At 38.2% G+C, this 115336-nt stretch overlaps 1 protein-coding gene and 1 long non-coding RNA gene across 4 annotated transcripts; one reads left to right on the top strand and one right to left on the bottom strand.

Annotated features, from left to right (window-relative positions):
* Positions 1–13153: 13153 nt before the first annotated feature.
* Positions 13154–78342, bottom strand: FLRT2 (fibronectin leucine rich transmembrane protein 2). 3 transcript variants are annotated; one of them, XM_075103657.1, is made up of 2 exons: positions 78161–78342; positions 13154–22822 (listed from the first exon to the last, which is right to left on the bottom strand). In XM_075103657.1, exon 2 carries the CDS (start codon positions 22390–22392, stop codon positions 20404–20406), a length of 1989 nt encoding a protein of 662 aa, XP_074959758.1. In that variant the 5' UTR covers positions 22393–22822; positions 78161–78342; the 3' UTR covers positions 13154–20403. The 3 variants fall into 3 exon arrangements, with proteins under 3 accessions (XP_074959758.1, XP_074959757.1, XP_074959759.1); XM_075103656.1 differs by lacking the exon at positions 78161–78342 and adding an exon at positions 75011–75870; XM_075103658.1 differs by lacking the exon at positions 78161–78342 and adding an exon at positions 75334–75870.
* Positions 76197–80735, top strand: LOC142061945 (uncharacterized). Its single transcript, XR_012662315.1, has 3 exons — positions 76197–76726; positions 78307–79944; positions 80452–80735. It is a non-coding gene; the product is annotated as an uncharacterized LOC142061945 (long non-coding RNA).
* The last annotated feature ends 34601 nt before the right edge of the window (positions 80736–115336 follow it).

Genomic DNA, 115336 nt, shown 5'->3' with positions numbered 1-115336 from the left:
TGGGATGGAAGCCTTTAAGGAAATGAGCATGTTATCGAATCTAGTTACTATGTCAGGAAATTACACAGGCTCTGCCACAAACTATACACTTTAATAGTCTGAAAACCTGCTACAGATGTAAAAAGGTTATAAACACGGTTTGTAGGAAAGAGAAGGGATGTCAAAACCCTCTTCTGTCAGATATACTCACCAACAATGAAAGGAAACTCATTCAAGAACATAAGTCTGCTCTGGGAGTTAGCTCCTTCTACAAAGACAGAACCACATTTTGCAAAATCAATAGAAAAATGGCTTTGATAAAATAGCAGGCTTTGACGAAGATCCTATTAGACAAAGTTGCAGCCAGGAGTATGAGGTCAGGGACATTTGAGCATTGTAATTAAAGACCGAGGTAAAATTAAGTAGCCCCTGAGACACAGTAAGAACATTTTGAAAATGCATTTTCCATATGACTTTACAAAGGCTCAGCACAAAGACAATAATTCATTTATTTCCTTTGTCAAGGTAAATAATTTACTAGAAACTTAGAACCTATTCAGCCATCTCAACCAAACTTCCATTGGATTTAATCAGTTTCTATTGTCAGATTCTGCTCAAATTTCAAATCTGCATTTACCACAGACAATTTGGGGGATCAAGATAGTGCCTCCTGGACTGTTCAGTGCAGAATTTACATTCCAGAAACCAACTATACAAGAGATGCCAGGACTCCATTATTTTGCCCATGATTATCTTGGGCGATCACTTACAGAAGCAGTTGCAAAGAATACATAGAACAGGTTGGAGTCATCTTTGAAAAAACAGATCCTGGTTATTAGAATACCCGATGCCTTCACAGTTGATCACATTGGCCACCAGCCTCTGGATGAAATGCCTTTCTAGTCCCTAAGTGAAAGCCACAGTGGACTGGATATCTGAAAGCCATAAATCAATGACTAGGAAGATTCTTTGGACAATTGAAATGTGGTGAGGAACTTGAGTCTTGGAGAAATGACATAGGAATCTATTCTTATTACCCATTTTTTATAGGAAGGTTTTGCAAGAATATTTTTGGCAAAAATAATTATGGAGTTCATCTTACATAAATGTAGGAATGAACAAAGCTGTGCAAGTAGGACACTGAAGTAAAGTCAAAATGAAAATATGTTGGTGTGGGTTTGATATTAAAAAAACCAAAACAACCTTTCTGGCATATTTCCATGGATTGATGGAAAATGTGAACGTTTCAGCTTCTTACGTCAGTTTAAGATGCATCAAAATACTGAAATTTGACTATTTCCCTTGAGAACAGAATTTACTTTTTCTCCACATTTCTAGTCTTTTCTTCAGTGGAGTAATTTCTGATTAACAAGGAAAACAGTATTGTATACTCTGCTGGAAATTATTTGTTTTTAAAAATGTTTTGACTTTATCACCAGTGGTACGATGGACAGTTTTGGTGTTTTGTCATTTTTTAACTTAGAATGAAGCAAATATATGCAATTGACATAGTGGTTTTTTTTTTTTTCTGAATTTAAAATTATCTGTGCAAAAAGGTTTGAAAATCTGTCTGATTGCCACATATTCCATAGCAAAAGCAAAACAAGGATCAGGCAAAATATATACTTTTAAAAATTTCATTATTTTTGTACTTAATTTGGATATTTGATGGCTTGATTCATAGCCTTTGCTATCCATGGACTTGGTAACATTTCATTGAATCAGCTTATTTCATCCCAAATCAAGACACTCCAAGCCCCTTGATGCAGTAGAAAGATAACTGCAGTTTTGTTCCTTAGAAGATATGTGAAATTTTAAAAATAATTTAACATAATTATTTGTTTGTTTTTCTCTAGAAGTACTGCTATTGGTTTGAAATTTAAATAAATTAAAGAACACAAGCGTAAACATTTTCTGAAGTACAAAAATGGCCTTGCATTTAAGGCTGTATTACAGTATAGTATAATAAAAAGGCTGTCAGTAAAGCCTCAAATCAAATCTTCTGTTGAGAGAACCCTCAAAGCATGCGTTAATTAAAACCTACAGTTTTAATTAATGAATTTAATTAAATCTTACAGTTTTGGGCACATCTGTTTTGCTTAACTTATGCCAAAGTATAGGTTTAGTATATGCTTCTCCACAAAGACGTCTTTTTACATGCAAAGAGGTTTTCATAAATACTATCCATTTCTTAATGTTTTAACATGAGAACAAGGTGATGCACTGGGTGAATTACAACCTCTGATACTGTTTCCTTCTTTTATTCTTCTTACCCTTTCAAGTTTTAAAATTTTCAGGTTTCATCCCTAAGTGAGGTTTATACAATCAACCACCCTATTTTTTCTAATACATGGCAGTACTCTTAACATAACCCTAAATGTAACTTGTTTGATTTTCTTGTTCTTTTATCTTATCAATACCTTGTTGCTTCCTATTCAGCTTGGTCTAGTATAATTCCTTAGATTATTTTCTTGCAACATCACTTCACGATTTTTGGATTGCTTCATTTAGAAAACAAACATTTTGTATCCTGTGTCTGCCTGTCAGATTGTCAGTCACAGCTGTTTGGGTGGTTTTGTTGGTTTCTTTTGGGTTTGTTTCAATCTGATGGTTATTTTTAGGCACGTTGGAGAATAAAAGGTCTCAGAGATAGACAGATGCTCAGAGACGTGTGAAAATTGGTGACTGGGTAGATTGCAAAGACTCTGTAAATGACCATTCTCGGGGAAAGCTAGATAAAGCACAACCAGCTGGGCAATCCACAGCCCTGCTCTGGCTTACCACTACACCGCTGCGTCACTACTCTCCCTCTCAGACACATACATCATCTTTTTCCTGTTACTCAGCTAGTTCCATATTTAAATGGTGGTAGGTAATGTGGAAGGAGCTGAAAGCACTGTGCAGGCACAACAGAGATATTGCAGCAGAGGTGTGCCATGAACCAGAAGAAGGGACACAGTAGAAATGGACATGAAAAAGGAGCGGGGAGAAGAATGGAGAAGGATATGGCACATGTGAAATAAATTCGTAGCAGGTCAGCTTTGTTACTTGCTCATGCAACAATTTTATTGTTGTGGGAGAACCTTGGCTGGGAACTTATACTTTTTAGCAGTTTGCAGTACATTTTGGGGAAGAATTCTATGATAAGTTCACTTAAAAATTCTACAGAATTAGAGTTAATTAAAAGAAGCAGCAAAGAACAAGGAGAAAGAAGAAAGAACAATAGTATGAAAAGAAATAGAAACAGTCTTGTAATAATCTCTATACTTGAAATACCACATCTTCCACGTACAAACTATGTGAACACCAAGCAGAAGGAAAATTACAGAATTATCAAAAGGAAAAGGTTGCTAATAAACGGACTTTCTTTGAGAAAAGCAAAACAGTTAAAACGGCAAACATTTAGATTCAGTAACATGGCTGATAAATACTTAAGACTAAGCAAAGCTTTAGAAATAAACTGTAAAAAAACTTTGCCAGATAAATTGACAAAATTATCTAATGTTGTTTAGAGTTATATTTGGTTGTGTGGGAAGAACGCAGAGGTGTGACTAGAATACATTCTTCCACTAGTTAAAACCATAATTCTCCCAGCTTAAAAAAACCTATTTTTGTATCATATCTGGGCTGGAAAAACAAGTCACATTCAAGAATAAAAAAGAAAAGGTGTACAGAGGACATCAAGCTGAGCAATGATCAGAGGCAAAGCAGCATGTTAAGGAGTTTGGTTTTACTCTATTAAAAGTCTGTTTTGAAAACAACTTCAAATTGTTTCATTTGATCATTGGAGGAATGAAAGCAACATGGATAGGCTTTGCCATCAAATTTTATGTGCATTTTTTTCTTTAACTTAAAATTCAGCGTATGGAATTTTAGAGCTGAAGTGCAAACATGCCTTCAGTTATGTTAGCTGTTTGAAAATTCAACAGAAAATAGTTATTATGAAGGTTTATTCATTTCAGCACTATCTATTCAGTGACATTTTATTAACAGCAGAAAGTTTGTGAACAATAAGTAGCACTAATGAAATAATAATATAGAAATTGCTTTCTTTTGACACTATGGATTTTCCTCTTTTAAGAGAAGCTTTTCATTGCTGTAAAGGTTAGTGGCTTTTAACCATCTGACAACCCCTAACGAGATTAAAACAAACCCCATTATTCCACCCTAAATTTACAAATATGTCAAGTAGGCACACTTGAAACTGAAAAAGAGACAAGGTATATTTAGATGTCCACCAAAAAGAAAGAGATAAGGGAAAGATTGCCTTTCAAAAAGAAGAAAAGAAGAAATCTTGTCATTGAGGATGTCCTTGATTTAAGTAATGGGAACCAGGCTGTATCATTTTAGGAAACCTACTAAGGATTCTATTTAAGTAATAAAAATATGGAAGATGCCCTATATAACATAGATGCACTAAAGCATCCCATTTAAATATGATATAATTTCCTTTAATATCTGTTTAGTATTGCATTTGACCTTCAGCTGGATTTCAGATCCTTGTGCCTTTACATGAGTGAGGAGTTGGCATATAAAATACAAACACATTAAGTTATACTTCTTAGAGAAGTATTGGGTGATCTGGAATATCTACCTTCTTAAGAAGAAGCAGTGATTCACCAAATTTTTCTCGGCAATATCTCAATACAAGACTTAAGTAATCAATTACTTTAAATGTTGGTAAAGGTAAAGATTCAGAATCTGTTTAGAAAAAAATATAAGCCACAGCACAAGAATAAGACTTTAGGAAATCTTATGTGAAATTTAATCTTATTAGAGAAGCCAACCATCATACCGAGAAGGATAGTGTCTTCTAAAGTGGAAATGACAGCTTGTAAAGGTTTCTCAGAAACAGATTTTCCCTATCTAAGTTACGGTTGCTGAATCACTGCAGAAACTGTTACCTACTTTGGCATGAGTTTCCACTGTACATACTCTTTCAGAAGGCTTTAGACTAAATCATAAACCTTAAACTGTAGAGATGTAGTAGTAGAAAACTAGAAAAGTCAAACTTTTTGAAACACATTTTTAATTATATCTTTAAACACTTTAGGCCACTTTGTAGGTACTCTTACAACTAAGATAATGCTTTTTATTCTAAAATAGATTCTTTCCTATAATAGTCCAGATACTAATCTCTAAACTAGGTTAAAGAGGATCTACAAGGACTTTGTTACAGCATTTTTAATACATGTACTATCTGTCCCAGCCTGTAGCTCAGTAATACAGTATTTCCGTTGCTAGCAATAGACCACAGGATTTGTACTGAGTTTATGAGGCCTTGGGACTATGGCTTGTCAGCCTGACTCTGTCTGACCTTGTCTCAATCTGCCTGGAACTTTGCTTTGATCTGGTTTAGCTGTAACAGTATTTTTTTCTAATAACCAGATGACCATGCTTAATTGGTTTTAATATGGCTTGTCTTCTTCGGGTATAACCATAGTTTTATATACATTTGTAAGAAGTAGTTGTCCTGTATAGAATGAGATATTTGTGGTTCTAATGTGAAGCAATGTAGAGAAATACAGGCCCAGTGTGACAGCAGAGGCCTTGAGAGGAGGAGGTACAGGATGCAGTATAGAGGAAAACAGGTGTGGGGTGACAAGGGATGGAGCACAGTCTGGCACTGGAAAGCCTGTGGGTATAAACAACTCATCAACAGTTAGTTAAAGAAATTCAGACCTGGACAAAACTGGTTTTAAGGGTATCATGAGTGCACCATATGTAGTAAAGTTGGATGTAATGTGGACTTGCAGACCAATGAAGAAACAACAAGGTGTAAAAGAAAATTAGCAAACAAATAAAAATGACCCCAGCAGATCCTAAAGCAAAGAAGAAACCAACAGTGTCAACATCACAGCCTTCCCAGTGAAGGAGTTGGGGTGCTGATGATTCAATACGTTACCCAACATTTGGAAGGATCCTGAGGGGCAGTGGAAGAGTAAGCACAACACCAGAAAAAGGATTAGGATCTAGGAAATATGTGATACAATTCTAACTGTGTTATTATTGAAGGGTTTGGTTTGGTTTGGTTCTTTTTTTTTTTTTGGTATGGTGCTATCTTTTTCTTTATATTCCTTATGTTCTTAATTTTCTGTTATAGTTAGATGTTGACTAACTTTCTAATTAGGCTGTTAAGATTTCAATTATACTAATAATGAACTCCTGGCTTTACATATAATTGTAATTTCCTTTTTACCCACAATGTTTTTAAGCAAAAGTGTGGATATTGTGATGATATAATTCCGCTGTAGTTTGTATATCTTTATTGAAATCCCATGGAGTCCATAGATTAGATTAAAGAAATCTTTTTGTTACAATGGTAAACCAGATTCTTATCTCCTGCTAAGATGCCTCTAGGTCAACCTACTCTTTTTCAGCAGAGGTCATATAGCTGTATATGGTGAAATAATAAAGATGCCTAGCTTTTACATAGTGCTTATCCCAGGTAGGTCAGTAAAGGATGTATCATTTTTCCCATTATAAACAAGAATCAACAGGCATGCAGACTCAGGTTTATTAACATTTTTGTGTCAGAATTTCTATTTTTTATACACTAGACAACACTGAAGTTTAGAAATTTATATGTGGATCTACAGAAGAAACCATAACTGACGAAGATGGCCTTCTACATAAATTATTCTGATCTGACAGTGTTTTAACATGTTTTTGGCTGAAGATATGCTTCAGAATTCATTATTTAGTCCAGAACTTGTTGAAGGTATTAGAATAATTCCTTATGAATAAGTATGTAATATGATTCACAGACCATTCCAGCCCCTTTAAACTCCCATGCAATCCACATTTTGCTAATATCTTTTTAATAAAGAGATGCATTCAAGTACTCTTAAAGGATGTGGAACTTCAATTAAGAATATGAATATAAATTGTTATATAATGTGTAAAAGCTGGAGCCTTTAAGGTTAACCCTAAATTCCCCGTAAGTTCTAAAAGCTCTGGGTTTTCTTAGTTTAACCTATGGTCCTAACATTTTTTTAAGAACATAGTGCACATAGTTAGTAAATAGAAACTGGAGGATATGGTGCTAAACTCACAAACAAGGTTTAAGCCCCCTCTATGCCATTCATGTTGCCCAAAGGGCTTATAAACTTGCTACAGGTTATGCACCAGAGATCCATTTGGTGATATAAATGCATCAGATAATTAAATGTTAGAGACATGTGGCAGGTAGTGTGATTCCAAGGAGAGGTGAGAGACATGGTGATGATCCATCACGCTGTTGTAATCTCCCCACTCCATAGCACCTGCTGAGGGCTCTGCATTAGCTGTGCAGGTGGACGTGCCTAGCAAACTGCTCTTGGGTGACCACCTTGCCTGGCTGCCCTGAGAAAAACCTACACATGGAAAAATATGACATATTCTCCATATGATCTTCTCCAGTGGGGGTAGTCAAGCAGGAAAAACAAAAGGAAAAAAAGCTGTGAGCAAATCCAAGAGAACATTACCGAAGTCCTGTCAGGGCTGGAAGCAGTTAATACACCAGAGGACTAGTATTTAGCATGACTAAAAGACCTTTCTGAAGTGGATAGTTTCTGAAACACAATTTTAAAGTAATTATGAGAAATATCCTGTGACTAAAATTTTGAAGGCCATAATGTTCATTAGAAAATACAACTGTATTTTACAGCAAATAGTAAATTCTAACATAAAGAAATTCATGTTATTTCAGCCATATAATACTCTGTACTCAACAGAGTAATGCTGAGTGTTTTACTCATAACTTTTCTATTTGCTATGGTTATTTCATCCTCATTCTTCATTAGCTGTCAAAAGTTAAATCCAAATGAGTACATGTCACCATTTAGAATCAATGCAGTGAAGGCATTCATCTGACAGTGAATTTCTCTACAATTTAAAATTAAGATCAGCCTTTGAAACATACATAAATCTTGTCTCCAGATCAAACTCTGCTGGATTATTGGGGCTTGCAGAAATTTTTCTCTAAACAATTTATCTTCTATAACAAGGCAGAGGAATGTTTGCTGTGGATTTTTGTTTTGTTTTGTTTTGTTTTAACTGACAAACATGCAGCTTTCCAAACTTGCTGCAACTCAACAGAAACTGGTATCTTTGGTAAAAAAATGTAAAACAAAATTGGAGTGATTCAAATTAAAAAAAAAAATAGCTGGCAAACATATGCAACAAATATTTTTTCTCAACCCAGGAAAAAAAATAGTGAATGATCTATTGATCCAGGTGCTTAAAATAAGCAGTAACCCTAATTAAATCCCCAAAATAGACAACATTGCTCAGATAAGGAACTTTTCTATCTTTACCACAATTACATCTGTATACTCTAGATCTGAACAGAATTTTTGTTTTGGTCCATATTTATCTAAGATACTTTTTGTACTGGCATAGTTTTGTTTTTCAAATCCCTATTTCTTTTTCCCCCACCCCAGCCCCAAATATTACATTAGCTTTGAAGTTCAGAGTAGTTTGTTACAGAAACTTCAGAAACTAGAAGGAACTTCATTACTTGTATCATTTCATTTACTAGCAGGGATGATCTCTCGTTGGAAAAAAATGAAGTTTACTAACAAGTTCTAGGATAATATGCACTCTTCATCCTTCTGTATTTCTGAATATGAGATATATTCAGCAAAAATATATGCAGTATTATGGGTTAAAAACAAACCCTGAAAAGCCATAGTAAAATATTTTTTAAATTGCGAAGGCAGATATTTAAAAGAGGGGAATATCAAGTTCACAGCTTTGCATGAAATATCCTGCCCTGCTTTGTCCATCTTGAGCTATGAGTAAGTCAGGAGTCCGATAAAAAACAGAATATGTAAACTAACGACTAAAAATTACAGCTAAATGCACATGAACATAGAGGTTTTGAATCTTCATAATTACAGTATAATCATGGACAGGAGTAATTTTAACTACAGAGCTAGCATATTTGGCAGAAGGAGAGTAGCTGGGGTACTACAAGGCACAGAGCCTGGTTAGGACAAGGAAGCAGTGTACACTAGCGAGGAAGCCCATTGTTAGATCATTCCAGGATGACTTGCCCTTTTATGGAGAAATGGGTCGGGACTGTGTCTCTCATCCTTTCCTCCTTACCTTGACTTATAACCTCAGAAAGGGATGGATAGGTTTGTAGATCTAACAGGAAATGATCTTTTTACACCAGAGTTGTCTCAGAAAGTGGCAGTATAGGTGATTGGAGCCACGTATGGAGCGCAGAGGACTTGGCTTGTAGGCTAACACATGTCCAGGCACACAGTCGTCCCGAGCCCTGCATCTCCTGCTCCTAGTCCTTGAATTTGACATGTGATTGTTCATGTCTTTTAATAATGGAGTCAGGATACCTAAGCTGTGTATGAACAACAGAAGTAAACCGTGTTTTTCATATTTCAAGTCAGCAGCCAGATGTAAATGGAATGGCAGGGAATAAAGGAAAAGGTTCTGCTGCAGCACTGTTGGCACAGCAGAGAAGGCTGTGACTGCATGCAAATTTCCTTGCATGGTTGCTGCAAATAGAGAACCTCTGAAATGAAACACTGGAAGAATATTTCACGGAAAATTTTTAAGTCTTCCTGTAACAGCACACTAGCTGTGTGGCTCATCTCAGCAAGACCTTTCTGGAACAGTTAGATAAATGAATTGCAGAGAATGGGTGGCAATGAACCCTGCCCATTTGGACTGCTACATGCAAATACATCCACTTATGTGTGAGAGGTGCTCATTATGGGCATCCCACAAAAATCCCATATAAGAAAGGTTTCATCATAAAGCAGGAGGTGAAGAGTGTGTTAAAAGGCAGTGCACATGAGGAGGAAAAATTGTCAAATATAGTGAAAGAATAATAGGCTGCAGAGAAGAAAATGATTTAGAAAAAGTCAACTGTAATGCTAATGATGTAGAATCACCTGAATTTTTCCCTTCTTGTTCATACTGGGTTTTCATTACATACTGTCTTTTCCCAAATTCTCCTCTGTCTACAGTTTATTTAGCAGCCACACAGAATAGTCTTGCTATAAACTGACTCCTCAGAAGTAATTTGTGCATTGGGAAGTGTATTTCAGAAGGTGCATCGTATCCACTTCAGGAGCTATCTTCTCTTCTCTATATTATTCAAGTTTTAGTGCACAGGCTGCCAAAGCACATATGTTATTGAAAAGATGCTCTTACCAGTACTGACAATACAGGTCTTAAAAAAAATAATTCATGCTCTTTTACACCTTTGCTCGTTTTCTGCAGCTTACGTGGAAATGAAATGATGCAAAAATCCAGAGCAAAAGATCAGTATGTGGCTCATCCTAGGCCAATCCATATTTATACATTCAAAAATACACAGCATATGTCTGTATATATGCTTATGTGTATGTTTGAGTATCTAAATAGATATCTAAAAGATGTATAAATACAGTGTACTCATGTGTACGTTCATGTGTGTATGTTACATGTGTGTAAAAATGGTGAGAGGCAAATAGCGCAGTAGACGAGTACAGAGAAAATTACTACTATAGCAGCCCAAAAATGCATGCAATTAGAAAACAGCTTTGTTTTTCTTGTTTTATTCTTAGATGTAAACACTTATAAATGACATTATCAGGTGAGGCAGCAAGCAGCAATCTGTCCTCTAAGATAATCATGCTAGAGAAAGTTGATGTGGCGTAGAAGAAATTATGCAAATGCAAAGGAAATTGTGATTTTTCATAGTCTGTGTATAAACTTCGCAGCAGAAGATCATTACCTCATGACAAATGTTTCACTGTACTGCCAGCATATCTGTAGCTTAGTTTTGCTGGGTAATCTTCATCACAGTTTGCAGGTAGAATGGTTCTGTAGAAACTTTTTCCTTGTATTGTGACAAATAAGCAGTAATACTAACAGCTTAGTTTCAAAGGTTAAGAAAACAATTTGGACAAGGAGTGATGGAGAAAAGTAATAGACATCTAATTTGAAAGTAGGAGTGTCAGATCCAGCCACTACTGCACTTGTCACATCTCCCCTGGTTTGGGATTTCATCTGCAAACATCTCTCTAATATTTGTATTGATAAAAGTAGAGTCATCAAAAATGTGACCTTCCAAACTTGCCTTGTTACACACTCCTTCTTGAACATAGTGGTGTACCTGGAAGTCCAGAACTTACAGAAAATCATAATTAAAGGCCAACAAAACAAAAGAAAACTCAGATCTTTCTCTTTTATAAGCATGGGTTGTGCATTTTGTTACAGACCTCCAAGAAGATGCAGCTTAGTGAAAGTACCTTACCAGGGTCCTGTACAAACCAAAGGTCCTATATAATGCTGCAGAGGGCCTGTAATTTGCAGCAGCCCTCATAAAATGATCCAGCTCTGCATTTGCCAGCTCTGTAATCAGCAAAGAGGAATGCCCTGACTCCAGTTATTTTCCCTCTATTCTGGACATCTTGTTTTGTGAGGGAGATCTCTGTGAAGTAGCTGCCTTCCCCTTTGATCACTACAGAAGTGAGTCTGATATACCTGAGTAAGGAAGAAGAAACATTTGTCCCCTTCTCTTTGTGCAGCTACGAGTAGTAATCTGTAAAACTGAACCTATAAACATGAAGTTCTTATAGCCAAAAACCTGAGTTTATCCAGTCTTTCCAGTTCAAATTCCTAGCATGACTACTGTAACTAAATGTTGAAAAATAATGAGTTCAACTTAAAATTGATAGCAAAATTTAAGATAATTTTTCTTAACTCAGTGCTCTTAAATTTTGTCTTCTGCTAAAAAGAAGACACAGTCTTACCATTGTTATAATTGTAGCGGAAAATAATTAAAATTTGCTCTACTTTAAATTTGCTCCAGTTTCCACTTCTTCGTAATGTTAAATTATAAAGAGAAAAGCCAAACTGTAAGCAGAAAGATATAGAAATATAGTTAACTACTAATTTTTCGTGAAGACAAGTATCACACATAAAGTAGCCTATCCCTCAAACTTTTTATAGGTGAATAAGTGAATTAGTGCATGGAGAGACTTCCAAATGAACATCATGACAAATTAGATCTGAGAATACCATGAAGCTGGTGCTACTCCCTGTAACCACAAAAAAAAAAAAAAAAAAGAAAATATTGACTTCAAAACTAACCTATAATGCAGATGCAAATGAAAACTGCCTAAACTAATTTCTTGTGAATGGGACTCATTTCTTGCTTGCTGGGGACCTTTAATATGAAAAGCTTTAATATTTTTATACGATGCTTTTAATTGCTTAAAGTACTCAACTGTATATTACTAAAATAACTATAGTAATTTGGAATATCTCCCCTTTCTTCAGATTTCCATTTGTTTGTTTTTTCTAAGTCATGTTTGGTAAGTCATATGTGCTTTTTGTCAGCTAGGAGTAGTATCCAGTACTGGTAAGGAAGTTTTTCTTGAAAACAACAAAGAATTAATGTGCGTGCCTTGCTTTTGCAGTCCTTGCTTACAAAGACATGTTAATGTCCTGCTTGAATAAATGAAACTGTTCACATTAACATATACTGCAGTACTTGACCAACCCTTAAATTTTCTTAACGTGTTTCTTTAATTGGGAAAAATGCTTAACATTTGCATTGTAAGTCAGAGAGCAATGAATTACGTATCGGTTCCTGAATTGTGAATGCACAAACCAGTTTCTGAAGGTATGAGGTCAGACTTACAAGACTGTCATTTAAATTGTTTGATATTAAAGTCAAACCAAAGTTTGACATTCAAGTCAGTGTGTTAGAAATTTGGAAGGACTTATCATAGAAATACAAAGCTGTTCTAGTTCAACAATAATATTATTTTTATTTTCTTTTTTTTAACTACAGCTAAAGGTTTGAGGAAGTACCGTGCACTTTCTGTAAATCCTCCTTTTATCACATTTTCTTGATTCTATTCATTAAAAGGGATTGTAGTCATTTCTTAGGATTTAATTGCTTTGGAATATTGTGTGGGTATTAGAAGAGGGTATTATTTGAAGTGTCTGAAAATTGTAAAGGAAATTTAGAATTATGTCACAAATATACATGTATAAAACATGTGTATGTGTCCCTTCTCATGTTCATAAAATGTCAGTAGAGGAGTATATCTATATTCTGTCCTTAATTATTACTATATTTCTTCTTCACAGAACAAAATCTGCCTTTTCTTCATCACAAGCAGGGAGTTTCAAAGTATGAATTTATAGTACTCCATCTGTAGACACATCGTTCCAATTCCCATCAAAAAGAATTTTATTTATTTGTGTGATCACCTGCTCAAAGTCTATAGGAGTGGAAATATTGATTTCACTAAAGAAATACACTTTTTAAACAGAATCTTTCTGGCAATTGTGCTTGACAAGAACGGTCGTGTACAGCTTAGCACTCTGATTGGTATTCATCACGGAGACTGAGTATGTTAAAGTTGTAAAAAGACACATGCATTTGAGTTGGATTTTCCGTAGTAGTTTATACACTGTCTTCATTCTTCAAGGCATTCTACACTTAAACAAGGTAGTGCAATCAGCATGACTTTTCTTCTCTTGTCACTTCCTTCTGCATATGAATCCTTTCTATACAGAGGAAGGTAAATAATAGATCCAGTGCACAGGGTCAAGATTCTTCTTATTCTATATACGACGTCCCCACCAAAGTGCAACTATACTATAAATTCTTAATATTCATACATGCATTTTTGCAGTCACATGTTTGTTAGCCAAAATACAGAGTTGTAAGCAGAAAATATGTGTGTTTATGTGTAAAGCAACATTCTTGCTATGCTCAGCAGCCTGTTTGTGGCTTTAAATGTCCATATCTTGTGTGGCTTTATGTTGGACAATGTTGCTCAGTACCTATTTCTCTCTCCCCTCATTTTCTATACTGCCTTACTCAGTTGATGTATTTCATATGGGGATACATAGTGTGACATATTATACAATGTGTCATGCTGGATATTTTTAATAAACCTCTGATATATATATATTACTCTTGTAATATACTCCTGTAAAAATTCTGATTTATAGTTTAAATCAGTGGGATCAGGATTTCACCATAAGAGAGTATTAATTAGTTTCAGGAGTGAAAATTATTGTTTAAAAAATTTACCAAGGTTCTACCTGTGTAATAGAAGTGTTCTAGTGATTTTTGGTTTGAGGAGCCTTCACTGACAATGTCACTTCAAGTCGAATTAAAATATTTGTTTCGTACTTCAATGACCGAATGTAGTTTCTCCACATGGCACAATAAATCTTCTTAGACAGAACTCTTTTTAAAGTGAAATATTGAAGGATGTTTACTGAACAATATTGAAAAATACTCCTCCATGAGCTTGTTTGGGGGTTCCTTGTAGCTAAACACTCTATACCCAACCCCAGGAATTTATATACATATGCACATGTGCATGAACATCTCCAGATAACTGAGGTTAGAACTATAAAATGTAAATATAAAGTTTGATATCTACTAAGATAAGTAATTTTGTTCTATTAAAAGATTATCTGATTAAGTAATCAGTGTTTGTCAACTTTTTTGAGAGAGATAAAAAACAAGACCATCAATTGAAAATGATGATGCCATTATTTTTGCCAGAAATATATAAGGATTGTAACTGTTTGTCATTGACTTTACCTCTATTCTCTACCTTTCTGTGGTAAGGCCACAGACAGGTTTAGTTACCAGGGTCTAATCTGGCTCAGAAGAAATTTCAGGTTCAAGGAAACATATTAAGGGGGACCTAGATGTGGTTGTGTTGCACAGCAGCTCTTGGTAGTTTTACTTGATATTCAGGGTTAAGACAGAGAATAAGATAATTTATAGAGAATTGTGACACTTAGCAATATTATACTTCCAAGCTTTGAAATGCCACAGCTTGTAACATTCAATATTTCAAGTTCTGGCAAAACCAAAAATTAGTTCTTGTATATGTAACTAGAAGAGGGGTAATTTTCATTTCTAAGTAGCTAAAGCATCTCTTTATATATACTATATATATTGCCATATATGTTAGGTATAAGATATACAAAAATTTATTAAGGCCAACGTCTGAATGTTGTGCGTTCTGAAAATTCAAGAACAATTTTGAAGAAAGAATTGGAAACAAATCACATTTCATTTCAAGGAAACAGATTAAATAATAATAGGTAAAAGGCAGGTTTAAGATTGTCAAGGATGAATGTCAAATGCATTTATCAAATGACTATGTATATGATGGGTCACAGCTTCCACATATATATATTTGTTATAGACGTGTGTAGTTGCTTAAGTGTACCTATTAATTGCAAACACCAGAATACAATCTGTCCTTGCTTTACAGCGCTTTCCTATATGCATATGAAAATGAGATGATCTTATAAAGATAAGATTAAATTTGAGAAATTGAAGTAACAAATGGTTTAACTCTTTGAGAGACAGAAGATGCAAATATTTGTCTTTTAGAATCTGAAGAGAGGGTGGACATACAGTAGAACATTTGAAAATATTACCAGGAATTAAGGTACAGAGGTTTGATATTTTTGTTTTTCTGTTTTCCCTTTTGGATATTCACACCCTTATTTTAATTAACTTGCTCATATAAATACAGCAGGATTGTTGTATTTTTTTAAATAACTCTTTACTGAATATGTCAACAAGATAATATATAGTGTATAGTGAGGTTTTGAAGTTAACAATGCGTGCAACATGGCAGATTGCAGAAAACAGATAATGCAGACTTCAAACCATCTATTTTTCCATGTTAAAGGTAGAAAGTATACCAAACACAGAACAGAATCAAGTGTGCATGTCTCAGTTAAAATAAATTTTATGGAAGATCATCTTCAAATATTTGAGACCAAGTGATGATAACAATTTGTTTAGTAGCTTATCTGTTTCTGAGAGGATCAGAATTCAGCTCTCATGAGGCACATTTCCACAGAGCCCCAGTGTAAGAAAAGGTTGCCAAATCTCTTCTGTACTAGTTTTCCAGATGGACTGCTAGCCGGTGTCCTTTTAAAGAGCAAGACACTCTATGCTGTACAAAAGTTTAATGTCAAATGCTTCAATATTGCCTGTATTATCACCTGGGATACAAAATGCCCTGTTCTGTAGAGTTCGGGGAAAGAGTGATCATCAGCTTCCTAGGATTATCTCTGTGTTTAGAAGAGAGCATCAGGCAGGATTTGATGAGGCTCAGAGCCTGTAACTTTTGATTTTGGCACTCATTTCTGTTTTGTTTTTCCACTAAGCTGGAAATACAGGTCATAAGTAAAACCATTTTTTCTCATGTTGTAAAGAAAAATCTTTAACATCTCCTTGTTATAATTTAAGGTAAAGAAGTACTATAAACGGAGAATTAAATGGAAATTAACCACTTCACTGTCAAAAGCTGAGACTGAACTTTTGCTTCAATGTCATTAATAAAGTGCCTTATGTAGACCCTTAAAACCATAACAATAAAATATGCATAAAGTTCTTTTGCTTGCAAAATTAAAATCGATACATTTCTCAGAGGGAAAAATTTCCTCTCAGGAAAAGAGAAAATAATTGAGAGAAAAATATAGTTCAGCTACTCTAGTAGCAAATAGCATATGCTATTTCTTTTTTCTGTTTTACGTGACATTCATTGTAGCCCTTTATTGGCTTACAGGGAAAACTGCTAATATCTTTTCAGTCCAAAGTAACCCAAACCCTAAATATTCTTATGAAGAAATTCAATAATAATGTCTCCCATAAGAACCTGTTAACAAAAAAGTCCATGCATTCATCAGGTGTCTTTTTCTGCCAGCAAGCTACATGCAAGAAACACTTGCTATAGTGACAGAATCTGTGAAAATGAGGAGCTGTTTGAAAATAAATTAAGTCTTCAGAAGGAACCGAAGCACTGGACACAGCAGTGTTGTGATACTGCTTTAATATTATTTCTTAAACTCTCATTTTATTCTGCTCACCAATCTTTTCCATATGTTTATGTCAGATATTAGCGGTATAAAATAGAAGATGGGTGAGATTTTGTTTGTAAACCACTAATTTGCCCTCAGGTCCAATGAACCTGTTCAAATCAGGACCTGGAAGTGAACATTTTGGATGAGTTGTATATGCACTCATTTAGGACTTCTCTTTAGCCTTTACTTAGTATCTGTGGTCACGTATTTGAACTAAGGGAAGATGACCCCATTTTTATGAAGTCCAAGGAAAAAGCTACTGATACTAAACTTTACATTGCCAAAAGATCATTGTCCATTTTTAATTCTTTTTCCAAAGATTTTATCTGGTGAAAATTGCCCATTATGTACTTATCTAGATGTTTCCTGAAATGAAGCCTCAGCTGTTTGTGTGACTGACTCTTTGAAACATCCCAAACTCTCTTGTAGGCTGAAATGCATTAACTTATTTGCAGCTGATAGCAATTAGAGCTGGGAGGAACATTCTTCAAATGAAACATACAACCTTTCGTTTCACTACAGCTGTGAATTTGTTTAGATAATGCTCCCAATTCTACCCACAAATTTTGGTATAAGTGGCTTGTTACTTTTTTTCAGAAGTGTACTGATAGAAAAGAATGTCTGTCAGTATGCCATAACAATATATACATTCTTCTTCAGCCTGAAAAGAAGCATAAACTATGCTACCTTTAATTTAATTTTGATTTTTGGTCTAGATAAGTGAGTAATAGTTCACAGACAGATATATATACCTTTCATCACCCGAGATCAAAACTAACAGTTTGTCAATGCTTTCTGTTTTCACCCTATTAGGACAGTAATCGCATTTGTTGTTATCAGTTTGGGCTTCTGGATTATTCATCTACAGTATGGCTGAGCTCCCTGAATCAGTCATTTGCTACAAATAAGGCGCCTAGCTCATTTTGAAACTATGGGATCCTGAGGCCTAGAACAGATGATGTTCATTGAGGATGGTAAAACTTCCTCTAGCATCAGTCACTGAAGTACAAAATTCTACTAAGCATGTACTTTCAAAGGATGCCTTTTGAAATGAAAGGTACAGCTAGTTATTTCAGTGAAATTGAATACTATAACCACACCCAGTGGGAATCTCTTTCTCTACTTAATTTCAAACAAACTCCAGCATGCAATGGAAGTGTGCAGAAGCACAACTATTTGCTGCTTGTCTTGTGGGCTTTGGCAGCTAAAACATATTAAACAAACAAAACGTAAGTATTAACCTTCTCGTGATAATATTCAGTAAATAGGTCACAGAAAAAAAACACTTTGCATAGACATTTCTACCTAGAATTACACCATTTGAAATCATATGGCAGCCTTTTAATCAGCAAGATTTCAGTGACTTTAGTATTACAGTAGCCACACAAGTTGTCTAAAATACCTGTTATAGCTAGAGAAAATAGCAAATATACAGAATATAGCATGAAATTTCAAAATGTGATTATAAAAGGTGTTTGGGGGACGATGTGGTTCCTTATACAATGATTGTACTTTGCCGTCAATCATAACTGGATTCATTTTGCCACTGCAGAAAATGAGTGTTATAATGTGATTTGAATTTGAAAAACTGCACGCTCATAGACTGCTGGGTTTCAAGAACAGGTTGAGTCAAATGAGCAAAGGAAAGGATTAAAACCCTCTCTCCCAACATAAGCAGCCTCATAAAGTGAAAAGTTTAAGCATTCCACAGTGAAAGTGCTTCAGCCTTTACTTCCAATCCACTAACAACTTCTTGTTGCTAGTTGGTCACTGGAAAAAGATTTCTCTTTGGCTTCCTACTCCCTCAGGAAAGTTTTGTCTCGCTCTTGTGTTTATATTTGTTGTGCACTTTTGCTTGTCCCCAAGCTCAGGAGAAAGTGAGCCCCACTAAAAAACTAACAAACTGAAAAAAAAAAAAAAAAAAAAGAAGAAGAAAGGAAAAAGAAAAAGGAAGAATTATATTTCACTGCTGACCTGGCAAGAAATCCAGAGTTCTTGGCAGTCGCAGTGTCAATGGAGTGGCTGCAACATTATATAATTTTGAAAGCAGCATCATGGTTTTAATACAAGCATGATGTTTCGCATAGTTCATGTAAAGCTCAAGGACTCAGTATTCCAGCTAAAGAATTTGAGGAAATAAAAGAGCAAATTCTAAGCCCACCTACTGCTTATAAAGCACAGATCATTGTGGAAAACTTCCAAAAGCTTAAGATAAAAAAAGGGTAATTCAGAGGAACAGTGTGTACTTGTGTTCTTAAAATTCCTCAGCTAATCAAATGCTTAGTTAATGTCCATCTCTGTACACTCGAATGGAAAAAAAAAAAAAAAACAAACCCACACCACAAGAAACCCAAAACTGAGTAGGATTTATACAGGATTTTCCCTGCTGAACATATTTCAGCTCATGATAGGCCTGGAGGACTTTTCACTAACAAATCAATTTCTAAAGATCTTTCTTATTTATTTTCTCTCTTTGTTTGTCTGGTTTCTTTCCTATTTCTCCATACCAGCTGTAACTCAGACCCCTATATCAAACAGGGTTTGAACCACAGAAGTCAATAGCAACTTTTCCATTGGCATCATGTTTTGCATCATGTTTTCAGCGATTTACAGTTTTAGATTCTAAATTCTATATGAATACTGCAGAGCTGGGAACACTCAGAACTCCCCTCATTCAGACTGTACCTGAACATGCTGTGTCAACAACTGCTGCTTTATTAAAGAGAGGTACAACTTAATGACAACTATCTGTTACATACTGATAACCTTCATCTCCCACTGAGAAGTGTCAGAGAATGCCTAAAGGTTCTTAATCAAAACAAAAAGAAGGAACAGTTTCTATCATAAAAGTATATAGTATTGGGGACATTTTCAGAGTAGCTTTTGCAAATAGGAATCAAGGTCACTTTGAGTTTGACACTGAGCTCTGTCTACCTTTCCTATTCCAAGTATGTTGGGAGAAAACTAATCAAACAAGAAAGTAGCCTTTTTGGTAGTACTCAGAACTCCAGCTCTCAGTTGGAGGTAGGAAATGCAGAACTGCCAAAGGGGAACGGAAGTATTTCCAACTGTTTGAAGCTCAACCACAACTGCTGGGTTCAAATCAGAAGGGTTGTACCCATTTTATCTGAATTGCTTTTGTCCATTCCTAGTGACCCTGTTTTAATATGCACTTATTTTCCTGTACTACAGGACACCTAGAAACTTAATATCCCTCAGACAGCTTCGACAGCAAAGTGGTTAATGTTTGAAGAATGAGTCATTCTTTCCTTTGCCATGACATTGGGTTCTTATTGTACAACCCTGTACAGTACTTAGCAATATTTTTTAAAGATTTAAAAAGCAAAGAGTTACAAAACCATTTGCAATTAACTTGAAATAGAAAAGATAGCACTTTTTTTAAATCCCATTATATAGTACACCGTATAAATTACAGAGTATTCAAATGCATAAATGCATCTGGGTAACATTTATCAAATGTAATTTTTTCATTGCTGTTGGGGGGTTACTTTTTCCACAGTTTTTTCTCTTTGTCCTAGACACCCCCATCTCCCCTCACTATCACGTATGACAGTGCTCCAGGTCTGAGACATTGCTGTTGCAGTATCGCATGTTGTTGGGGATGTGGCAGTCTGTGTAGTTAATGCCCCCGTTTGGGGTATAAATGGGCTGCAGTCTGAAATCTCCTTTAAGGAGCTGATCATTATTTAAGGAGACAATCTGGAAGCTGGTTTCCGTCATCTCCAGGATGGAGTTGTCCTTCTTGGTCCCTGCCTCGCAGTAGTCATCTTTCCGACGGCCCCGGTTATATTTCCACTTCTGGGAAGTGTAACGCCCTTTTTTGTGCATGTGCCAGCAAAAAATGCTAAGCAGGACCACTAGGACAAATATCACTGCACCCCCAATCAACCCTGCCAGCAGAAATGGGGAGCCCAGGTTCTGAGAAGTTGTCTGCTCATGGCTGGAGGGGATGTTGCTGCCATTGCTCAAAAAGGAAGCCTTGGTTGTGGCTTCTGAACAGACAGTGTCTTCTACAGTTCGGTAATTGTTATAAGTATCCAGTGGAACCAAACAAATCCGATAGGTGGATTTGGGCTCCAGATTTACCAAGCTTAGGTGTTGCTTCTCACCACTAACTATTCGTTCCTGAACAATTCCTCCTACCAGGCTATGGCCCATTTTAACCCATGTCAGTTTATATGCCATCACTGTAAAAAGAGACATCCAGTTAACTTGGATGCAGGTGTCATTCACAAAATGGATGGAGAGTTGAATCCGTTCAGATATAGGAGGAGTCACCCTTTCTCTGTCCTCCCTGTCAGGCACAGTGGGGAGTGTGGTTATGGTGGGAGTGAGAGGATTATATTTGCTGCTTGGGGGAGGAACTGATGAGGTGGGGACTAATGTAGTTGGAATGGCTGTAGCTGGGACTGGGGTGATGATAAGTGGCAGACCAGGAGTGGTGGTAGGGCATGACAACATATTCATATTGAGCTCCCTGACTGCCATACCTCGGACCTGCTCTGGTCCCTGGCACATAAAACCCCGTACATTGATGGAAGAGGGAATAAATTTGAGCCATTCGGTGACCCACTTAATACTGCAGTCACACAACCAGGGATTATTCCTTACAGTGAGTTGCCTCAGGTTGTGGAGATTATCAAATACTCCTTTGGCCAACATCCGAAGTTGATTGTTGGAAATATCGAGACGTTCCAGCTTGTGGAGGTTTGAAAAGGCTGTAAGTGGTATATGGGTTATCTGGTTGTCCTGCAAGTAGAGCCTTAGCAGGTGTGTACCTGGAAGATCAGGAGGAGGATAGGTCAGTGAATTCCGCACTATTGAGAATTCCTTGAGCTTGGAGAGGTGGCTGAAGGTGCCTTCAGCTATGCCTTTATTAGTAAGGAGATTGCCATCTACAATCAGACGCTCCAGACTCGTAAGATTCTGGAAGGCCAGGTCTGAAATGACAGCAATTCGGTTTTCGTCTACTCGAAGTTCCTGTAAGTCCACTGGAAGTCCTACTGGTACACTGCTTAAGTGATTCTTGGACAAAAACAGAAGCTTGAGGCTGATGGCTTCCCGGAATGCCCCATCCTCAACGCCAACAGTGGAGATGGAGTTGTCATCCAGGTGCAGCTCTTCCAGCTTCAAAAGCTGAGCAAGGGCAGCCCGAGAAATGGTCTGAATGTTGTTTTCCTGCAGGTGGAGAACCCTAACGTTCTTGGGCAGGTTCATAGGGAATTCATCTAATTGGTTGCCATACAGGTAGACTGTGTGCACAGACTGGACATTGTGCAACTCTGCAGGAAATCCAGCATTATTAATTTGGTTATTATGGAGGTAGAGGACGGTTACACCCTCTGGTATTCCAAGAGGCACTGAGGTCAAGCTTCGCTCATTACAGTAGACAAAGTTTCGGTCACAGCGGCACACTTTTGGGCAGGCCAAAGTTTTGGAGACCTGCATGTAGAACCCCAGGGAAAAGATAAGCCATGATTTCATGAGAACAGCCCAATCTGTGGGCCACATTCTAGTCCACAAACCCATTTCTAATTTAAAGAAATAAAGTACCAAAGTGTTAAAGAACTAATAACAATAGTAAAGCACAGGTAGCAAAATCTCCGATCATTAAAATTGGCTTCTATTTATGTCCAGTGTTCAGGCCAGAGTTAAAGTCCTGGAGGCTAAGTACAAAATAATCCTTTTATAATTGGCCTACCTCCTACTTTTGATAAGAAAGTCACAGTCTTATTAGCCAGGGTTACAAAGTTTGTTTCCTTTTTCCATGTGTGCTGAAAGAAATAATAGCCGTGTTTTTGCAGGTGAGCAACAGGTTAATTTAAAGCTACCAAAGGGCGTCTGTGTATGAGTTGCTTGGAGGGATAATATTTCCTTTCACTGAAGACTGTTGGTGTTACACTCAGCTTTCTGAAGTCAGCAAAGTCCTCATACCAGCTATCTGCCGATTCTGGCCTGCCTGTAAAAGAAAAAGAGAAAAGAAAAAGCTGAATGCATGAAATGTTTAATAGGGAAGATCAAGCCCATTAGAAGACTATTCTAAGGCTGTGCTCTTTGTGGCTTTCTGAAAAGAAGGCACAAATATTAAACATTAGCTTAATATTACTGTTAAATAGTCTTGAAATAGATTTGATGCAAAGTCATTGCAGCGATTGAAGGACTTTCAGTGACTTCAGTGAAGGCTGATCTATCATTTGTGTTTGCATATTGTAGCTCCAATCTTTGCCCTTTTACTGTCTGTTCCAAATCCTAAAACTAAAACATATTACAAACCTAAACCAAAACCATTTAACTGGAAATTTTTGCTCAGGTATTTTTTTTCTTTTGCAGATCCACTGACTTCAATGAATGCTATTCACTGGTGCCTGACAGAATAGGCTCTGGGCTGTATTATTTAATCACCCGCTATGTTTTTTTCATTTCCTCCCAGCCTCTGGAATGTTCTGTTTCTATTTCTGTAATGCCATTATGTATATTCTCCAGCTAAATGCACACTGCCAGATTATTACACCTCACTACAGTGAATTAGCTACTTATGAGAGGAGTCTTTTAAATAAGTATGGTAATCCACAAATACAAGATACCCTACTGTAAGGTATATATTTGCTAAAACTGTCATCTTGATATTGTTTCTGATGTGAACTCTGCTGTCAACAGACTTCAGAATTAGCTTTCCACTAAACGAAATGGGCTCACATCTGCTAAGTTATTGTTTTAGGATATCAGCTACAGCAGTTTTGCAGAAAAGCACTTTCTCTGAAACCGTAAGGGTTAGATACTTCTTTTAATTCTGCTACACAGTTGTCTGTGAATGGCTTCATAAACAAATTGGTTAGCGTTAGTATAGATGAGTTCTTTAACATATATTTTCAGCTTTTAAGTGTACTTTTTACCTTTTACCTTCCCAGCTACTATTTATGATTCAGATCTGTGAACAAACAACCCAAATCTCTAAAGCATGCAAAGAAAGATTGTCTTGGTATATGTGGTTACTAATGGCTGAAAAAGAAATGCTGCATTTTACATACTTGAAAATAATGAAAGACATAAACCTTGACAAGTACCATGCATGTGTCAATCTCAGGGTCTTAAATTGCAGTTACATGAGGATAGTATTTCCAGATTTTGTTGACCTAGATCAAAACTCATTGGCTGGGATTTCAGGGAAACAGAATTTCAGTAAACAGAATCACATCTAAAAATCTCTTCTCCTTTATTTAAGCAGATTAAGAACCATCCAGGTAATTCAGAAAGAAATGTAATTCAGGAGTGGATGAAAGCTTGTTCTTCTGCTACAGCTGTGCTGTTTATATCATGTCCCAAATGCTGCTTTTGGGAACCTCATGGACTGACAGTGTAGAAAGCCTCTTTAGGAGTCAAACTGTTATAATCCTGCAACCTCACGCTTGTAGATTACTATATTTATTTGGAGTATCATCAAGTATAAGCCTCAAGGATAGAACAGCTGGAGATAAGAAGTGAGACCCTGAAAAGTCCTGTAGCTGATCACTGTGAATTCAAATGGCAAACGTACCTATACTGTAATGTAGTCTATACTGTGTGTTGTCCTTTTTGAGAAACAGTAGGAATAGATACCCCACTGTTCAAGGTTTTCTCTCTCACAGTCATATTTCAGTCAAGAGTGGTTTCTTTTCAATTATGTAAGATGATGTGATACTGTAGAGAAACTCTAACAGGATTACATTCTAACATGAGCCTAAGTGTGGCAGTTTATCCGCCTTTAATATGGCCTGGCTCCCATCTAGATCATACTGCTGTGATCCATCATGACACTGCCTTTTTAAAATAAGAAAGGACACGCAGAGTCTTCTCTGAGATGCTTGGGACCACACAGGAAAATGGTGGTTCTCTTATTCTCTTTCCATCATCAGTGAGATACAGTCTATGCCTCCTAACCGTAACACTGCCCTACACTGAGCTCTCTTTCAATTTTAATTCCAATTGCACATTAGATTTTATTTGACTCCTGGGTAAGATAGAAAACTCAGCTGAGGACATGCAGTCACAGGTAGCTGCAGCTCCTGGTTTGCTGGGAACCTCCTAAGAGGGAATGTCTTATTAAAACTGATTCTAGGACTTTGCCCAGAGTACCTCTCACCTTGGTAAATGTGGTACCTGAATAAAAGATTTCAGTAATGATTCTAGTAAATTGGGTCAAACGGCATTTCTCATTAGATATTACACATAAAAGAGCTTTGACTGGACAGTCACTTAAGCATATCAGCACTTTGGAAGTTGGCACTCTGGAGTTTATCTCTTTTTTATTGTTACATGGATTTTGCCCTTAGAAATCTAAAACTTTCCTATTGTTTTCTCCCCTTATGATGGTGAGAAAGGGAGTCTTCAGCTATCAGTCCTTAATAAACCACTACTATAAAATTTAGTACAGAAACTATGCATTGGTAACTACTGTTGATTGTATTAAGCAAGAGCACAAGGACAAATGTAATTAGATATTTATGACTTTAGGGTTGACTGTGGTGTAACTGAGGGAAGGAATGAGGAAGCAAAGATACAACTGAAATATCTGGGAAAAGCTTTACCTCAGCAGTCTTTTACAACTGTTTAATAATAACTCATAGTACTGGTCATAGTTGCAGTATTTTTCAGCAAATGCAAAACTGAATTGTGTCTCTGTGTTAGAAATCTCTACTCCAAAGACATTAAAAAGATCGAAGAGTTGAACAACCTGCTTGAGTTAAAAAAGAAACTCTATGAAGGAAAAATATCCTCAGCAAATTCCAGAAGGCTGGAAAAGCTGAAACAGTTTGTTCTTTAGCAAATTGCCAACTCTGAAGGCGGGTAGAGTAAGGTAGCTTTATCCCCATCCCTGCCATATTGGCTTCCTAAAGCAAGCTCTCTATTTTCAATATTCTTACAAGAACTGAACTGAAACTCTCTGTGAATGAACTGATCATTTGCAGAAGTAGAATTTTGAAAGTGGAGGAGTTAAGGTCACTAAATATCCTTAGCTTTCATGATATAAAATCTTGGGAATTGACTCATAAACTATAGAATGGCAGTGACTTTGCTTACAGTGAAGTGAGAATGTTCTAAAAACCAATCTAGCAAGAGAGGATGAAGGTAAGGGAATTTGTCACAATTAACTTAAAATTAAAGAAATGAACAAGAAAATACCTCAATAATAATACATCTGCCCATCATCACTTTGGCCATTTTTGTTTCTATTTCCTTACCCTGTACACTTGATTTCTATTATTTCTCACTATATCCTCCTTGGAACACAAGCAACATCTCCCAAGTGTCTAGGACATTTCCTGTCTTACTGCAGCGAGGATGTTAAACCCCATTAGGATTTAAGGAATGATATAATAAAGTTGAGAAGACCACATTGAAACAGATGAAAACATACGCACATATTTTAGGTGGCAATGTCTGAAAATTTGACTTATTGGCCTGGATTCCTGACATCAATGGAAATGTTCGCTTTCATATCTTAAGAGGAATTTCTGACCAATGTTTTTATCTCACTGTCTTTTTTCAAACCTGCCTTATTTAAATACCCTTTGGCATGACTAATGCTAGCTAGAGAAGAACAATTCTGGCTTTGAGCACTGGATAAAAATTTCAGCTTTGCTTTTGTTCAACACTGCATCTGTTCAGCTTCTTTCAGATGTTTTGATTAAATGTATTTAAGGGCTGAAACATCTAGCTGCAAGTTGGGAAGGTGAAGGTTTTATTAGTTTCCCCTTCACTGGTCAGAATCATCCACACAGCTTCCAGTTTTAGTCACCCTGCTGTGCATAGCCATGAAATAATTGAGCTACAATAAACAAACATGCTTCAATAATTAATATATTAATGAAAACGCTACTCAATCATAAATTTGTGGTATCTAGGAAAAAACCCCAACAACCCACTAGCAGCCTGCTTATGAAACTCTTTCCTACCTCACTGACCAATATTGCATCAGTGGCTGTGTCTATGGTGCCTAAAGAAGCTCCAAAGCTGCCCTGAAGGCATCCTCCCCACCGTTCATACTGCAGTCTTCCAAACATGCAGTCCCAGGTGTAGCTGTCAAGGTCTCTGTGGCTCCCTGAGAACCTATTATTGATCAGGGGAGATAACAGAGAACCAAGGGAGGAGACAGCATATGGAGCACAGCATGCATATGAATAGTTACAGCTCTATGTTATAATCACAGCAGGTTTGTTGTGCTCCTGAAGCCAGGTTGTCTTCGTTAGTCTTTCTATGTTTTATATCAAGGCTATTAATTTTTTGTAGGGAATAAAATTAACAACATTTGGTTATTCCTTCCTTCAAGGAATCCTGAAAATAATCAAAAGTCAATCCTAGGAATTCAAGTTTTTTTTTTCTGATATTCTAACCTCTCAGCACCACTTTTCCTAGCAGTTCATTCATTTATCTGAACCTGAGTGCCATGCAACATAAATAGAAAGGCAAGCAAAATCAAAACCAAATGGTGATATCTACTCTTTTCACTACTACCAGTTAGTCTCATTTAGCATAAAACCATTCAGCATAAATTTTCTTGGCTTTACAGCAGACCAAGGCCATAATCAAGTCATAATCTTACACTACATAATTATAATATGTAACAATAAGTACAAGGTTATTCTGTCTGGACTGGATGACAACCAGAAAACAAATCTAATTCTATTCCTCTAAAACCTAATACAGGGTTCCTAGTACCTAAGAAAAAATGCCTCTGTATTCCTATCATCTGGTAACAAAAATAATTATGGAATAATACCTGAAAAACCCAGTTTTTCCACATAAGTAGAGTTCACATCTACACATGAATGAACATCCTGTTTTTTTAAAACTGATTAGGAGCCTTAGGTGAGACTTTAGTGTATAAGTTTCTCTATGAGTTACTTGGTTTTGAACTTTGTGTTGAAAATTTAATATGAGGCTATAATCTCTGCATGAAAGGCACAGAGAAAATGACCCAAAGGAACCAAAATGCTTTTACAGGAAGCCCTTTTGCGTGCTTGTTCCTGTGGTGCTTTGTATTTATGGATGTGTATTATGTAATAAGAAGAGGTAAGGAGGAAGAAAAGAGGTGAAGAGGAAGAGGAGAAACCATCCTTGGTGCCCTCTCCTAAGGGAATATTGAAGTCAGGATAATGATCAGTAGCTAGCACTGGAAGGAAACCTTAAAGTGTCTCTGCACACTGTTACAGACACTATGAAGTCTATATGGACAGGTTTTAGCAGAGAAAGACATTATTTCCTTTGCAATACTGTTAGCAAAATGATTCAGCAAATGAACTCTTGGCTCATGTATTCTTTTCTGCTCTGATCAGGACTTTTCTAGTTTTGCCTCTCAATTTGCACTTATAATTATTCTCAAAAGCTCAGATCAGGCAGCGTGATGGAGGGAGGTGAAATGGATTTGTCTGAATGGAATGGATCTGCCTTGGTGGAGGCAGAACTTTAGAGTTGTACATCTTGCAACAATGGGTGTAAAGACATCATCCGCCACCCTTCTCCCCCTTGCTCTTTTCTAACATTCTGCTCCTCCAAGCCTTTTATCTCTTTCCAACTACATTCTTGAAAATTATTAAGCAGACGCATTTCCCAGAAGGATGCAGACTTCAGGAAATCCTTTTTTAAAAGGCATGATATTATAATCAAAAAAAGCTTTGTCTTTGGAAATTTGGGTGGTGTACAGGTTCTTGTCAGCCAAGAGAAGTCTGACAGAGCCCAATTCCTGACCGCCAGGAGGGGGAGCTAAGGCAGCAGGAAACTTTCTCTCCCCTGACTAAACAAATGAATAAATGTGGGACTCCATTTTCTTCCCACTTTGTCCGTCCCCACACACATGCAGACACTTCTCCTTCCTCACAGATGTCTGGGACAACGAGTGATCGCTGGATTGTTTGACAGCATCTCTTCTATGTGCCTGACAAACTGTTTGAGGAGTATAACGCTTTGTTTATAGGAAAATTAATATTCCTGTGTTCTAATAATGAACATTATTCCCAGATTGAATTTTATTTGCTTCATGATTTAGGACTGTTCTTTACTTGTGGCTTACTACACTGTGTAATTATTGCATATGTATGAGGAGGCATGCAAGGGGTTGGTGTAGCAAAGAGCGTTAGCAGTGGAAAAAGAGAAAAAGAGGCTCAGTTACAGCAGATTTTTATCCTTTTACAGATTAATAAAACCAGTGGCAGGTCAAAAGAGAGAACAAGCTACAAGACATAATCACTAGAGTGACCACAGTACTCCAGGAGGCAGGGCTGCAGTAGCTGCAAGAACAATGGCATTAATGCATCAGGTGGAGCCATGAATTCAAGGCTGCCATTCATACCGCTGGGCACTGAGCTGTGCCACACACCCTACTCAGCTCTCAGACTCATCCATAAGTGGGTGTTGAAGTGCCAAAGTTCAGATTTAGATACTACAGTCTGCCTAGACTAACATATCTTCGTTCCTGTACCTACTTTAATAGTTACTTATGATAGAAGGAAGTTATTCTCAAAACTTGATGTTGCATAACTTCATCAAGACTGGTTCACCTGTGATAATTAATAAACCTCTGAGCCCAGAAACATTTGTGTTCCCTTTCTGTGACAAAAATATTGATCTCTGCTCATGCACACAGATGCCCTATAGCTTAATACAATTTTTTGTCATAGTCAATGTATGTCAAGGAATATTACTATTTTTAGTAATAAAAAACATTATATCTCAATTTCAGAAATGAAAGACTATAGAACATCTAATGGAAAATATGAAAGAAAAAGCACATTTCCTACTGCAATGTCCATTAATGGACACTGTTGTGCTATCCATCCAAATTTATCTTTTGGTTTGTCATACCATCCAGTCCGATGTGAATGCCTGTCTCCATGGATTAATGCTGCACAGCCCTTTGCTATTGATCGCTCCAGCTTCTGGCAGAACCAGAAGAGCTCTAGAAATGGAAAACTGCCACTAGGGACTTCCTGCCTGTGCAGTCTTGAATTATAGTGTAGGAATTGTCAAAACCAACTATTTCAGCTAATTGTAACTGTCAGAGTAAAAGGTAATGAGGACACACAAGGCAAATTAAAAAGCAAAATCTTTAATTGCCTGCACAAGCAGGTAGGACTCCCTCATAGAACACAAAGGACAAGGAAGCATGCAGATCTCCATGTTTCTAACTAATGTGAGCTTCTGAGTTGTGTAGGACTTCAAGGCAGTCCAAAGTCAGTGACAGCCAAAGCGTCCATTTATAAGGAAGTATTCCCGCTTTTATTATAAAATTGCTGATTGTTGAAAATTTACTCCAGATGGTGACCATCGTGATATTTTCTCTCCCGTAGGCAAAGAGGAACAGATGATCACAGCCAGGACTCATATTAAATGGAGTATTGCACCTACTAGCAAAGGGCTGTTAGTGTCTTTATTAACCTTCCCCCAAGGCCTAGTCTAATTTTTGACCAGTCTAATGCTGCACTGTTCAAAACTTAACAAATTTGTCAAAAAGTGAGAATGATCAATTTAGTGTGGTGGTGAATTAGTTCCCTAGTCTTTCATCCCCAAAGAACTGATCTTATATCTTAGGCGAAATAGTTTTAATGGATCTCATCCACAACTCCACAAATTCAGCAAGGTACTTTGTGATGATGTAAAGCTGGACTGAGAAAGTTGGAAATGGCAGATGAAAAGAATCTTACATGAGAAGCTATCTGGAACATTTCAACAAAATGCATTTTCATTAAAATATATTATTTCACTGAAGCCAAAACTGAAGCCAAATTTTGTCAGTTTTGATTATGTTTTCAATAGAAAATGTGCCTGAGGCCCAATGCTTTCTGATTGTTTATGACCAGAGGCAGAGAAAGGAAAAAAGGGTAGAGGAAGAGTAAAAAAATTGACATTTTTACCCAGAAAGGTAAGTTTTAATACAATTTTATTTCATGAAAACATTCATAAAATAGTGTTTACATACCACATTTCACATAAAACTGTGAAAGCTGTTGTGTAATTATCTCCCTCTGGACAGCTGTACTTAACATGGTAAAAGGAAAAGAAAGATATTCTTTGTTTGCTTTCTTGACCATTTACCAGAGAGCTTACAGCTTTCTGTGACAAAAAGTGGACATGCCTGTTTGACAAAAACTAATAATACTAAACTAATTTAAAATAATTCCCCGTTTGGAACACAAATGTTCTGTACTGTGTTTAGCATAATGCATTTTGTACTAAGAAAAAATGAAGGCAACGTGCTGTTTCTTTGCAAGCAAATTGGTCCCTACCTATAAATTATTCTACGCTTTGAAGCAAACAGTTTGCTTTTATCCAGAGATATGTGGGCAGCCTGGCAAAATGTCTGTGGATAATTTGAAAAAGCTGCTTTTAGTGACCTAAGAGACTAAACATTGCTTCTGTGAAGACAACATCTTGACACATTTTAAATATGTTGCATGGTGCTACATCATTGATGAGATTCTGCATGGTGTCACACTACCTTGTGGGGTATCATTCATTTAGGGTCTTAGGCAAATGAGTGTGGGTTGCCATGTTCTTATCTTCCCTATTTGTAGCATATGGCCCAGGGAGAAAATATGGCACTAGCTGCCCCTCAGCCTCTTAGGTACCTTGATATAAATAAAGCTGAAATTATCATCATACATTCGTCTTTCCAACAAAACCAGATGGAGATCTCTCTTCCCTCTTTTAATATTACTTAACATGCTGCTCCTTCACAGTACTAAGAACTACTCCGTGAACACTGTTAAGGAGCTATCAAGAAAGATTAATAAAGTTGTTTGCACCCTAACTGCTTCAGAAAACCTGTCATGTATGGTTTAGTCACTTAGGAGACCACTAAACAAATGACGTTCCCCAGCTAGAGAACAAATCTTGCTTACATGACACAGTCTCTGTAACAGGCAAACAGAAGGTTATCAAACAAAATTTTTAAATCATTGCCATCAGATAGCCAGTTAACAGAAAAGGGGAAAGACAATAAAATGATGGATGAAGAATGTACAGCTAAGCATCTGAAATCCCTCTTCAGCTAAACGGTACAGTATCTCAATATTGCCTGACAAGGGTCTAGGGATCTGGATTCGTTATCTTTTCCCAGTGACCCAGTTACACTTTTCCTGCATGCATAGGTGGAGGAAGTGCAATATTCTCACTGTTCCAGGAATGACACTAGAGCACTTCATACAGGAAATACCTTGTGCTCCCACATTTCATCGGAATCAAAATTTTTATTTTACAGCAATATAAAACACTAAAGATACAGCAGTAACTATTTTATAGCAGTACAAAAACATCCAGTATGTGGTGGCATTCTTTCAAAATCCACTGTTTACCTGGACATCAGCAGAACTAGTGATTTCCCTTACAGTACAGAGAAGAAAGAAACACCAGAGGCAGTAGGGGAGAACAGTTTACCAATGATAGGAACCATGTATGGATTTTTTTCCAGTTAATTTTGTTTGGTTTTGCCATTTATTTTTTACTCATTTGTGTTCAGGATTCCAGTAACTCTGTATGACAGTAACTGTTTTCAGTGAGAGTGTTCTGTTGTCCCTTTTCAGTATTGATGGCCAAGCACATATCCTAAGAATGTACACATCTGAGGAATAAGAGGATTGAGGAAAACATGATAGGTGATGGGATTAAAGAATTTGTTTGGTGCAACGGGGATGTGAATCCTCAGGTCTGGATTCTGATGGAGAGCAAACTTTTTTGGCATGTTACTCTGGTCTCGTTCTCCTTTGACAAAAGTGTATAATACTACCTTTCTACAGCAGTCATTCAGATTTCCCATTAACTTCAAAGTTCTTTGAGAAAGGGACGCTGTATGGGACTGGACAGAACTTAACATAGGGCAGATGCAATTTTAGGTACACATAGAAATAAGAACAAGCAAGAAATAGTAAATAGACGTTTCTAACCAAATGATTCTCAGCCATAAAATTAAAACCACAAGATCATGAGAGGTCTCAAGGGATCACAAAGTAATAAATAAAGGCAATGTCAGCCAGCAAGAGCACTGCTCCTGCAGGATGAAGGAGTACAGATTACATGCAACAGTTTACATCAACCAAGGAACTACTAGCTTCCTTTAATTTCTGGCAGCAGCTCAGTTCCCTAGGGAAGAAAAGGCAGAGCAGAAGAAGAAATGGTGTTTGCATCTGCAGCTATGATTAAAGTCACTTCTCAGTCTTCCTCCTGCTCTATTCTCTAAGGACCAGAGATATTGCCAACACAAGGGGTGCAGAAAGACAAAGCAGAGCTAAGTGGACATCATATTTCCAGAAGCTGTGCTGCTCCAGCCGGTTTTACTTCTGCCCCATGCAGATGGCTGCAGGACAGAATATTCTGCGTGAATAGTTTCACCTGCTATACAGCATCGCAAGCCTTCTGACCATGAACAGAGGAAAGCAGATACAGTAATGTCAATAAGTCTAATTTGCTCCACAATTTACAGAGTGACAAGGAAGAAACTGCCATCTATGTGTGTTTAGGAAGAAGGAGCTCACAGCAGAATAAAGCCCTGGTATTCTGTCCTAAAGTTTCTGTCATTATACTTTCCCAATAACTGCTTTAAACCTTTTTTTTAAAGAGCTCTCCTAAGCTTATTTCACTTAGGAAGTTCAAAGACTTCATGTTAAATGAATCCTGACGAAGACAGAAGAGAGCACAGAAAGCAGTTCAGCTTTGTTTTTCCACTTCTCTCCTTTGCCTTTGAGGTCTGTGTGTGTTTGCATCAGTAAGATCAAAATTGCCAGCAGGCCCACGAACCTACCAGCAGTAGAGCAAAAATCATAGTCCTCTACCATTAACGCTTCACAGTGGGTGATCTTTAGCCCTGTGCAGACGGCCAACAAGAGACTTGCACACCACTTAAACTCTCCAAATAGCTTTTAAGTGGGTCCTAAGAGGTGCAGGAGCCTGGACTTGGCCTTCAGCCGAAAAGCAAATTCCATCTGACATGTGTCAAAGCATTTCAGGCAACAGGCGCCTTATCAATATGTGTCCTTGAGCTACTTTTCAACACAGTCGTTATTTCAAGGAATCACAGCAGTGTTCTTATCAGCATTTTGTGCTTATACGAAACGAGACATCTCAAAAGAGTTCAGGAAGGCAGAGAGGCAGTGCACAATAAAACCTGAGAGAAGGCCAGAGGGAGAAATATTAAAAAAAAAATAAATTGAGATAGAGTTTTAAGCTATTCTGCAAGCAGCAAAATATGCCTGCTCAAAAATGCAATTATTGTTTTCTTCTGTTTGTAGAGCACTCTATCTATTCAGGTCACTGCATGAATCGAATAAGAACACACTCTTTTATGTTTTCTGTGTAGACCTCTGTATACTTTAAATGGACCTCATATGAAGATCTGCTAAGGGATTTGGGGATTTGCTGATGGGTTTTTTGCTCGAACTAAAAACTGAGGCAGGTTCCTAATACAAGTATCTTTGTAAGCATGGGAAATCTTGGATCTTGACCTATGCCTACACCAAAGTTTTAGGTGCTGGAGGCACAGGTTCTTTACTTATACTTTTGCTAAAATGGCATATGTTTGATTTAACCCACGGATGTAGAGTATATAGATAATGTTAACTTTACATCCAATCCCTGGTATTTTCAGCAATTTTACCTCTGCTAGTCTGTTCTGACCTCTACACAATTCTTTTGTATAGGGGGCTATAAGATAAGGGAACTAAAATCCAGACCAGCTTTGATGGCCAGGGAGATATTTCAACTGCATACATACATGCCAGCAGACATAGGCTTGCACCTTCCTGTTTCATTTCATATTGGATACATACATGCAGATGTGGAAGGATACCTATGGAACAGATGATAAAAAAAAACAAATAATCTGCATTATGGATAGATGAATGACAGCAGAGCCTACAACCAGCCTGGAAAAATTATTCTGAGAATTGTAGTAGCTGCAAATGTTGCTTTGATTACACAAAGGAAAATTTCTCACAGCGCAAAGCCCTCTTTATTCCACCTCTGTCTTCAGGCTACTGAGTCTGTTTTGTGTTACTAAGGACATACAGCCTAGACAACAGAGGTGGCACTGAGGAACAGAATAAATATGAAGGGAGGAAGTCACCTGAGCCCTCACGCATGTGCGCACACACACACATGCACGCACACCTTCAATTTGGATTTGGCAGGAGTTTATCAGACATTTCACTCCAGATCTATCTAGGCCTCTCTGACCTGTTATAGTAAATAGCTGACCTTAATTCAAAAAGTGGTGTGAAATAATAAAGGACAAAAACTGAAACAGTTGCAGCTGTTCCAGAGGGTAACGGACTTACTGACTCCTAAGAGCTTGAATAAGCTCAGCCCACAGCAGTGAAGTTTGTTTACTGTATAATATTATTTTAGAAATCCTTTCCTTGCTAGTTCAATCAAAATGAACTGCATTTCCTAATACCATACATCCTGAGAGATACTGCCACATGCTCTATCCAAACACAGGCTTAAACTAACCCACCCTGGCAGCAATTATCTTCAAGGCTATTGAGCCTCTTGGGAGATATTACCCTCCTCTGTTCTTGTGAAACAGAAAACCATCTTGTATTCAAGAGGAAAAAAAATCTGTTTCCACATTCACTGCAAATATTTTAACCATTAACCCTCTTCCCTGACACAAATTTACCCTATTCTTCCATGTAGGGTTTATATGAAGGAGGAAGTCTTGCCAAAGCAATAGATTTCCTTATTATTACTAATAACCAATTATTTTTGAAGCACAGATAAGGTCTGTCTAAGCACTGAATGTTTAAGCACATTCACTGTGGCTGTTCTGGTCACTTTCTGCGTTCATTTCTCGCAAATCATTGAGCTACACTATAACAAAAGGAAACTTAAGGTTATTTGCATAGATACCCGTACCAAATTAACTGTAAATTCACAGGCACCACCTAGGAAGCTCCTGACTCCCACTGCCTGACAACAAGCACTGAATTAGGAAAATTCCTCTATGAAAATCATATTTTTAATACCAAGAGCCACTGAGATTCATTAAAATTTTTAAGGTATCTGTTTAAAACAAGTAATACAAAGTACTCCTTTACACAGCAGATAGTGAAGTGAAATTAGCTGCCACAGGTGTCTGTGGAGCAGACAGTTTTGGCAAGTTCGAAAAAAGATTCCACAATATCATGGCCTTTAAACAGGTTCCCTTAAAGAGAAAAGGAAGGCATGCACCCTCTAATATGCCTAGTTCCACCATTTCAGCCACTGCTGGGGGCACGCAGGGGGGAACTGGATGGCAAAAAGCAACTCCAACAATTCGTTGCCTTTGCTGGGGACAAAACACTGAGCTAGATGGACTGCTGGCCTGTCTCATTTGGGAACTTCTTACATTTTAGTGAGTCACACTTTGCAGTCAGAACTAGAGACTGAGCACAACAGCGGAAACGTAGCATGCATGAACCTGTCCATTACACTTGCAGTATCTGAGTCAGAAATTAAATATGGTGTGATCCTGTAATGTATCTGATATCTTAAAAGTCATCCACACAGCTCAAATTTTGCATTTTGAAATTCTGGATAGCTGCTAATGATCATAAATGTAATATTAAACCTAAACTGACCAAATAATATAATCTCAAGCAATTGTTATTTACTCCTGAGCATTCCAGATGCAACAAAAAAAGAAAAGGGAATTCTTCACTTCTCTGTTCTGTTTTTGAGGCCATAAGTTTTTCAAGTGAGAACAAAAGTAAAATGGTAAAACAATGATGAAAAAATGTGCTTCCGGGGCTACAGTGAGTTCTAGCTCCCTAAATAGCAATGTCCTGCTTTAGCTTTAGAGGACTGGAAGCTTTGTAGAATGAAGTACTGACCACAGAAGGAACTGAAACATATCATCATGTTTTGGACTCTTCTCTTCAATGACCCCTGAACCTTTCCTGTAGAGAAAAATCCAAGCCACAATGTCTGTATATAGAATTGCACTGCCTTGAAGCTCAGACTGTTTTGAATCTAGGGTTTCAGTTTGAACACATCTGTAATTTTTATTTCTCTAAGCTTTGCTGAAACATCATGAAATTATTTTTTCAGTTCTATTTGTATTCTTTGTATGATATAGATGGGATCTTTCTTCTCAGACTCCTCACCAAACTTTGGTGAAAGACGTCATTAGACCAACTGCTATATAAAGTCTAAATAAAGTCTGTGAACTTGCTAGGTTATGTCTTTTCCTTCTTGACTGCTGGGAAGATTGTCAAACACAGTGCTTTGTAAGAAGGACTTGCTCACTTCACCTTCTCTGGGATAAGGTATTTTGAAAGAGTCTCATCTTTCACTAACGTATAGAATCCATAGAATCCATAACTTTGGTTGTGCTTCAATGTAAAAAGAGTTTAGCAAAAATGTTAGCTCTTTCTAAATTTGATACTTTTGACAAATAAAATTTTAGAATAAACATTGTGATTAAAAGAAAGAGAAGCAGAGGATATCCACATCTTTACTGCTTCTGATCCTGCACTCAATTTCATCCCATCAACACCAGTAATATCTCATCCTGATCAATCCCGCTCCCCTTTTGGTCGATGAACACTTCAAAAACTTCCACTCCTCTCTGCCATTCTTACTTAAGTAATAACAATTACATTTTTTCAAGGCTTTTTTTCTAATGAATCATTATTTTCTGCTGTTCAAATATGCTAAACTAAATAAAATAAATTCCAGAGATTGTCTCTTGACAGCTATGGTACTGGCAGTCAGTAAATGCTTGGTAACAGCAAACAAGCCTTGCTTATTTTCCCCTTCTCTAAAAAATCCAGTTACAAATTTGTGATCACGAATGGGAATTTCCTTTCCATGCTGTATTTATAGTCTCTCTCTGAAAGACTCAGCTCAGCTTTTGCATCAGATACTGCAGGACACAGTGAAGATGGTCTTACAGTGTTAACACAGCTATGAAGGTTCAAACACTACTTTATTGCTAAAGGATCATTGTATCCTGCTATTTGCTGGGCATAGTAGTCCTTGTCATTGTATATATCATTATTCACCTTCTGATCACCCTTTCTAATCCAGACTAGACTAGGTCAGTAGTGTCCAGCCATCAGTCATTAGAATGTGTGATGAGCATGGTGAAAAAAAGAGGTAGGAACTTAAGGTTATTCCTCAGAAGAAGTAGAGTCTGAAACTGTGTGAAGAGGAGACAACTGCATATAAGAGTCTTATTTCTCTTTCCTGACTCCAGCACCAAACCTTTGATTAATTACTGAGGCAGGAGCAGTGCCTGGAGTGACTAATGTCACTCCACTGTTAGAAAAAACTCTACTCTTCAGGCTCTCTTCTTTGTACACTGTTTTTTCTCTGACAAGCTCTTTGGGTGAAAACCACCTTACTGTTGGAAGCAGTAGATGAAGACAGGACTGAAAATAATGTATGGTAAGTAGAACATCCCTGTACCCAGGGAAGATCTAAATGGTGTTGCTTAGTTGCTGAAATAATTTCGTTTTCTAAGAAATGCTGTGGTGGCCCAGACATCCATTAGCATTCACATTTGCAAACACTATTCACATCCCTATAGTCACAAAGTCTTGCATCTTAAGGAAGAAAAGTCCAAGTTCTTCCAGACCCACAGGTTCCAGGAGAAGTATCCACAAAAGAAATGCCAAGTATTTTAAGATTCACAATAAAATCAGAACTGGCAAAGTTGCAAGTCAGAACCTATAATCAGACATAAAACCAGTGGATGTGTTTCTTCAACTCAATGTGAGCATTAAGCAAATACGACCAGTTAAGCCAATTATCCCACCTGGCTTCCCACTTGAATATTTATGATACCTCTATCTCTCCTGAGCATAATAAAAGGTAAAATGGAGCCAGGCACCTAAAAGCAACATTGTCCCTAAAGCTGTATGGGTAGGCTGTCCTAGATATCTCACTACAAAGGTGACGAAAATAAACAAGGTAAAGTGCCCTCTGCTGACCTGTGTTCAACAGGCGAAGAATCACGGTTTGTGGCAGTACCACAGACTTCACTGAGCTGGTGTAATGGCAGAAAGAAAGGAACTTTTCCTTTTCTGATACCTTTTTTTTTTTTTTTTTAATTTATCAGGTTTTGGATTTCCATCCTCAAACGACCAGGCCTCATACATTTTTGTGCCAGCGTTGTAAAGGTATTTTTTGGCAATACAAGATACAGATAATTATATTCACCCCAGCGCTCGGTTACACATGTCAGTTTGGGATTTGAGAGCTCTGCCCTGGAACGGCAATGCTGACCATGTTTCTGACCAGATGGCTGCTAGCAGGAGACGGGCTAATTCCCTGGTTTGTTTGTGTGTTGTGGGAACATGGGACTGGGACTGACCTCCTGGGTTATGGAGTCCAGACCCCTGCTATCGCAGACAGCCCTGCCACTGAAAGGTAATACATTAACTAGGAGCTGATATATGGTTTGTTCTTCCTGCTGTGAATCCTTTTGTGGCCCTTCCTGTTTTCTCCTGGGAGATAAGGCCTTGTGCTTCAGCTGCTTTTGTCCCAGGGTTAGCTAACAATCCTTTGCAAAGTCATAGCATGACAAGCATTATTAGCCTTCTCCTGGAATTAAAAAAACATTTTTATTTTTCAGTTTAGATTGAGAAACTGAGACATCACGGCTGTGTATTTTGGGTTCAGCTGTGGACTGCATACAGCGTTGTGGCAGGATCTAGGAATTACAGAAAACCTTTAGTCTCCTCAGAAGGAACTTCTCTGGCATAGCCAATATCAAAAGCAGCTCAGACTTCGCCAAGAAATGCAGGATAAGACCCAGTATATGGGATATAAGGGAGTAAGGCTGAGGGCTTTAGGTTCTTACGTAAGTGTATTACATTGGGAGGTTATTCTGAGCTTCCTTCAGGAGGCCTTCTTGCACCCTTGGGGCAGCCCAGAATGAGGACAACACAGTGTGTCTTAAGTTCCCCTTGGCCTTTGGGATTGGTGTTGCAACTCTGAAGAAAAGGCAATGCTACATCTTTCTCAGAGTTAAATAAAGTTTCTTAGGGGTTGCAAAGTGAGACAGGAGCACAAGTGAAATTAAAAGTTACAAGTTCCTGTCTCCTAGTCTGCATTCAATCAATGAAACCACATGTTCTCTCTGCTTAGACATCCAGCTTTGAAGGAATGGCCCTTAATGTCCTGAGGTTTGACTGTTCCAACTTTGTTATGTTGGTTTGGTTTTCTCCCTTCAGCCTTTACTGCCAACCTCAGACAGAGTCATTCAGTACAAGTGTAGGGAAGAAGACTGGTGTCACAGTGGGGAGCTTAATTTAATGAAAGCACTTGCAGAAATTCTTTTGTTTATTGAAAGCATGTAAATGGACAGTATGATTTACAAGGTTACAAGGAAACAAGTACACAGCTCCCCCTGATGCTGTGGTTAAGACAGCTTGGAAAGTATTGTGCTGTGTGACAGAACAGCACAAACACAAACTGCTGAAAGCCACAGCAACTATTCAAATCCATCTTTGCTTTAAGTACCAGCTATTAAAGTGACCATGCTGGTTTTACCTTGTCTCTCTGACAGTGGGTGACAAAAGTCCTTTTAAAAGCTGAAAAGTTGCAAGTCTGCCTTTTCTTGATTGCAGAAGGAATTTGTCTTTGTGGTTTTTTTAATGGCACTGCAGAGCCAAAGCCAGAAAGAATAGCTGCACATACTGTGTCAACTATGTACAGTAGAAAGCAAATATAGACCTGGAATATGGAGACCTACGTGAATTAAAGTGTCTAGATTTTATGGCATCTGGGTTTTAATGTGGCCTGAATGAGACACGGTAGAACTTATGGAGTGATTTACTTCATGAGCAAAAAATATACCTCACGTTGGTAATGCTAGGATACTCAACGTAGACAGACTACCCCAATCTCTTGATTCAACAACTTTGGACATCTTTGTGCCAAAATTAAATAATCTTCATGTGTTTCACCACTTCTTACGCTTCTGTTGACATAGGATTGAATGAGCCATCTTAGTCTTCAAACTGAGACAAAAAAATTACAATAGATAACTGAAAATATCATCTCTTATTCTCTTCCTTGAGTGCTCTTGATTCAAATATAACTATTTCCAAAAATATATTAATAATTTGGAATTATACAATAAAATATTCTGCAAATTACAGCAATGAGATGACTTAATATTGAAAGTGTCATTATTTGCAGTTGGTCACATTAGTCACATGGAGAGCTTCTGGTTTCAAGTTCAATGCTCATAATTCCTATGATTGATTTTCTGGTGGATATGTTCATAGAAAGATGTGTAAGATGAACTCAGCAAAACAGCTTACAATTCACTTTTCAAAGACTTCTGAAAACTCACGCAAATGTGCCCAAACACCAAGAAAAAAGGAATGCAAATGCATCTCTCCAGTTTTCAGGCATTTCTGCTTCCAGGGCCAAATTCTCTGTTGATGAAAACAAGCCATTTTATTGTGCTTGTCCGGCAGAGAACATACTGTACAATATTTTGACATTTCAAACCAAAGTCTGACTAAGGGATTACACAGACATTTTAACAAGAAAAAATGAGCTGTATAATTCTTAGCACCTTACAAAACTTTTTTTCAGGTTCAGTTCTAACGTTATCTAAGATTTGTGGAAATATTTTTTAAAAACTGATGCCACAATCTGGTAGTGAAATTTAAGAATGTGAATGTTCTTCCTCTCATTAAAAAAGAAAAACAAAACCAACACCCAAAACCACCAAGAAAAAAGCCCCTGTTCTGAACTTCTTTCCAATGTTGTATGTTAATACATTAGAATAACGTCTAACCCTGTATGCTTTCTCAACAAAGTTAGTATTGGTATTGTTAGTAGAGTACAAAACAGACTTTGTGAATGACAATTATTTTATTTCTTATTTTTAAATATTCAAGTTCTATAATACTTCTTATATTTATTTTATATTTTTGATGGGGAGATACATTTATTTGCACTAGGCTGCAAGACTATGTGCTTTATTTCAAGAGAAGCCAGAAATTATTAAAATTGGTAGAAGACGGTCTATAACAAAAGTACAATTTTGAGAAAATAGTACAAAATCATAGTCACAGATTCTTTTCCCATGTATAAAGCTTCATGGCTCTGCTTCTATTCTACTGCCTTTGAAGTCAATGGAAAATTTCCCATTAGTTTCAGTTGGCCCTTTGTTTTATTTTCAGAAGTATTTTTTAAAGTTTCTCATTTCCAAGTTCCCATGATTTAACCTTGGGTGTGATCTTGAAAGAATTTTTATGCATATGAGTAGACAGAGTTACTGAAGTCAATGAGCCTGGAGGGCTGGGCCCAACATCACCACTTATAGTGCTATATTCTGTTAACTGCATAGAATGCCAATCACATCACTTGATTTCTCCTTCCCACTTTATAATTCAAGATATACAGCTCTGCAACTTATGCAATAGTTATATTACTAACAATGGCAGCTCACTAGAAAAACACAGTTAATACTTTGTGGAATGACAAGGACATAAAACTGCAAGAGAGTGCTTTCAGTACATTAGGGGAAAAGCAAAAAGGCAATTTTCTCCAAGTTTCTGGGGACTGTTCTGAATGACATTAAGTGTAATAGGCTTGAGAGCAATATTTTGAAGAAAATCTCTGAAACTTTGTTTTACATAAAGTCAGTTGATTCAGTCATGCAATTATTGCTGCATCAAGGGATTTTTTAAAGACCTGAATAACAAACAAGATAATGGGCTCCATCAGTTTCATAGGATATTTAAGTGTCTAATTCACTTTTCAAATGAAAATTTTCTGGTGATGCAATGCACCAACGTACACTCTGTAAAATATAGCAGCCATGGTTTGATCTCATTTGAAGTAAAGATAAAAACACCACTGCATGTTACAGCAGCTTTGCTAATGATCATCGGCCAAAACTTTAACTTACTCCAGGGATTGTTGTTCTTTTTTACTTTTATCCTCACACCTTTCTACAAAGCCAATGCTATTTTATTTGCTGTCAGTTACATTTTCTAAAGTGTTTTTTCTTCTTCTTCTCCCTCTCTGCCTGTCCCCCACATCTTAATAAAAATCTCATAGGTAACAGTGAAATGCCAAGGAAGAACCCAACCGGAACCATGTACTGGATATTCTTTCCTCTATTCTGTAAAAATAAACTAAGTTCACACAGACACACACGTGTCTGTATTTCCACCCTTTCTTTCCCTTTCTCTCTTTTGGGCATTTGTTTCACATTCTTTCTCCCTCATCACCCCACTCACCAAGATGAAGCACAGTTGAAACCAGGAGGTTTCTATGGATTTCAGCAAGGGTGGACTGGCTTCTGACTGCTATTCTCTCCCTCCCATGACTTACACGAGTTAAATAATATCTGGGTTTTTGAAAGGACTGTGTTTGGTTGGAAACAGAATACTTCTTTGATAATTAGTTGTTCAAAACAGAATTTCTAAATTTTTTTCTCCCTTTCAATCAAAGTAATAGAGTCTCTAACAGCTCCAACTAGGTTCCTCTTAGACTTGTGAACTGAACATTTTGTTTCCTTTAGTGTGCTGATATTTTTCCAAAATGGCATCAATTAAAAGAGCCTAGAAAATAAATTCATTTTTCTTGCAAGAGGTCTTATGTGTTAAAAGGATTTAAGAATGTCCAGGCTTTGCCCATAGGAGATAAGAATATCAAGCACTTACAGTAAATGTACTTTTCTGCTAAATGACTACTCATCTTTCAAATATAGTAGAAACATGAAGTAATGAAGCTCCAGTCCAATAGCAAAATGGCAAATGGATAATTAAGAAAACAATGTACATTAGAAAACCTGTGAAAACCTAGATATGCAGCTAGGCCTTAAGTTCAGCCTAACTTGATTTCACCTGTAACTATAATAATATCCAGCAGACACCCCCTGCTGAGAGCCAAATGTACAAAGAATCTCTTGACCTACTGATTTTAATAAAACACTTGGTTCAAATGTTTCTTTTTAATTAAATGTCTGGGTTTGGAGATGGTAAGTACCAAAGAAGGAGTACTGGATACCCAGGAAGTAGGAACTATATAAATTAATTTATTTGCTTATAATAAGTTGAACAAAAAAATGATAATTACTATTAAACATTGGTAAGTGATAATTTATTGGGAAAAGACTGCAGAATAGGAGTTCAGAAATCAGGTATAAAAAGGGGTCAAGGACTAAAAAGTATAGAAACGGCACATCATGAAACATCTATGGTTAAAAGTGAAGTATCTACAAGTAAACTTCCCCACACAAACATAATTGGGACCATTGCAAAAAATATATAAAATAAAGAAAATTAATTTTACATCAATAAGGCCTCTAACCAGAATAGACAAATTATGGATATAAACAAAATAAACTTGTGATAAGGGTCCTGGATTATTTGGTTCGTTACTACCTGTAAGGGTTCAAAGAGATTAAAAAGATTTCTTGATTATACCATATTTGTTTCAGGGCTTTGATGGTCTCCTATGGGAGAGGAAAAGACATTTGTCCACCTGCTTTGATGAATAATTTAATGTTTGGGACATTGTCCTCTTTTGGCTTCTGGTCCACCCTTGCAAAGGGGAGAGGGAGTGGTTGCACCTTGCCCTCTTTTCCCTGGCACTGTTCTGTGTTCCTAGCAGTAGGACAGTCTCTCAAGTGCACACCTGGTATGGCTGAAAATACATGCCTTGAGTTAAAACAATTGTCAGGTTTGGGTTTAAAAGCAAATGTTTTCTTGCTCCCAATTGTTTTCTTGCTCCCAATTGTTTTCTGAGAGAGGGCATTATTTGTTCTGTCTAGTGTGGGTATTGTTCTACTTCCTATGCTCATGTGGGGGCTCACATGGGAAATTCTCTTTAATAAATTCACAAGTAACAGGTTGTTCTTACTTGTAAATCCTATGTTAGTCCTACTGCCAGAACTGTTTTGACTTTTCATCTTAGACTGGGCTTTATAATGCATTTTCTGGCTTGTAGCATATGATAGTAGACAAAGCAAATTATGTGAACAATTGCAAGGCTCCTTCCAATATTTTTCTACCAATACTAAGGATACTGGTGCAGAATCAGTATTCTCCTCACATCTTTATTGAACATACCAGGCATACAATGCTGCCAGAAAGGGTTTGCAAATCCCAAGTTCTCAGATGATCTATGTTCAGATGATCTCTGCTGTACAATAATGCCTGCTCTTTTGCTTTAAGGTAGCTCTGCTACTTGCAAAATTTAGAGGCACTTTAGATTGCTCTAAACCCTTCTGGCTGGTAGCAGCCTCTGCACAGCCATTTGCCATCTGAGAGCAACTGTAAGCAGATGCCAAATGGTTGCCTCTGGTAAACTGTTGGTTCTGGCCCATCTGACCCCCAGGGTAACCCATTTTTTGTGGCCAGGCTAGTGATGGAATTGTCAGCTGGGAATAAGCAGTACTACTTCTTATTCTTCTTTGTTCTGCCAGAGCAAAGCTGGATTGCATGAACATTTCTCTATAGGGTAAGCAATATATACTCAAAAAATTACTGAACTATTTAGTGTTTTGCATATGAAGAACTGGTCAAAGGATGCTACATAGGTGTCTAGAAATTAATCTTGATGACCATGCAAACTGTTTCCCCATGGATAATGAAGAGGGAGCTTTCTTTTTCCCCACTTTTTCTTCCCCATAAGAATAGGTGATGGGACTAGTGATGAGCGTACCTGCATTTTGGTTCATGTGAGTCCCCTAGGAAGGATGATGCACTACTGACAACTTCTTCCTAGCCTGTGAAGCTTGCTGAGATTTAGTCTTATCTCTTGGCCACAGAGACTTTTTAGCTGTTCGAGCTGTGCAGGAGCTCCTCTCTCACCCACTTCATTTACAGGGTCAGCAGAATATAGGCCATACATCAGATGGGGGGTTTGACTAGGAGGGCTCAAGTATGTTCCCAGTTTCAGTGACATGGTGTTCAGCTCACCTGCCTCCTCTTGGACTGATCAGGAGGAAAGGATGTATATATGTGAAGGCTCTGGCCTTCATCCCCATCCCCACTATTGTGGCCACTGTCAAAAATGAAGGATGCCCTCAGAACCTTACCAGCAGCTTCTGAAAGATTGGAAAAGCTGTAGTCTATACTTTGTCTGAGAATACTGATTATAGACTCAAAAGCAAGTGAGCAGAAATTACAATGTTTAACACTTTGCATTACAGGCAAATCAGAAATTGAATTGTCTGGGACAAAGGCATGGGGCTATCTACTGAGTGATGAGAGATATCTGCTGTAAATAAAACAGATGTGAATGTTTCTGAAAGAAGAGCTCATGGTAATCCTTTGTAAAGGAATTGCTAGCCAACCTAAGTACAGAATTTGCAGTTAGCTCCCATTATAATTATTGAGTCAAAACCCAGATGGGAATAACAGACATGAAAAATAGTATTCTGTAATTCTATTTAACAAAAAGTGAGAGGCAACTAATACTAGGACTAATCCCAAAAGCAACTGTTTGAATATTTTAATAAAGTTCCCCATTTTCAAGCATGTAATCATAACAATGTTAACATCTGGGTGTTTTCTAAACGCCAAATTATTATTTCTACCATTCAGAGACTGTGATTATACAAAGAAAATAGGACTTTAATCTCAGGAAGGACTTGTAAAAAATTAATGAAACTTAGAAGTATGCAGTTGAGCCCTGAGTGTGATCAAGAGTTTTTTCAGACCAAGAGCTGTTAAAAGTGCATGCATCACAGTAACAGTTCATTTACATGTCTTTTTACATTTAAAAGCATGTTGTAAACATGAAAAAGTCACCAAAATTTTCTGTAGGGTAGATGAACACTGTAGACAAACTAGTTGAAGCAGAAAACTGAAGAATTATATTTTGAAGATTCTAAGTAACCACAGGTAGCTTGATTTCTAATAGGATATTACATGCTTAGTACTAGACTGGTATTTATTTTTCAGTAGTGTATATTTTCTGGTGGAAAATCCTGAATCAAGGACATCGAAAAGGTTTTCACTGTACTGCTATCTTTAAAGTTTTAATTGTAAATTAAATTTAAAAACTATTCAGACATGGGTAAAATTTTCATTATTCATACAAACCAGCATCTTCCTACTGCTGACCTGGGTCCAGATGACCCTGAGGGTTGATTCCAACCAGTCTCACACTTTTTCATAACCAGCTACTGCACCTTCTCTTGGCCAGGTGCCTGTAGCCCACCCTGGCTCTCCAGAGTCAGGAGGGGAGAAAAGGTAGATCTGGATGCATGCAGATGTGAATTCAGTCTTCCTTCTGGGTGTATATTCTAGCAACAAGGTGCCATAGCCATGTTCATATAGTCAGGTCCAGGTGTCACAGTTACCAATGACAAACTAGTTCTATCTAAATCTAAAAAAAAATTTTAGCAAGGCTGAAGTAAGATACCCTGGAAAATCTCAAGAGTTCTATTTGTCATTAATATTAAAGAAGAAAACATATTTTAACCTTGTAAAATTCAGCACTTCTCATTTTCTCAGATTTTTCTGAGGGACAAAGAGAAAATAATCAGGATTTAGAGCTAGGACAGTGCAGATTTGCCCCAAAGCAGTAAGGGTCAAATGCGATTAGCTCTAGCTTCCACATCAAAGTCGGACAGATCTATAATAGTTTCTGCATGACTTGCTCTTAGTTTCAGCCTATAAAAGTTTAGATTGGAAATACTGTCCTGAAAAGAATACAGATTGTAGACATGGTATTAGATTAATATAATTATGAGGAATTATTTGGTTGAAAGACTTGGAAATAGAATACAATATCCCTCAAACTTTGGCGTATTATTTCAGAACAATCTTCGCTGGACCCAACAGTTGTTGCCAGCTGATGGCATTTCTGTATGAAATAAGTAAGTAGATTCCAGCACAGTTACCACTGAGCAGGTGTGCACAGCAAAAATCACAACTCCCATTTACAATAGCTGGCCCCTTGTGAGGCCAAAAAAGCAAATAAGCACGGAGATTAAATTATCCACTTATTCACTGAAAGATCCCTCTGGGCTAAGCTGAGGAACAGACTGAGACAATATGTATGTATGAAAGAAGGATAAAAGCATAGCTCATGCTTCCATAGTGCTTGAACTGTATTTCTTCTATGAATAATCTGAGACTTTCATTGTTCAAGGCTTTCAGTCTCATAAATCAGCACTACAACAACTAATCATTGAAAATGGTGAAATAAATCTTTTCTAGTCATTAAAATGACAAGATGGGTAAATACAAATCATAGGCATCTTAGTATATTTTCTATTCTGTATTAAAATGAGAAAACATTTAAATGTCTTTATTCTTATCCTTCTTAATAAGGTATCAAAGAAAAATTAATCACCCTCATATCACCCTTCAACAAAGAAATGAAGGGAAACATTTCTCTATGATGCACACAGATTTATGTATGATCTCCATTAACATTAATGGGAGCCTTTGGCAAAATCCCCAAGCCCTGCAACAGACATCTACCCTTCATAATTTAGGGAAGAACTGTAAACATGGTGGAGTAAGACCTAACAAACATGAAAAAAAGTCAGCAGAAATCCAATAGTAACTAGAATTGCAATAAGGGACACCAAAAACACTGCAGAAGTTTGTAGTTTGCAAAGGAATGGACTTCCTGGATTCCAAAAGAGTCCTGAAAGGATAAAAACACGCCTGGTGTGAAAAGGAGCGACAGAAGTCCAAGCAGCTTAGGAAGCTCAGTAGCCTATCATCACCTCCAGGAATAGAGGCACACACCGCCGTGATGGTGCAGAATGGAAGATATGGTATTATTTCCCAGGGATGAACCAAAGTGATACTTTCCATCTCTATACTGTTCTGTTAGTGAGTAACTGGCTTCTTGCAAAGACATGTATCTGTCCTTGTTTCAGCAAAGGAAACATGGAAGAAGATATATGTGAACTAGCCTGTGCTTTTCCAAGCAAACAAAAGTCAGACTAATATTTTACAGCAGATTAGTTCTTTCTATAGCTGGCTGTCTATTAAATACAATTTTGCAGCATAAAAATTCATTCTTTGAGTTTTTCTCTTCACACTGTATGTGCATTGAAAGAAAATGAGATATATTCACAGGGGTGAATATGTCAGTCTTGGCAATCTAAGCTATTGTATCTATAACAACTTCTGTTCTCTTATCCCACATCTTGTAAGTTAAATCCTGTATCAGATCAGACCCCCTACATGAGAGAAGAATTTGATGTAAACAGAAAGCAAGATTTAATTAAATTATGCGAAGAATATTTTTGCGCCAAACTTTACATACTAGAATTTCTGCCAGTGAATTAGGTGACAGAAGCAGAAAATCTAATCAACTTTTTACTACATTATCAACTTTGAATTTAACTATAGACAAAGAAATATCACAATGTATCATTTTCATGAAATGCAGGGCTTCAAAAATACAGATATTAAATGAAATAGCCATCTGAAAGGCAGAAAAGAAGGTGAATTTAAAGCAGTCTGACCCAGTATGGCTGGGGTTCTCCAGTACATGGTGTGAGAAAGTATTTTTTACACCTGGGAGAGCTGTGCTGCAGAGCAGGGTACTTACGCAGGGCAAAGACAAAATAAATAAAAGATTTCATTTACCATGTGCTCTAGAAAAAAGCCAGCTTCTTAAGGAGTTGAACAGGAAGAATTAAATTCAAGCATTAATTTAACATCTAAAAGACTGTTCTCTGAGTTGTGATTAGCATTGTGATTCTAGGTTAAGAAACTGAGATTTGGTCAACGTTTGTGTGAAACATTATCTGTGTTGCCTGTTTCCGACAAATGTGTAAGACCCTTCTATATTCATTCAAGTCACTAACTACAGCTTGTTTTTCACTCCCCTTTCAGCTGTAGTGAAGTTCAGAAGTTCATCCATTACTTGTATATTGACACAGCAGCAGCTTGGCCCTCTTGCAAGCCAAGAAGCCTTGGCTTACTCTGCATCCATTCTAGCCATCCTCTTACTTTGCATTTAGTCATATCTATACTTAGATGTATTTCTTTATGAATCAAGAACCAGCAGAGTCAAATGGCTACAAAAAATGTCAAAACTGTGTTTCACAGTAACAGGTGTAACCTAAAAGTTACACAGAATTAAATAGAGAAGAACTATGATTTAGGATCAATACAGGGAAAGGAGTTATCATCACCAAAATAGAAGAAAACTCTCTACTGAAATAGCTAAAGAGTGCTTCTCCCTCTTCCCCATTAAACTCTGCTATTATTGAAAATAATACATTGATGTGGATGGACTTTATCAGGAAGTTCTGAAGGATGACTTTTTTAAATATATGGGATCTAATTTCTCTTTTGTTTATAAATGAAAAATAAAGAACTATCAACATTAATGCCATCATTTTGAAAAAGTGATGAGAGCTCTAAAGAAAATCTGAAACCTGTGTTCTGAAATTTGTCTGCAAGAAGTAGAGTGTTTGGTATGAATGTACATCTATTTTACTGCGAAGTTTTCCCTCCCTTCTAAATCTGATACAGGTTTACCCAGATAAATGGTATCAAAGGGGTTAAAGACATAATATTAATGCTATACTACATCAATGTCAACAATTTATGATGGGATGGTGGGTTCCAGTGCCAGCAGCTATGGCACAGGAGAGAATGTTATTTTAACAGCATGATTCTCTGTGAAAGCCTGTCGTCTTCTGTTCTTGAACCTTTGCTAATGTACTAAGGCGACATGCCCAGATAGAAAAGGAATGTTTTTCAGCTGTTATGTGGTGGCTATTAATATAGTTACTGCTATACAATAAATATGCTGCTACTGCTTGCCATAATTTTAAATTGACTAAGACATAAGAATCTCTTGGGACACCATTGTTTCTGAAGAGCCACATCCTTCATTCCTTATTCAGATGAAACTCTTCATAACTTAGCTCAGGATAAATTTTCCTTTTAAGAATTTTAAGCCCTTGAGACCATCTGAGTACAAATACCATGCTGTGTCAGGCCACATTCACTGTGACTGACAGGGCATAATGCAACACACAAGTTCAAATTTTTCTGCATTGCTGGTCTCATACTCCTTTGATATTTTTCTAGCATGCCTGACAACACCATTGTCAGATCCAGCACATGCTCAGCAGCAGGAAGACAGAGACGAAATTCTGAATGTTATGACTGATTTACCATTATGTCTTCACAGTGGATGAATAAGTAGTTTAGCACTTGTTTAACTTTTCCCAGAATTTCCTTTCTTTCTGCTACTGCTTTCCCAAAAGACTCACCTTTATTCCAAAGATCTCCTTACTTCTTTTTCACAACCAAATGAAAGGCAAAGAGAAACTTTCTGTCTAGAGTTTGTGTATGACATTTGACCAGTTGCACATGGTTTTCTTTTAGCTAACAAGGTCTTGCAACATCATGGCCAAGAACTATAGAGCTAATTCTCTAAGGCCCAATGGACAGTTTTACATAGTTGTTCATAGCTTACATACATGTCCTTCTAGGCAAATTATCAACAATGGCTGTTCTTGAAAAGATAATTCTACCTACCCCATTCATCAAGAAAGAAATCTGAGTCACCAAGATGAGCAGATGCACCTTGATCATCCCAGTCACCTGAGCTAATTAGGTAACCTCGGCTAACGTGGCACTTCGAGGCATCAGGTGGCACACAGAATCATCTCAGTGATCTTGGAGAGCAGGAAAATTCTGTGGAATCAGCAGAACTTACACAAAAAACATCTACAGAGAAATATTTACATCTCTGTATTTGAATTTCCTATATGTCTGTAAAAATAAAATATCTCTTTAATGTTAAATCAAAGTAGCTGTTAATGCCTTTTATACAAAAATTAAAACGTAACACGCGTGTATACATTACTGTTCATATTTGAAGTAGCTGTAAAACTGGTTGTTGTTCGTACCTACTCATATATAATACCTGCTCAGAAAGTTTACCACTTACCTTTCATGTACTTTGTTGCCTTCACTCACCCTGATCTGTTTTTCTGCCAAAACCACATGAAGTTAAACTTGAAAATTTACTGGAAAAATGCAGAAGTGTAGCTTTATTTCCCTTATACATAAAAGACAGAGAGAGAGGAGGGAGGGAGGTGGAGGGAAGAAAAAAATTCAAAACTGTCTCCCTGACTGCATCACTGCTGGATACAAAAATTGAAGAGACTTTAGGTAATGTTGAACAAGATCGCAGCAGAGGAAGCAACTAATCACAGAAATAGGTGATCTACTGGTCCAAGCACAGAACTGCAATTTGTATGAGCACATGCTGTAGAACTAGAGGAGGCATCCTGGGTCAGTGAATCCAATTCCCTGCTATCATAAGTAATCATGTCATATAATCCCATTCATCTCATTTGAGCTCCATCTTAAAACCCTTTTTATGAATTTGCAGAATAAATGCATTCGTAGCTAGTTTATATTCGTTTGTTCTTGTGTAACCTTGTCCTTTAGCAAAAATAGCTCACCCTCCTCCTGCTCCCCATTTATTTATAGAAAGCAATCATACTTTTTCTCAGCTATTATTTTGCTAGTCTAAGTCCAGCTCTTTCAGTCCCCTCATATAAAATAGCTTCTTCTTTCCTCTAATTATCAAAGCATCTGGTCTATGTACCTGCTCCAGTTCAAAAACCTTTTTTTAATACTCTCTACAATGTTCCAAATAGTTTTAACTATTCCTACTATTAAACATCAAGTTTTCATGACCTACTGGAAAGACTTTACTTCATACATACTTTCTCCCTCTCTAATTCTTTCTCCCTTTCTTTCTTTTCTTTCCTTTCTCTCTCTCTCCCCTCTGTCATGGCCAAGTCACACAAGTGTTTTGTGATTGACTCATGCATCCAAGTGTCCCTTCCCATCTGCTGTTTTCCTAGACTGCAAATTAAACTTTTTGTTATTAACAATATAAAGGTATTAATACCTAATATTTTTGTTTGTTTTGCTTGATTTCATTATAAATCTGATATTTTTGTGTCTGAAAACTGTCAAAGACTTTTCGTATATTAGTCTAGTACTCTAATGAGACTTTGTCTCAAATTTGTATCACTGGTTGATTTTATTCGTAATAAACTAGATTCCTAAATGAAAATGTTAATAATTGTCAGCCCCAAAGATAATGCTAGAGAAATTCTGACAATAATATCTCTGGAGGCAAATTACTCCTTTTTGTTTAGCTCTCTTCCCTTTAGTTGTTTTACACTTAGAAAATTAATTGTTTCCAAGTCTCATAAGTCACTAAGTCTCTTCCTCAGGCTAACTAATTTCACCATATCAGATGTCCTTTTGAAGTCCAGATAGAAAAGGTGCACTACAATTTTCTTCTAGAAAACCAGTTATCTTATTAAATACAGGTATCAGGATAGTTTAGCATGAATCCTCCATCTATCTTTGGCTAAGGCAAATTGCATTCCATCCCATTTTTCACAGATAATCTGCGTTCTTAAATATTTCTCTCCAATTCTGTGTTAAGTCTTTGATTGTGACAAAGCCCAAGAACAATTAGCCACAATAACAAAGATGATCACTTCCTTCTTTTCTTCTCCATCCTTTTCATACGTTCTCCAATTATGCAGAATGTTTCAGGAGTTACTGTTTCAAATCTTCTAGATTTCCAGGGTGAAATTTATGTCTCGTTAATTTTTGCTGCATTCTCAGATGAAGGAACATCAGTTTTTAAATACATGTTTCTATTAGCCTTTCTGCCTTTGTGTTTTTCAGTGTCATCTTCACTGAAAACTCAGTAACAGAGTTCTAACCCTGATACTGAGACTAATTTAACTTACTGGAAGGAGTTATAAAAATTTCTCTCTTCGTCTGTTTCCCTACAATAGGGATAATAATATATATGTCACTCACAACAGGGTTAGGAGGTTCAATTTGATTATATTTATGTGTTGCTTTAGAAATAAAAAGCATCATCAAATCCCCAGTAAATGAAACAGTGATCTCATAACCTAAGTGTCCGAATGTTAACCCTCTCTGGTCTCTCGCAAGTTCTGCTGGACGAAAAGCTCTCATATTAGGTATTTTCTAGGAGTGCATCTACATAAAATCATTACAGTCTATCTTTTTGCTGTTGTGCTATGATAATAAGTTATTATACTGTTACTTCTGTTACAGACTAATCCTGCAGTGGCAAAAATTGCTACAGTTTTATTACAATAACTTCATAATCCTTGAAAGCAAATGAGAAACAGAAAATGCTACATAGGCTGAAAATTCTAATATGAAATGTATGCAGTGTAGATAATATTTATGTGCAGATGCATATATATGCATAAAAAATCTTTATAAAATATAGCCCAGTAATGTAGACTGGTAGCTTAGATAATTGTACTTTAATTGGTACTAAACATGGTAAGTAGATGCTGAAATGGCTACAAAGTATTAGACAGAATGAGAGGCTAAGTGTTAAAAATATATGACAAAAAAATATATATATTAGAGCTTTTTAAACAATATGGTAAGTAGCAGGATCCTGACTAGAAAAAATAATTGTTTCGTATAGAAAATATATGCTACACATCACAGAAGGAAGAAGGGCAAGCCAGACCAGTCAAAAGCAGTGGCCATCACAAGATGCTTTGGAAAGTCCTAAAGACTAAAACACTGAAGAGATCCTAAATTCTAATTGGTCACATATTTGTAAACAAGTTTCTAAGTTTCTACCTAGCTCCTGAATGATTTATAGCTGTCTTATTCATTCTCTCACAAAGGCACATATCCTCATATCCATAAAATATTTTTATTTGGTAACTAAGAACGTGCCATTATCCATATAAATAGCTGATACTTGTCCTGATTATAACTTTTTGACTTTGCAAATATTCTGTGGCACAGAGTTCAGCAGGATAGCTCCTAACTATAGGGAATACAATCATGTTAGTAAGTATTTGCCTATTTTTATAGTATTCTTTATATAGACTTTTGATACAATACAATGAAAAAGACACTTGGGAATATTCGATTTCTCCTTATCTACCTAATAGCTTTTGTATTACAGTACCAGCTCATTTAGGGCATCTCCCTTATGAGCTAAATATTTCTATTTTGTGTAGCATCTCCTCACAATATTAACAAATTTTGTTGTGAGAAATGCATGTTTCCTTTGGGAAAAACAAGTAACAAAACCAAACATAGGAAACTCTCTTTTGCTGTTGACTTCAATTTTGAAGAAATTGAGATGTCTAGATTTTTATGGGATATTTCTTACAAAGATCATATTTCACTGCATCATCTTTAAGGGTTTTACAGACAATAGATGATTCACCAACACAGCTTTGAACAAACTTTCTGGGATAGGTCAGAATTTCTAATAAGGTAGGACCAAAGGTTAAGTGACTTGACCAAGTAAGCTTAGTGAGTCAGCAGCACAGTCAGAAGGAATAAGACCAAGGAGTGAAATCCTTTTGAAGCCAACATAAATTTTCCAAAATATTCTGCAGAGCCAGGATTTCACTTCAGTTTCTGTAACATGCTTCTCCCTCCTCTAACCACTATAAGCACGATTACACTCAGTCACTTAGTGCACAACTGCAAAACTGCACTTGGGTTACTAGACTTTTAAAGGCCATTTTGTTGGTGGTGCTGGTGAGAGTCTTTGCCCACTCATGAACTTGACATCACATGATTTCACGAAAGTGCTCATCATGCCTTATTTCAGTAATAGAAGCTTAGGCAAGTAGCATGATTTAAAATTTACGGACACTATAATCCCTTTACATGGTTCCAGCATAGCATTAACTTATTATAAGGAATGAAAAAGAAAGTATAATACCAAAATTGAATGAACTAAACTATAAATAAAATTTCTGTAGAAAGACACAACTCATTTCAGGCTATTTGCACCAAAGAACACGGTGATAATGTACAATATTTTTGTACATGACCTGGAAATGTTTTAACAACTTTTGCTTATTTGTATGGGACTCATACTAGCAAACAACGATAACATCTCCTGTCCTAAGTCTTTGTAAACTGTGAAACAAAGTAAATGAAATAAAACTATTGTCTTTTTGATCAGTCTGGAGAAACTTGAATAGTTCAGCATATTTAAATCTTCATTCTTTTGATAGCAACAAACCTATTCAGGTATTTGCTTAAAATAACTATTTTTCATTCTTTCTTGTTTATTATTACTATACTTGATAAGCTTATCCCAAAATATTTGCAAGCACCAAATCACTTTTAATGTTTTTGCAGCAACATTCAAAAATCAGTCAAAGCTTAGCTTGGACATCTTCAATACTTTCTTGATAATCCTAATAATTTTCTGATGATAGCAACTCCCCAGTATTTTGCTCAAAACACTTAAGAAATATTTGAAATGGAAGAAGTGATTCTTTGATTTAATACTTATATATTTAACCAATACACATGGGCATGTTTTCCAATGCAGTTTTACCAGTGACATTCAATCTGGACAGCTACAGTTCTCACGTTACTGAGATAACGTTATTACTGTTAATAACCTCAAGGAACCTCTGAATTTTAAGGCATTGCGTAGAGCTGCAGATAGCTACATAATGATCATTACCTTTATGGTTATAACATTAAAAATACTAGAAATGCCATACAGGTAGCTTTGTTCTGCTGTACGTTCACCTTCAAAACAGCCAGAAATGAATGTGACAGGAAGAATACTTGCAGGAAACATAACTCTATATAAACAACACTCTAGTGCAAGCTAAGCTTATGACAATATAAATATTGATGTTATTAATGCCACCTAAAGTATCCAAGTATAAAATATACTTCCCTATCTTGTGTGCAACACAGCACTTTATGTCAGCAAGTCATTATTTCTGTTGCAATAAGCTTTATTTTAAAATAATTTATTGCAATGAAGTCCATCAGGAAGGAAAAGGAGCTTGAGGAGGTGCACAATGGGAGTAAGAGAGGACCAGGAAAAGAAAGAAGTGGATGCATGCAGAGTTCAATAACATAAATGATTATAGTATCTTTCCAGAGGTTTCTACAGTACACTATTTTAACTGTTGGCTGCAACATATGTAATTCTCTTATGTGAATGCGGTTTCCTGAAGTGAATGGAAACTTAGACATTTGTAAGCGTTTAGCAAATTGGGCCAATAGATATAAGATCTGGAATATATACGTAACACCTTACAAATAGGCACCTGGACAAAAACTCTGCAAGTGTTCAATAGACTCTTGCTGTTATTTCAGTGCCATATGTTCCCATTTTCTTCTTAATTACTCACCCACAGCTCCAATTGAAGACAATGTTGTAGTCTGTGCATTCTTTGTCAAAGAAAAAGATATGAATCTTATGGAAAGATTCAACCCTGGTCATTCTTTTTTACTATTCCAAATGACAAAACCTGATTAATTAATATTTCTTAAGTGATGAGAAAGTTTCCTTATGCCAGCTGTACCAGCCCTGTAACTGCAGGCATATTTTCAACACTAATAGATGAGTGCTTTGTCAAAGCTAATTTTATTTTTGCCTAGAAATAAGGCTTCCATAATTTCTTGGAGACTGTGTAATAATTTTTGTTTTTAGAAAAATGTCCCAATGTTCTGCTTATTTAAGACAAAAGCTAAAAGAGTGAAGAAGACATTCCAGCTAGTAAGATAAGTATCGTGATTTTCCGTTTCTCAGAGAATACTCAACATCTCTCACTGTTTTTTATCTTATTATCCGGAGACAAATGCTTTTAGGAAACGTAATTGATTAGTTTGTGAAGAATTCAAGCCTGAATGTTACAAGTCTATATGGCAAAATACACATATAAATATTGGCACCTGGTTTTACAAACTTTCTTTAGATCATTTAAGTTCAAAGTTGTTTTACATGATTTTGCTGAAAGATGCTAACATGGAATACTGTGTCTGAATTATATACAGAACTTGCATGTATTAGCTTAGATTCCAGGTGTCTGTTTAATATTTTCTGTCTGTCTTTGGGGTGCATGCTTGTCGCAGTACCCATGTTCTATCAGTGCACTAAGCAGGAAGAAAGGACTTTACAGTAGAGTTAAAACTAGCAATCAGATCACCAGTTAAGCCTTTTGTTGGATGGATGCTCTTTTTCATGCTAAAGGAAGTATAAAGAGCTGATAAATATATTAAAAATTTTAGCAACTACTCAACAATGTGCTGGAATGAAGTCCTAAGTAGCCATAAGGGGTATGGAAAGGGTAGTCAGAAGTTACCTCACTCCTTTGATATCAGTGGGATTTATTTCTATTGATTTTGCTGAAAGCCAAAGTATCACATGGGCTTTTGACTCCAGGAATTTAGTCACCAATATCAACCAGATACTTTCAGCTATTTTGGTGCTATTGGCCACACAAGTACCTAAAAATGGACTATATCCAAATTAATCAATTACATATAAAAAGGGGCTGGTATTAAATTTCAGGCGTTTTATGCAGTTCAAACCAGTATTTAGGGCAGCAAATAAGTGACTGCGCATCACTTTAGATACACTGCTTCACCAAATCAAAATGTTTTATCTGAAATTTATTTAAATATTTCTAATTTTTTCAGCTAATTCTGAGCATAATAACAAAGAGAAAATGCATGACTTTGTGTTAAATTTAAGAGGAATGATTCATCATTAATATCTGACATTCTTTTTAATTTTTTTACTACTCTGGAAAGCTAATCTAGACATCTGCTCATCTAGTTGACCATTCATTCCTTGGTTTAAATCCTAAACTAACATAACTCATCTAATTAAAACCAAGAAAATTATGTCAGTACAGACCAACTGAGGAGCTGACCTGTATGTTCAAACTACAGAGTATATATTCTAACATTGTCAGATACACTAAATATCAAATCAGTAAGCAGTTGCTCTAATTTCAGCCCACTGGAATCACACCTACTACAACACGACAATATTTTCTGTGCAGGAAATATTGAGAAGGAAAATTTCAGATATACATGAGAAATTGCTAGGATAAGCCTCATATTGTGAAAATAATTGCAATAAACATTCTTTTATTTGGTAAAATTTTTTCGGGAAGTTCTAGTACAGAGACAAGTTGTGCAACTCAAGCAAACCAAGATGTTAGAGACATGCATAAAAGTTTCCTCTGAAATAAATTTTAGTTCTTTTCATGTCTCTAGAAGGAAACTGTTTTTGACAGACTACCTTTTGCCACTTTTTCATTTAATAATTCATATCAACATTTACCAAGGGAGATTGGTCTTTGCTTTAGTTCTCATTGTATGCCAGCCAACTTGCTACCTGTTCTTATGACTTTTATTACTTATTGCTGTTGTTCTGTGGACTTTGCAGGCAATACTGCTACAATTAAACAAAAAAAAAAAAGTCAGCATGAGAAAATTTGACCTTCACAAGTGGCTTTTATTTCAAACTGTCTCAGATTTATACTTTAGGTCATATTATATTTTGAAATTAAACCTTTCTCACTCAGAAATCTAAATATAATGGGTAATGTTTCTTCATCCTTCAAACAGAGAGAGCTGCAAGCCGTTTCTGTGTGCTTAAATGTATGTGGAGACCCTGCAAAATGGTTATCACGTCCCAAACCTACTGACACTAACTGGAATCAAAAGTATGCAGGATTTTGCAGAACTTCACCTCAGCTGTGAAAAGGGGACTGTTGGCCAAATTTATTTTTGATCAAGCTGGAAATAGAGGAGCCAATGTTACATATATAACACAAAATGGAGGCCTGCATTTCACAGGAATAATACCTTAGTCACTTTTGGAGGAGGAGGGGAAAGTAGGGGAGAAATCAAAGAAATTTCAATTGTTTTGGCATGGAATGACAGCAAAATGAATACAACAGAATCATACTTAAGCTTTGGGGGAAAAAAAACCCAGTCCTAGATATTTTTAAATTCAAGCAATGTGGAGTCCATTCTCCTCAGGAACAATACTCTATATGCATTGAAATACTTATGAGAAAATATTCCTGACTTATGTTGTTACAATGGAGAGCAAAACACTTAGAAATGAACCATGGATGCCTATAGATCGCTGTAAAAAAAGTGAAATATACATAAGTTGTAACAGTAACAGTGACTTTGTTACAGTATTCTTCAGGTTTTTCTTTGCTTTCTGGGCAGCCTTACAATACTCTTCTCCTATTTACTCCAAATTAAGTTTGTATGTGGAAAAATCAGATATGTGAAGTTGCAGCTTCATTAGGAATTATCTGATTATGGTAACAATTTGAATGCTTACACTTGGACTGGAAGTAGACAATTGTTTTGCTGGATTTATTTTTATTATTCTCCCAGGCCCCACACATTCAAGTGACAGAATGGCCATATACTAAGCACATGTGTGAGTTTCTCTACAGGATGGCGTGCTAATAATCAAAATAAATCAAGAAATTTGGCTCAAACAATGTGACAATTTTGCTGTTTATGGAATGAAACTTTTTTTCCACAGTTTATATTAAAAAGTAGAGGATTCTTTTTCATTTCTCTGTTACTTAGTGTTTTTAATTAAAATCTAACCTGCTTTAAAAAACTGACTTTTTGGACATTCCCTTTGGACTAGATGTTCTACTTTTGATCCTGTTTTCAAAACGTTGTGGATTTTTTAAACTCTATTATGGATATGGATGGCCTGTGCAAATAGGCAGCTCTTTGTAGTTACCCATTTGATTTGTCAATGCACTGATATCTATGCATTGATTCATAAACCATCAACACCTCTACTTTACTTCAGGCATTTCACACAGTTCTGCACATGCACTGCATTTCTGATTATTTACAGCCCTAAATATGTTTTTCAGTGAGACTGTCAATTGGTCTCATATAAGGATGATCATCTTTCTGCTTTATCCTATGGATGAAGATTTGAAACAAGGAGTAAGCCTTTTAATTTTCTGTTATGCAGATGTAAAATAATTCCAGATTTCTGAAGAATAAACCTGGTTTTATACTGGAGAAAATCTGTGGTGAAATTGTGACCAGTCACACACTAGTTCTTGCTATTTCAGGTCTTATGATTCCTTTTCCCTTATTGGTAGTAGTGTGTCATGAGAAGATTTACATAGTAAAAAATTGCCAGAAAGATCTTCCTCTATTTCAGACCAATAATATGACATATGGAGATATTTACACATGATTTTATCTGCAACATTGCAATGTGTGTAAGTGAAAGAAATAAGGATCGCAATGTGACTGTCAGCAATTATAGAGCATGAGTACTTATTTATAATAAGGAGAATCTTCCTACTGGAAATTGCTTGAAAAGTAAGCAATACTCTGGGCTGATGAATTCAACTTGTATAATTACCTGGGAGAAGGGAACTAGAATGAAGAAAGGGGAGATTTGCTTCCTGTCAGATAGGCTCTAATCTCATTTCCACACAGTCTAAAATGACAGCTTTGTACCTATATCTATTAGTGAACCTGTAGACTCCTTCCTAAAGTAGCTCTCTCAGATAAGAGATGTTAAAATAGATAGAACCGTAGGACCATGAAAGTGCAACCCTTTAATCTTGGTGAGAAGACCTAGGTTTCAGTGTATCTAGGGTTTTAAGCATTAGAGGTTAAGATAGTAGTTAGAAAGAGAGAAGACACTAATTAGAAAGAGAGAGCGAGCATGGGTGAGAGAGAGATGCTGTATATTATATTTCTAAAAGAATGATCCATTGGACTTTTGCAACACTGTTATTTGCAGTTGGAATATGCAACACAATTGATAATTTTGCTAATTATTTATCTAGATTGTTCACATGTATAAAGTCAGTGAAGTTATAAATATGATCCATGCACTCATAAATAAACATGGGTACAAACCTCTGCCCTGAATTTCCTGTTCAGAAGGGAATTTAAACCTTTGCAATTCTAACTGACCAGGTCTCATGTTTCATATTAATAATTCTCTGTGTGGAATAAAGTCATCTGATATTATCAAACACTGTAGAATTGTTTTGTAATGACACCTTTCACTAAAGTTTTACAGGTTGGCATTAGGCTACTACAAGGATGAGCAGAATATAAGATCAAATAGAATAGAACATGTGGCTCATTTTTATTCAGATTGTTTATATCTAGTTGCAAAACACTACACTAGTTTCTGTAAAGGAACAATGACTAACAACATTGATACATTTATTCTGAGACATTAATTACCTCCAGGGTACTAGTGAAATTTGTACAGAAGAAAAGGCCACTAAATCATTAAAAGAAACCACTAGTTACCAGCTAGCAAAGCTCCACACACTTTGCTGCCCGTTTCTGTTTGGAGACAACAGTGTAAAGTCTCACTGCAGATTCTGGAGGTAAATATTCACCTGCAAAGCAGTACTCGACTATCTCTGGTAACATTAAAGCAATTTCCTCATACTGTTCTTATCTTTCTTAGAAAACACCATTATCAGACAGAATATGCATAACCATAAGCTTAACCGAATTTAAAAAACGGCTGATTGATAGAGGATCTCTGCCATTATTCCCCCCATTCATGGAGCAGAGAGTTCCTGCAGCAAGATAAATTATTTAATTCACCAAAACTGATCAGTTTGAAATTTAATGCAAGTGCCAAAAGTCTACAATTGCATTGCGAAATCTGTTATGTCTGTAGTCCTCTGGCAAAAGGAGATGAAAGTTAGACCAGTAAAATTTTTAGAGCAATACTATATGCCCACAATAGTCGCATGTGAAAATCAAGCTTCATTAGATATACAAATGGTAGAATGTGTGAAAAATGTCATGGAAAATATATCAGTCAAAACAGGTATTGCAATTGCTATGAGATAGATATAAAAGACATAACTGAAGTATAAATAAATGCCTCAGTAAATTATATAACCGTGCCCACATATGAATCTGAAACTCCAAACTGTGCAACAAGTAACTGGAGCAGTGCTGTAAACCTGACCTTAGACAATCGTATGCCCAAGAATTTCCTTAAATCACCAGTTAAACCAAGAAAAAAAAATATTTACTTTGCATAAGATATTTGAAGGGCAGGATCCTCTATTGATTCAGAGGCAGCTAGGGCACAATCAGCAGTGTGTCAGCTCCCAGACTGCAATCCTTTCCCCTTATTGCTAAAGAAGGAAGGCTGGCCTACAGTCATGGCTCTAACAAGGAACTCAATAGACAAGTTTTCTGGTTTATGCTGTGGATATTCAGCTGCTGCAAACTGATCCAGCCCTGATTTACGTGAGCGCTACACATCTTTCTGAATCTGCTTGTGCGTCAGCGCTTCTTTGATCAAATGCTATTATTAACTCTTCCTTCTATCTTTCATTTGCATTGCCTTTTTATGTCAGGAAAGATAGTGCAGAGTTTGTTTCTGATAACATGCTTTTTACAAGGACTTATACAGCATGATTTAGACTCAGTTCTGATTTGTAAGAACAGAGGAAGAAGAGGACGTAGAGGTGAAAGAGCAGTTCATCCTCCTCATCTTTTCACTTCTGACAGGGACTGGAAAAAATGAGGCTCTGTTAATAGCGGTGGGTTTACCTGAGTCTACCTTTCATTTCATATAGATCACTGAAGACTATGTCTGGATTTCAAATAGAAAAAGAAAGATTTTGTATTCAGCAGAAGAAACCATGTGTCATTCTGTAATCCTGTTCCCTCTTAAGCTTTAAAAATATTGCACTTTTAAAATTTGTCTTAGACTGTTAGGAAAGTTGGGATAGAAGCCGTAACAATGTCACTGTTCTCAGGATTGAAACTTTGGCTAGTTCAAAATAATTCAAGGTATTTTAATTTTCACTAGTATTTAATTTCCTTGAAATGTCTAATAAAAGACTTGCAAATCTGACAAAGTATAAGTTTTCTCCAACTCCCTAAAAACAATTACTTAAAAAAACATGTGTGGCTGAATTTTAGTGCTCGTGAAAAGGGAAGACAGATACCACTAAGTGAAGCATCGCACACAAGTTCCCTGAAGCACTTCTACCGATGCAGTTCAGTCCCACACCTGTCCTGGAACTATTCACAGAGCTAATCTTTGTGGTAGTTATTCCTGTGTGGGCAGCTATCCACAAGAGGCTTGACTGAGATCAGCCAAATTCATCTGACATGTATTTTGACAGGAAGCTTGATCTGAAAGAATGAAGGGCTAACATGTTAACTCATACAGTGACATCTTTCTAATGAGTTTTTTCTTCTCTTTTACAGTTATGGTAACTGAATTGTAGTCAGATTCTCTACTAGACTTTCTGCAAGATTACAAGTAAGCAAATAAGTAGAGTTACATACTATCCGAATATTATTACTACCAGAACACTTGTGGAGAATGCTGAAATCATAAAAAAATCACACACCATCTCTAACAAAGCAATGGCATGTATCTTTATATAACCTTACTCATAAATTATCTTCTTCCTTCATATTAAGCACCCAGACTTAGTGCCGCTAGTGATTGTGGGCATTTGGTGTGCCTTGGGGAAGAGAAGTGCCAACCCTCCCATATGTACACACATGCAGAGAGTTTCTGCAACTGCTGCCAGTTCAGCCCCCAGTGTGCACTACTTCTTGTCCCCTTGCTGTCTTTAGAATCCAGTGTTGAATTCTGCCTTGCCTTCAGCTGAAAGGGGAAAGAGCATATTTCAAGCTCAGACCATAATGTAGAGTTTGATTGATGTTTGACCTAGCCAGTGATTTAATCAACATGACAGTATGAATGCATTGATGACGCAGAAGCAACATCACAATTCTGTATGTTGCAGTGCATGATCATCATTTCCTTCAGCATGTTTCTTATAAGCAAGAATAATAAAGACCAGCTTCAGTGCCATTTATCCCCACTGTGTTGTCTCCAGTGTTCCCCTAATTCAGTGTTTAGTTGTTACGCAACAGATCTCTAATCTCCTTCAGATAAGAGGTCTAAAGGCAAGAGAAAACTAAACGACATAAAAGCTGCCAGGAGATCTGTATTATATATTTTAAATAACAAATATTATTCATTATTCTCCTTTGATTTATCTATATAAAGTGGATTTTCTGTGTATTTAACCATGCCTAAGAGGAAAACTGGAGACTAGTTACTCACTAATTGCTTTATCAATCCCATCTTTACTCTGTATCCATTTTTTCTTCTGGTTAACATGCACCGTTTCTAAGGTCACAAAAATGAAGACATGAAATAATATTAAAAGGGAATACACCAAGGCTCACCAAACCTGTAAGGGTTCTATTCTAGAGCTAACACACTCTGAGACAGCATTGATTCTGTCTGATGATTCCCATGTGCTATGCCCACCACAGAAAGAACTGGGGGAACTTCACAGATCCTCTTCTCCCCTCCAAGCTCCTCCTAGATTGTGCATTGCCCTACCTCTCCCACTCATGGCAGTCGACAGTCTTCCCCTCAGATGAATAACAGCTTAGGTGGTTAAAACTGTGATCATTAGGAAACTCTGATTTCCTGTTGCACGGAAAGCTGATTGTTTATCTCTGCACTTCATTCAGTCTGGACAATTTCGATTACTCACTTTCATCCTGTTTTCCCCCCAGTTATTTTCTAGCCACTTTCCCTTTCCTGCTTTTCTCTTTCCTCTCCAAAATACTGCAATACTTGACCTGCAAAAATAATATGGGAAATATTTAAATGAAAATAAAAGCTTCCATTAGCATTATTGCTTATTTTCGTTTTGATAGTATCCTTTGGATACTTTGTGTCTTCTATGCACCTGACATGACAGACATAACAGAATGAACTCCAGCTTAAAAGAGATCCTTCTTAGCTCAAAAGCTAACCAAAAATTCTGATTCAGACTGTGCTGCTGCATTTATTTAAAAAAATAGAGAGTGAGAGAGAGAAGGAGAAACAGGAGAGAAGTATGCTGCTACCAGAATATAAATACATGTCAATAAAAGTACCCCAGATGGTGGAAGGGAGTGTAAATTTCATAGCAAGGCTACAGGTCTTTGCATTATTTCTGCTTCTAATAAGCAGGAGATATTCTTTTAGCATAGCATTGAAGGAGTTAAAAAGAATGCCTTTCTCACAAACATGGTTATCATTCAACACTAGACAATATACAGGACTATACTTAAACACCCCTTCCCAAGATTGCCAAATATTTCTTCACAAGACCTAAGTAGCTTGTGAATTGATACTGATGTTATCTGAAATGTAAAGGTGTTTATTCTCCTAGTGCTTAAAGAGGATCATCTTTCTGCAGCTGGTTGGCTAGACTGTAGGTTGTCTTCTTTTGGTCAGCACATGCATAATCGGACAATCATTCAGCAGCTTGTAAAATATTGATGGCCTAAGGGAAGTTCTGAATATCAGAGGTTCATAATTAGAATACCTATGCATTTGATCCGATAGAGTTTTCATCAATGTCACAGAGATGAGTGGTTATGAATTTCAGAGTCATCTCTCCTCATACAGACTGATTTATGCACTTTCAACTTTGGACAAATGAAGGGCAAAGAATTAAAGACAAACCCTTCTAACTGGAGAGCTCCTTATCCTTAGAGAGGTTCTGAAATTTATAATCGCCTCTTGCTGCTCAGGATCAAGCTCCACAGTAGGTAACCTATGACCTATTTATGCTCATGCCATCCATCCGCTTTCAGTCTTTCTGTCCTCTTATCTGTACATCCACAGTCACACCATGTAGGATGTGTGGATCTGCTGATAAGAAATTTTTGCGGGAAAGAGGATCTGGGCAGATCAACAGTTCTGTTGCCAGAGCTGCTGGCAGCAACTCTAACATCTCATTTATTCCAGATTTATAAAGATCCACTGTGCTGATCTGAGGATAGAGCTGAGTGTTTGACTTCTGTGATAACAGACTATCTGGTTGAAACCTGTATTTGGTACTAAATATTAGGTTAAATAGATATTGATAAGATTATCCAGTGTGGGACAGAAAACAACCATGTTGTTAGCATTGAGATTTCCGTAGTTCCTGGGCTGCAGGTCTGGGCTTCCTCTAGTTTTACTTTGGGGTTTGTTTTGGTTTGGCTTGTTGGCTTTTTTATTTTTCCCCTTTATTTAATTTTAAATCATTGCGTTTTACTGGAGCTATACATAACTAAAAACTAAGACTCTAGTGAGAAGACTGGGATTCAGCAGTCTGTAACCAGCACTCAAAAAAAAAAAAAAATCCAATTGCATCATTCTTTTAAAAACTGATATTAGACAGAGTACTACTTGTGAAAACAGTTCTTTGTTAACTATGGGGGGGAAAGCACTAGGGGAGAAAAGCAAACAAACTGGAAATACTCATATACAGTTTCCATTTCAAAGTTCTACAGTATCACTGATTGCCCTGCTATCTAGTTAAATAATAATTTAAAAAAGGCAGATGCTAACTCAGCTTCAAAAGGAAATAGATTTTACTAAATGATCTTTTGCTATTCTAATTATCACAGAAATCTTTTTTTTTACCTTTTGTTTGTGTGTGTGTGTCCCTGCATTCATGTACATGCACATTATTACTAAGAATACACAATACCACATGAATAAAAAAGAGATTTTGATAGGGCACACCATGGATAAAGCTATTAGAGCAACCTTATTGTCACATGCTGCGTCACTGAGGGTTAGGCAGCTCTGGGCAATTATAAGGGACTCGGCTCTGTCCGTGGCATTCAAAGTGCACATTCAAAAAAAATGAGGTGTCCATTATGCTTCTTTCTTGCCTAACCTAAGCATTTTCAAAACTAAAATGGTAGACACTTTTCTCTCTGAGTAAGGACTGTTACTCTGTTGCACAACTGCTAAAGAATCAGGTTCTGAAATTAATTTTGTCAAACATCAAATGTAATTTCTCAAAAAAAAAAAAAAAGACTTCTACTGGCAAAATGCATTTTACAATTTACTGCTGAACTGCTGCAAGAAGCAGCTCTTCACTGAGCAGCATGGCACAGGGCCAGAATGAGCTATTTTAAAAATCACTGTTGGGTATATACCAATTTGATACACAGGATTTAGGAACACAGTTGGGAATGACTGTGTGCCTGTGTGTATGTGTTCATGTCCTGCTAAATTTTCGCAGTCTCTAACTGTACACTCATCTTCAGTAAGTAGATTTGTTGTTAGACTGCTAAATCTGTTTTAAAGAAGGAGAAATTTATCAGGGTGGATAATAGCACTTTTTACTTGTTTAATTTACTTTTTACTTTGTGTTGGAAATTAATTTTCTATGAGCAATTCAAGGGATAAGATGTCTCAGATGAAATCTTTGAAAACAGTTAAATCAAGAATGAAAATTTTATGAATGTACTAGAGAGATGACTGTGAGCTGTTGGTTAGCCTTATATGTCTTTTCCACCTCCAGATTCTCTTGTTCAATGAATAATGGGGGGCTTACAGTAATGGATCAGTACAATGTGATTCAATATGCATATAGAGCACTAACGTATTAAATTGGACTCCTCCATCCACCTACTCCAAGTTCATACCTCTTCAGGTATCAAAGTGGGGTTTTTTTAATGTAATTATAACAAATTATGAAATAAACACCAAGTTTTCAACTGATATGGCTCAAGAAATAATGTTTAGTCTAGGAGATTTTGCAACTAACTCTAAAGCTAAGTCTTTAAAGATAAAAACAAGGTTAAACCTAGATCAGTCAATGAGGTGGCCTGTGAAACCAGATGAACAAGATTGCTAAATGGGGTACATTTAGTTGGATGCAAATGTCTCAGTGACACAAGAAGCACCACCTAGGAAAAAATTCCTAGATCGCAAATTAGATTGTAAAGTACTACTAACAAATATTCCTTCATTTAGAGACACCAGACATGATTTCAGCTAGCATTTCAGGCATACTACAGGCTTGCTAAAACCACCTCACTTACCAAATCGTAATTCATTAAATGATATGCACACCTGATGTCTAGTCTACAGACAGCTTTTATAGAAGTATACCTGTGTAGGCTGTGCCTCTAACAAACATACACACTGCTACAACCCTAATACGGATGCAATTCTAGTCATTTAAATGACATACCTACATAGCTTGTTTTCCCATACGCACACGAAGAAACTACTAATGAAAGCATGTATACATTAGTACAACCAGGGACGCACTGTTGGAGTTGTAGCATCTTCAATTACAGCTAAATGACATCAGTTTTGGGTATTCAAATTATTGCTCACATGAGTAATCTCTAATCATGAGAAGAGTGTCTGTGAAATTAACTTGCCAGTGAAAGAGAGAAGGATTAAGTCTAGAATCAAATTAATTTAAAAAGCAGTTTTTCAGCTGTGAAGTTCTATTCCATAAGTACAGGTAAGTTTGCTACAGACACTTTCCATCGACCTTGGGAGCAATACCTCTTGGGAGCACCTCAGGTTTTTTACCCAGCACAGAAACTTCCAACACACTGGAGGAAAAATGTAAGGTTTTTTTAATGTTTAATTCAATTTGCCATTCACCAACAAAATTAATTTTGAATGGCAATTAATTACATATGCTTTGAAGGGTCTGAGGTAGACCTCTGTGAATATAGACAAAGTCCCAGTCACCTATATGGTAACACATACACAAATTGTATATATGTATGTATATGTACATAAACCCTGCATTTCTTCTTCAGAGGTGTATATTAAATCTCATGTTCTGTCAGTAAGATGTTGAAATGAAATAACACTTATTTTTTGTCACATTCATTTCAAATGACATTGTGAATGTCATACCCATTTAAAACAGTTCTGGTATTGCATTTCTTTTTGTCTGTAGGAAAAGCACACAGGAAATCTCAACATAAAGAAATATTTGTAACTCTGAACCTAGAAGCCTGTGGTTGATGATTCTATGACTGCAGTTTGACCATAGTTTGGTCCTCTGCAACCTGTGTGAAGATTGAGGACTATGTATGAGCATCACCGAAGGCTCCCAGCAGTGCTAGGACTCGTTGTAGTAGCACTGTGTCCTTTCCCCACACGGGCAACCCTTTTCCACATGATGTATCTTGGCTAACACATATGTACCAGCTCAGCAATCTATGAGCAACTTGTGTGGCTGTGTGGTGCAGGATACTGTCGAAAAAATCTCTTTAGTTTAATTTTCCCTATGGATTTTTATGAAGGAATGACAAAAGCTGCCAGCAGGACCTGAGGGTGACACTGCCACACACTGATTTCAGTTCTCAGAAGGTGCTGATGAGGCTTTCCATTCCGAGCTCTGACCTTTCCCACTCTTAATGGGTCATGTAGTAGTTCTGTACAGTTTACACTACTTACTATGAGAGAAATGTCTAGCGTCAGTCTGCCTGGACCTTTGCTGAGCACAGAAGTGCATGACAGTGAACAGCTAATGAATCGGAGAGATGGAATTCCTAAGTCTTTTGCCTGTAATTCTCCCTCGAGATCCCTTACTTTAAATAAATGTTGGTATTTTTTTAAAAAAAGATTGTGGAATAGTTTCAGATTAATTCAATCATAGCTAGCTTGTGTTCAGGAAGGAACTGATCTGATGTCTATATGATTTAACATTTTTAAGATAATTAGATTGTCCATGACAACTCGCCCACAAAAAAGAACTTTGACCAAAGAGCAGAACACCTGCTCCTTCATCCAAATACTTTCACTGTGATATATTCAGAAATAAATGACCATAAAAGGAACTAAATGTCCTCTTCTGTATCCTGTGGCTCAAGATATGTCCCTACCTGGTCCAGGATTTGTAAAACCAGACTGCAGACCATTACAATAATCTACAGATTATTGTCCAAATTACCTTTCAAAATTATTCTTTTTCTTCAAAATTGTTTTACCTCAGTCTTTAACCCATAACTAGTACAGAAAATTACAATGATAATTTAACTTGTGAATAGGTAGGTGGTGATTAAGTGTTATGAAAGTGGCCTCCTGACTTAAAGGCCAAGCCAGAATATTATCTGTGACCTTTAATATTCTGCTTTGTAAGGGGCAGAACCTACAAAATACTGATGAGGGCCTCTTGGAAACAAGTCACCTCTCACCTGGGGCCAAAGTAGAATCATCACTTTGCAGGACCAGCATTGCACTAGCAATGATCTGATCCTGTATGTCAAAAACCTATTGAGTTTTGGCTTCAAGAACTGAAGGATCAGTTTCAATGACAGTGTACCTTTGAATGACCAAGAATTCTCTGTGCCATATGGTTTTATAAATACATCCTTGTATTAAACTAGGCTAGAAAAGGTTTATTTTACAACAGATTAATAAATAAAGTAGTTATTACTTGAAGTAAAATATATAGGAGACTGTTTCTAGGTAGAGCTGATAGATAGCACAAGATTTATTTTTAGAAGGGATATTTTACAGACCTCTTTATGCATCATTAAGTTTTCAGGAATACTGAACAGAACATGATGGATTTGTTTTAAGTTGTTGCTAGTATTTAATTTTGATTCTGTTCAAAGGGCCATGTCAGAAGACGGAATCGAAGAGGGCGAAAAAAACACCAACTATTAGATGGGTAAATCATCAATAAAAAAAAAGAAAAAAAAAAGGAAGGTGTAAGAAGGTCCCAACACCTTTCACCAGTGGCTGAAAATACCAGATTAAATTGAACTATTTCTGGGACATATTTTTTGATGTGACTAGAATATAATTTGTTAAACAGAGAACAGTTTTTATTTCAAACATTTCTTTCCTGAGTATTATCTATGGATTAAGGTTTGGGTTTGTTTTATATAAATGAATAAAACATGCCTGGCAGGAAACATATTATAATGATGATTTTTGTGGTTGTTTTCCTTTAAAAGAAGTCAGTTACTTGAAAGGTGTAGGTTACACATAGCTGTAGGGGAACTAAAGCTCATATCGTCAGTGTATGTTAAAATAGCCTTCTTTACAATAATAACTATATATTATTCTTTTCTATTTTTTTTTTTATAAAAGACAACAAAAAATACAAATATTTGTTTCACTCAAAGAAAAGAAAAAGCAATTTTTATACCTCTGGGGCAAGTTCCAGCTCTTTTTGGTTTCTTGAGGAAATAAATAAAAAGTATTGGCAGAAAGACTCCTAAAAAGACTGCCCAAGAGGGAGGGAAGGAAACACCTAAAAACATCATATTACCAAGCGCTGAGGTAATCAACTACAATCTGGGAAATGTCAAACAATGGTATTCACCCACCCAAAGATATTGCTGATCAAGTCCTCAACTGCCATTTACAATCACTAACTAAAACATGGAATATAGCTGTGGATATAAACAGGACACAAATTAGTATTGGGAAGCTGGGTTTAATAATCCCCTAAAAGAGACCATCTGTTTATAAAGACCCCCTTTTCCTTGATCTCTGACATGTATTCCTAATATAGACACAGCTGGATTTTTTTTTATATATTTTTTAAACACCCTGCTACTATAAAGTCTACTTATAGTATATCTGGTCTGAGTGTTTGTCTCAAGTTTCAGTTATTATGTAAGCACTCAGGGGCAATAAAATTTCACATAGAGCCAGCCTGCTTTGGAGTAAGTATTAAACCGTCAGATGAATATAAATGCAATTCCTTTATTATTGATGTTCAATACCACTGCATACTCTTTATTTTTCTTATTTTTGCAAATGGTCATCATATTATCACTGGAATAGCTGAAATAGATTTAGAGTTCTTTTCAAGTTCTGGATTCATATTTGGAGCTGGAGTTTTGTTTTCTTGGTTTTCTGTTTAAAACACCAAGGAATCGCATTGCCTGTAATGGATACGGCACTGGTAACCTGACTAGGTGATTTGCAGGTATAAAAGACCAAAACAATTTATAGCCTGTGTTTCCAATCCACTATGGTGAAGAGAAAGGGAAAAAACCACCACTGACTATACCCTTCTCACAGATAGAGGTCACTAATGGACTGGATTTGAATCCGTCTGGTAAAAGCCTGAAAGTTACATGAAAGTAATCTAGTGAAAAATGAACTCATTCTGAGATTAAAGAGGTAGCAGAAATTATTAAGAAATAAAGCTCTCACCTTCCTGGAAACAATATTATCTTAAGTGTCCCTTCTTTCTAGTCTGTTAAATAGAAAGTGTAGTACAGGAAAAGCTTGATAGTGGTGCTTGTTTGAACTCCTTTTTGTTTTCTTGTCTTGGTAAAACTATGTATCTCCTTCTTTTCTGCAGGAAGGGTAAAGAAGTCAGCCCTAATAACATCCTACATTTTAGATACTGCTATTTTAAGCAGTTAAAGGCAAGCACATTCTTGGTTCTTAAAGGAAACCATAGCCTATGTAATGCAGATTCCAACTGGGAGGGTGTAGGGTTGCGCAAAGGAGGTATGTCTACATCCTAAATCAAACTATCCAGCAGGCCAGGATATAAATGTGACTTGTAACAGTGGCTCAAATTAGATCCAGACTCTCAAAGCCAAACACAGATAACATCACCTTATGCAAAATACAGGGTGTATTTGAGGAGCCGCTCTTAAGAACACTGGGCGCATTCCAGCACCACTTCTTCTTGCTGCAGCCTTGGACTTTGGAAAACACTGATGACTCTTCTAGTTACAGGTAGTTTCACAGACACTGTATTTACACAGTGCTCTGACTTCCTTCACCTACAGTACTCCAGGCCTGCACTCTCCTACTTTTAACTGCCTCGCTACCACATCAGGATAGAGAACCACCATTTAAATAGCAAACCTCCTACAACTAGTAATGATGTTTGAAATCTCTCACATAATTTTCAGGAACAAGGTCAACATTAACACTTTAACATCACTTTTATCACTTAGAAATGGTGACTCTTAAATAACATCTGCTGTATTTTGCATTTTTGATTATGCAAGGATAATGTCTCGGTGCTAACATTACACTGACTCTTTAAAAGGAAGAAAGGAAAGAAAGTTGGATTGAGGTATAGGTACAGTACCTTTTAAGTGTTTTGAAAAAGTGCCAGGATGGATTTTTCTCCTTCCAAAAATACATGTATCTGAAACCAATTAATGAATTTCCTCTGAAACTACAAATATATAAAGGTGCTCTTGGAGAAAGACCATGTCAGTGAATGAAGCAAGGAATTAAGTCCATGAGAGTTTGTGGGTTATTTTTTTTTGTTTGTTTGGTTGGGTCTTTTAAACACAAGGAGTGATCAGTCTCAACCTCTAAACTGGTTTAATTTCCCTGCAAGCACTGTAAAGTTTGATGCAGTAAATAAACCGCTCTTTAACATACACCCTGTCTTTCTGTGCGTGCGCGCGTCTGTACGTCTGTGTGTGAGAGAGGTCTGACTTGCTTTAGTATCTTTTCCTGCTCCTCATGCAAGGAACCTCTCCCTTGCTATTTAGCTGAGCTCTGCATTGCAAAATGCAGCATCTGAAGAAATCTAATCAGTACCTTCCACACAGAGTACAGGAATTTACACGGATTTGTGCCTTGGATTTATTAGCTTATTGTAAGCCTTAAAACAGATTTCCTCCATTAAAATTAATTAAAAGCTCCTGTGACTGATTCCCGCTCTGAAAAGAAGGTGGAAAGTCTTACTCTGCTGCTGATTTCTTTATCTTTTATGGGGTTTTATCTCATACTCTAGAGAGGTCTTTTCAGCTGTTTGAGGTTTGAGTTCTTCTGCAATCTATTATTTTTTGTTCACTCACCCACCCCCACCCCCCGCAGTATTTGTTATTATTTTGCCAGAGATCACCGCCTAACTCATCAGGTCTATGAGGGGCTTCTTTGTGTTCCGAAATCCTCACCCAATTCTTTTAACCTCGCCCCCACCCACTCGCCACCAGCCCCGCTCCGGAGGCTGCCGATGGGGATCTGATGGATCCTCCTGCTGGCCGCAGCTCCCTGCTCTCCCTCCCCGTAGGTCTCTCAACACTCGCCAGCGCCGAGCTAAGCCGACAGCCTCTTCCGAGCAAGGCTCACCTTTAAAGGTCCCGTTTCTCAAAACTGCCTCCCCGATAATACTAGTGGTGGTGCCGGTTCCCCGCGGCAGGGGCAACTCTCGGCTCTCCCTCCCCCGCCCGGCGCCGTGCGGGGGCCGCGGGCGGGGGGCAGGTTCGGCACCCTCCGGCTCGGCGCTGAAATGCACCGGGGCTCCGGGACCCCGCTGCAGCAGCGACCTCCGAGTCCCATTCCTAACCCACACCCCGGCGTAAAATAAACCGGGGACCCTCCCAACACTTGCCGCCGGCCATTCACAAATTCGTGCGTGTGTGTGCCCGGCGCCGCACACTCGCAGACACGGGGCTTTAATGAGGCGGAGGCGATATTTCCGAACCACAACCTGGTCCCGGCTCCTTAACTTTGCTTTCGCGGAGAAGGCAAAGGGCGCCGCGGCTTTAAATCGCCCGGGGCTAGAATTACCAGGAAAGAAAAGAGAGAAATGAAATCCCAACTGTACCTGGCGGTGTCTGAGAATCCCTCGCCGGCACCGATCGTAATCCCCCTCCGCGCCTCTGGCCCCCCACACCAAAACTTTTCCGCCGCCGCTCCTGGGTGGTGGCCGCCGCCCTCCGCCGCGCCGCGCAGCGCGGCCGCCCAGCGCCGCTCCCTGCCGGCCCCGCGGGCCCGCTCCCCGCCGGCCGCCGCTGCTCCGGAGCGACCCCCGCGCCTCCCGCGCCTTCCTCCGCCCTTACGAGGCAGCGGCATCGTCCTCGTCCTCCCCCCTTCTCCGCCACCTCCTCCTCCGGCGCGCAGCCCGCGGCTCTGGCATCCCCAACGCACTTTCTCTCCTCGACGCGCTCGCTCTTCCCCCCGCCGTTCCTCCTTCTCCGGTAAAAAATAAACGAGAAGGGACTGCGGGTACGCCTGCTCTCGGGGCTGCTGGCTTTCTTTTTTGTCTCTTTCTGTCCTCTGGAAATGATGAAAGGATCACATGAGGAGCAGTCACGGAGACCCAGGACCCATGGAAGTCGGAGAAGGCATCGGACACATATATGTGAGTGTATGTGTGAGTGTGTGTCTGGCTCTCTCCAAGTCCTGCGCCTGCCTTCAGCCGGGATTGCAGACTGATTTTAGCAGTAATGATGCCTCAGATCTGACTATTCCCTGCTAATGTAAGTCGTGCCTTTTTTCCTCCCTGCCTGACACCCCAGGGAGATGTTTACAGTAATGAATTCAGTTGATAGCCATCTCTCTCTCTCCTGGAGTCCCTCCCACATTTCTAGTTTAAAGAATGCTTGGAAGGCAGGGCTGCAACCTAAAGCTTTCCAAGAGGCAAAGTCAGGCTAGGTTTTCTCTTTTTCTTTTTTTTCCTCTCTCTTTTTTTTTTTTTCTCCCGCTTTTAACTCATTGCTTGCTGAGGGCAGTTTATCCAGTTCCGTCCCTTTGGGCTCGCCCTCCCTCCCCGCTCCCAAGGGGAACCAAGCGGGCGGCGCTGCCCGGGGGGGTGCATGGGCTGCGCGGCCCCCGGCCCCCCGCCCCGCCTCACCGCGGAGCCAGTCGGGCCGGGGCTGCGGGGAAGGAAGGTGCGGGTATCGCCGCCCTTGGCGGCTGGGCTGCCTCGGCCCCGCTGCTCTGGGGACTCTCGGGGTGTATCGGAAGGGAAGCCGGGGAGTGAGCTGAAATACTCCCCGCGCGGCGGTCCTAGCTGGGAGATGCCCTCGGTAGCAGTAATTACAGCCGTGCTCTCCACCAACATGGCGATATTTCATGTGCAGCCACCGACAAGCCCGCCTCCCCCATCCCTCTCTTTCCCTCTCCTTCCCCCCCGCCCCACCCCCCCGCGAACTTTTAGGTAGGTAATAGCAATACGCAATAAATATAACACAGGATAAAAGAAAGTCCAACCCTCAGGGAAGAGACGGACCTCCTTTAGTATTCCGTCTGATTTCCACCATCAGTCAGAAAGACTTCAAAACCGCTGGAGAAACCGCCTTTTGCCCTAAAGCGCTAACACCCGCCCCCCCCCCCTCCGCCAATGCCTCCTGTGCACATTCAGTGCGTGTTCATGTGTGGGTGTGTGTATACATCCCGGGCTGTCTGCGCTTGTTTCGGGGTAACCCTTCCCCCGCCTCCCAGTTCCCTCGTAAGCTACTGCCTTGTCCTGACAAGTCCGCTTAAAGGCAAGACTATTTAATACCGAGAAGTGCTTGAGCGATAGGACAGAGCCGTCAAGGTAGGACGTGGGGTGTGCGGAGAGAATTTGCCCCAAACTCCTCCATTAGTAAAGCAAATGCACAATACGGCTTTTGCTGCGAGTTACTTTAAGAGAGGGGCTGAGGAGGGATGGAGAAGAGGAAAGCTGATCAATGCCATGTGGCGTGGAAACAGAAAAGGCCACTGAAATGCCTCAGGGCTTGCTTCCCCCTCGCCCCTGGCTGCTCACTAGCTTGTAGTTTCTGCTCAGTCGTACCTCAAAAGCTGAATCACTCGCCATTGTCTCCACACCTCCTTCGCCCTCCGCTTGGGGGGGGGGGGGGGGGCTAAATTATTCACGACTTCAAAAGCTTAATAAGCCGTACCGAGGAGCCCGTCGCGGAGCCCCGGCGAGGTCAGCCCCGCCGCGGTGTGCTCGGTGGGGCTCCTGCCCCCCCGCGCCCTCCCTGGCCTCCCCCCCTTGCCCTGCAAGGGGGCTTAGGAGACGCCCCGCGTCTGGATAGTCCCGAGCCGCGCCGCGCTGCCTGGCCCCCCGCTCGGAGAAGAGGTTGTGCCCTCACCCACGCGGATGCGCGGGGTGATGTGGGGCGCGGAGGGGTGAGGGCGGCATTTCTCAGGAGACTCGGCGAGGGGAAAGAAGTTGAGGGAGAGACCCCGCTCCCCTCCCGGCACCGCTGCCTCGGGGGCCGGGGTCTGCTCTAGGGCCCCGGGCTGGAGGGGAGGGACCCCGGGGCCCTCCGCGGGGCCCAGCCCGCCGGGAAGGAGCGGGTCTGGCACGGGTCAGGCCTGCGGGGAGAGCCTGTGTCCCCGGCCCGGAGAAGGGGCCGCTCTGAAGTCGAGTCTCTGCCTGCAGCTCACAGCTGGTCTCGAGGATTGAAAGGATCAGGGGCCCCGTAGAGTCCAAAGGCGAATGAAGAACCTTTTCCAAAGGCTGTTCTGGGTCTTTTTTGACTTTTTAACACCTGTCTTTTTTTTCTCCTCTCTCTTTTTTTTTTTTTTTTAAAGGCTCTGTATACTTTTCAGAGCACTTATTTGAGCATGATTTATATCTCTTGCCCAAAGCTGATGGGCAACCGGTGCATTTTCTCGTGAAAAAAAAAAATCCCCAATTCTTATCATCCTCTGTCCACCCGTCCCTTCTTTCTCCACGTCCCCGATATTAGCAACCTGTCGACAATGCATAAGGCAAAGCAGACCTTTGTCGAGCACGGGCATTTCTGCCCCCTATGCCCCCAGTCACGGAGAAAAGTGAGAATGCTAAAAACTTCTGCAAGGCTGCAGGCTGCTGCCCGGCCCCACAGGCTCAGGGAGGTTAGGCATCATTATGTCTGTCCCCCTCCCTGCCTCTCGCCCCTCAGCCAGCCCACACTGCAAATCAGGGACAGATACTCAGGACACGGTTTGGTCAAATCAACATCGTGTCAATCCAGAAAGCGACTTAACTAGCCGTTACCTGCTCCTCGGGAGATGGGTCCTCCTCGGTAGGTCACCCAAAGCCCACAGGGTCCGGCAGGTTGAAAGGGGAGAAGGAGGCAGAACAGCTGGGCTCCGGCATGGTATTATTTTAAGGATGACCACCAAGGTCTCTGTTTTCCATAGCTGCCAATGGTCACCATCACCCAAGGTTTCTCTCAAGGAAAGGAGGAAGGAAATTTTCTTTCCAAGCTGCTGTCCGGCCGGTCATTTGACCCTGACACGCACCGATGACACTGAAGAACACCCTGCTAAAGCGGTTAAACGCCTCGTAATTTCCTTTCTTCTCTTTCCCCCGGCGGCTCCGGCGCAACGCCCCGGAGCGATCTTATCGCCGTGTGATCGTTATTCACCGGTGACAACCAGAGCGCGATGCAGAGCTCCTAAGTGAGGGTGACAGATTTCAAACACGGGGCTGCAGAGTACTCAGCCTCAGACATATTCTTCCTCAAACTTTGCCTAGCAAGCAAGTCAGCGGCTTAACCCTTTGCAGCCCTTTCTCTCGCCCGGGCACCGAGACCTCAGCCCATGGGGGAGCGCTTACTCGAGAGGAACCGCACCGCACACGGCTGCTTGCCTGGGGACTTTTTATTACGTGCCATTTTCTAATCTTGGTTATTTTCAGTTGAAACAAATCAGAACCGCCAACTCTGGGGAGCAGTTGGAGGGCTGAATACTCCTCTCCTGTGGTTAGGGGCTGGAAAAATCCTCTCGGCAAGGCAGATCTCTCGGGGACTCACCTGTGGTCCCTACTTTGTCGCCGAGTCTGGTATGCAAACTGTCATACGCATCGCATGAATCCCTCTCACACATGCATATACAGAGCTTCTGCACTTCCCTCAGCGTGCTGTGGCTGAAAGTACAGATCCGAAAGTGCTATTTCACTCAGACCTCCGGATTCAACTCGTTTACAGGTTCTTAATAACAGCAGAGAAAGGAGCAAGTGAGAAAGAAACGTTTTTCCATTTTAAAAAAAAAAAAAGAAGCCTTTTTCACATATGCACTTTGTAGTCAAAGGAAGTATTTACCACCGTCAAACTCCAGCATGGCAGAACGTGTTTCCTCCGAAGCAGAAGAGAACCATAAAATGAGAGAAAAAGCATGTGTAATTCAAAGATGAAATGAAGTGCATGAAAGCTTTCCAAACTGAGTGCCACCAGCTCGGAGCCTGATGTTAAGAGAACGGTGTAGGACCGTAACACGAAGATGTAGAGAGGGAAACAAGGAAATTAGCAAACTCCATTCGCTTTCTAATATTAATTTATATACATTTTCAGTAAATTATGATTTTTCTGTCACCCGTCTTTACCCCCGCCCCCCCGAAGAAAAAGGGGGACCTCTAACTGCAGCTGAACGACACTGAAAGCCTGGACGTGGGCTGCACTGCTGAGAGCTGCTGCCAGAGCCCCAGCGGCCGCGCAGTGGGAAGGGCACGGCGGCAGGTCGGTGCGCGTGAAAGGGAGCCTGAGCTCTCTTCGTTAAATGTGTAAGATAAGGCTGGACACCGAAGAAGAAACTGACAATAAGCAAGCGGGCAGAAAAAAAATATTATTCTTCTGCCCACATTTCTAAGTTTCGAATTTAAGCACAACAGGCAAATAAACCTCCTTTGAAGAACACGCCAGCCCCTCTGCAAAAAGAAATAGCAGCCCCTTCGGCCACAGCATATATCCTCGCCCTATTTATAACAGCGGGTGACATAAGCGGAGAGCGTGATTAGACCTGACCGGCTGAGGTTCCCAGGCGGGAGGCCAGCTGCCGCAGGTGCGCAGCGGGAGCTCCGCGGGCGCGGAGCGGGCCCGGCCCGGCCCCGGCGCGGCGCCGCCTGCGCGTCCCGCGGCGCGGCCAAGGTGGCAGCAGAGCACAGCGCTGGGATGCTCGGAGCCGCGGCGGGGGAAGCGTCCCCCGTCTTCTCCCTCCAACGCACCCTGTTTAAAGGGGTAACCCTCCCTCACCGCCTTTTAATCTTGGCTATAGTCTGATTACTTGGACTTTAAACAGGCCGTGTCCCCCCCTCCCAGTTGTGTGAAGCATGCATTTATTTATTACCAAACTGCTTGGTATGGCTGAAAGGCTGTAAACCGAAAGGACAATATAGAAATATGTTCTCTTTAAATTATCTGTGATCATGCAAGATGGCTAGCCTGGAGTGATGGTCCACTGATCCATAATACAACCTCACTTATTTTAAAGAGAATATGAAATGGAGTAACATTAAGAAAGATTATAAAAATGAAAGTGTCTTTTTCATAAATGTCTTTTTTTTTCCAGCTATGTTGTTAGAATGATTTCTACAGCTTGCAAGAATGAGGGTGAAAGGAGCTGGAAGCGGTTCTGTAACTGAGAGGCTGGTCTAAAACATACTGAATAATCTAATTTTTTTCCAATTACGTCAAATTTTGGATCAGGCCTTAAATTCATGCAGCCGTCAGAAGACAAAAATCACAAAGTGAATTCTTCATCAAGTTTTGGCAAAATCAGTTTCTTTTTGTTTTTAAGAAACACCACTATTTTAAGGAAGGGAAGGGAAGGGGAAGGAAAGGGGAAGGGAAGAGAAGGGGAAGAGGAAAGAAAGGGGAAGGGGAAGGAAAGGGGAAGGGAAGGGAAGGGGAGGAGGAAAGAAAGGGGAAGGAAAGGGGAAGGGAAGGGAAGAGGAAGGGAAGGGGAAGGGGAAGGAAAGGGGAAGGGAAGAAAGCATTATTGTTATGTCAAATTTGATATTGTCATATCAAATTCTAGACAAGATGAAAGTATGAGTGTGTTCTCCACTTTAATGAAACATATGAAGCACTTTAACTAGAACTACATTAGACTGGGAAACATCCACACCCAACGTATTTCCTCTGTGCTCTCACTTCTATGGTGAGCTTAAAATGAAAATACCACACTGGTACTGAAACAGGCTTTGGCAGAGTTTGTGATATAACTCAAATGGTAAATTTCTACCATTTTGGATAGTACAGATTGGATTTAATTTCCAAATAAAATTAATAAAAAATCTTTAGTATTCCATTAGACTGTCCTTTTTTTGTTGTGTTTCTCATCAGCTCTTTCTTCCCTCCCCCTTTCACTTCAGCCTGCTGCTACCTTCTTTTTTTTACTTGTATATGTTGTTGGGTGTCAGATTGTAATAGTATGCACCATGCCTTGGGTTGCTGCACTTCATAGCCCTGACCTAGTAGAGGCTCTCCCTTCTTTCCTCCAAGGGATTTCTGCATTTAGCTCTTGACAGTATCATGATAAACTATTTCTCTGGATTGCCTTTGGCCATCCTTCACTGCCTTGTCCCAGGAGACACCGGAATCTGGAAGTCTTATAGATCTTCTTTTTTTTTTTTTTTTTGTCTTTAACACTGAGGAGGATGTTCCAAGGTTTTTTGTTTGCAGCCTCTTTGTCAAGTTGATTTCCAATAAAACCAGGAAATAAGCTGTTCAAAATATGTTGAAAATATTTTTTCCCACTCTGAATACTTTAGAGACTCATGTCAAATTTTGTTCAAATCAAAATAGATCCACCCAGATGCCATCTGATAGACATGTTGGAAACAGATAAATAGGTAAGACAGAAAGACTGGTCGGTAACATTTTATTATATTTAAAACAATAAAATTATATTTTTTTGATCGCACTTTGTGACCAAAGTAAACTATGAAAAATTGCGTCGCATAATGTGCAATCTCATTTCAAGCAAAAAGTCTTCACGGAAGACAAAATTCTATGTGTAAGTTGTTGGTTGCTCATCTTAATTTTCATGCTGGAAACAGTTGCACAAATATAGACTAATCTAGCCAACAAATAATTGCATCTGATGAAATTCAGGTAATTGAAATGGTTAAATCATAACGGACATAGGAATCTGGCAATCATTAAATTTTATTATGCATTGGTTCTTTGGTTTGGTTTTTTTTTTCATATATGAAAAATAGAATGATGAGAAAAGCAACAGGCTGAAATCAACACACAAAAGAAAAAAAAGTTAATTTACTATTCACCTATCTACTTATGATGGTGGGAGTGTAATGCATAAATAGAACCTCTTGAATAACGTACAAATGGCCCATGTAAGTAGTTTCTTTAACATATTCTAATTAAAATCGTTATGGTCCTTTTCATTTTCACAGCCAGCTTTTCAGTTAAACGAATTTTTTCCATCTCTGGTTCTGCCGCTAAGCCTTTACCTTTCTGGAAAAAAAATCCACACCTTCTATCAGATGTACTCTAGCTGCACTTATAGAACTGAAACACCACCTTAGCGAAAGTTACACAGCATTCATTAAGTTGCCCCTTATGCATTCATCACTTTTATTCTAAGTGGAGAAGGCTAGAAGGCAGACTATCAATCTACTCTAGAAAAAGCATCACTTTCTGGTCTCAAGGCCATCTGCCCGATCTCCCAAGGGACCTCAAGAGCTCACTCATTCTAATTTTCTACTGATTAAAAAACCAGATTCATTTGTACTTCCTCATCCACAGGTTCAGCAAGCTAAAATAATTCTTTCACTTTTGTCTCTGTCAAGTCCGTTTCTGTAACTTTTTATATTTTCAAGGGGGTGGTTACCATTATGGAAGGGTCCCTCTAAATGATCTGAGAGGATCCAGTTTTCTTTCAGCTTTAGAATTGTGAGGATTTATAAGAGTTGGACAGGATAAAATTATTTTAAGAAAATTAGCCTGGGGAGGGAGGCAGCAATTGTGGCTGGGGGACCGGCAGGGTCAGTCGGCGGGTGGTGAGTGATTGTATTGTTTGTGTTTCTGTTTTTTTCCCTTTTTCCCTTTTCCTTTTTATTATATTATAATTGTTATTATATTATCAATATTATTATAATTATTATTTTGTTCTAATTATTAAACTGTTCTTATCTCAACCCACAAATTTTCTTTTTTTTGCTTTTGCTCTTCCAATTCTCTCCCCCGTCCCACAGGGGTGGGGGGAGTGAGCGAGCGGCTGCGTGGCGTTTAGTTGCTAATTGGGGCTGAACCACGACAATCCTTCTGTCTCAATATTATTTAAAGAGGTTACATGAAAAAATGGCTACAATGTATAATCTAGACCCCGGCACTCATAGCATAGTTCTTAGAGCTTTATAGCTGCTCAATTTCCATGCAGCGCTTTGCACAAGACTAGCAAACTTTGTTCTACAATGCTTTTTTTTAAAACTGAGCTGTATTTGACAACTGTTGTTAACCCTCTTTCAATTCCAGTATAAGCTAATTATGTGTAATAGGATACAAAGGAGGATGTAGATTTTCTATTGAAATGTATTGATTTTTGCTTTTTCTGGGTTAATCCCTTGATTATGATAAAGAGGTAATGCCATTTTTTGAAGCCTTTTCTAATCCTTCCTCTATTTCTTTTAGAACCTATTGTTGTAAAAGGGATAGGTGAAAAGGAAAATTGGTTTCAATTTCCTAAAGAAGAAGGTATAAAGACATTATCCTGACCATCAAGGTCAAGAATAAGTAGCTATATGATTACACCTCCAAACTCAGAAATAAATGAGCATATGTTTTGGCATGTTGCTGTGCTGAAAGGTCCCCTTTCCAGGGGCTATTACTAGAGGGCAGAAAAGCATGTCACTGTGGTACATGCTGATCACCTGAAAGGAAAGCGAAAACAAACAAACAAAAAAATCCCAGGCAGAATGACTAAGCAGATGGTATCTGTTTTGAATCCTGATAAATTGGCAGTAAGCGTTCAGGTCTTTGAGAAGATTTTGAGGCAGTGAAAATATCTTGTGAAACCATTTGTCTTGCTCTTCAGCAGTGCAAAGCACCCACATCACAGATTTGTGGACTGAGGAGGATAGGAAGGTTGTCACAGCAGTCAACAACTCTTCATCAGTTTCAAAACATAGGGCACCAGCTTCATTTTGTTCAGTCCTAAACTTCCTTAGGATCTAGTAAAAGAGAGCTTATGCCACTTCAATAATTTCTTTATGAACAGGAAGGCATTGCCTTTTAGACTTAGGGGAAATATTGTTAGAGGGAACAAAGATCTCTGATGAGATCTACTGAACTGGTGAAAGGTTCAGCATCCATCCAGGTAATCATGGCCTGCTGGCAGAGAAATAGATGTGCTTTAATGAGGGATGTGTGTTTGAGGAAGCAGAAATGCACTGCTGAAAGGTATGAGGCTACTTCCTACATTGATGCTATGAAGAATATTTAGTGTCTAGTACCAATAGATTTTTTCTTAATTTCATTCCAATACTTCAGCAGAACTGGGAAAGTTACTAAATTTATTTCACTCTACTGGGTTTGCACAGCAAGGCTTTGGTAGCAGGGGGGCTACAGGGGTGGCTTCTGTGAGAAGCTGCTAGAAGCTTCCCCTATGTCCAACAGAGCCAGTGCCAGCTGGCTCCAAGATGGACCCACCACTAGCCAAGGCTGGGCCCTTCAGTGACTGCGGTAACACCTCTGGGATAACATATATAAGAAGGGGGAAAAAAACTGCACAACAGCAATTGCAGCCAGAGATGAGAGTGAGAATATGTGTGAGCAACAACCCTGCAGGCACCAAGGTCAGTGGAGAAGGAGGGGGAGGAGGTGCTCCAGGCACCAGAGCAGAGATTCCCGTGCAGCCCCTGGTGAAGACCACGGTGAGGCAGGCTGTCCCCCTGCAGCCCATGGAGGTTAACGGTGGAGCAGATATCCACCTGCAGCCTGTGGAGGACCCCACACCAGAGCAGGTAGATGTGCCCGAAGGAGGCTGTGACCTTGTGGGAAGCCCTTGCTGGAGCAGGCTCCTGGCAGGACCTGTGGACCTGTGGAGGGGACTCATGCTGGAGAAGTTTGTGAAGAACGGTAGCCTGCGGGAGGGAGCCATGTTGGAGAAGTTTGTGGACAACTGTTTCCCATGGGAGGGACCCCGCACTGGAGCAGGAGAAGAGCATGAGGAGTCCTCCCCTGAGGAAGAAGGAACAATGCATGATGCAGGAACAAGGTATGATGAACTGTTCACAACCCCCATTCCCCATCCACCTGCACCACTTGGGGAGAGGAGGTAGAGAAAATTGGGAGTAAAGTTGAGCCTGGGGAAGGTGTTTTAATATTTTATTTAATTTCTCATTATCCTACTCTGATTTGATTGGTAATAAAGTAAACTAATTTCCCCAAGTCAAGTATGGTTTGCCCCTGAAGGTAATTTGTGAGTGATCTCTCCCTGTCTTTATCTCAATCCATAAGCTTTTTGTTATATATTCTCTCCCATGTCCTGCTGAGGAGAGGAGTGATAGAGTCACTTTGGTGGGCACCTGGTGTCCAGCCAGGGTCAACCCACCACATTCACTAATGGGATACTGAAGGAACTTGTCTAGTGAGAAAACCCTTCTGCAGAATTGCACCAGGATTGCAAATTGAAGGTGAATTTAATTCACGTAGGGGTGGTGGTTAGGAAATACCACTCCTCTTGGTTTTCCATTTTGCAGTCTTCACAAGTGTCAAGACCTTGAACAGTCCCTGGGGAATGTATGTATATCAGCTTTGTATGTACTATATTCATTCAGCCTGTGACAGACTGCTGACCACTTTGTAAAAAGAAAACAGCTGTATGCAAAGGCAGCAGCACATGGGAAGGTTTTTTTCATAATTTATTATTATTATTATTATTATTATTAAATAATTAAGAAATTGCAGTCTGCTTCTTTTTTTGCTTTTGACTCAGACACTTCAATTCATTATGAGTTTTCTCTTTGGTTACTTCTGCTTACTTGGTGGTGATAAATGTCATTTGAAATCCACCACAGGCTTATTTAGTTAAACACACCATGCATAAAATGTCCTAGGTGGAGTAGTTACGAAGGAGACTCAGGAATATACCCCCAGGATAAACTGAACTTTTTACTGCATCAAAAAATGCTCTTCCTTTCTGTGCCTCAGGCAAAAAGAATGCTAAGAAGTTAAGCTATTCCTTTGGTAGGGTTAGAGAAAGCAGTGAAATCCTCCCTGAAGAGGATGAAGCAGCTTGAGTGTGTAATAGTTTATTGGTGACTTTTAGTGAGTCCAAACAAAATGAGTTAGGGAGAGGACAGTTTTCAGGAATTGACTCATCCATTTTATTTCTGAAGCACATGCATGGCTGTCAGCATTCATTCAGAAGAGGGACATAATTCTGCAAGCTCAGAGGCAAGCTGGATTTTCACTATAGGAACATCTTTGGAGTTTGTTTTGTGCATTTACTCCACACAATTTCCCTTAACCAGTATTGAACAAAATGGGGTAATTACATACTTCCATTGTCATTGTTCTTGGACTTCTCTGGTCTCTGACTCATTGTTGGCTATTGAATATTGTTATGGTCAGTCTTGGCAATCTAACGATTACTGGCTTATTGCTGGACTTATTGTCAGGGAGCAGCAAGAGCAAGGCTGCTCCACAAGGGAGGACAACCCCAGGCAGAGGCAGTGCCCTCAGGCAGTCCTGCAGCAGGGACGTAGGGTGGGCAGAGCAGGGTGCTGGGGACAGGGTCCATTGACAGTCCCAGACAGAGCAGGGTGGAGAGTGAGACTCTACCCAAGACTGGACACAGAACTGGAGAGAAGGCTATCACGTATGTCAAAGGTCCATCCAGAAGACAGGACAGGAGACCTGCACACCTCCAGCAGTGCCCAGGACAAGTCTGGGTGCCAGCCCCCAGTTGACATGGAGCCCCCACACTGCAGCAGAGGGTGTGTGGGGGCTCCCAGGGAGGACTGACCCAGTCAGGGCCTATGGGTGCCCCCAGGAATCTGATATTTATGATATTAACCATCAGCAACTACATACCTGACTTACTTAAAACACATAATGCTTCATTAGACAAATACATAACATCAGCTCTCTGAAGGGCTGTTTTATAAGCTCACAAACAATTTCAGCTCTTTTCTCAGACAGCAATGACTTTACCAATCTATCCTGGATAATCTAATACAGCAAATATTTGAAAGATATGATAATCCATCTACATGTGAGAAAGCTTTTAAGCTCATTGAAGATGGTATCAATGCTTCACTCTTAGTCTTTTTCATTGCTGTACATGAGATTAGATGGTCTCACAGAGGAAACGCAGTATTACCATTTTGAACAGTTGTGTTATGACTTTCCTTATGATTGATAATTTGACAGAACTAATTTCTAGACTATGGCAATTGTTTGAGACACTCGGACTTTTGCATTCATCTAAAGCAAGGTTTAAGTAATTATTGCTCAAAGCTCTTTGCTGCGCTCCTGCAGGTACTTTTTGCCAGCGGGTATTACTGAGATGTATTCTTGAACCTCTGCAGTTGACAGCAAAAGATGTATTAGCACTGACCAGGGTCAATTTTCAGCTTCCTTTTTTATGCTAGGCTGTAAACTGGTAACTATCAGGAGTTGCTGCTAGTCTAAGAAAGCTCTTCCTGTTGAGGGAAAATGAGGAAAGAGATGGGCGGACAACTGGGGGAGGTAACAACTTTAACCGGTCCTGCTTGATCCCCCACTGCAAATGAGTCAATAGTCACAGTTTTAATTTAAAGGATAAAAAAATCTCTAACTTTCAAGAAAGCAAATCCTCAAACTGGAAAAAAAAGCCAACAAACCCCTCAACCAACTGATACAGAGTAAGTGAATAAGATAATTACTGGAAAAAAGAAATTCCTAATCAATATAGTTTTAGATATCCACATCATGTTGTAGATTGCCATCATGATTTCCACTAGAAACACAGATTTTGAATATCATTATTTTCAATCATGTGACTGAGAAAGGATTTGAGTAAGAAGTTCTTTTGCCTTTTTTTTTTATTTTCCCTTTTGATTATTTATTTATTTTTCCGTATTCTAATCTGGCCAGAAATGCTGAATCATGTTTGTGCCATGTGAGCTAAGGGGCATGTTGCAGTACCTGAGTACCTGTGCACTCTTCATTGCCCATATTCTCAGGGCCTAGTCTACTGTCACTTACCGTATGCTCTCATAGAATTGATTTGACTTAGCTAGGCTTATTCTAGATTGGCAGGGGATAATATTAAGAAATTTATCCTCTCCTAGGAAATCTGTCCTTGGAGATATGGGAGTAGATCCTTTGGGAATGTTTTCTATATTTGTACTAAAAGATAGGGCATGAAATTCCTTCCTATGGATTTGTTTTCTATTACAAATATGGAGTTCTGTACTCTGGAGATAAATGGACAAAAAATGCCTCCTGCTTTTGCAGGGCAAATTCTATTGAGTCAGCTGAGTCACACTGACTGCACAAATTTTGACACCATGAATCAAAAAACTGGTATAGGTATGCCAACACCCCACTACTACTGGCCATGCCGTTGTTTGATGCTTTAGAGAAATGTCCAGAAAAATCCATAAACCACTTGGCCAATTGTTCAAGTTACATATCTTGATTAAAATAGTTACGGATGAAGAAGCAAAAGTCAGGGAAACTGATGATATTTTTCTAGCTGAGTGCTCAGATAAACAACTTGTATTTAACAGTACATGAGAAGCTCCCTTTTGTTACTATTTTTCTAAATGCTCATATTTTATGAAGCATGCGCATACTAATCCACAGATACACATGACTGGACTATTAAGACTTATTAAATGCATTGATTTGTCTTTCTTCTTTCTGTTTCTTATCAGTCACTAATGATGCACTATGACTTGTCTTCCATTTTTTTAATCTGTTTTCCTCTATATTCTTCATATTTTATCTCGAACAAAGAGTCGTCTTGTGCCATGAAGGCTCATCAAAGTCATAATTACATTTCATTCATCTGCACTGAACTGTCTGTCATCTGTTAGCATTTTCAATGCTCTATATGTCTTTCTGCACTTGTCTGCATTTTTCCTCATTATTTACTCCTCCTCGACCCTCCATTACTGATTGCTAACTGCTCTTTGCTTTCTGGTTTTAATTTTTTTAATTGCCAGCTGTGTTTGTAACCTTCTAGCAGTTTCAATCCAGAAATATTGGTAATGCTTTTTTTCCACATTTAGCAATTGTTTATACTCTTAACACAAATGTTTATCTACAAGACCAATGTGTCAAAGCAAGGCAGGATAAATCTCAGGGTTGGGGATCTGTTATATCCCCCAGTTGTCTACATGCTTTTTCCTAGTCTATCTTTTATACTTTGGATGCTGTCCTTGATACAGCCGAAAACTTAAAAGCACTCCACTTTCCTTGTTGTAAATAATTTCTTTTGTGGTGTAAAATTGTTACCTGATAATGACTAGATTTGTGGCCAGGAGGGGGTAAGGACTGTTACTGATGGTTTTCATCCTTCCTGGTTTTATTATGCATCATATATTTTTTTGTTTTGTTTTTAATTAAAATATTTCTTCATTTTTTTTCTTCTCATGTAACTGCTTATGCCTATATTTGAGATCTTTTTCCTCCTAGGTACCTGTTTCATCATTCAACATCTTTAAAAAAGAGTACATGTTATTATCAAAGCTGTCTTTTCATATATATGCGATGCCTGGCAAACTTGGGTCCCAAAAGGTGATTTTCAGCTTAGGTGAAGAACCCAAATTTCAAAGGCCTGCTTTGAAAGAAATAAAAATAAAAAACATTAATTATGAGCTGTACAGATACTGTATTCCTTATCTGTAAAATGGGACAAATAGGCATAATTTCCTTTACAAGGAAATCCTTCTCATGACTCAGTAAAGGTTATCAGACAGAAGGTTCCTGTAGAAGGATAAAATAGTATATACATTATGGTTCAGATTCTTAACTGATCTGCACTGTTATAACTTAAAAGGAGTCAATGAAACTATGGTGGTTTATGTAAAAGACAAACATGAATGTGCATGGGTTTGTTTTTGCTTTTAACAGAGATTCAGACAAATCTAAGTGTGGTACCATTACATCATGCAGGCTGGTTTCAGAGGCCTGGGATCTTTATTTACTTGAGTTCAGGTGAACAAAACACTATTTAGTGCTTAGTAATTCTTTAGACTAGAAATAGTAACAGGTCACAAGAAATCTGTTGAGGCTCATTTTACTTTCCTATCTCTCTGTAATTCATTTTCCTACTTTTACTAAACCAGAAATTTCTGATAGTGTGTGTAAACTGTTACGTAGCATTAAAAAGAGCAGAAGCCATCATAAAACTGAAAAATACTTCACCAGTCTTCTTAGCTTTTCATATACTTGTTTAATTTCAATTAATTTTGTAAATAACAAAAATACTTTGTATCTTTATAAACTGTACCATGAAATTAAGCACAACAATCTTTAACAGGTGTTATATTTTTTAAAGTAGCTGTGTCATCATCTAAGGGGTCTATGTAACATTGTTAGAGTATGCCTAATTTGATTTTAAGATGTTTGTATTAAGCTAGTAATTTTTAAATGAGAAAGAACATATAGCTTAGAAAGATAACCGAATTCTTGATAATCCGTCAGGATGGTTGCCTTCAATGCTAATTTTACATTTGAGTTTCTCCACCTTGACTTTTCAGCCATTGGTCCCTACTACGGATCATACATCATTTTCTTCATGCAACTACTTATGAATGATGATCAGATGACATATGAACCTTCTTTTCACAAGCAAAATGGATTCAGGTCCTTAACTGTCTTAAATAATGAAATATCTTTTTTTCTCTTTTCCACTCTTTTGTTGGTTACCAGTTCCTTGTCAACCACAGCATCACTCACCCACACATCCCAGCTGCCACTGTCACATTTTCTGTCCAGAACAGCAGAATGCATCACCTGTTGTCAATACTGCCATTCATTCTCAAGAAACAATCAAGAAATAGGTACTTATCCAAGACTCGTTGGCAGCTACCCATTTTTGAAAGATTGAGGAATTCTGTTTCTAGTCTATCTCCTGATCTTCATCAGCATAGAGCATGACATGGCTTTGGAGAAACTTCTGAACTTCCACTAGAAATAGCTAGTCACACAATGGGAATGGAACAAGTTTGTGGTATTGCTGAGGTAGCCGGTGAAAAACTAATTTCCAGTTGAAGCAGCCAGAAGGTTTTCCATTCTCCTGGCCCTCAGGGCCACAGATGGGACTTTACCTCTGACTTCCTATGTCCTCTGCTTCTCTGCTGCTCTGTCACAGATTCTGTCAATTTTTTTGTCCAGCCATTTTAAAGGTCACTTGTTCCTGCCTTTTAATTTGCCTTGCTAAATGTTATACATATTCAAGCCCTTAGACTGACTCTTTTTAGCTTTTATCTCCTTTCTGCCAATGGTTTGACTGCTCCACTGCTGCTACTTGTGTTACTGAGGTTGTTATTTTATTTGTCTATGCCCAGGTATGCTGTGGATTAACTCTTTCTTACTATTAGTTCTTAACTTTGAATTATTTATTGCTTCAAAGGACATAACTCTTCTCATGCTGCCTGCTTTTCTCTTTTTGTAATCTTTTCCCCTCCTTCTTTCCCCTACTCTTTCTTTTCTTAAGTTCTCCTTATCTTACCCCAGAATCACAAGTCCTAAATCACAAAGTGCAATGTAATAAGCACGAGTGACTGTGCTGTTATAACTTTAAAAAGAAAATGAAAAAGGGTCAGGGAAAATGTCCCAGTTAATCTCTGCTCCTGTATTTTATACAGCCAGTTTTGCCCCTGCAGGACAGATAGCAAATGCTAGCAACTTTCAACTTTGCCCCAACTTGCCCACAACTGAAGTGGAAGATGAAATGACCATGTCCCACACACATGCGTATCTTCTAGCAATGACATATTCTTGCTTTTTTTTTTTTCCCTTTTCCTCCTCACAAACTGTATCTTCCCTTAAATCTTTCTCCTTCTGTGTTACCACTAGTGCTTTGTTGTATCTAAACACACCACATGGTATACCAGGGACCATTGCAGTCTTCATTCTCAGTGCTGCTTAGAAATGGCAGGTGAAAACAAATACTCTGTTGCAGCTTATATAGCCGACAGCATCATTTAGAGCTACTGTCCACTTGACTGGTTATTGCTACAGCCTCTCCACCAGTGTTTTTTGGCTCTCTTACTCCTTCCACACTACTGCCAGGGAAGTTTATGAGAGGAACCAGCCTGAGAGAGCTGTAACCTAAAGACATACTAAGCCAGAGGCAGAATCTGTCTATATTCAGGACCTTGTGGTACAATTCCTGATCAAGGAGAGGGTCTCCCACTCTGTGGAGTTGCCATCAAGAGTCTTCTTCATGAACCAAATTATGGGGAAAGAACTTTTGACTAGAATGGGTCCATCAGTGTTTTAGGCCACATATCCCAACTCCTTCTCATCTTCTGATAACCATAAGTCTACACTGCGACAGAAACTTAAAAGATACCTTCTGGTCATCCACCAGAGCACAAAAGCATTTCGGAAAAAGGATCAATGTGACCTTTTTTACATTTTGGCAGTGCAGTGGCCATATTTTGGTCATTTGTTTTGGAAGGATTATGAGGGCCTTCTACAATGAGGCAACCCTCACTGTCTTAATCCAAATAGTTAATCTGTTTTATATTGTATTTTTTGCCTGTCTGTGACCTCTCTTTCTCATCAGCTCCTGTCTCCAGGGTGAAAGAGTAACAAGATGGCTGGTGACGCTACACTTGATTTGAAAGCTATTAACAAAATTAAACCCCTAAAGAAAAAGATGCAGGGAGCACTCAATAGTTTACACTGTTCAGCCTTCAGTGGAAGTGTGAGAGGAAGGCTGAAAGGGAAATCAAAGATATGAAAACTAGAAAGCATGAATTAGGGATCGAGGAAAGTTTGGGAGCAGTGGATATCTGAAAGCTGTTTCTGTTTCATATTCATTTTGATTTGGTGTATTGTTAATCAGCAGCCTATCTTTTTTTTTAATTATTTAGTTGTACTTCTCAAACCATGAAACGACAGGAAAACCAATCACTTTTCAATGTTAAGTACAAATTAAGGTTGTTGATTTGTTACCTTGGAATACAATATTTTGTGAAAATAATTTTTCATTAGTTCTTTCTAACATAGGTACGGATCTTCATCCAGACATATGTATTATGTACAAATGCACGTATACACAAATAAATAAATTTGTATAGCCAGGGATCTGCCTATACTGGAACAAACGTTAAGCCAAATTCAACATTTATACAACTTGTCTCTCTGTATTATCCTAGTGCGTTTTGATTAAGCAAGTCTGCAGCTTTCTAATAAAAGATCACTCTCCCTTCCTGCCCTGCACAGCCTGAACCTTTGGGAGGTGATTTTGGAAGAAGAGGAAAGATCACTTCCGGGTGTCTCCTACATCAGCTGAACATAGCAGCAGGCTCTCTTCCATTCCTTACCTGGTGTTAGTGCTCTGTGAAGGGATCCCCTCACCACAGGACTGTCTCTTGCTCAGGTTAGTGGAAACTGTCAAATTATATGTCAGCTTTTTACCAATGCCAAATCCAGCTGGATGCTGGTGAAAGAGCAGTGCCCTTTTTGAGCCAGTGTGAATCACAGAGCATCTACTCCGGACATCTTGATCAGTAGCGAATCATTGAATAGTGGGTGGGGAAGGAGTCTCTTGGCATTGTCAGGATGGAAAATTCTCCTCTCCTATCTTCTCAGAAGACAATGATTATTTGAAGATAAACCCTCAGGGACTCCAGTCTTTCAAAAGAGCCCATAGGAGTCATCAGAGCTAGCAGTAAATGCCTTGCAGTGTTGAAACCTCAAAAACTTCAAGTTTTCTTGCAGGCTCTGAACTCTCAAGTCATAAAAATGACAACAGCCTGATTGCCTGCTTGCTTTTCCCCTGCGTTTTGCTTCTAACTTAAGAGCAGTAATTACTTTCACAGCAATAGATGATATCATCCCTTAAAAGCTGGAAAAGACTTACAAATGATGTTGCAAAGGTTTGGTACATTCTCAGGAATAGCCAAACCTGTGCTGTTTCCTTCACCCTCCCATTCTGGATTTCTGTAAAATAATCAGGAGTTCTTCTCACAGATTTAATCCTCAGTTCCACTTATACCTGTTACAAAGTAGATGGCAGATGTTCTGCATCCTCCACATCTCAGAAAAGGGTTTACATTGATAGCAACTCTATTTAGATCTCATAAAAACATGCAGATGGAGCAGCATGCCAATATTTTTGGCACTGGTAAGCAAAAAGTTGACTTATGAACAAGTTGTGGTGATGTCAGCAGATCCAGTGGTCAATTGTGTACCTACTGGAAGTTTGTGCATATTCCTAGAGGTTTGTAGCAATATTCAGGTTTAGCATTGTTTTTCATAGGTATGCTTGACTTTGCAGCTGAAGAGTCAATAGAATTTAAAACACTGTAAAATATATAGGTAAATAGAAGAATATAATTTTGTGACTGGATATGTATTTACACAAGGTAGAATACTGGTTCCAGATAAAGTTTTCTGACCTACTGGGTGAATAAAACACATTTCTTAAAGCATTACAATAACACTTTCATAGTATTATGGGGAAAATGGGATAATTATGACTAAGGATGTTTAAATTAGTTCCCTGTGTAAATTTACCTGGGAAACACACACTGCTTGATAGGAATTTTCAGCAATTATTATCTAACCTCCTAAATAATGTCCCCTTTAATTCTAATGGAAAAGAAATAGTCTGGAAAGTCATAAGGAAGGCTTTACTTTACTTTTATATGTTTACTTAACTAAAGATAAGCAAATTTTAAAGATAGCTCACACTTGAAAAATCCAAAATGCAACAGGCACAAAGAGAAAAAGGTATATTTAATGGAAATTTAGTAAGTCAGACGTCTGAGACCAGAGATCACAAAGATTTGTGAAATACATTTCCGATGGACAGAGATGTTAGGAAGTGCATGACCAATATGTACAGCTTGGCTGGCACAAAACCCTTTGACATAGTCATTCCAAAATGTGCTGTAACTAGAATAGCTTATTTTCCTTGATGGGAAATTAGCATGAACCAGAAGAGGAAAAGCAGAGTTTATTCAGAATGACGTGTAACAACTCTAGGAGTACCTTCCACAAGTGCTAGAGAAGTGTATTCATCCTTAATGAGACAACTTGACACCCAGAACATCTCTTCTCTTCCAGGGGCTTCCTTTCCACTGTTACTACAGTACTGCATTACTCTAGTTCAACACATTTGTCCTGGTTTCAGCTGGGATAGAGTTAAATTTCTTTGTAGTAGCTAGTATGGGGCTGTGTTTTGGATTTGTGCTGGAAACAGCGGTGATAATGTGGAGGTGTTTTAGTTGTTGTTAAGTAGCGCTTACACTGGTCAAGGACTTTTTCAGCTCCCCGTGCTCTGCCGGGGGCACAAGAAGCCGGGAGGGGACACAGCTGGGACAGCTGATGCCAACTGACCGGGATATTCCATACCATGTGACATCATGCTCAGTATATAAAGCTGGGGGAAGAAGGAAGAAGGGGGTAAACGTTTGGAGTGATGGTGTTTTGTCTTCCCAAGTAATGGTTATGCATGATGGAGCCCTGCTTTCCTGGGGGTGGCGGAACACCTGCCTGCCCATGGGAAGGAGTGACTGGATTCCTTGTTTTGCTTTGCTTCCGTGCACAGCTTTTGCTTTCCCTACTGAACTGTCTTTATCTCAACCCATGAGTTTTCTCACTTTTACCCTTCCGATTCTCTCCCCCATCCCACCAGGGGGGAGCGAGCGAGCAAGTAGCTGCATGGTGCTTGGTTGCTGACTGGGGCTAAACCACGACAACATTGCTGAAAGTAGGGTCAAATCATTGTCAGATGAAGTTGCTCTGGGCTTTATCCTATCAGACCTTGAAAATGTCCAAGGATGGAGACTCTACAACTTCTCTGGGCAACCTATTTAATCTTGACTGTTCTTGTGGGGAGAAATTTTTTCCATATATTATGTGACCTGTTCTTCTTTCAGTTTGTGCTTCTTGTCTTTCATCCTCCCACCATACATCACTGTGAAGAGGCTGGCTTTGTCTTCTCAACACCCTCCATGTAGGTCTCAGGTCACCCCGAGGTCACCTTCTTCTCCAGGCTGAACAAGCCCTTGTCCCTCTTCACAGGGCAAGCAATCCAGGCCCCAATCATATTGATGCCCCTGCAGAACTCACTCCTCTTTATCAGTGTCTTTACTGTATGGAGTGGGCCAAAACTGGACAAAGTAGTGTTGTAGTGGTCTAATGAGTGTCATGTAAAGGGGAACAAACACTTCCCTTGATTTCCTGAATGTCCTCTGCTCCTGTTCATACAGCTCAGGATGCAGTTGGCCCTTACTGTTGCAGGTTCACACTGCTGGCTCATGCTCAGCTTGCTGCCCACTCTGACCCCCAGGGCCTTTTCAGCAGAACTGCCCACTACCAGTCCATTCCCAGCCTGTAACACTGCACGAGGCTCTGCTTCCCATGTGTAGGAGTTTACTTTTGTCCTTGCTGAATTTGACAAGGTTCCTGTTGGCTCCATTCCTTCAGCAGGTCTGGGTCCCTCCACCTTCAACTGTATCCACTGTTCTCTCCTTCTTGGTGTCCCCTGCAAACTTGAAGAAAGAGCACTTGATCGCCTCCTTCAGGTTATTGCTAGAGATGCTAAACAGGACAGATATGTAGACAACATTTGTGTTTCAAGAATTCAAGCAGTTCATTGGGTCTTTCTGGTTCTGAGAATCACAAAATCTCTCTCGTAACTGTTCTTAAGTCTGACCAGCTTAAGTGATTTGAACTAAGGGTAAATTGATGAGCTGTATTATAGCACCAGAAAATGTCTTTATTTCACTGAAAATGTTATCTGAATGAAGACTGAAAGACTGTGTAGTTCATAATATTGGGCAGGCTTTCAACAAAGGGATTTAAAAAAAAACTCTGGTTCACCAAATACGTGAAAGCAAGTCTTTAGATTTTCATAGCTGTAGAATGTTGTGCTGGCAGGGTGAACTTGATGTGTAATTATTATTTCTAAGAATGAATTCTATTAAAATTGAAATAAAAGATCTTTGTGAGGAAATATGAGCTCTAAAATGTGAGTGTTACATTCTATGGATTGTCATTATTTTGAAGCCTTAAAATAAACAAATATTTCCAGAAGCAAACACAGGCTATTCAGATGCCAAACTCTTTTGTTTTCATAAGTGTCCCTTTGAATGCATTGAATCCAGCATTTAGCACTTGGCATCTAATTAATTTGTTATCAGGGAGGAAGTCACAGAGCGATGCAATTCTCCAGTCTCATAAGAACCAGAATCTGTTTTTAAAACTGTGGAGGCAGAATACTACTAATAACAGGTTTCTCAGCTTAAATATAATTTCCCTTCCAACTTCACATCATACCTTAAAGAAACCCTCCCCCAAGCTCAGGGGTGAAAAAAAAAACAAAAAACCAAATCTCCCCCAAACCCTCCTTAGCAAATATAATGCTCAGGATTTTTTTCCATTAGTAAAGTAAATAATATTCTTCTTTTATTCTGCTTTGAGATGTGCTTGTTCTCAGCACATTTTTAAGGTACTGGAGATAATATTCTGGAGAAGATGAACCAAGGTGTTTGCGTATTTTCTATGACTAGACTTCCAAGAGACCAATTAATTTTAACTGGAATGATGGAGGGACAGTTCTGTTATTCACCTTTTCAAAGTGCATAACAGACCTGCTTTTACTGAGTAGGCTCATCAAATTTACATCAAATTTACATCACCATTTAATTAAATGTTTGTAGCAATAATTGACCTCAGGAGTAAGTCATCTGGTAATAGATTCCACTGGTTCTAAATAGTATTTTACTGACTCTGAGATGCTATTCAGAGGCTGGCAGCTTTGCCACGAACCTTATTAGTAATTTACTTAAATGCACATTCCATTGTAAAATTGACAGTGAATCAGAATGAAATTTAACAATAGAGATTTCAGCACATGGTCCAAAAGAGTAATTAACGTGCATTTCTCTGAAACTTTTCAGGAACAGATCAAAACTGAGATAGGGAAAAAGCCCAAACAACCCAAACTCTGATTTATTTAGTGTCTTCATGTTTGTCTATTTTTCTGACCTGCTTAAATAATTGCTTAAAGAATTCTGTGCATATCTGAATTTGAGTTCAATAATGTTTCAGGTACAAAGGCAGGACCTTTTTATTAGTTTCAATGAAATACAGTGATATCCTCAAGAAACCAAAATGGACATACATTTAATGTCCTCCCTCCTCCAAAGTACCGATTTATTACTCTGCTTTTTAAAAAAACTTATGAGCTAAGTTCAGAGGTGATGCATAAAGTGTGTAATTTAGAGTCCTTTATGCTCAGTTAGATACCTTAAGACCTACTTACACTCACTTACTAGAGTATAAGGTAGTGAAACGGAGTGTAAATTGACGTGATTTACATGTGGAGGAGCTGGAAGAGTGAGAAGCTATTACCTACAGGAGGGAATAGACTTTTTTAGAACACTTTCTAATATTCAGCTGGTTTTCTTGCTATACGTCTGTACCCCTGAGTAAACCTATTTTCATTTGCCTGCTTAAGCTCCCATGCATTCAGTGAGACATTCTGGGCCAAAGTCGCTGGTGGTACGTAAGAAGTGTAATAGAAGTTGTGTGCTGAGGACTGAGTATGAGGATATAAATAAGTAAATAAAATCCCTGGTTCACATTTTTCTTTGTAGTTAGGTGCAAACCCATCAGTTTTGTAGTTACTTATAATGACTGAAGGTGCTTGCTCTGCCTTCTATCAGGAAGATTTTCACATATAATGCTTGCTGCACGTTGGGCCCTGGTGCCTTTTTTGACAAGCTGGCAGGTAAGCGGTAAGCTCTGTCATGTTTTCTATGGGCTAAGAACATGCACCTGGCAGCTACCATGTTGCTGTAATTTCACACTCTTACCCTGCGGTAAGTTGCCCTTTTGCCAAGTGAACTATGTAAAGCCTTGTCAGTTACCAGAATTGTACCACTTGAAACATGTCTGTTGAAGCACTACCAGTGTAGAGGCAGCTCCTGCATGATAAAGAGCTATAAATCTATTAATTTCAATTTCTACTGCCTTAAAAAACTCTGCTGATAATACAGGAATTTAATGATAAAAAAAATATTCCTGACAAAAATACTTACCTAAAGATCACGGTTATACATAAGCAAGACTGAAATTTAAAATTAATCTGAAGCATAATGAATATATGTGGGGAGAAAAGAGAAGCAAGAGGAGTAAAGGAGACAGAAACGATCCCAGTTAAGACTCTGGGAAGACTCTGGCCTGGACTTCTCTGAAAAGTTTTGCAGCATATGTCAGATAAAGTAAAAAACAAAACAGAAAAATCTGTCCAGCTTTTGCTATGCTGGCAAAACCAAACACATTTGTTCTGGCCAAAAAATGTTTCAGCAAGTGTCGTTCATTTTGCTCGAAGATCTAACATTGTTTTTCCGTTTTTAATGCTACATTTTTATAGAAAGCCTTTACCCTCTCATTGTGGTGATGTAGTTACGTATTTTAGTATCCAAGATAATAAAGGCATTCATTTAGATATGGTCTATATGTAAAATCTTTTTGCTAAAATAGCTATGTAGTAGTGTGATATAGAGGTACAGCTGAACTTTATATACAGGAAGAGTTAGCCTTCATATGAATACTAATTTTCCTGTGCAATATGTTTTTTTAAATTTTTATTAATTCTTCCTACAGCTAAACTGTAAACAGGTAGATAAACCACAATAAGAACACCTACTCTGGGATTAAATTGGTATTTCAGTTTGCATTCAAATCTTGATTTATACTAAGAAGATTTTCCAGTTTAAGCCAAGAGCTTTTTCTGTGTAGGACTGAATCCAACTAATGCTTTCTGAAACTTCGGGCAAGTCACTTTTTGTTACATATTAGAATGACCCTATATCCCAATATTAACTCAACTGGTTTTGTCTTGATCAGAGTTCCTGAAGGTGTTAATTAGTTTCTGCCAGAAAATAAAATAAAAATTTTCATCCTTTTCTTTTTTTTTCTTTCTTTCCTGAATGAAATCTTAGAATCAGCCTTGAATTTAGACATATGCATTTCTCAGATAGCAATTTTTATTCTGAAATTATGTACATTAGGGTCACCCACCTCATCTGTTAAGTCCTTTTTTCAATAACAAAGACATGAAACCATCAAAGAATTTTACCTCATTAGTGGTCACAGGTACAATACCTCACAAATAAACAAATAATCCATCCTACTTGTTTCTATTTCAAAATAGTAAACTTTTTATTTTAAAACAAATGTTTTACAAGAAAAAATAAAATCCAGGCAAAATAAACCACTAATTCAGAGATGAGAAATAAAAAGGAGAGTTTGGGAGATCTTGTAACTTAACTGACAATAGGGATTTATCATGTTACTCTTTGTTAAAAAGAAAGATGAAAGTACAAGGAACTAAATTTAGAAGAAAGAGGAAATATGCCTGCTAGCTTACATAGAATATCCCCAAAGAGGATAACGAATATGAGGTCACTTGGAGAAACTGCTGATGTTCATGTGAGCAAATCTTTATTTTAAGGGAAACTGACTCAGCAAAACAAAAAGTTATAGCAAATGTCAGTGAAACAATTTTTTATGATCCAGCAAGGCATTAGAAAGAGTTTGTATATGTAAATACAGCTGAGGAACCAGCACACTGTCCCCACAGGAGCTCTTTCACCGGCTGTGATCAGCAGGACCACTTGGAACAGGGTGAGACTGAGGCCACCTGCAGGGTAACCCTGGCTGACCCTGGAGCCCATCATAGCATAGTCACATGCGTGGAAGTGTTGATTTACCAGCATCACTTTGACATTTGAAAAGTCTGACTGTGGCTGTGGTCTCATGCGCAGATGTTTTGGAATTAACCAAAGGGTGTATAATTACCTATGTTATTTATGTGTCTCCAGTTACTGTGCTATCTTGGTGTCAGCTGTAAAGCTAGGATAACGGCACTGGCCCAGGAGATACTTCTCTTGCCATGATTCTGCTGAGTGTAAAAGGGGAAGCTTTATATTCCCTTGTCTTTCTGCATTTTTGGTTTTTATAGGATACTTGGGGACACCACATTTTGTCCTTAAGATTCACAATTAACATGGCAGAAGACAGAAAATAAATCAGGATGATGGATTTTTTGAATACAGTCACAGGAGATATAAATCCACCTTGGCACAGACTAAGGTAGGAGTTCAGGAAGTGGATGCAGACTGTGAACTCTCATAAGATGAAGCCCCAAAAATACTTCATAAAAAATTTATTGCCTAGATTCAGTCGGTCTTCTTTTTCTTTCTCCTGTTTCATTTAATCATTTTTCTTAGGAAATTTTGGGCTGAAATTATGTCTGAATTGTAGGGGATTTGGTTTTTTTTTTGGGTTGGGGATTTTTGTTTGGGTTTTTTTTGTTTGGTTTGTTGTTTGGTTTTGGTTTTTTTTTTTTTTCATTTCTGTTTGACAGGCTCTGGGCAGTTAAATTTGATGATACCTGAAGTAATAAAAAAAATAATTAAAAGCTATTTGCCAGCACTTTCATCTCCCCACACTTTTAGTTAACATTTTCAACATATTTTTTACCAAATTCATCACCATTTGTATCAGACATGGGAAGAAATGTAAACCTGCATAACAGCCTTTAAGCAGTTACCAGTGCTATATAATTTAAAGACAACAAGGTTTTGAGTGTATTAATTCATTTTCTGCTTTATAGAAGCCTTAATAGCCTTTGCATGAGTAAATGAGGCATTTTCTTCAAACATTACACTTATATCTAAGCATTTCCTATATATGTGTAAAATGTTCAACGTTAGCCAAATTCATATGCTTGTTCAAGCCAGGATTCTTTTTTATAAAGGGAATGCATAGCTATTTATAGCTGTTTATTGTGTAGTTGCTTATTGACTATGATCCTGACTTACTTGGAAACAGTTTTTAGAAGCTATATTATTGTCTTAAAAAGCAGATAGGCTGCTAGTGGGATTTTTAAAGGTACCTCACCTTTCTAAGGTCATTCTGCACATTGAAGAGTTGAAATATTTTTAAAAATTTGATTCCTGAGGTTTATACATTGACATTAATCTCAACCTTTTATCTGCGCTCTTCTGTTTTGAAGGGCAGACTGGCGTTTATGGGATGCATATTTTTGGAGTGAAGAAAAATATATCTTCAACAGTTCACATAGCCATGCTAAAGTCAAGGACCCACATTCTGCTATGATTGAATGACTGTGTCTTCACTGAATTAGAAGAAGGTGCTCCAGATTGTCAGAAGTGTGAAATGAGAACAGGATCTTTCCCTAACATGCATCACTGTGAATTTTAACACCATACATATGTCTAAAATAAAATTAAAAAATCATATCTATATTTGGCTTTGGAAGCATATGACATTTGAATGAGCAATTTTCTCAACCAAGAAGAATTAAAAATAGCAGATAAAGGTATCTAATGCAGAGCAAAATCAGCTACAAATGGCACATGAATCAGTAACAACTCAGGCTATGACCTCTTTGACTGATTCATGAATACTTTTTGTCCTCTTGATCTTTATATTGACCACAGTTATTCCTGATTTTATGATTCTACCTGCACTGAAATCAACCTATTCCTTGATCACTGACATATCTCTGTTGGGTCAGGTTTTTGCTGCTGTGTTCATCAAACAAAATCACATTTGATATTACAGAATGAGAAAAAGCAATCCAAGGCAGTAGTATTAATGTTACACCTCACCACTTGTATTTCAGCTTCAGCTGTAAAGGTAGGTATTGGTATTATTAAAAGAGAAGTATATTGTAGTAGGAAATGCCTAGACCAGAGTCAGAGCATATCAGGAAGAGAAGTCATTCTAAAGCATGGTATAATCAGTTGAGAATTATCAGCTGTCCCACACAAAGGGAGAGCTCATGAACATTTCTTGGAGCAGAAATACTTATTGAGATCTTTAATGGAAAGCAGCAGTATTTCAACAGAAGTGAAATAGTCAATGGATTTGTTATATTCTGAGTTTCCTGCTCTCCATCTTTTTCCCTTTGTGAAATTTTGATGGTTATATTTTGGGCTTGGGCCTATGCCACTTATGATCTTGCTGAAACTTCCTTTTTGTATCTGATATCTCAAGCAACAAAGGAAGACCGTGTACTATTAAGAAGTGCATAGTTCTTAGGCAGAGTCCCAGAGTGCTCTCCAGCTCCTTTTTCCTTTTCTCTGTAATATCTGCTTGAAAGATGCAACATGATTCTCGAGAAAGAGGCATTTTTCTATATAGATTAGCAAAGTCCGTTACAAACTCCATGGAGTATTTTTCACTTGGGCACGCAGAAGAGCAATTTTTCATTGTTTGGAGTGCTCCATCTGCATTATTTTATTAAACAGAATGAAAAGAAACAATCAAGCTCCATCAAAGCACTTTTGACAAAAGATCCAGGCATGTATAGAACCACAGGCAAATCCCTCCACTTAGGTCAGTCACCAGCTCCCTGTGGGGGCACTGGTTTCACAACAACCAGAGAATGGTGGCAGCTGGACCTTTTCCTAGTGAGGAGTAGCTGCTCTTTAGCCGGACTCTGTACTGAATGTAGCTGGACAGGATCCTGAGCAACTCAATCTTTCGAAACTGAATCTAACTTAGACATTCACACAGCTTTGAGTGGGTATTGGACTAATGGCCTCTGGATGGCCTTTCTATCCCAAATCACTGCATGATTCTAAGATGGTATTTTGGTTTTCTTAGGTCCAGGCTGTGGGGCTTAAGACTGAAGTTTGGACCCCTCTGTTTCTACAGGAGAAAAGTTGTAGTCTTAAGGATAACTTCTTTAAGATAATCCAGTAACTTGCGGACTGAGGAGTAACTCAGTAAAAAGACTAGGTAACACCACACTTCAAAATATGAAGAAAATGCATTATATTTCATCATTAAAACTCACCTCATTAACCCAGGGATTCCCTTTAAATACACTTAGTGGGCTAGCCAAGTAAATCAGATCTCAGGCCATAGTTCAGAGCGTCAGAAATCACAGAAATCATCAGCCTGCCAGCTGATGTAGTCTGGTATGCCAGAGTGCAGGCTTTTCCCTGACATCATTGCATGGAAACCATTCTTTCAGTATGCTCTCACTGTTTTCAGAGTGTATCCTGGACTTCCTGGTTGAGACATGACAAGTGGCCTCTCTCTTTCCCTGCTTGATCGTTCAGATAGGCTTAAATGGGGTAAAGTGAATGACATGTGACACGTTTTATTGTTTGTCTGCTTTGGATAATCATTTGTTCAGAGTTTGGTTTGAATTGGATTTGAACTCTGATTATCACCTTTTGGTATGTTATGAGCTGCCTCAAAAAGATGACAGGATAAATGTAAAAATCTCCTACCAAGGACAGAAGCAGAAGACAGCTAGCACAAGGCATATGCTGTGGCAGGAACAGCTGCACTAAAAGCTGTCTCTGTTTGGGATGGAGCTAATGAGAAGTAACTCAGTGAGGGATGGAAGAAAAACTAAAGAGTTACTACACAGTTGCAGCAATTATTTTTCCAGTTATGTTTTAAAGATCAAACTGCATTAATCATTTCACCACTGTTTGCATCTGGAAAAAATGGAGAATAATGCATGAGTTCCAGGAAGAAGTTAGAAATACATTTATATCTGTATTCACTAGAATCTTTCTACAAAGAGCTTTTAAGTGAATGTTGAAGACTTGAGACATTTATAAAACTCCTGAAATGTTCATTCCTGTGCTCAGTGTATTTCTGATGTTATTTCTGCCTTCTGAGTACATTATCTCTATAATCTGGTTAAATAAACTGTGGCTAGGAATCTAAATTCTTATTTTGCTGGTGCATCTTTGAGCAATGCTTAACATCACTACATGTGGTAATTATGAGCAGAGCAACATCAGTTTCTGGGTTTAGGGACAAGTGAAAGGGGATCAGTTGTAGGATATGTAAACTACAGATAGATTAAAATAGTGATTCTAGTCACTGTTCCCTTCGCAGACAATGGGTCTTCTCTCACATCGAGTTTTTGTGATGGTAAGTACTGAAAGAATGAAATCAGCTTAGAATTGTAGCAAAAGCTGTATCATGAACTTTGCTCTGAAGTTCTGATCCCATAGAGATAATGCCCTTCTTAGTGCTGCTGAACTCCTAAGCTATAGGTAATATCCAGAGAGTCAGCTCTGCACTGCCATCTTCTCAAGAGAAAACTTCCTATTTTGTGCCCATGAGTAAACAGGATCTGAATATTACTTTTAAACAAAGCTTAGGAATCAGTCACTCTGCTTATCTACATATCTCTGGCTGTATTCTGAAGGGTGGAAGAGAAGAAAATTGCTTAAGTACCTTTGAGGATATTGCTGTTAGGTACTAATGTTGCTCTTTTTGGCACAATGACATAGATAAAGAGAGATAGACAGCAAATATCAACTTATCAGGGACCTCAGCAGAGAGAGACACTAACATACAACACATTTATATAAATCGTTTCACCCCGTGCTTCAGGTTCTCTGTCTATTAAATAGCTCTTATCTATCAGAAAGGGTCTTCTAGGGATCATCCTCATGAACTGTGCTATCATGCATTCAATATTAGTTCAGCTATTTATTTATTAATAACGCTGTAATTTCATAATTGTGATTGCAAAAATATGGTGAATTATGGCTCACAAAAATACAGTAGAGTGTTTTTACAGTTATTTAAAAGAATTTCTTCTGAAAGTTATCTGCTTTTTCACTGCTGTTCAATCTCTAAAGGCACATAGATTTCCTAGGAAAGTCACTGTTGCTCTGCGAAAGGATCATGTGGTCTCATGCTGCAAATATAACCTCTCCTCCAAGCCAAGAAATTTTGACTCACTGTTCAGGTCAGTTTATACTCAGGACAGTTGCTTCACTGGACACCTGGTTGTGTGCAGTTGTCTCAAATCAGTTTTCTCTTTAACTTGCCTTAAAGTTGTCTCCCTTGGGATAACTCATTAATGGACTAGTGGACAAAACCTGACAGGTTTCACCACCAGTAGCAATAATTCTTAACTAAATATGATCAGAAATAAGAATTAATTTGCCTGAAATAAATTGTAGCACAAAACTGGTGGGACAGCAGGATAACGTTCCAGGAACTTTACAGCATAATTCTATTCTAGGGGAGTGTTGACTTTGATGACAGCAAGGGCAAGATCAGGGCTTTCATATCTTCTGAAGGGAAATTATCTTAGAATATATAATTTTAATTTTACTTTTAGGAAATGTATTTTTATTCATCTCAATCATCATAATTTTGCTTTTTTTTCCTTGAATTTTGCTGCAAGGCTTGAAAAACAATATGTATCAGGATCTTTTAAATCAAGATGGGGAGCAGAACTCCTGCAAAGTGTTAAATAGGTGTGCCACTGGCAGAGGAAGTCTAATGCTTTGGTCCACTGGGCCCATGAAATGGAAACAAGAAGTTCCATTGGTGATTAATGAGAATTTGTGACTGATTTTTAAACTGAATATCAAGGCTATAAGTACAGCCTTAGGACCTTAGTGACTCAGTAAATTAAGGCACCTCATTCTCTTTATAGATTTTTTTTTTGCATAGCCTTTCTAAGAATTTGTGGGCTATAATCTTCTGGGTGCTGCATATCATTGTGTATGCAATGCAAAATAAGTTCAGAAAGTGTGAACCACTGCACTGTGGTGTTTCAGTCACCATTGCTTCCTGTTTCCAACATCCAGATTTACAGCCTTCCTTGACAGAGTTATCAAGGTTCTCTTGTCCTAAGAAAATGAAATGTTACATATCAGATTTCCTTTCAGGGTGAGGTTTCTAAATAGCATCACCTTGCTTTTTACATAACTAGGACTCTGGGAGCAGCTTTCTTCTATGCACTTTGATACTGGCATACTGGCTTCACTGGGCTACCTTCTAATTTGTAGTGATTTTGAGAAGAAATTCAGGTCTGTCATGCCAGAGATTTGCATGAGCACCTCTCTGTTCCGTATGCAACACTGTCATTTAACTTCCGATGGGAAAGCAGAACTCATGGTGTCTGACCTATTTTTCACTTTTTTGTTCATGTTTTTGAGATAAAAGTGTCGTACAGATGAATCGCAAACAGCAGAGTACGTGTGTTTGGTTACTGTGTCGCTTTTGGTAAATCAAATAGAAAAATCTTTTGTAATCAGCTAGCCTTTAACTTAATAACACTTTTGATAAATTGCTTGTATACAGTAGGTCATCAAACCCAAACATTAAAGACTTCAGTTTGACACTGCAGGAATGAATCATACAGACACAAAAGACTAAATTTACAATTCTTTATCTGGAGTAAAGAAAAAAAATCGTATCAGTTTCAAGATCTGCACTAATGACTGAATAAAGAATTTTAGAACTGGCCTAAGGAATTAAAATATATGCATTAAGTGCAACTATTCATTAGAACAGCATTTCCAATTCCTTTACCAGTAAGTTTTAGCACTCTCTGGATCATTATTCTGTAGTTTATTGTATGGTACCATTAAGAAAGTCCTCCTTATATGCTTTTTTCCCCTTCTTTTCCTAATTTATTCCCATGTCTCGTACCTTTTCAGCTTCCTCCCCCCCCCCCCCCCCCCCCGCCCTCTGCTGGAGCTGCCACGCTTCAAAATATGTGAGTGACAACAGGTTTGACAGCCTTTGGGGTGGTGAAGGATCTGGCAGATGCAAGCCGCCCCAGCAGGCTCATAGGGTTAGTAGGGATATTGTCATGGATGGCAATGTCTTACACTCTTGTTAGCCTAAAGGGTAAAACCGAACCTTTCCTCACAACAAAAGGAGGAAAGACTGAAGAAACCTTTACTAGATAGTGAGTTGAGAGTTTATAATGCTTTCCAATTTAGAAAACAAGGCTCCCTTCAAAGTACTTCATAAATGTGCCTGCTTCTCATTTCTGTCACTTCCACACTATAAAGAGGCCTTACAGTAGCTGTAAATTTAATTTATTTGAACGTTATAGTCTTTTATGCTGCTGGAACACTGTGCTGAGGCTTCAGTGTAAATATGAATTAAAAGCCAGATTGTGTCATTAAGGTCTTCATTGGCCTAATTTAAAAATTCCCCTCTCCAAAGGGAGATCATAGAGGCAAAACAATTTTATAGGGTAATGCTGACTGTGCAAGGGAAGTGACTACTTCAGCCTCCCCAGGACTCAAACATGCCCTCTCTTCAGCAGCTGTGTGCATCTGTGTACACGTGTGTGTACACCTACCTCCTTCCTCTACCTTTAGGTTGCCAGCAACTACAGAGACCCTCTCCAAGGAGATGATATTAAAGCAGTTATATCTGACCCATTCGTTGCAAAAAGGTGGGGGAGGCTGGCTGTAATGTGGTGGCAGGCACAGGGAAGAAGCTATCCATCTCAAGGTCCTCATTATCCATCTCAGCACCTCAGCAGCAGGAATCTACTAGCAGCTTCAGTTTATGCTAATATGTTAAAACAATAATACAATTTATCTTGTTTCAGTTTACATTAAAAAGTGCCCCGTTCTCCTTGCTACAAAGGTAATAATCATAATAACCATTGGCAAATGAGCAGGATAGAGAATAGTGAGCGTTTACCATGTTTGTCATCCCTATGATATCACACCACCAAATGTGACTAAACATCCTGAGGTTGAGAGGAAAACATGGTATGTCTCCACTCCCATTACACACCCATATAATAGCCAAGTAAAACATAGTTCTCACAAGCTGCTTTTGATACAGGTAAAAATAATTGTAGCCTACTTAAATCTGGTACGTGAAAGGCTCAAACTGACATTTTCTAGGTCAGAAAGAATCAGCATCTGTATTTGCAATGGAATGACTGAGCCTTGACTTCTGCCTTGTGCTCCCACTGCTAAATCGTATCTCATAGAGCTGAGCAGTGGTGATGAATGTGCTGTGGAATTTGCTTTGCAAAACAAATATTTAACTTTCTACAGATCATTGAAGACCTGATAAAACTCTTAAGTGTCACCTAACCAATTTCCTTTTCTTTTTAATCGAAGAATCTTTTTATTCTTTTCATCTAAATGTATGGTTCAAATAAAATTGGAAAGGCCATTTGCAGTTTTCTTCAAATATCATTCATGCTAATAGGCTTCACAAAGTCAGAGTGTTCAGAAGAAGGCTTTGAAGGAAAAATTCCCATTAAAAGCATCAGTTATTTCAAAAATAGGAATCATATTTGCAATTAGTCAAGAGGGCCAGTGCTTCCTTTTTGCTTTCAGGTGTGGAGCGTCGAATGGCCAGGAAGGGGGGGGTGATGCACACAACTTTGGCAGCCTGGGTGCTGCTCCCCTGCACACAGGCTTGTGGTACAAATTCCACAGTGGGGAAGGGCAGACCAGGAGCCAAGCAAGCACTCCAGAAAGCAAGATAGTGAGAGAGAGAGTTCCTTCCCAGCAAAGACGCGGGAATGCCAGCATGAGCTAATAACTCATCCAGCTCCAGTGTCCAAAATGGGAGACTGAAGAGCACAAAAGTAATTCACCATGTGACAGGTGAAGGTTGGGGTGTTTTTATTGTTTATAGCATCTTCTTCTGAGAATTGAAGGCTTTCCTATGTTTGGGTAGAAGAGGAAAGACAGCACAGATGCTGAAAAATATATCCAAATACAACATTAGTAGGAAAAGCCTGTCTGAAAATGCTGGTGTGATGGAGGGATTCCTCACAGGGGACTTTATGGAGTTGTTTTTCAGCTGTTTTCAGTAAATTAACTGAATAGATAACCTACATAATTTGTTGTTCATATTCATTTAGATCACATTGTCTATAGCACGATGCCAATTGACAAAATATTTTTTTCTTTAAGACCTTCTAGATTTAAATTTGAAATATTTAATGCCAAACTCTATTCCTCCTTCACTTCTCCCTAGAAAGCAAAGGAAGCCTTTTTCAAGTGTTGACGTATCTAATCTTGTCAAGTTCTGATATTAAAAAAAAATTTTTTTAAAAAAAGAAAAAGCAATCAAGGATTAGGAAGTATCATGAAAGGGACTGAGTATGAAATGGACAACATCATTGTGTTACTGTATATGTTGGTGAAGTGTCCATAGATTCAACAATGAATTAATTTCTGATCTTCCTATCCTAAAATGGGATACAGTAAAACAAGGTGAGGTGCATTGAAAGGAGAGAAGGCTTATTAAAGAAACAAATGGCTTCTAAATTAAGTACATACAAATAGATTAGGATTAAACAAGACAGAAAAGACACAAATAAGGGGGAAATTATAGCAATCTAAAACAGCATTACTTGCCTGGGGAGGGCATGTTTATATGCAATGACTATTCACTGCTTCTCTAGATACAGGAAGCAATGGAAATCAAATTAAGTTTTCATATAGCAGTTCAAACCAAACAAAATAATTTGCGTTTTTCCTTTCTACACAAAAAAAATATTAATCTGTGCAACTTGTTGCTACAGTATGTTGCCAATGCCAAAAATTTACATAAATGTATAAACTCGCTAAGCAGACTCAGAGAAAGTAATCTATCAAAGGCTAATAAACATGAGATACAACCTGCTACTCAGGAATACCTTGAACTTCGGATCAGAGGAAGCTGTTAGATTATACTAAGAAAGCACCTCTTTAATAAAATTGGCTATGTTTCTATACTGTTCTGTAGATATGTCTACTCTTCTTGCATCTTTCTCAGTCAACACTGAAGACAAGAAACAGCTCTATGGGTATCATTTTTTCTATCAAGCTAAGTTACTCTTTTTCTGGAGAACAAAAAACCTGAACAAACATCCAGAATTTAGCAAAAGTAAATATTTTGATTGTCACAAAAAATGTTTGGCAGGTTGCCATGACTTAAGGTAAAAAAGAAATAGTTAAAAGGCAAACTATCCCTTTACAAGGCAGAAAATCTCATCTATTCATATCTACTTGCAGTCATTACAGGTAAGAACGTACTGCTTGTAAGGCTACTTAAACATAAAATTACATTAAAGATTTAGTTAGTAAAGTAGTAAAACAGGCAGAATCAGATAATAAAAAAGTAAGGCTTACTTTATATTGGACTGTGTTTAAAATGGAAATGAAATTTTATTATTATTTTTGCAGCAGCTCCATTGAAAATACTAACAAATTTATTCTTATTGGTTTTGTGATGTTTTACCTTGGGATTATTTTGTTATCCTGCTCGCCTCAGTGAATTTGCCTAACTTGCACCATCTAGTCATCTAAAATATCAATTTAGAAGGTATGTACTTTAACAAAACAAAGTAAGTGAATTTTTATTATGCTCTGCTCTGCAATAAAGTTATCTCTTCTGATTTTGCTTTTCAGCGAATTTTACATTCTCCTTTAAATTCCTGGTAAGCATAAATCTGCCTTTTCTAGTGATTGACGCGGAGCTACCCTGATTTATAGATATAGGGCACACCCAATCCTAAGAGCATGTACCAAAAGGAATTGAATAAGAAAAGAAAATGAAAAAGAAAAAAATCTTTAAAACAGCTAAGTGTAGCATTCTAAGTTTGCAAATTGGGTTTCACATCATTGCATCTGGAAAGTCTTAGCTACAATTTATCAGATTTATACTACTATTACCACTTTTAATTCAATAAATCCTGATGTTGATTAGGAAGAATTTTTGTTAAACTAAGTGTAGCTGGAAAAAGCAGAAGCTTTTAAACAGAAACTCTTTTTCAGTCTTAAAGTAAGTCTTTTTCTTTTCTGTCTCAGAAAACTGGACTATTTTTTCAGTTATCACTCATTTCAATGACAAAAATTTACTCGTCCTACAAAATTTGAATTTCCCTAAGCCTTAAGCAATCATGTCTGTGACTCTGCTATTGAAATAAAGAGATCCTGAAGGACCAGCGGACTGGAAGGTGGCTAAGAAGAGGGTGGAGCCGTGACTATTTGTTTAGGAATAGATATCCTTCTGTTGCCAGTATGGAGAGGCAGTGATGATCTAGTACCGTCAGAACTGGATCTGCTTGCTCTGGACAGCTGGGAGAGCAAAGAGGGAGCATGTACTATTTAGTGCAATTTGTGTTAGAAAAATCCAGAGCATCATGGGAGTGATGTATCACCTTGCTTTGTCAGACTGGTCCTCCTGTGGCACAGATTATATCTGAGTCTGTCTGAGTTTGCTCAGTGTTTAAGATAAGGAAACACTTTGAATCTTTCTAAAATCCCTTAAGAAACCAGACACCTGAACTGCAAGCAGATGACATAAGCAGCAGTGGTCAATAATTTAGAAGTTTATCTCTGCTTTGTACAATTCAGTGGGTGTTTAAACATTGATTTTCTTGAAATCAGGATTAGGATCCCAGGTTCTAAATTAATTTTTAACTAATGTACAGAAAGAAATGTTTCATTAAATTCCGGCTAATGTATTATTTGTCACAACCCCAACATCACATTTTGATGTTGTGGAGGCCCCGGTTCAGTAGCCCTTCATCCTCCAAGCTCCTTGAAATCAATAGCACTACCTTCAGTCCTCCTTAAAATAATAAAAAGACTGTCAGCCTAAACCCCACATAGGATGGAAAGACATGGAAGCTCATGTGGTCATTATTTCCATTTAAGAACAAAATAAGGGTTGAGAAATACTCTCCCAAAGCTGAAGTGTTAGAGTTTGTTGTTTACCTAGGGCTTTGTGTAAGACATTTCCTTTGCTTCATGGGCTCTCTGTGGACTCCCACATATGTAAGAAATCCTGACCTGCAGCCCGAGGTCAAGGCCTGAATGTCCTCTTCCCGAAGTTTTCAACTTTGCATAGAGCTGCTGGACTAGAGTGTACTAATATGATGTTCAGTTTGCCCTCATTTTCCTCTCATTAAGGGAAACATGGGAATTCACTAAATTTGCCCATCTACTATGCTTGGCATTACTGGACTAGGTTAAGCAGTCTGGAGTTTTGTGAAGCACCTTCTTTGCAGGAGCAATTAGAACCTGACAAGCTTTTATTTGTTCTTGTCACTTGGCTGTTTTAAATATAATACAACAGAAACAAACACAACAGGGTGATTTTTATTACACTAAACTCATTTAGCATTGCTATGTCAGGTTAAGTAATATTTTTAAGAGGAAACCACCAAATTACCCATTTATGGCTCCAGTATGGTAAATCACACCATCATTATTAAGATAGAAAACTCTACAAAAATAATACTACCCTCTCTATTTTTTCAATTAATTCTAAAGCATCTCTGCTATATGTGAATGGACAGAAAAATAATAGCCAATACGTGTCCAAAACATACAGGTGAGTTTGTATGTAGCTACTATTCATTTCATTTAGAAATAAAGCTGCTTATGTACATTCTGCTGCATGTTCTTACAGCTGTAAATGGACAGTGTACTTTGCATGTGAAAGCACACACAGTTGAGCATCAACAGGTAGGCTGTAAGGCTACATTGACCCTTTGAGGTCAATGAAAGTAATGTTAGTGATTTCAGTGAGCTTTGCAGTTAAATTCTGGGTACCTGTGTCACCTGAGATGTATTTTTCAGACAAAAATATTTACAGCAAAATGAATCATCCTTAAGGCATGACTATTTTGCATTCACTTACTAACCAAAACTTGCTTGGCTTTGTTCAGGAAGATTTTACACAGCTTCACTCTCATTGTAGTAAAATAAAAATGAACTAAGCCTTTCTTTTGCCTCCTTACATAATTTTACAAAAGAGTTTGGTGGTTCATGAATGGTTTAAACTAAGTAAAAATAAGTTTAATTTGCATAAATCAATAATTTGAGACAATAATGTGTAGAAGTTCAAATGAACAGAATAAACAAGAAAATGCCTCTTCTAATCTTGGTATTGTTTTAGGTTGAACACATTTCACTGTTGACATTTGATTTTGTTACATGTTGAAGTTTAAATTACAACTGTGGAGGCATGTTTGTTTCAGGTTTAAATTTCGTTTTGTTTTAATGTAACTGTCAAGTCACAAAAAAAGTCAGATCATACCAATGACAGTTTTAAATAGAAAAACATTTTATAAGGCAGTTAAATTTCATTTGTCTTAGCTTCAAAGAGGAACGGGTTATTTCAAATTTGCAAAGTCACTAGCAACCAGTTTTGTATCTGATTTGCTTCATCTGTAAAGGCAAGCTCAGGCAAAAAATTTCCTACTGATGTTCACAGTAAACCTATCCCTACGTTTCACAAACCGTCAGAGATATTAAGTTCTAAAAGTTAATTTGAAATACCTGAAGAAGAAAAAGCTTTTCTTTTAGTTGTCTGTTTCACCTGATAACCTTTCTAATGCTCTGACAGCAAGCAGGCTTATTTGAATCTCTTGAAAGGGTTAAGAAATAGTCCAGGACAAAGAAATCTTGAGGGAATCCTATTCTGATGAAATGCATGATTATGTCAAAGGTGCTTTTCTCATATTTGGTACAATTTGCAAAGTTTCATTTTGTCGGGGGAAAAAAATAATCACCACAATGTTAAAAAATCTAATTTTACCATTTTCATAACCATTTGTGAGGGTGCCAGAGCAGTGGAACAGGCTGCTCAGGGAGACTGTGGAGTCTCCTTCCCTGGAGACGTTCAAATCCCGCCTGGACGCGTTCCTGTGCCCCCTGCTCTGGGTGTGCCTGCTCAAGCAGGGGGGTTGGACAAAATGATCTCCAGAGGTCCCTTCCAACCCCTACCATCCTGTGATTCTGTGATAACAATAAAGTTTTGCTTTTGATGTTACCACTTGCATTTTACTTTCTATTTATGTTGTGTTTTATCCCACTTTGTAAATTACAACACTTTAAAAGTTTAATCAGCTACTGTAATTTTCCTGCCCTTATGTTACCCCTGCTAAAACTTACCTTCCTGGATGGTTTGGAGTCTGGATGGTTTGTTATGTGTTGGAAACGCCTCACAAAACAGAACTTCTAACTCCTGCATAGCTAGAAGATAGAGCTGCCTCCAGTGTAAGCAAATTTCCTAAAAGCTCTTTCGTGTCCTATGCAGATTTCATGTAAAAGAGCAATAATTCCACAAAAGCTCACTTGCAAAGTGTCCAATGTTTGGTGCACCTAAGTAGAGGCGAGCAGACCAATTGAGGAAGTCATAGGTATATGTCTCGGACAAATCAGGACAGACTCGTCTGTCCAAAATTAAAAGGGCACACTTCCACAGTGAAGACCTGGGCCTGTGGGTTATTTTTAAAGTAAAACATGAAGTCTGCCCACTTCTGAGTGGATGTGCCACGGGGACCCACATCTGAGGAGGGGCCACTGACGTTTCTGATGTGCTCCTGACCACAGAGTGTCCCTGTTGGCTAATTCTCATCTAGTGATTGGGGGACGCTGAGTGGCTTCAGCCCCCACAGCTGCCCTTTGGTGTGCTGCTGTGAGGTTGTCTGGCTCTCTGAATGC

This window comes from Phalacrocorax aristotelis, chromosome 9 (assembly GCF_949628215.1).
Source record: "Phalacrocorax aristotelis chromosome 9, bGulAri2.1, whole genome shotgun sequence".
In the NCBI taxonomy this organism is placed as follows: Eukaryota; Metazoa; Chordata; class Aves; order Suliformes; family Phalacrocoracidae; genus Phalacrocorax; species Phalacrocorax aristotelis.
The sequence above is the reverse complement of the archived record's forward strand: the minus strand, read 5'-3'. Positions and strand labels throughout refer to the sequence as shown.

Bases quoted from the DNA above. Each gene is read 5' to 3' on its own strand.
- FLRT2 (XM_075103657.1), bottom strand. From the start codon at position 22,392: ATGGGTTTGTGGACTAGAATGTGGCCCACAGATTGGGCTGTTCTCATG.